General features: G+C 35.2%; 1 protein-coding gene across 1 annotated transcript; it reads right to left on the bottom strand.

Moving 5' to 3' along the window:
• Positions 1–39742: 39742 nt before the first annotated feature.
• LOC118900299 (hsc70-interacting protein-like) lies at positions 39743–140561 on the bottom strand. The gene is given in 3 exon segments (XM_036862725.1): positions 39743–40740; positions 40743–40924; positions 140386–140561. Coding segments are annotated over 3 exon segments (1356 nt in total).
• Positions 140562–144179: the final 3618 nt, after the last annotated feature.

Here is a 144179-nt window from a genome sequence, read left to right as displayed (position 1 = left end):
CCAGTCCTCAGTCATCACTAATTTATATGTGTATATCCTAATAGAGCACCAGGAAGCTTTCTACATGAAATGCTCTTTTACATTATAGGGAACTCAAGTAATACAGAGAAAAGTCAGGTCCTGCAGTTTGCAACAATATAAACTAAAGAGATTTTTCTCCTTTTTTTTTTTTAATTTTTAAACAATTTATTGGGTTGGCCAAGAAGTTTGTTTGGGTTTTTCCTTAACAACCTACAGAAAGACCCGAATGAACTTTTTGGCCAACCCAATATTACATTGACGTATACGTGACTTACAGTGTGTTGATTTCTGCTGTACAGCCAAGTGATTCAGATATATATATGTATATACATTTTTTTCATATTCTTTTCCAATATGGTTTATCACAGGATATTGAATATAGTTCCCTGTGCTATACAGTAGGACCTTGTTTTTTATCCATTCTATATATAATAGTTTGCAGCTGCTAATCCCAAACACCCAATCTATCCTCCCCAACCCCCTTGGCAACTACAAGTCTGTCCTCTATGTCTGTGAGTCTGTTTTGTAGGTAAGTTCATTTGTGTCATATTTTAGATTCCACAAATAAATGATATCATATGGTATTTGTCTTTCTCTATCTGACTTACTTGACTTAGAATGATAATTTCTAGGTCCATCCATGTTGCTGCAAATGGCATTATTTCATTCTTTTTTATGCCTGAGTAATATTCCATTGTGTATATATACCATGTCTTTATCCATTCATCTTTTGTTGGACATTTGTTTCCATGTCTTGGCTATTGTGAATAGTGCTGCTATGAACACAGGGGTGCCTATATCTTTTTGAATTATAGTTTTGTCTTGGTCTATGCCTGGGAGAGGGATTGCTGGATCATATGGCAATTCTATTTTTAGTTTTTTGAGGAACTTCCATACTGTTTTCCATAGTGGCTGCACCAATTTACATTCCCACCAACAGTGTAGGAGAATTCCTTTTTCTCCACACCCTCTCCAGCATTTGTTATTTATAGACTTTTTAATGATGTCCATTCTGACCAGTGTGAGGTGGTACCTTATTTTAGTTTTGATTTGCATTTCTCTAATAATTAGCGATGTTGACAATCTTTTCATGTGCCTGTTGGCCATCTGTATGTCTTTTCTGGAGAAATGTCTATTAGGTCTTCTGCCCATTTTTCAAGTGGGTTTTTTTTTTTTTTTATTGAGTTGTATGAGCTGTTTGTATATTTTGGAAATTAAGCCCTTGTCAGTCGTATCATTTGCAAATATTTTCTCCCACTCTGTAGGTTGTCTTTTTGTTTTGTTTATGGTTTCCTTTGCTGTACAAAAGCTTGTAAGTTTCATTAGGTTCCAATTATTTATTTTTGCTTTTATTACTATTGCCTTGGGAGACTGACCTAAGAAAACATTGGTACAATTTATGTCAGAAAATGTTTTCCTATGTTCTCTTCTCCACAGCCAATATAATACTCAAAGGTGAAAAGCTGAAAGCGTTCCCACTAAAATCTGGAACAAGACAAGGATGCCCACTCTCACCACTTCTATTCAACATGGTATTGGAAGTCCTAGCCGCAGCAATCAGACCAAAAATAAATAAATAAATAAATAAAAGGTATACAAATTGGAATGGAAGAGGTAAAATTGTCATTCTATGCAGATGACATGATACTATATATAGAAAACCCTAAAGACTCCACACAAAAACTACTAGAACTGATAAACAAATTCAGCAAGGTAGCAGCATACAAGATTAACACACAGAAACAGGCTGCATTTCTTTACACTAACAATGAAATATCAGAAAGAGAATGTAAACAAAAAAAAAAATCTCTTTTAAAATCACATTAAAAAAAAATACTTAGGAATAAACCTGAGCAAGGAGGTGAATGACTTATATGCTGAGAACTATAAAACAATAAAGGAAGTTGAAGATGATTAAAGAAATGGAAAGGTATTCCATGCTCTTGGATTGGAAAAATTATTATTGTTAAAAATGGCCCTACTACCTAAATCAATCTACAGATTTAATGTGATCCCTATCAAATTACCCATGACACTGTTTACCAAACTAGAACAAATAATCCTAAAATTTATATGGAACCATAAAAGACCCAGAATTGCCAAAGAAATCCTGAGGAAAAAGAACAAAGCAGGAGGCATAACTCTCCCAGACTTCAGACAATACTACAAAGCTATATTAATCAAAACAGTGTGGTACTGGCACAAAAACAGACATATGGATCAATGCCACAGAATAGAGACCCCAGAAATAAACCTACACACCTAGCATCAATTAATCTTTGACCAAGGAGGCAAGAATATACAATGGAGAAAAGACAGTCTCTTCAGCAAGTGGTGTTTGGAAAGTTGGACAGCCACATGTAAATCAATGAAGTTAGAACACACCCTCACACCATATGCAAAAATAAACTCAAAATGGCTTAAAGACTTACATATAAGACATGACACCATAAAACTCCTTGAGTTTTGGAAGAGATGGTCTGAAAGAACTCAAGAGCACAACCAAGAATAATTTCATCAGGTTTATGAAAACTCATCATTCCAATAAAATAAGAATTGCAAGATGGAAGTGGCATTATCCTCACAATATCCAAGATAGAGATTTACTTTGGACTTTTCCAGATGGAGTTGGCTGGGATTGCAAGTAATTGATAAATACCAAATCTGGGGAGAAGTTTAATCTTTAAGCCTTTTAAACTCAGAACTGTATATAATTCTTATATAAAACAGGAGGTATATATTTTGTATTTTTTGTATTGTAGAAGTAGAAACACACATCATGGAGAGATGTCCATGATGTATTTGTAAGTGAGAACAAGTGGCATATATATGTATAATGTAATTATTTTATGAGCTATTTATATATTTTATTTTATTATTTTTTAAATTAATTTTTATTGGAGTATAGTTGCTTTACAATATTGTGTTAGTTTCTATTGTGCAGCAAAATGAATCAGTTATACATATACATATATCCCCTCTTTTTTAGATTTCCTTCCCATTTAGGTCACCACAGTGAAAGTAGAGTTCCTGTGCAATATAGTACATTCTCATTTGTTATTGTATAATATAATTTTTGTAAATGGAAATGGTATCAAAATCCTTTACGTGTGTGTGTATTTGTATATATTTGAGGGTGAAGAAGGATATACAACAGGTATTAACATTAATTATTATAGGGTGAGACTAGTAGAAAGGAAAATTTAGCAGGAGTGTGAATATAGTGGGTTTAAAAGAACCATTATTCCTCTTTATTATTCTAGTGGGTTTTGTTTGTTTGTTTGTTTTTCCAGGTTGAGGTTAAGAGATATAAAGTTTGTAATTTTGGATGAGGCACTTAAGATTTAAAATGAAATAGAAAAATGTCTCTAACCTAAAAATCAGGCTACAGAAAACTATTCTAAATAAAAATTTTGTTCGTTGTAATGTGATACTAGTTAATGTTTATATTACTGAAAGGATGACTTCAAGATTGCAATGGAATCTACTGTAAACCAATACAATGTTTTCAAAGAACTACAGTAAGAATAAACAAGACCAAATTACAATTGGTGAAATAATTTTTTGAATTTTCTTTTCTCAAAAATGCCTATATTACCAACGACTAGAAAGCTGTTTTTCTTATTTCTCTACTCAAAACTGTTTTAAAGAAGTAGCATAAATAGAGCATATGTCATGTTTAAAAACCCTCAAAATTCCCCATAAACTTTCAAGAGAAATTTCAAGCTTGTTTAAATGGAGTGTAGGTCTCATATACCCTTTCTAATTCCGTCTTTAACTTCATCTTCCCCATCTCTCCCCTTATGTGCTTTACTTCAGTCTTCATGTTGTGGCAAACCTTCAAAGTCATCTGCCTCTGTGTCTTTGTACATTTTGTTTCCTTATGCTAGTAAATTCTCCCCACCAAGTTCCACTTTCCCAGATAAGTTTTATTCCTCCTTCACTGTTAAATCAAGATGTCTTCTTTAGGTAGTATTTTTGTGCCCCCAAGCATCAACCCGGATTAGACATTTTCCCAGCACATCCCCAGATATCTCAGGGTTTTCTTTCTCATGGCATTCATCCCTGTTGAATTCATTTTTTTAACTTTATTGAAGTTTAATTGATATACAATAAATGGCACATTTTAAAGTGTATAATTTAATGAGCTTTGACATATGTATACAGCCATGAAACCATCACTTCAAATCAAGATAATGAACTTTTTCCATTACCCACAAAAATTTCTTCATGTCTCTTTGTATTTCCTCCTATCCCTTTCTACCCTTCCTGTGTATTACTAGGCTACCACTGATGTGTTTTCTATCATGATAGATTAGTTTGGATTGTCTAGAATTTTATTTAAATGGAAACTTACAAAATGTACTCTTTTATTTTTGGCTTTTTTCACTCAGCATAATTATTTTTAAGATTTGTCAATGTTGCATGTATTAATAGTTCATTCATTTTTACTTTTGAGTAGTATTCCATTGTATGGTTATACCATGATTTGTTTATCCATTCACCTGTTGATAGACATTTGTGTTGTTTCCAGTTTGGGGCTATTACAAATAATGCTGCTGTGCACATTTGTATACGAGTCTTTGTGTGAACATATGCTTTAATTTCTCCTATGTAAATACCTAGGAGTAATGTATTCGTTTCTAGGGCTGCTATAACAAAGTACCACAAACTGGGTGGCTTAAAACAACTGAAATTGATTCTCCTAGTTTTGGAGGCTAGAAGTTCAAAATCAAGGTGTTGGCAGAGTCATGCTCTCTCCAAAGGCTGTAAGGAAAACTCCTTCTTTTCCTCTTCTACATTCTGTCATTTCTTGGCATTTTGGCATTTCTTGGCATTCCTTGACATTTCTGATATTCCTTGGCTTGTAGGTGGATGACTCCATTCTCTGCCTGTGTCTTTATATGGCCTTCTGTCCTGTGTGTTTGTGTCTCTGTGTCTAAATTTCCCTCTTCTTATATGAACACCAGTAATATTAGATTTAGGACAACTTTAATCAAGTATGATCTCCTCTTGGCTAGATTATATCTGCAAAAACCCTATTTCCAAACATGGTAACATTTACAGGTTTTGAGTGGATGTCAGTTTGGTGCAGGGGACACTACTAACCCAGTACAGGGCCTAACATTTTGGGGGGACAAGATTAATCTTTTATTGCACAGACATATTTTGCAAATATATTCTCCTAGGAAGGGCTTGCCTTTTCATTTTCACACCAGTGTCTTTTGAAGAGCAAAATTTTCAGTTTTAATAAATCCAAATTAGTGATTTATTTCTTTTATAGTTTGTCCTTTTTGCATTGTGTTGAAGAAATATATGTCAAACTTAACATCATAGAGATTTTTGCCCTATGATTTCTTCTAGTAGTTTTCCAGACTTAGGTCCTCAAACCATTTCAAGTTAGTTTTTATATATAGTGTGAGGTAAGAATAGAGGCTCGGTTTTGTTTATTTTGTATATGGTTATTCAATTGTTCTAGCACCATTTGTTGAAAATATTTTGCTATTCCCACTAAATTGTCTTGGCGATGTAATCAAAAATAAATTGAATATATATATCAGTCTAATTCAAACTCTATTCTGTTCTGTATGCCAAAACCACACTGCCTTGATTATTCTAATTTTATAATGAATCTTAAAATTAGATAGTAAATCTTCTAACTTTGTTCTTTATAAAAATTGTTTTATTAATTCTAAGCCTCTTGCAACTCTATATAAATGTTAGAATTTACTTGTCAATTGCTACAAAAATATTTTCTGGGATTTTTCAGTGCACTTTATTTTTAAAAGAGCTTTAAAGTGCACTGAGAAATGTTAAGAGGGTAAATCTCATGTTAAGGTGTTACGTGTTTTATCACAATAAAAATTGAAATTAATTAATTAATTAATTAAAATAAAATATAGGGATCATGTTTAATATCCAACATATATTTATATACTCAGTAGACACTTACACTATTGGAATGTTCAGTAAATGCCAGCTGGTTGACTAAGTGTACTTCTTTACAACTGTGTTTGTTAAAGTTCATGGAAAAGACCCTCCCAGATTACCTTCAGTGACTGAAATTTATTGCAATACACATGTAACTTTGGTTTCCAGTGTGTACCATGTTGAATAATGTCCCCTCCAAATTCATGTCCACCTGGAATCCAGAATGTGACCTTATTTGGAAATAGGGTCTTTGCAGATGTTCTCAGGTTAATTAGGTATGCCTTAATCCAATGACTGTTGTCTTTTTAAGAAGAAGGAAGGCAGAATGCCATATGAAGATGGAGACAGAGGTTGGAGTGATAAGTCTAAAAGCCAAGGAATGGCAAGAAACTCCCTGGAATGCCAGCAAACATGAGAAACAAAGAGAGAGGAATGGAACAGATTCTTCCTCAAAGCCTCCAGAGTTAATTTCAGACTTCTAGCTTCCAGAACTATGAGAAAATACATTTCTGGTGTTTCAAGCCATCTAGTTTGTGGTACTATGTTACCATAGGCCTAGGAAACTAATGCAGGATGTTACAGTTTCAAGTTGTTAGCTTTATTTCCTGCCTTCGGTTTTTGTATTAAGTAACTCTCACTCTCTCACCCACAAACTTTGTGAATTAAGCTAATAGGAGTGAGTTTCTGTTATTTGGCCAAAAGAGCTTTAATCAAAGAAAGTTGATGTACAAACTAGAAAAATCCATTTGCAGCTGCTTTTGACAGAATGTAACAATGGCCTAGAGTTAAATGGATACCTCATCAGTACATGAACATATTAGTCCAGAAACACTGAACACACTGCGTATGTGTGTCAGGGTCCATTCAGGAAACAGAAAAACAAAGACATCATTCAAAGTTTTAAAAATAGAGGGAATTTAATGCAGGGTATTGGTTACATGGCTAATGGAAGAGGCTGAGAAGCCAACCAGGGAAAAGTGAGGGAACCTAGAGATTAGGAGCAACAGGAAGTTGCTTTTACCTATAGTCTGAGGGGACAAAAGGAGAAGGCAGGGTTGTTACAGCCAGGACTAAGTCCCCAGGCAGAAGCTGGCATCTTCGCGGCCTGTCCAAGGATGCTGGAACCACAGAAGATAAGCAGCTCCTGTTGGTGATACCAGTGAAAAAGTGAAGATTTTCAGCCTTCTGTTGGATTACCCCAATTAGAAGTCCAGTGAACAAAGGAGCCTGGGAAATGGAGCCTCTAAGGGTCAGTCCCCTGCTTTATAGAGCTGAGCGGGGGAGCTAAAAGGAATGGAGGTGGAGGCAAGTAGATATTTCACATCCATTACTTTCTATTTATCTCTTCCATTATCACCCAGGTCAGTCCCTAATCATCATTCATCTTGCATGTTGTAAACTTCTAACAATTTTTTCTGACTCTAGTTGGAGCCTCCTTTTCTTAGCCATTGTGGACGTAGTAAGGACATTTGTTTAACTCAGCTGAAGAAGTTTCCTTATTTGCTAGAGGATAAAGGCTAAATGTATTAAACTGATGATTTAGGTCCCAAACCAGGTTCAAAATATCTTTTAAATTGTCTTTCATTATTTACCTACTTAATTGTTTTTCTCTTGCTAGATAGTACCAGAATGGTGTTGTTGGAGAGGAAAAAAAGAACACATGGAAAATCGCTGAATGAGTATGATTAGTTTTAAAGCTGCATGATAAACTAAGTCCTTTAGGACATTTAGATCAATGAGGACTGGAGCAGTCTCTGAATCTCACTACCTGCCTGTGTTTTATTCAATATTGTATCTCACTTAGATCAGTGCATGGCCATAGTTGATACTCAATAAATACTTACTGAAGGATGAGTTCATTAACGATGGGCCAGTTATCTGAGGTCTAAAGTCTTTGGTGAAAGGTATTATTAGCCAGATATCAAATTTATTTTTTTCATATATATAACTATCAAAAATATGTAAATATTTTGAGGTTTTAACAGAAATTTTTCATTCAAGGGTACACATTGCATTCTCTAGTTTATTACACAGGGTCAATAGACACTGTTTTCCTAAATTGTATAAAGATAATAATGAGAATTTAAAATATGCAGTACACCTCAAAGATATAGTTATAAATAGTTACATGTATACACATAGATAAGTTGAAACAAAGAAGAAAATGTGTTTTCCATTATAGAAAATGTGTTTTCTATTGTTCAAATTTAGTTACTTTCAGTGTTCTAAAGAACTATTTATAGCTATATCATTGTCTGTATCTACCTCAAGTGGGCATGGGGCATTAAATTATTCTTTTCAGATTTGGGGCTGATGTGTAAAAGTTAGTAATAATGTGCTTTGTTCAAATGTACATGTTATCACCTTTGAAACAGATTTCCCCTTCCCCTTTAGTTATGTAGAAACTATATATCTATACTTTTCTGAAAGGAGTATATTGTAATATTTCAGCATGTCAAGAGCCATTTTGGTGCTATGTTGATTTTTGAGTATTCCTATGGAAGCCAAAATTTTACATAAGAGCCAAAGAGACTTCCAATTATAAGGGAAGTGGAGCTGGACTCTTTCTCTATGAGACTGAGAATTATTAAAATATCTTAAATTTCAGGGTGGTATCCATTGAGGTTTGCTGTAAAGGAAGTTCTCATGTGCAAAAGACAATCTCTGGTATGGAAGAAACATTCTGGACCGATGACTTGCACTTGACATTGACTTAGGGAAGGTTGGATTTGAGCACAGTGTATAGTTTATGCTGGAATCTACTCATACGTACAATTGGGTATGTACTTGAAAAAAAAATAAAGGCAAGCAAACTGAAAAATGTGTTCTTAAGAGATGTCATAGTAAACTGATCTCTGACAAAGGATCAAAGGCAATGCAATGGAGCAAAGATGGTCTCTTCCACAAATGGTGCTGGAACAACTGGACACCCACATACAAAAAAGTGAATCTAGACATAGACCTTACACCCTTCAAAAAATTAACTCAAAATAGATCATAGACCTGTAACTGAGCAGGACCCTATGGGACGTTTCTGAGGCAGACCCTTCCCCCATATCCTCTGCTATAGCTCCTCTCTGAAGTAGCCAGATAATATTGCCTTGGCCAAAAATTTCGCTCAGGTTTTTCTGTAACCTCTTACGAACGAACGTATCTCATGAATTTAACCTGAGTTTTTCAGCTGCTAAAAACCACCTCCAAATGGAAGAAATTATTTACTTGATGATGAAGAGTGCATAGCCCCCAGACCTTCTGGTGCCTAAGGATTGATAATGTTGACCTCCCTGTTACCTCACCAAAAACCAATCGGAGAATTGTGCAGGAGCTGATCACATACCCTGTGACTGCACCTCCCTCTCCTTGCTTTTTAAAAATGCTTTGCTGAAACCCTTTGGGGAATTTGGGGTTTTGGGGGGCAAGAGCCACCTGTTCTCCTTGTATGGTCCTGCAGTAAACCTTTCTCTACTCCAAACTCTGACGTTTCGGTACTGTTTGGCCTCACTGTGTGTCGGGCACAAAAACTTGTGTTCGGTAACAGACCTAAATGTAAAATGCAAAACTATAAAACTCTTGGAAGATAATCCAAAAGCAAACCTAGATGACCTTGGATATGGCAATGACTTTTTAGACAAAACATCAAAGGCATGATCTATGGAAAAATAATTAATAAGCTGGATTTCTGCAAAAACAATATCAAGAGTATGAGAAGACAAACCACATGCTGGGAGAAAATATTTGCAAAAGACACATCTGATAAAAGACTGTTGTCCCAAATATACAAAGAACACTTAGAAATCAACAATAGGAAAGCAAACAACCCCGTTAAAAAATGGGCCAAAACCTTACCAGACACCTTGCCAGAGAAGATATACAGATGGCAAATAAATGTATGAAAAAATGTTCCACATCATGTGTCATCAGAGAAATGCAAATTAAAACAACAGTGAGCTACTACTCCATATCTATTAGAATGGTCAAAATCCAGAACATGGACCACACCAAATGCTGGTGAAGCTATGAAGCAACCGGGACTCTATTGCTGGAGGAACTGCAAATGGTACAGATCCTTTGGAAGACAATTTGGCAGTTTCTTACAAAACTAAACACACTCTTACCATATGAGCCAGCAATCACGTTCCTTGGTATTTACCCAAAGGAGGTGAAAATTTATGTCCACACAAAAACCTACACATGGCTGTTTACTGCAGCTTTATTCATAGTTACCAAAACTTGGAAGCAACCAAGATGTGCTTCAGTAGGTGAATGGATAAATAAACTGTGATACATCCAGACAATGGAATATTATTCAGCACTAAAAAGAAATGCACTATCAAGTCATGTAAAGACAAAGAAGCCAATCTGAAAAGTCCACATCTTATATGATTCCAACTATTCGACACTCTAGAAAAGGTAAAACTATAAAGACAGTAAAAAGAATCACTGGTTGCCAGGGGTTGGGGGTGAGGGAAATAAATGGGCAGAGCACAGAGGATTTGTAGGACAGTGAAAATACTCTGTATAATACCATAATGATGGATACATGACATTGCACATTTATCCAAACCCAAAGAATATGCAACATCAAGAATGAACCCTAAGGTAAACTATGGAGTTTGGGTGATAATGATGTATCAATGTAGGTTCATCAAATATAGCAATTGTACTACTGTGGTGAGTGGTGTTGATAATGGGAGAGGCTATGATTGCTGGGTGGTGGACGGGATATATGGTAAATCTGTGTAATTTCCACTTAATTTTACTGCAAATCTTAAATTGCTCTAAAAAAGAAATGCTATAAAATGAATAAGCTGTCATAGTTAAGGCTCAAGGTAATTAATTTTACTGTAGGACCTCCTTACTAAACCTAAACCTGGGAGGAATCCTTCCCCAAAGGATGAGCAACTGCACGGAAAAAGCCCTTACCTCAGAGCCAAAGTGACTTCTGGGCTTCTTTCATTTCTGCCTAACACGGAGCCTCAGCTCTGTGACAAATTTCTATTGCTTATGGCCTTGCACCAGATAGCTGAACTGTTCTGAACTTTAGCCAGGAGAGCCATTTGGTACTGGAGAACTTTTAACCACAAAGGGAGGCTGTTGAGAAGGCCAACCCTTACAGAAATTTGGCTTAATGAGGTACACCTGAGTTCTCAGTCTCTGGCCATGTTAGCCAGGCCAGCAGAAAGGAGGAAGAATTCAACAAACCAGGGCAAGCAAGTGTGGGGTCCTTAGAAACAGTTTAGGTTATTGGGGAAACCTAGATTTCCTGCTTATGAGGGGGAGATGAGAATCCAGAGTTGTCATAATATGAAAAATATTTTAATTATGACATTATTTTGTACTCAGAACAAGAAAAGTAATATCCATATTTCAAATATGTGTATAGAATTTCTGATTTTGTTATTCAATTTAAACCCCATACCCTCGAATTTTGAAGATAAGTTTCTTCCAACAAATACAACAGTCCTTATTTGATAACTTGCCTTTAAAATTGTTTCTTTTACAGCCAATGTATATGTTAGCAAATATTTACCTAATTTGAACAGAAACAACAAAAAATTGACCAAATAAATAATTCTCAGGTGGACCACTTGTACACTGCACACATTTATCATTATCATCATTATTATTATTTTCTGAGCTTTTGAAAAGCTGAACTCAGATAAACAAGCCAAATATTCAGACTATTATGAAAAACAAAACAAAACAAAACCTCTTAAGCATCAAGAGCTTTGGGTTAGTTCTGCCACTAACTAGCTGTGTGGGACCTTGGATAAATCATGTAGGTTCATTTCAGTGGACCTTTGATTTTTCCTTTTTAAAATAAAGGAATTGTACTCGATGATTCCCAAAGACTTTTGCAGCTCTAAAAGCTCTAAAATTTCTTGCATGTGCAGTTGTTACAAATATTTCATATACATAGCAATATTCTCAAAAGGTTGCCCAAGCAGGATATGCCATATCTACTAGGAATTAAGTCAATCAGGTGGTAAAAACAACTATTTCATTCAGAATAAAGAAATGTCAAAAACAATTGCACATTCTTAATGTATTAAGATACAGATTTCGGGCTTCCCTGGTGGCGCAGTGGTTGGGAATCCGCCTGCCAATGCAGGGAACACGGGTTCAAGCCCCGGTCCGGGAAGATCCCACATGCCGCGGAGCGGCTGGGCCCGTGAGCCACAACTACTGAGCCTGCGCGTCTGGAGCCTGTGCTCCGCAACAAGAGCGGCCACGATAGTGAGAGGCCCGCGCACCGCGATGAAGAGTGGCCCCCGCTTGCCACAACTAGAGAAAGCCCTCGCACAGAAACGAAGACCCAACACAGCCAAAAATAAATAAATAAATAAGTTTATTAAAAAAAAAAAAAAAAAAGATACAGATTTCAAAAATTTTGACAACTTAATAATGTAAAACATCCTGATTTTACTGTTTTTCCCTTATGAAAAAGAATAGGCTGTTTGTACACCATTAAAAATAAGTGCTTCTTTGCAAACACTTCAAGAAATCATAATTTTTTTTTTTTTTTTTTTTACTCATCAGGAGGATGTGACTATCAAGTGAAAAGTTGAATTAAATCATGGCTTCAACATGATATGGGCCATTTTTCAGTGAATACATACATTTCCCTTTTCAATACTAGTCTGATAAAATTCTTCTGACTTCTTTCCATGGTAATTTTCGTGCCTCAGAAAACTTTACGTGCTATTTAATTCTTTTCTATCATAAGTCTTTACCTCTAAATTTTATCTCATAAATGTGTATTCAATAAATATTTTCTATTTCCAAATTATTTCATCAATATACATATTGAAGGTTGTACCATCATAAAATATCATCACGGGTAGGCTGTTAAAGTACATCATTCACAGTAGTTACCCTTGACTTTTTAGAATCTTTGCTAGTCAAAATGTGGACCATAGACCATCAGCCTTAGTATCACCTGGGACCTTATGCAGAATCTTAGCCATCCCAGGCCAAGGTTGAATAATAAACACATTCAAGTTTGAGAACATTGCTCGAAAGGAGATACTGATGCTTCTGGTCTGAGGACCATGCTTTAAATAGCAAGCATACTTTAAGTAGATAGCCTGGGGAGTCCCTAGTGTTTTTTTCCCCCCACTTACATTTTTCCTGGAATATTATTGAGATGGTGGTTAATGCTCATAGCTTTCTTCGAAAACAGTGCCCAAAGCTGGCACTTATGAGAGGACTTAGTTATAGAGAAGATTTTCATGTTGACTTTGGAGAAAAATGTTCTCAGAGTTAGTGTAAATCACCTAGATATACATTGAGTATATTTTCATTCCATTTTGAAAGTAAAATTATAATTGGCTGTTCACATCTGAAGTAAAAATTGTTTATTTCCATGGAATTGCAAAAGGTTTTAATTGTAAATCAATTGTTTCAAAGTATTTTATGCTTGGATACCAATCATTAAGCATTTATAGAGATTGAATGACTACATCTAAGGGACAGATGTTGGCTCAAATTGTGCTGAATAAAAACCTTACCGAGTATAATATATAATTTTCCTACATCTATTTTCACTTCTGGTTGCCTCCCTCTTCCAAAGATATTTATGCTTTGGATAGAAAATCCTGTGATGTCAGTTAAGGGAAAATTACGGTGTGAGTTTTGTTTATAACAATGTAGTGGTCAGAAGAACCCACTCTACCTTGGCACTTGATTACAGTTCAGAAAATGTTCATGTCCATTTGTAATGTGTCCAAAGGACAGTGAAAGAGAGAGATTTGAAGTTGGAAAGAGTTCATACAAATCCAAGTGAATGTTTCTTAAAATAAAATATAATATGATATGATGATATGATATGACAATACAATATAATAAAGCTCTTACAGAAAAAGTCTGAATCTAAAAGATAAAATTAAGAAAATAATGAAGGTAGTAAATAGAAGTTTACTGTTCCTCACCTTGCTATTATTACTCTTCTGAATAAGGGATGTGAAGTTACAAAATGGTAATAGACAAGGCTCATTCACCTTATGGAGAAATGGTCAGCGCCTGCCTGTCTGCACAACACTCTGTTAGACGCTGCACTGATGCCTCAAAAAAGGGAAGAAAGTAACATTATAAAATTCTAATTGAACAGCAGGAGTTGTAGAGTAGGGTCAATGTAAGGAAAATTATGTAAAAGTTGTAATGTAAACTATAAATCAATTTTAAAAGTTCAAAATGGAGAAACAAGAAGAGTGAAAATATAGAGATTAAAGAATATAACAAGAGAAAGATAAGAATGGAAGATTAAAGCATGTAGAGAAGCCATTGAAATGAAGAAGGAGAAAGAGATATGTAGATAAGTGACTAATACTTACTGGTACCATAGGAAACATAGGGATAGGGGAACCTGAAATTTGCAGGGAGAGGTAGAAGGATTGTTAAGAGTCCTTTAAAACGAGTTGCCAACTTCAGGTCTATTCTGATCAGTCCAGAGAATAAAGATTAATAACAACAAAATAGCTAATATTTATTTATTGCTTATATAACTAGGTACTGTTTCCTAGCACTTCACATACATTAACTCAGTCAATGTTCATACAAACTTCATAGATGAGAAAACTAAGGCAGAGAATGGTTAAATATTGAATTAAAAATGTTTTAAATAGTATATGGTCAAATATTGAACCGGTCCAGAGATTCACAGTTAGTTAGTGGCAGATTTAGAGTTTAACTTCAAACGTCTGACTCCAGAATTTTTGTTATTAACCACTATGCTATTAAGAATCCTAGGGTATAACAGTCATCCCCCTTCTAAATATTATATTTCTATAATGAAACATAATGTTTTTGTTTTTTATGAAGGGGTTTGATTCTCACTGAAAAGTGTTAGCTAGTTTTGAAAGGCAGTGTAAGACGGCTAAAAGGCCAGGGTTTTATACTAAAACAGACCAAGATTCAAATCCTGCTCTACCACTTACTACTTTTCACATCCTTGGCAAATAATTAAATCTTTATTGACCTCATTGTCTCATTTGTAAATATCTGTCTCCAATGTTTGATGTGAGATCAATAATATTAAAATTATGGTACCGTGTTTGACAGGGTAGACACTCAAAAATGGTAATTATTATTATTATTCTTTCTGAAATTGCTGTTATTTGTACTGTTATTCTCAAGTACTGTTGACTAATTGTTGTTAGTCAGTCTCCTACGTTTTCCCACTAAAATACAAACTCTATAAGAGTATGAAATCTGAGGTGTCTCTAGGCTAATGTGGCGTCTGGCACAGAATAGCTATTCAATAAGTATATTAAATAAATAAATAAATAAATAGACAAATAAGAACACCACTGCTATTGACAATTAGTTAACTTAGTATTTTCAAAGAAATGAATTTTATATTTGTACTTACTTAAAATGACTTCAGAACATGGACTTAAAAATGAAGGATAATTTGGGGGATTAAAAATTTCTAACTTTTAATGCAAAGAAATTTTTTTCCTATGATTTATTTTTAAAGTAGGAAAGTGCTAAAGCAGTGATTTCACAGTAATGAAAATTCCATTTATTGTAGCACTTGTACCTTGGCTCTATATTTACAATTGACTCTTCCCACCACACACCAAATATAGTACATAATAAAATGGAGTTTCCAGACAGAACTTAGTTTTTTTACTGTTGATGTATATCAGAGAAACTTTCTCCTCTTTGCATTCATTGGTAATTATGTAATATTGCTGCAAAATATATCTGCATTTGAGTTTTTATTTTTATATTTCCCTTTAAGCTGTTTGTAGATAAAGTTGCTCGATAGTGTAGTGCTTTATTTCTTTCTTTTTCCTGTGGCACAGTCAGCATAAAAACTTTACAATATGGTAAAAAGGAAAAGTATGCAATGAATGGATCTAATAAGCTTCTGAAAAATAGGAGTTGGAATATATTATACAATTTAGAGTTTCTTAGGAGTTCGAATATGTTATAAAATCAGAGCTTTCATGTAATGAAAGAATAGAATAATATGGTCATGAAGATCAAATCTAAGAAAGTCTATACCCCTTTTCCCAATTTATCTAAATTTCTCTTTTATTTGTGGCCCATTAATGAGCTCAGTGGAGATTCTATGATTTGATACTTACTATGTTCAGGGCGCTGCACTGGTGGCCATGAACTCCTAGGCATATATTTTTCATTTGGGGCCTCTCCTGATAGTTTAGGGTCCAACTGCCATGAGATGGGCTCATGACAGGGCCTTGTAGGAAACAAGTAGTAACAGATTTCATCCTGTTTCTATCATAAGTAATTGTGTTGCTTTGGACAAGGTCACTTATTCTCATTCATTTATTCAATACATATTTAATAAAGGTTTTCTGTTTTCCTGTCACTGTTCTAGGTTCTAGGAATACAGCAGTGAGCACAGTAGATGAAGAATGTGCCTTTACTCAGTAACTTACATTTCAGTGGGATTGCCTTATAGTCACTGGGTCTATTTCCACCTCTCTGAATGTGTTAAACTATGGATCTCTTAGGGTGTGTGAAGAGTAAACTGGATAACAGATATGAGGCCCTAAAATAGTAAAAGCATGATGGAACATAAATGCTCAAGAAATGTTAGTTTGCATCCCACCAAGTTCTATTCCTAAGGAACACATAAAATATTTAGGTAAGATAAGTTAAAAACCAATGAAAAGCTTTTAGTGTCATAGAATCTTATATATTTGTTGCATCATAATAAATATTTTGAGACTTTGTTGTAGATAATATGAAAAATAATACCAAAGTATTGTTGAAAAGACTAATAACTTCACTCTTATGAAAAATCTTTTTAATGTTCATGCTAAAAATATTTTATCTTTAAATTCTTTGGGTGTATACCATAATATTAAGATTCCATTAGAAGCTTCAAAGTGGATTTCCTCCAGTAATAATCAGAATGATATTTAAGATAGCCTACTGTGGATTAGGCATTTTCTTGAATTTAAAAATCCTTGAACAGTATAATTATAAGGCTGCATTTCTAAATTTAATTTTTTTTTTTTTTAATAATCAAGGATGGTATAGGCCTTTTATTGTGAATTTAATTTTTATTTATTTATTTATTTATTTATGGCTGTGTTGGGTCTTCGTTTCTGTGCGAGGGCTTTCTCTAGTTGCAGCAAGCGGGGGCCACTCTTCATTGCGGTGCGCGGGCCTCTCACTATCATGGCCTCTCTTGTTGCGGAGCACAGGCTCCAGACGCGCAGGCTCAGTAGTTGTGGCTCATGGGCCTAGTTGCTCCGCGGCATGTGGGATCTTCCCAGACCAGGACTCGAACCCGTGTCCCCTGCACTGGCAGGCAGATTCTCAACCACTGCACCACTAGGGAAGCCCTCTAAATTTAATTTTAAAAATTTTAAATAAACTTTTTAATTTTAGATTTGTATAAAAGTGGCAAAGATAGTATAGAGAGTTCCCATATACCCCATAAGTAGTTTCCTCTGTAATTAACATTTTACTTTAGTAGGATACATGTCACAATTAATCAATATTTATACGTTATTATTAACTAAAGTCCATACTTACTGATATTTCCCTAAGTTTTACCTAACATCTTTCTTCTTTTCCAGGATCCCATTAGGATAGCACATAACATTTAGTTGTTATGTCTTCTTAAGCTCCTCTTGGCTATGAAAGCTTCTCAGACTTTCCTCCTATTTCCTTTGACAGTTTTGAGGAGTCAGATATTTTGTAGAATGTTAATCAGGATTTATTTGATTGTTTTCTCCTGAGACTGGAATTATGGGCTTTGGGGGACAAAGACTACGGAAATTACGTGTTATTCTCATCATATCATATCAAGCTGACAATCAGCTGACAACACTGCTGATGTTAACTTTGTCATCTGGCTGAGATAGTGTTTGCCATGTTGCTTCACTATAAACTTATTTTATACTCTTTTTCCATACAGTGCTCTTTGGAAAGAAGACAGTATGAGTAGCTCCCACTTAAAGGTGAGAGCTATACTTTGCCTCCTTGAGGACAGGGTATCTACATAAAATATTTGAAATTTTTCTGCAGGAGAGATTTGTCTATTCTCTCTTATTTGTTTATTTTATTCTTTATGTCAGTACAGATTCATAGATATTTATTTTATACTTTGGGTTATAATCCAAAACTATTTCATTTATTTTGTTGTTCAAATTATTCCAACCTTGGCCATTTGGTACTTTTTTATTTGGCTCATATGCTGCTTTCACATACCTCATTATTGTTGTTGTTGTTTTACTTTTTGCACTACAAAATGCTCCAGGCTCACCTTGTCCTCAGTCCTGGAATTAGCCATTTCCTCATGAAGTCCAGATTTTTTTTATTGGAGAATGATATTAGAAACTAAGATCTGGGGACCAGGTGTGCTTGTTGCTACTGAGGTGTCATTGCTTCTGTTATCTCTTAGGTAACAGAACCAGGAAATAAATGTGTGTATACTAACCAGAGAATATACACGTATCCATAGATATTTTTGTATATATATCTGTGTCTATATTACTGAATTTGATTTTAAGCATGCTATTCATTTAGCAAAATCATTTAATGGGAGATGAGTTTGCACATCGCTAAGTACAAGGTATTTCATAAATTGCATATGATAATTTAGTAAACTTTTGATGCTGCCACATTCTAGCCGAGGCTTGTCAGTAGTTGGAAGGTGTCCTACTTTGTACTCTAAAAGTGAGATACCTAAAAACGACTCTTACATAATGCTATGGTTTTGAGTTTGTTAAGGACTGGTTTTGGTGGACCTGTTTAGTGGGGATTGGGTAAGAGTTGATGGGTTTACTACAGTAGGAACTTTATTCTAGAAGCAGAACCAGAGGTGAAGATCCAGGTGTACATGATTTGCTGAGGAGGTATTCATAGGGAAAAATGCAAAGGGAAGGAGTGAAGCAGGGTTGAAAGGAAAAAGGGATGAACAAGGATGTGGTCTTAGGAAAAGTCTTACCCTGTTTACCCTGGCCTGAGCCACAGGGGCAAGGCTCTGGAGCATAAACTGCACCTTAGAATGATTTCCTCTTGAGGAAAAAGAAATAACCTTTTATACTTATTCCCTATTAGTCATTAGTTATACACTATGGGCCATTTCCTGGGGTATGGCTTCCTTACCAAAGTGGTTCCCATCAGGTGAAGGCAGTTTTCTGGAGACATCAGACAGCTGTGAGCTCCTAGCAGCTAACACAACAGACCCAGTAATGGCAGCTGGCCAGGGCACCATAGTGCCCTCTACAAGCCATGAGAAATAGAAAGATTAGGCAAGGATTACCTAGCTTCAGAATTATAACATTGTATCAATGAGTAGAATTATACTGAATACAGATCAGCCAGATTAAAGACCACCATTAGCAGAGAGGAGATTTGTGGAACAATCATGTTTCAGAACAATATATAAATATTAGAGATTAAACAAACTCTCAAATGATGAGAATTCACAGATTGGCACTAGCCCCCAATCACATAGAACCTCAAAGTGATAGTTGAGATGAAGACCAGAAGAAAGAGGAATTTTGGCAATTATAAATAACAATAATCCATTCATGGAAGAATACTCATTGAAGTACATATTTTGTGCCAAGCACCATTCTGGATGAAACAGTGAAGGAAACCGAGTCTCTTCTCTCTTGAAGCTTACATTCTAGTGAGAAGAGACAAAAAATAAACAAGTAAAACATACTATAGTTCAGTGGGTAATAAGTATTAAAATGAAAAATAAAGCACTGCATGTAATAGTATAAAAAAGGATGTTTTGGATTGGATGATTAGAGAATAATTAGTCTTCAAAGGTGAAGGAAAGGAGCTATTCAAAGATTGGGAGAAAGTGTGTTCTAGGCAAAGGACACAGCTTGTGCAAAGGCACTGAGGTGAGAATGTGCTTGTTGTTTGCAAGTAAGTGCAAGGATGTCAGAGTACAGAGAGGTCCATGAGTAGAGGGAGTGTGGTAGAGTGAATGAAATCTGTGAGGGAGAATGTAGATCTTACAGAGCAGGTGTTGCAGCCCAAGTTTGACCCACTAGCTATTTCTATATGGCTTATGAACGATTATAAATGGTTATTACATTTTAAAATGTTTGGAATAAAATATGAAAAGTAAAACAATATTTTATGACACTTATAATTTGTATGAGATTCAAATTTTATTGTCCATAAAGTTTCATTGGAATGAAGCCATGTTCTTTTGTTTCTGCATTATTTATGACTGTTTTCATGCTACAATGGCCAAGTTTGGTAGCTGCTACAGAAAATATTTAATGTCTACGCTTTTACAGGAGAAGTTTGCCCACTCCTAATATAGAACCTTATAGGCAATGGTAAGAATTTTAGATTTTATACTGAGGGGGGATAGGAAGCTTATGAAATTATTGATTTCATAAACTTATCTAATAAGTTTATGAAATCAATAATTTTCAGGTGTGATATTGGTATTTATAATAAGTAATATATGTTTGCTCTTTGCCCCATTTCTGGGATGGGGCTCCTAAAACCCTTGGAATTTCCTAAGTGAAGAGAATAACAAAGGTATCTTTTGTCATGTTAATGTTAAAAAACAAATAATAAGCCCCAAATGGAGTCATTTGCCCCCAGTGCAGCAAACCAAGACAATAGCAGTTTCAACCTCTCCCAGGAATTGACCTTTAAAACAGTCAATCTGAAATTTCCTGATCTACACTAGTGAGGTAATCTGCAGGATAAAGACCCTTTCTGTTTCCTTCCCCACACCCCGCCCCCCCAAAGAAGATGGCCTGGCCTGAATCAATCCTTTCTTTCATTTTTCTTTTTCTTTTGCTTTGTTGCTGTTGTTGTTTTTAGCTAGTACCTTCATCCCCACCCTCCTTCTGCCTATTGAAACCTTCCATTTTGTACAACCCCTCAGAGAGCCATTCTGTTTACTAGATGGGATGCTGCCTGATTCATGAATCACCTAATAATTAGATCTCCAAATTTACTTCGTTGAATTTTGCTTTTCAACATTAGTGAGGTGACTTTTGGACTGCACCTAAGGATGGGGGCTTGCTGCCAGGTGAACCAACCATGAATAAAGGGTTGGAACTTTCAGTCCCACCCCCTGATTTCCTGGGAGTGGGGAGGGGCTGGAGGTTGAATCAATAGCCAGTGGCCAATGATTTAATCAACCATGCCTATGTAACAAAGCCTCCAAATGAATGGGATTTGGAGAGCTTCTGGGTTGGTGATCATGTGGAGGTTCAGGAAGAGTCACATTTTAGGCAGAGCATGGAAGCTCTGCACCCTTTCCCCATACTTTGTCCTATGCCTCTCTTGTATCTAGCTGTTCCTGAGTTATACCTTTTTATAATAGACCAATAATCCAGTAAGTAAAATGTTTCTGTGGGTTCTGTGAGCCTCTCTAGCAAATTATTGAATCCCTGGAGGGAGTCATTGGAACCTCCAATTTGTAGCCTGTTGGTGAGGAGCACAGGGGACAATCTGGACTTGCTATCCTCTGAAGTGAAGAGGACAGCCATATAAGACTGAGCCATTAACCTATGGAATCTGATGCTATCTCTGGGTAGATAGGTCAGAATTGATTTGAATTGTAGGACAGCCGGGGTCTAAGAATTTCTTAGTGGCATAGGGAAACCCCCTCCCGCTCTGCAGCACATCAGAATTGGTAACCAGAAAAATAGCAGGTGAGACTTTTGTCCACAGATGGCCTTGTATCATTTAGGATCTGGTGTTTCAGAATTGTCCCTACAGGTTACATATTTTCTACTTCTATATATTTCTATAAATATGTTCCTATATATATGCTATAAAATTTAAGATGTGTAAAATATTAATACAAAAATTCCTTAAAGAAACCTAAATAAAATAATGTAATTGTTGTGCTGTGATTGAAAAAACAAAAGAACCATGAGAATCCAATCCATTTATTTATAAAATTATAACCTCTAGTTTTGAGGTTACAGAACACACAGGGTCTTTGTGGGAGCTTCTAAAGGGGCTGCAGAAGGCCTCAGGTTTGGGAACAATGGAGAGAGAATAATTAGAACATTGCTGAACTGAGAAAGGAAGGTAGGGCCCAAGTATTCACTTTGTACACCTAGAGACAACAGGGAGGGGACCTTCCAGGAGTGCAGAAAAGATGACTTTAGAATCCAGGCAAACAATACTCGATTCATTCTCAGCTCACCAATCAAAATAGATTTTATTGTTATGTGCTGCTTTTTGCTGGACTCAACATGAAAAGGTTAGTGTTGTAAAATAACATTTTCTATGAATCACACCCCTTCCAAGCTTTCAGCACGAGACAGCTCAGTTGGCCTAGGCACCTCAGTTCCTTCTTCATTACGCCTTAGGGCTGAGATTTGTACAAAAACTTGAGGCCTTGATAGAAAGGGTAGAGAAAAAGTAGAGCTGAGGTCTCAGGATATGGAGAAATCTTGCTGCAATTAAGAGACAACTCTTTCAAAATGTGCATTCAGGTGTCCTTCTGAGACATTTTTCTCAGGTCTCTCACTGAGATAATATTTTACTGTTACTTCTCTCAGCCTGCATCACATTTTCTTGTTCTTAATATATACCTTAAGGACTGATAAAAAGAGATCTTAGGATATAAGTTAGAATTTAAGAGTATATTAAATATAGAAAAATAACCAACTTGGATAATAGCTACAGTTGATTTCTTATATAGGTAAGAGATTCCTGTAGTATTACATTTATCGAATAGAACCAAATGTTTAGATGGAATTTATGTGACTTTTCAAGTTCTACCTTCAGTAGTAAAATAGGAAGTCATTTAAAATGAGTGCTACAAAGTAATTCTGAGTACATGTTTATGTAGTCACTTATCAGTATTCTGTAGAAATAGGTATAATTTTGAAATACAAATTCTGAGCATGATACCTGCACTAAATTACAGTAATCAGAGGTAGGAGAATCTAAACGTAAGACATAATAATCTAAGGATTCTAATGGTTGTTGTTGGGGAAAGAAGGGAGGGTTTCAGTTGGAAGAAATCAAATGGCAGTAAAATGCTGCAATACCAGAAGCCATACAGGAAATAAAATATAAAATAAATATGAGAACCATCAGAAAACTTCAGGATAAGAATAAATGGAGTTCAGAAAATTTTGAAGGTATTTCTGTAGAAACTTCTGAGAAATTTGATATGTAGTTGTTCAAATAGATCTTTTACTTTGGAATGCAGGCTTAAGTGGAGGCTAAATACTTTTAAAAAGGCTGAGGTAGGTGCTGGTTAGAATACATGTACTCTGCTATATTCATTTCATCTAGAAGCTAATGAGCTTAAGTGTGGATTCTGAAAAGACTGAAAAGTTTTAATCTTGTTGGCCAACATCATAATATCAAGTACTGTTCATTATGAGTTTTTCAAAGATGTATTCTGAATGATTTTATGCAGTTTAGAAAAATAGATGAATAGATAGATATAGATGATAAAGAGATTTCACTGGTTGTGTCCTTTAAAAAATTTATACAATGGGAAGTCAATTAAACTGAGGGTTAGAGAAAGTGCTAGTGAAAATTATAGGCTGTACAATTTGATGAGTAATTTTTGCAATACTTTTTTGTAAGACTAACATAAAATGGGTCTCTAGGTTGTAATCAAGGAAAATCTTATTTGCTTGATTTATATAGTCTCTTTATTCATATTGTAGAACAAAAACCAAAAAACTCTAGTTTTATAGGAAAATCCAGTAGTCTATAAACTGAAGTAATCAAAATTATTTTCTCCAATAAAGAGGTTGCAGAATCCTACAGATAAATACAAAACTATCAAAGTCCATACCAAGTAAGCCCTGTGATAAAGAGTTAAGAGGAGTGGGGAGAGATAGGTTCCAGTCCTATCTTGCTATGATGCCTTCAGCAAACCACTTCTTTTTTGTAGTTCTCTATCTACTCATCTACAAATTGACTGGATACTTATCTACAAGTTGACTGGATACTTTCCAAATGTTTTCTAGTTCTAAAATTAAAGCATCCCTTTTAAAGCTTTATTTTCAATTGGAAATGAAAATGTTCTGTGGAGTATGGGAAAGTCTGAAAAGGGCATAAACTAAGACAAGTCTTATTTTAAATTAATAACTGTAAAAGTAGATAGATTCAAAAAGGAATGAAGTACTGATACATGCTACAATATGTATGAACCTTGAAAACATTAAATCAAAGAAGCCACATATTGTATTATTTCATTTATAGGAAATATCCAGAATTGGCAAATGTATCTAGATGTAAACTGTATTATCAATTGCCTTAAGCTAAGGGGATGGGAAGGAGAGGGGAGTGTCTTCTAATGGGTATTATGTTTCTTTGGAGGGAGGGTGATGAAAATGTTCTAAAATTAGATTGTGCTGATGGTTGCACAAGTCTGTAAATATACTGAAAACTATTGAATTGCCCATTTTATATGGGTGAATTGTATACATATGAAATATATCAAAATAAAGCTTAAAAAAAACCCCACAACACAGATAGCTTTAGCCTTGTATAAAACAGACCTAAAATAAGACAAGTTCAACTGAACGTAAGCACCATGAATGCAGGGATTTGTGTCTCTTTTGTTTACTGCTGAATTCTCACATCTAAAAATTGTGCCTAGCACAAGTTATACACTCAACAAAAATTTGTTGACTGAAGTCTTGCATTAAATTAAGAACAGAAAAACAGATACCTTCATGCTTGAAGTCATTTTCAGACTTTTATATTTTTACTAATCTCTTTCTTCTCCATCTGTTGGCAATGCAAAAGAAATTATCTTTATTCCCAGTCTTGTTGTACCAGAGCTTTTGGTTTCCTGTAGAAAGCAATCAAAACCTGTGGCTGTAATTGGCATCCAAGGTAGAGAGGTGCTATTTGAAAGAAGGCAGGGCCCTAAGGCACCAGAAGCAATTCTGTGCTAGCTGGTTTATGAGAATGTGCACAGTCCCTGGTTTGAGGAGCCTAACTGGAGTAGTGTCTTAGAGGTTTATACTAAGTCAGGAGAGCAAGCTGTGCATGTCTATTTCCTCTTTTAGGTTCTGTTTTTTTTTTTGTTTTACCAGATATGAACACTATACTTGTTTCCTGTCTGAGGCGTATGCCTCTAATTCCACCATGAGGGCTTTCCCTCATTGGTTTACCAGGTGTGAGAGGTGAACCTTGTCTCAAAAGAGCTTAATGCTATAGAGAGTGTTTTAAGAAATTCATTCATCAAAATATTCCATTCCTATTATTGCAGATGCTAATTTGCTAGTAGGTTTTGATTATTTTAGTTGGACACAGGATCTTTATTTTGTTTTGTTTTTTCTTGATTCTCCTTTGGTTTGTTTTATTTTTTTGCTTTTCTCATATGTTTACTTTTATAGACTATGTTACCTGGGATTTCCAAATACAGGTTCCTATTTGGCTCAGCAGTGGCTCTTCATGTTCTTCCTGTCTCAGAAGGCTTTCCAATTCCAATAAAATGGATTATTTGCTAATTTATTTCCCCTACACAAAATTAGCATGGCTATCCAAAGTTGACTCAGACATATAGCTGACCAATTATTATTTTTTATCAATAATCAAGATCTGGGTTTGTTCAGCAATTAGGTATAGGTAATTTATGGACCAAGTCTGATATTTAGCAAAATTTTGAAAATAGATTCAGAAAATAAAAAATTATGTTAGTAGAAGAGCAAAGATGAATTAATCCATTAACACTTCAACAATCCAAAGTTGTACACTGCTAGCATTATGGAACACTATAGATTAATTGAAATTTAAAGGTATTAAAGTAATTAAGTACGTAAATGTTGGATATTGCTTCTGAAAAGGAAGGGAGATATTATGGTTTGACAATATATTTTTGCAATAAAGAATCTACTCTGTTTTTAACTGAATAAAGTATTAGTAATTTTGCTTCTATAAATGGATGTTAAATTATATGTGAATAAAGAAATATATAAGATAGTTTAGGGAAAAAACAAAATGTATAGGACTTAACCTATTAACAAATGATAAATATAGACCCATGCATCATGTAGTACGTATGTTTTTTTTTAGGACAGTTTCTTCAAATCAATTCTGGTCAATAAGTTATTTGTTTTATGGGACCATTTAAAATATCTCAAAGCATTCAGTGCATTAGAATATTTTTTTCTTTATTTTAGTCTTTTACCCTAAATAGTATACTCTTCTAAAAGGGAAGCACATTTTTCTGATTTGTATTAAATACAATGAAAACTTTTCCAAATATAGATTTTTTTTTTCCTTGTAAACCCAAGTGAATGAGAAATCTGCTAGTGAGATTTACTATTCCAACTATGGAATACAATTTCAATGGCTAACTTGATGACGACAGAAACTTATAAAGAAATTTCTGAGATGTTCCTTCTATGATTACTTTTCATGAATTTTTTAAAGTCTGGTTGAAGGCATTTCATGTGTATATGAATCATATCCTGTGTTCTATTGCCCCAATTGCAGTTTTGTGGCAGAATTTGCACTGTCATCAGAGTATTGAGCCGTCAATGACTAGGTCTCATGGTTTTGGTTAACTGCATCACAATGATCACATTGATTGAAAATTTAAAACATAACCCTGCTTGTTTAAATATTCTGGTAGGGGTTGAATATGTTATAGCAGACAAGAAAATCAGCATGTTCACGCAGTGACTAATGACAATGAACTAATAGGGAGATACTAGTTTTACCTATCGAAAGTGGAGAAATATTTTAAGAAACTCATGTTCTAAGGTCCCTTTTAAACATCAGAATTTGAATGCCTGAGTTGAGAATCTAATCTTCATTGTATGGGGATGTGGTAAAGTGAAATATGTATCAATTTTAGGTTAAGAGAAACCTGGGTTTGAACTCTGACACTGCTACATTTTGGATTAGTTTTCTGACTATAAGATAAAAATCTAAGTATCCACCTAATTTTATTGAGAGAGCTCAACAAAACAATATACATAAGAAAATGTAATATATGTTCTCAACACACAATGTCAAGCATCATTATATGGATGTTTATTATGGTTATTTGATATGACAAGATCTATAAACCACTGTTATTAAGATCAAAATAAGCCCTGTAGGTTATTGATTCCAAAACCTATTTTCCTAAATCCTAAATGCCTCCATACCTCCTGTTGTGTTTTAAAATGAGTAGAATAAATGACTCTACATTTCTAAATTTGAGAATTCCCTTATATTTTTGTAATACTGAAATGTTTATTAAATACTTGGATATCTGCTGAAATTGCCATTCGTTTTGTAACAAATTCTCCACTAAGACTATTACCATTCAGAAGCACAGAAAATTTTAGCCCATTTTCAATTATCTCTGTATGTTGACTAGGATCTCAGGTGAAATATGAATGTTCACAAACTCATCAACAGAAAATGTACTTCCTGAACCAAAGTGAGAGTGAAATGCAAGTTTTAGTTTATCCCATTCACAAATCACTGAAATTTGAAATCCTTCAGAAAATTGCATATAACTAAAGCACACCTCCCAGTTTATAACTTTTCCACCTGATCGAAGAGATACAACATAAACTAGAAAGGGCTTCAGTGTCTTTGGGCCTTAGCTTTAAGGGGGAGTGGGAGGGAAGTGGGGGCAGGGACAGAGAGATTTTGTGTTGAAGAAGTTTCCATAAAAAAGGCTTGCCCTCTCATTTCACAAGTTTATGGAGAAAAAAAATGTGCTGTAGAAATAAATTATTAATAAAATTGATCTTTTATATGCCAGAATAAATCTATGACGTGGTCCACTTTGGTTCCCCTGAACAATTGTTTTAAGCTAGTTCTGTTTAACATCCTGGGTGGGGACTGGGGAGAGGCGAAAAGAGGCAGAATTATCACCTCTCCTAGGAGTACTGGAAAAATACTCCATCTACCATTGTTCATAAACAACACACGGGTGACATGTCTGTGAATGTCAATGCTGCCTTTGATGTATAGCCATGTAACCTAATATGCCCAAATATCTAGAAGAAAATAATACATCACTATTAGTCAAAATAAATTTAAGTTAAAAAATCAATCACACCATTTAATAGGTAGGAAAAGCACTTATTTAACAAACTGTATTATTTTTCACCCAATATTCTTGTGTATCATATAGGATTATAAGCAGTGTGGCCCACAGACTAGCAGCAGTATCTGGGAGTCTTAGAAATGCAGAATCTCGAGTTCCACCTCAGAGCAACTGAATTGGAGTCTATGACTTAGCATGATCCCCAGTGTACTGCTTGTTCCTTAAAATTCAAGAAGTACTAAGATAAAGAATCTCAAAGCTACTGTGAGTGTAAGAATCTAGTCAAAAGCATCCACCCAATCCAGACTGCAATGAACCTGAAATGGTCCACTCACTATTTTATTTTTTTAATACCCTTCTATGTTGAGGTGTTACATATAAACTACAAAGTGGACAAATTCTAGTTGCACAACTTAATAAATATCTACACATACATAACTATGGTTCTTTCTCCTCCACATTTATTTTATTTAACTTCTACTCTTACATCCTCTATGGCTGGGGGAAGGTACATAGTCTTGAAGACTGCTACTTTCTTTAGAATTCTGGATTTCAACCTCACTTGGACCTTCAGTATTGCATGGGAATTCTTGCCTTCATCTTTATTCAGTTTAATCCTCTGTTTTCTCAACAGGTATTTCAAACATTAGTAACCATCCTCAGGGCCTTTTCATGTCTATTTTCTTTTTTCCTTTTAGTGGATGACCATTTTCCTTCCTGAACCAAGAAGAGTGGGGCAATCTGATGGGAACTTTCTTATCTCCTGCTTGGCCCATTACTAGACCCCCAAATTTAGAAACAATATCCATATCTACCCTTCTTTACTAACTTCTCTCCTGGTGTCTTCTCAGTGATAAGTGATTTGGCTTCATCAGTTTATTCCCTTTCCCCCCTTTAACTACTATATTGATTTATTCTCCTATATATACATATACATATATATATACATATATATGTATATGTGTGTGTGTATATATATATATATATATATATATATATATAAAATTGGGCCCCCCAATTAGAGAGAAAATGCAAAATTTTCCCTTAACTCTGTGTCACTCTCTAGTTTCTACACTACCTTTCTCCTTCATTTCATTCTCAAGTTTCTTGAGCCTCTTGACTCATCTCATGGTTTCCATTTCTGCATCTGTTATTTGCACTTCAGATGTGAGTGTACTTTTCTCCCACTCATCCACTGAAATAATTCTTGCCAATATCATCAGTGACCTTTGTCAAATCCAATGGATACTTTTTTTGGCTTTGTCACTCAATTTCTAATTGAAGTATTCTAAACAACTTCTTCTCTTGTCAAGAGTTATAATTTGCTTCTCATACCTCAAAATTAAGTTATGCTTTTACCATCTGTAAAAAATAAGGTGATAAATGTTAGTGCATATCACATTGGTGTTATTGCATTTGCATATAGTTCTTTTTGTTTTTAGTGTATAGCAATCACACAAAATGATATTTTTCAAACATAGTAGTTCCTTTCTGCCTTAACCCCATAAACCTGGTTTGGTTCATTAATTTTTAACTTATGAAGGTAGTGATATGATTATTTGTAAATGACTACACTAACAAACACTATGGAATAGAATCTATATGTAGCCTGCTATGCCGAAAACAGTTGCATAATTATGGATGTTCTATACATAGTAAGGTTCTGATACAGACCTCCCATCTTCCATCTTCCCATCTAAGAAATTGCTCAAAATCCTTTACCATATATTGCAATGAAATTGCCTCTCTTCTTGTATTGCTTGAATTTTTCTTCAGATTCTCTTCTATGTTTCCATACGTCCTTATGACGATTCAAAAATGACGAAAAGAACAATCTAGATATATATGTACCTAATTATAGCTTTACCATATATAAAAAATAGAAAAGGAGAAATAGAGGAATCTACAATTAAGGTTAGAAATTTTAAAACATCTTTATGTGAGTCACGTAGGCACACAATCAATAAAGATATTGAATATTAAAATTGTTTCCATATATTGAAGATTACACATTCTTTTTGAGTATAAATGGGATATATGCATATATTAAATTTGATGATATTCTGTACCATAAAGTAAGTAGCAATAAATATCAAAGCACTAAAATCACACAGAGTATATTCTTTATCAGTTAAGCTCAGATTAACACATTTTGTAAACCCAGACAAAAGCCTACATAATCAATATAATGAATAAAAAAGTGGTATCATTGCAAATTTTATTGGCATTACATAGATAAAAATAGAATGTTATAAATGTCTTTAAGCCAAAGATTTTGAAAATTTGTGTGAACTTGACAGATATCTAGAAAATATAAGATTTACCATAACTGACATGAAAAAAATAGAGTATCAACTCCATTGAAGCACTCAAATCCTTAATTTAAAAACTTCCCAACAAAAACTCCAAGCCACTGGTGAAATATTTCAAACACTAAATAATATATAAATACAATTTACCCAAAATATCCTAGAAAGTACGATGAAGAAAAATAAACACTTCCCAACTTATTTTACTAAATCAGATTACCTTGACATCAAAATTTGAAAGATTATAAATATGGATAATTTATCTCTCTCACAAACATAGATATAAAAATTCTAAGCAAAATCTTAGCAAACCAAATCCAGCACTATATAAAAGTATAATACATTACAGAAATGTAAAATTTATTCTAATAAAGCAACATTGGTTTAACATTTAAAAAAATCTATTAATTTACCACATTAGTGAATAAGCAAAAGTATATGATTATCCTAATAGAAGCAGAAAAATAACGACGTAATTCAATACTTTTTCATAATAAAAGCTTTTAGCAATCTAGGAACTAGAAGGGAATGTTCTTAGTCTGAAAAAGGGCATAGTCAGGGAGGAAGAAAATTTTCTCTGCCCTTCTATGTTCTTCTGGCCAACATAAGACAGATTAAAAGAAGAAAAATCAAACAGTTTAATAACATGTATACTTGAGAGACACAGAAAAACTGAGTAACTTGTCAAAATGGCCAAAGCACTCACCTGAAATGTCATCTTCAACTAAAGACAAAAGAAGATGTCAGGAGTAGTGGTTTGTGACTTCAAAATGGAGGAAGACAATTGACATGGAGAGGGAAAAGCAAATGTTTGGTAAACAAATGTTTGCTGGACCATGCAGAGACAATGGGACACAGAGAGGAATTTTAACAAGCAGACTTTGCCAGATTCCTCCCTGTCTACACACCCAGTTCATACTACATACTATTGTTATCTGTGATGATAGCTCCCTTCCTGACACAGGTCCTCTATTTACATTCTTTTAGATGTTAGGGGGAAGGTCAAAGTTTCTTTCTGAGTCTTCCTTGATTGATTTCAGCTTGAAGTACTCCACATGCCAAAGAGGCATTTTTTGGTTGGCAAGTTTTGCTCCCCTATTGTATCTACAAAAATGCTACACAAATATTATATTTCATGTTTAGATATTGTATCATATCTCTGAAATCAGAAACTATATAGAAATACTGGTCACCACCATTTTTATTCAGCTTTGCATTGAAGATCCTAACTAGTACAAGTAGACAAGAAAAATAAATGTGTAAGAGTAGGAAAAATAATTAAGCTTCTAATTTTTGTTTTTAGAAGATGACCTGATTGTATTTATAGAAAAGTCCAAAAAAAATCTAAGGATAAACTATTAGAGTTAATATCTGAATCTTAGAATATCACTGGCTTTCATAACTCTACCAGAAAAATCAATTGTTTTCCTCTACATTGAGAGCAACCATTTAGAAAAAACATTTAAAAAATATGTTTAATTCACAATGGCCTGAGAAAATAACAAATATCCTGTAATAACTCTAACAAAAGATGTGAGATTTTTATTTAGAAAATTATATAATACTACTGAGATAAATTAAAAAGACTCAAATCAATCAAAATTTAACGTGCTAATTATTGGAAGAATCAATATTATGAAGATGTGTATTCTACCAAAATTGATCTACAGATTCAAAACAATCCCCATTAAAATTCATAAGGTGGTTTTGTCAATAATTGAGAAGGTGATTCTAAAATGTATATACAAATGCAAAGACAATCTTATAGAAAAAATTGGAGTACTTACAGTAACAGATAAAAGGTTTATTACAACACTCCAAAAATTAGGACATTGTGGTATTGGTACAAATATAGTAATAGAACAGAACAAAAAGGGCATTAAACAATACTTTATTTAACATAAAAACAGCACTGAAGAGCAGTATAGATATGTCAGTTTTATTCAAAAAATGGTCCTGGGTCAATGGGATATATGTGTGAAATAAAATGAATCTTTACTTCTCCATTATGGCCTACCCAAAATCAGTTGGCAGATTGTGAGAGAATATATTCAAGATTTCAGGGGTAGACAAAGATTTCTTAAATACTAACATAAAAACTTCTGAGCTTAAAATCTGTGTCAAACAATTTACTGAAATAAAATTAAAAATTTTGTTGATCACAATCAAGTCATAAAACAGTGGAAATTTTACATAGTACATATAATCAACAGAAAACGTGTATCCAATATACATAAAGAGCTCCCACCAAATCAATAAAAGATACTGATAGCCCAGTGAAAAATAGGCAAAAGAAATGAATAAGCACTTTACAAGTGAAGTTATCCAAAAGACCATAAACATATTAAGGGTTCTCAAGCTCATCAGGGAAATGCAAATTATAATCACAGTGAGACACTACTACTTATCAGAATGGCTAAAATTAAAAAGATTGACAAGTTGATAAAGATGTGGTATGCCTGGGTTATCATAGACTGCCTGGGATGTAAATTAGTACAACTATTTTGGAAAGCTTTTGTATAAAGATACAGTATGACCCAGCAATTCCATTCATAAGCAAATATCCACAATACATTCTTATATATTTTCACCAAAAGATAAGAACCAAAAATGTGTTTCTCAAAAAAGGATGAAACTTGAATTTATGGTTTCTGAATCACAATCTATATCCAAATACCTTCAATTAGAGATTACATTTGCTTCAATCTGAAAAGTCACACTGAAGGAAAAAAGTACTATTAAAAGTAGCAAAAGGGGCTTCCCTGGTGGTGCAGTGGTTGAGAATCTGCCTGCTAATGCAGGGGACACAGGTTCAAGCCCTGGTCTGGGAAGATCCCACATGCCGCGGAGCAACTAGGCCCGTGAGCCACAACTACTGAGCCTGCGCGTCTGAAGCCTGTGCTCCGCAAGAAGAGAGGCCACGATAGTGAGAGGCCCGCGCACCGCGATGAAGAGTGGCCCCCCGCTCGCTGCAACTAGAGAAAGCCCTGGCACAGAAACGAAGACCCATCACAGCCAAAAATAAATAAATTAAAATAAATTAAAAAAAAAACAACAACACACAGTTCGAGTACTTTCTAAAAAAAAAAAAAGAGTAGCAAAAGACTTCAGCTAGACATCAAATGTCATTAAAAATCAGAAAGTGCATACTGGCAACTATAGTTCCCCTTTGCCCAATATTTTTCATTCTCACCTCTGAATACTATTAAACAAGCCTAATTCTATACCTTTAATAATGTTCACCAGCTAACACCACACGTGCCAAAAAGACATGCTAATGGCTCTTTAAATACAAGCCTATTTAAGGCACTATTTAATGGACTTGTCAAATTGATTTCTCGGCAGTTCCCAGAGTGTTATTACCAAGGTTTTGCCTGTGAAAACAGTCTGTGTTGTATCCTCTCAGAGGAACACATCCTTTACCCAGGCCTCAAATTATTCCCACAAAGATTCAAGGAATGTGAGCTCCTAGCTAAAAAATAAATCACAAAACCTTCTGCACAGGGAGCTTGGCCTTGTAGAAATTGCCACCACAGTCATGAGAAAGAGAGAGAGAGAGAGACACATAGTCCAAATTCAAGTCTAGATCGTGTGGTTTGTGGAGCTGGGTCACAGGACCATACCCTAGCTGGGAAAGCCAGAATGTTCAGCTTTTCTGAGGAGAGATGATCTTGACTCCCACCAAGGCTTTCAAGGTAAATGATTACCAAAATATTGCAAATGTCTAATAAAAAATGTGATATCCCTCCTGAATCTCAATTCTGCCTCTGGTTTACTGCTTTACTACATACATGGGCCCTGACAAATTATTGCCAAGCCTCTTTTCAATACATGGATTAATTTAACTTGTCCATAAAGATCTTGGAACTGTGGCACACTCTTATTTCTCTTTTTACCTCTCTCTGTTTCTTTGTTAAAAAATCTTCTCTAATCCACCATTTACCCAGTGGGTATGAGAATGAGGCATAATATTTTAGCCTATTGATTAGTAGCTATGTAACTTTGAAAACTTCAATGGCATGAATCATATATTTGATTGACTGCTATGTAATTGGTGAAAATAAATCTGAAGAAAATAAGCTGGCTAAATTAAACACACAAAAAAATGAAACCAACCAGGAGAAGTTTTTAAGCAATGTGCATCAGGAAATTTTCATCCCTTATAACCCAAAATTGAAAATTGTTTTAAGTACTGATTTAAAACACTTAGAATGTGTTTATTCAGTTTGGCTACAGCTAATGTGCTGTATCTGTATGAGTAAGTTTGAAATTTCAAAAGCTATGAAGAGCGTGGACTAACGTTGCAAATGTGTTCAATGCAAGTGTCCTTCTCAACTGACCATTCATGGACAACTTGAAGTTCGTGTCACATTAGCCCTACAAATTTCTGGTGAAATTCAGGTTGATTGGAGTTTTTTGTTTGTTTTTGGTTTAGTTTTGTTTTCTAGTAAATAACTTGTGCTTTGCTAGGCTTGGTTTAAAGAATCAGATTGCAAGAGTCTGTAATATTGTTGAGGTGACCTTTGGCACGTTTGTCTTCTATATTTGGTTTAATGTGTCAAAAATGTAAAATCATTCCCTTCATAACTTCTTTATTGTTTCAAAACACCACCAACAATCATAGTTTCTATAGAATTTCTCCCTTCATATGGAAGAAAAATGCATAGAAAGTTCTTGAAAATATCAGACGGCATAAATTGTACTGCTCCAAAATGAGATGTCATGTCCATATCAACAGCCAGCTTTTATCTGATATTTCTGACCTCCTCTCTCTGTACCCAGTTAGCTGCCATAGGTGCTACAAACAGCATAATTTGACAACAGGCTTTTGTATTGAATAAAGAAAATAAGTACAATTATACACAATGAATGTGTGAGTTAATTTCTTCTACAGTCATTAACTACATGGAAAATATTCAATCAGTTTTGATAAACACAGGCAAATCCAAACACTGTCTTATGTTTTTCTTTAAATGAGGCTATCATTACCTATCTTAACTAGCTTTTCATGAGACATTTATTAAGATGTTTGCATGGAATCTGCTTGTATGTAATGCAAAATTGACAACATTTCCAAAAGTATAGAAGAAATTTTCATTCATATATTATTGTTTCAAGAGTAGCAGATGTTACAAAATTTCAGAGCTTGCAATTCAGCTGATCACTTACTACTTCCTCATTCAAAAATTCATTAATTAGTAGTTTTAATATTTTAGACCAGCAAATATTGCTGTAGTCTGAAAAGACTTTACATGATGTCACCTGTAAAAAATCTGATTGCTGTTATCTGATTATACCAGGCAAAAATTGGGGAACCTTCGAATTTTTTCCCTCTCTGAGAACAGAATTAATCTTTTTATTATCATAAAGTAGAGATAAGGAAACAAGGTTCATGAGTTTTCAAGGCTCATCTTTTATTTAATCTGTCAAGACACCTCTTAGTTGGAACAGAAATCAAGTAGTAACTATTGAAAAAAGCATTGCATCAGGATCTGGAGAAAGAGTGGTGTTTTGCTGCTCCTTTGGCTAAGGATTATTTTTTGATCCAGTTGGAGGCTCTGGAGAGTGAGCTATGGTAGACTCATTAAGGAATATTATAGCAGTCCAACTTGGAAAATGGAGTAGAGCTTTATTGCCAGCTGGAGATGAAAGATATTTCTAGTTCTTACAGCAATCAAAATTCAGAAACAGTAAAACAAACAAAAAATGTAGAACTGGTAGACCATTTTACCACTGGAAACTAGTAGAAAAATTTCCTTTTACTGGAGAGGCTGCATTTTCTCGATAGTTTAGCAAATGATTTTCCCCTAACAATTGTTAACACATCACTGTAGCCCAGGAAAATCTTGATCCAGCTGAAGTCCATCCATATTTCTACACCCTCTTGGCCTGTGTCATAGTAAGGACTTCCATCACTAAAATGGCACATATTCAGCTTAAATGCTCCCATCTCTAGTTTTACACAGTCCACCCTGGGCATTGTTTTTATGTTTATTATAGAACTTTTTTTTCAAGCTTACATGTATCCTGTGTACATATTTACTTTCTTGTCTTATCTGTATTCTTTGCCCCAGCATACTGCCCCCAGTATATAAACTTCTTGAATATGAAGTGATCCTATTCATAACTCTTTTTTTTTTAAATCACTGAACATGTTGCTTTTACACAGCAATACTCAGTAAAAGTGTATTGAATAAAAGGAGATATGCATACATACATGAATAAATGAATAGGTGAATCTACTCATATGTGTCCTTTTTGTGTTAAGAGAGATCAAATAGACTGCAAATATAGATATCAATATGTTCGTCATGGTAGCATTTGATTACTACTTAAATGTATTTATTCTTAGTATGTTTGGTTTATTAAATAAATTTATTAACAGGAATGTTCCAGGAGAGTCACTGTTTAGGATCCTCACATAAGTTACCAGGAAAAATAAATTTACATGAAGTCACAAGATTTCATAAGTTAACATTGGTAAAGTGCTTAAAAAAGTGCCTGACACATAACAAGTACTAGACAAGAGCTTATTAAATGAAATAGATCACTGAGGGATCTCTGTGCTCACTGAAGAAATAGTCTGCATATACTCTTGTGCACATAATCAAGAAAAATAAAAGAAATACACAAATAACACAACACAGAGTAGATTCCCTATCATGCAAAAATAACAAACATAATTTTACTTTATGTTCAATAAATATGTTGAACCGAACGAATTTTGCAAAATTTGTTTGTTTGTTTTTTTGGCCACACCACGAGGCATGTGGGATCTCAGTTCCCAACCAGAGAGCAAACCCATGCCCCCTGCAGTGGAAGCACGGAGTATTAACCACTGGACTGCCAGGGAAGTCCTGGAAATTTGTTTTTTTAATTGAGGTATAGTTGATGTACAATATTATGTAAGTTTCAGGTGTACAACATAGTGATTCACAATTTTTAAAGGTTATACTTCATGTATAGTTATTATAAAATATTGGTTATAGTCACTATATTGTACAATAGATCCTTGTAGCTTATTTATTTTATATGTAGTATTTTGTATCTCTTAATCCCCTACCCCTATCTTGCCCCTCCTCCCATCCTTTTCCCCACTGGTAACCACTAATTTGTTCTCTATATCTGTGAGTCTGATTCTTTTTTGTTATATTCATTAGTTTGTTTTCTTTCTTTCTTTTTTTTGTTTGAAGACGTGCTTTGTATTAACTTAAAAGTCTAAAAAGCACAGGATACATTTTCAGACCAATCTTACTTTTACCCGCTTATGGTAATATGTGCAATGTTAGAAGGTACTTAGGTAATGTGTAAATCAAATGAAAAATCCAGAAGCAGCTGGTCCTGAATTACAGCACACACTGGAAATTTTGAGGAGAACACATATTAACAAAAAGAACACCAGCAAGCTCAAACTCAAGTTTGTTTTTTTTTTAATTTTTTTTTCTATATAGCTACTTTTATTTTTATTTATTTATTTATTTTTGGCTGTGCTGGGTCCTCGGTTCGTGCGAGGGCTTTCTCCAGTTGCGGCAAGCGGGGGCCACTCTTCGTCGCGGTGCGGGGACCGCTCTTCATCGCGGTGCGCGGGCCCCTCACCATCGCGGCCCCTCCCGCTGCGGGGCACAGGCTCCAGACGCGCAGGCTCAGCAGCTGTGGCTCACGGGCCCAGCCGCTCCGCGGCATGTGGGATCTTCCCAGACCAGTGCTCGAACCCGTGTCCCCTGCACCAGCAGGCAGACTCTCAACCACTGCGCCACCAGGGAAGCCCTCAAACTCAAGTTTTAATGCTGAGTATTTTTAAAGGGTTTAAAAAGCATGCTCAATCAGCATACAGCTTTTTCTCACTTAACAGATGCATTTCTATTTGCTTGTGTACAGCAAAGTGTAAAAACTCGAATCGACTTACTTATGATTTCAGAAATGTATTCCATGGAATTTACTTCACTGCTCCTACCATTGATTCTTCAAATAAACAAAGTACAGAGGCTCTCATCCCTTGAAATTGCTTTTAAACTAGCACTTTACATTGAAAGATAATAAGTAGAAACCTAGCAATTTCTGGTACAGTGCCTGGACTTAGCCTCATTTAATATAAGAATTGGATGTACAACAGAAAATTTATCATTTTCTTTATCCTTGGAGGAGAGGGAAGGAATAAGGAGAGGTGGGGATGTGGCTGCAGTATTTAAGTGCTGAATAGAACAATGCATCTTTCACAATGCTGACAACTCCACAATGAAGGAACACCATGAATCTCATCTCATCAAATTTTTTAGTTCATGCTGGATTAGGAATTTAGGTTCCCCTCTTTGTGTATCAATTAATTCAAACTTCTCCAAAAATTAATACTACAAGATAAACTCTAACTGCAATAGGTATTTCCTAAGTAGGAGACCAAATACCAAAGGGAATCCCTTCTTCCAACATCTTTTGGTATGTTAAGATTTCACCAAAGAGGAAATCTAACAATTAAATATGAAATCTCTTGGCCAAGTAAGAAACTACAGCTATTATGGGGATTACCCTACATAGCCACTATTTGTACATATTAAATTAAACCCAGCATTAAATATGCTTGCATAATTATGCTGTGAATGATGATAGCAGTGATGATCCTAGTGAAGAAGCATCATCTTTAGCCCAAGAAGAGTAAGAGGAAAAAAAAATGTGAAAACAAGTAGAAAGCAGACAAAGAGTTGGGCATCTTCTGATCTGAAAAGAACATTTTAAACATAGAAATACAAAAAGAAAAGTTTTCCCTTATTTCCCATATGTGGGAATATGAAACATTTATTTTAGATATCAGACAAGAACAGAGCTAAGTAATCCGATTTTACTGCAACAGTGTAAAAATCATCCCTTCACCACAGTGTAAGATTTAAATGCATCTGCACAAGGGTACACATTATATAAAATGCAGTAAGATTACTGCTGCCCTGCCAAGTTCTTCCAGTCCCTACCCAGGTCCTACTGCAATACTGGTGGTCCCAATAGTTTCATGGAAGCAAATCATTAAACATAACAATAATAAAGCAATTAGAAAGATAAATCAAAATGCCTCAGTGACCATATATCCAACTCAAACTTTATCTATTTAAATGTTACATTTGCCTCCCACTAATAAATCTTTATTTCACTCAAACTTGAACAATAAATCTTCCATACTGAAGCATCTTCCTTGCCTAATTAATTCAAAGGAAAAAACCAAAATGATTAGTAAAGAAAAATGTAGGAATTAACACACCCTTTTAATTTGTTTTAAATATTTTTAAGGTTTAAAAGTTGTTTAAAGTTTGTAATTTCTAGTAAGAAAACATTATCTGAATGAATACCCCAATGGCAAACCACTGTAAAATGTTTCAGCTGCATTTGGGGCAGAGGGGTACGGATTATCTTCAAAGCACCCCAGCTTTCTTCATGAGAAGGTCAGAGGTACACTGGTTTGTATTATTATGACATCCATTAGGTGATCTAAGTTGCTTTTCCTTCAGCAGGGGCTTTATTTGTCAGAAGGGCATTATGCTTGACTTCCAAATTTGGCCAACAACTTACTGATGAGATTCATAACCTTTGGGTTGCTCTGATATTTTGACATACTTGCCGGGTTCTGAGCCACATCCTGGAAGGCCACCATAACTGCTGGATCCTGCATGCCTGCAAGAACCTCTGGATCAGTAAGAATTTCATTGAGCCCAGGCATTCCTGCCATTCCAGGCATGCCCCCTCCCATTCCAGGCATTCCTCCAGGAAAATTACCAGGCATTCCGCCAGCAAAGCCACCTGGAAAAGAGCCATCCTGAGCTCCTGATTGTCGTCTGGCTTCTTCCTCCCTCTGGGCGCTCTCATGTTCTTCCCAAGCATTCTTGACCCTTTCTGTTCTTTCTTGGATCTCTCTCTCTTCACGTTTTTGCTCATACTTTCTCCGACGTTCAGCAATTTTCTGGGCCCTTGGTTGAATTTCTTTCAGCATTGCACTAGCGTCTTCATCATAATCCAGCTTACAGGCAAGGGCAAGATCATGGGCAGCTTCTTCCCAATGGCCCAAAAGTCTGTGTGCTTTCCCTCGTCACTTGTATGGCTGAACAGAATCAGGATTTATTTCAATAGCTCTGTCACAGTCTCGGATGGCAGCATTTGACTTCCGTACTTTGATGAAGACAGTTGCTCTCTTGGCATACAGAATGACCAAACGAGGATTTCGCTTGATGGCATCTGTGAACGAGTCAATGGCTTTCTGTAGTTCACCAACATTTAGGGCATCAGTGGCAGCCACGTTTTTATCATTTGCCTGATCCATCATCTCCTCAGTTATCTCTACATTTTCATCTCCCATTTCTTGAGGGGCATCAGTGCCTGGTTCAAGCACACCTTCATTGTCAATTTCTAGATCACTTTCCTCACTTGATGGTTCGTCTGTCTTTATGTTTTCCTCCGCCTTCTTACTATCTGTTTTTTCTTCCTTGGTATTTTCTTCCAATTTAGTTTTATGAGTAGCAGGTGGTATTTTACCCCCATGCGCTCCACCCACTCCCTCAGGAAGCTCATTTCCTCGGTGTGCAGAACACTTGGGTCCTGCTTGCACATTTTCACGAAGGCTCGAAGCTTGCTCACTTTGCCGGTGACCACGGTCCGGAAGCGGCAGGAGGCAGCAGGAGGCGGCGGGTGCGCGGAGGCTGCGGCCCCATCCCAGGCCCAGGCGCTAGCTCAGCGTGACCGCGTAAAGGGCAGTTTGTTTTCTTTTTTAGATTCCACATATAAGTGATATCATACTGAACTAATTCTGTAAAATTAGTTTTAAAAGATCCAAAACCAGACCTGAAAAAGTCTAGACTAGAAGCTTCTGCTTTGATCTGTAATTTTACTTCCTTATTAAACTTTCTTTTCTTCATGGCAGCTATGCATTACAGTGGTTGTTCAGTAAATGTTCAAAGGAAGTAACAATTAGATCCTCCACTTACATATATTCTTATAGAAGACCACTTATCTCTTGACATCTCTCAACTTCCTGTCCAACTTTACGTACTGCTTGAATCCTTCACCTTCTAGACGTTTTCCTGCATCAGAGCAGGTAATTCCTGACCCTTAATAAACCACGTGATTTATGTTTTCTTCCCTGTTCATTTTTTATCTTTTTTATCTTTTGTTGCCAGACCCAGTGTTCATGCATTAGAAGAGCTAGCTAAGCAGATTGCCTTACCCTGGGCTGAGCTCCTGAGAACACTTAGAATCACATGGGGTGGGAAAGGAAACAGAACGAGATGCCCATCAAGAACAGAATTGTACTCAAGGGTAATTGCAAAGGGTCAGTAAAGAAGAAGTCCTGTAATGGTCAAGCTGGAGAGATAATTGTAAGCCACAAACAAGAAACAAATGAGATGTAAAGAGCAGGATAGTTAATGGAGGACCATGTGAGGAAAATGTAAGACTGAATGAGGGAAGAAGTTTCATTAATTTGCTTTTAACAGAATTGGTATTGCTAGAGTTGAAATGGATGCTTCAAATTCGTCAAAGCTACTCGGTTAGTGTAGACTCTTCTAAAATACACAGTAAGTCCAGAAAATAAAAGACATTTATTTATTTATTTTTAATTTAGGTTCCTCATTTTCTTTTTTTAAATTTAATTTAATTTAATTTTTTTATACAGCAGGTTCTTATTTGTTATCTATTTTATACATATTAATGTATGTAAGTCAATCCCAATCTCTGAATTCATCCCCCACTCCCGCTTTCCCCCCCCTCCCATACGTTTCTTCTCTACATCTGTGTCTCTATTTCTGCCTTGCAAACTGGTTCATCTGTACCATTTTTCTAGATTCCACATATATGTGTTAATATATGATATATTTTTTTTCTTTCTGACTTACTTCACTCTGTATGACAGTCTCTACGTCCATTCACATCTCTACAAATGACCCAATTTCCTTCCTTTTTATGGCTGAGTAATACTCCATTGTATATATGTACCACATCTTCTTTATCCATTCATCTGTTGATGGGCATTTAGATTGCTTCCATGACCTGGCTATTGTAAATAGTGCTGCAATGAACATTGGGGTGCATGTGTCTTTTTGAATTATGGTTTTCTCTGGGTATATGCCCAGTACTGGGATTGCTGGGTCATACGGTAATTCCATTTTTAGTTTTTTAAGGAACCTCCATACTGTTCTCCATAGTGGCTGTATCAATTTACATTCCCACCAACAGCGCAAGAGGGTTCCCTTTTCTCCACAACCTCTCCAGCATTTATTATTTGTAGAGTTTTTGATGATGGCCATTCTGACTGGTGTGAGGTGATACCTCATTGTAGTTTTGATTTGCATTTCTCTAATGATTAGTGATGTTGAGCATCCTTTCATGTGTTTGTGGGCAATCTGTATATCTTCTTTGGAGACATGTCTGTTTAGGTCTTCTGCCCATTTTTGGATTGGGTTGTTTTTTTTTTTTTTTTTTTGAGCTGCTTGTAAATTTTGGAGATTAATCCTTTGTCAGTTGCTTCATTTGCAAATAATTTCTCCCATTCTGAGGATTGTCTTTTCATCTTGTTTATGGTTTCCTTTGCTGTGCAAAAGCTTTTAAGTTTCATTAGGTCCCATTTGTTTATTTTTGTTTTTATTTCCATTAATCTAGGAGGTGGGTCAAAAAAGATCTTGCTGTGATTTATGTCAAAGAGTGTTCTTCCTATATTTCCCTTAAGAGCTTTATAGTGTCCAGTCTTACATTTAGGTCTTTAGTCCATTTTGAGTTTATTTTTGTGTATGGTGTTAGGGAGTGTTCTGATTTCATTCTTTTACATGTAGCTGTCCAGTTTTCCCGGCACCACTTATTGACGAGACTGTCTTTTCTCCATTGTATATCCTTGCCTCCTTTGTCATAGATTAGTTGACCATAGGTGTGTGGGTTTAATCTCTGGGCTTTCTATCCTGTTCCATTGATCTTTATTTCTGTTTTTGTGCCAGTACCAAATTGTCTTGATTACTATAGCTTTCTAGTATAGTCTGAAGTTGGGGATTCCGATTCCTCCAGCTCTGTTTTCTTTCTCAGAATTGCTTTGGCTATTCGGGGTCTTTTGTGTTTCCATATGAATTGTAAAATTTTTTGTTCTAATTCTGTGAAGAATGCCATTGGTAATTTCATAGGAATTACATTGACTCTGTAGATTGCTTTGGGTAGTATAGAAATTTTCACAATGTTGACTCTTCCAATCCAAGAACATGATATATCTCTCCATCTGTTTGTGTCATCTTTGATTTCTTTCATCAGTGTCTTACAGTTTCCTGAGTACAGGTCTTTTACCTCCTTAGGTAGATTTATTCCTAAGTATTTTATTCTTTCTGCTGCAATGGTGAATGGAATTATTTCCTTAAATTCTCTTTCTGATCTTTCATTGTTAGTGTATAGGACTGCAAGAGATATCAGTGCATTAATTTTGTAATCCTAAAACTTTACCAAATTCATTGATTAGCTCTAGCAGCTTTCTGGTAGCATCTTTAGGATTATCTATGTATAGTTTCATGTTATCTGCAAAAAGTGACAGTTTTAGTTCTTCTTTTCCAGTTTGTCTTCCTTTTATTTCTTTGTCTTCTCTGATTTCCATGGCTAGGACTTCCAAAACTGTTGAATAATATTGGTGAGAGTGGACATCCTTGTCTTGTTCCTGATCTTAGAGGAAATGTTTTCAGGTTTTTACCATTGAGAATGATGTTTGCTGTGGGTTTGTTGTATATGGCCTTTATTTTTTTGAGGTAGGTTCCCTCTGTGCCCACTTTCTGGAGAGTTTTTATCATAAATGGATGTTGAATTTTGTCAAAAGCTTTTTCTGCATCTATTGAGATGATCATATGGTTTTTATCCTTCAATTTGTTAATATGGTATATCACATTGATTGATTTGCATATATTGAAGAATCTTTGCATCCCTGGAATAAATCCCACTTGATCATGGTGTACGATCCTTTTAATGTGCTGTTGGATTCTGTTTGCTAGTATTTTATTGAGGATTTTTGCATCTATATTCATCAGTGATGTTGGTCTGTAATTTTCTTTTTTTGTAGTATCTTTGTCTGGTTTTGGTATCAGGGTGATGGTGGCCTCACAGAATGAGTTTGGGAGTGTTCCTTCCTCTGCAATTTTTTGCAAGAGTTTGAGAAGGATGGTTGTTAGCTCTTCTCTAAATGTTTGATAGAATTCACCTGTGAAGACATCTGGTCCTGGACTTTTATTCGTTGGAAAATTTTTAATCACAATTTCAATTTCATTACTTGTAATTGGTCTGTTCATATTTTCTGTTTCTCTCTGGTTCAGTCTTGGAAGGTTATACCTGTCTAAGAATTTGTCCATTTCTTCCAGGTTGTCCATTTTATTGGCATAGAGTTGCTTGTAGTAGTCTCTTATGGTGCTTTGTATTTCTGCAGTGTCTGTTGTAATTTCTCCTTTTTCATTTCTAATTTTATTGATTTGAGTCCTCTCCCCCTTTTTCTTGATGAGTCTGGATAAAGGTTTATCAATTTTGTTTATCTTCTCAAAGAACCAGCTTTTAGTTTTGTTGATCTTTGCTATTGTTTTCTTTGTTTCTATTTCATTTATTTCTGCTCTGATCTTTATGATTTCTTTCCTTCTACTAACTTTGGGTTTTGTTTGTTCTTCTTTCTATAATTACTTTAGGTGTAAGGTTAGATTGTTTACTTGAGATTTTTCTTGTTTCTTGAGGTAGGATTGTATTGCTATAAACTTCCCTCTTAGAACTGCTTTTGCTGCATCCCATAAGTTTTGGATCATCGTGTTTTTGTTGTCATTTGTCTCTAGGTATTTTTTGATTTCCTCTTTGATTTCTTCAGTGATATCTTGGTTATTTACTAACATATTATTTAGCCTCCATGTGTTTGCTTGTTTTACGTTTTTTCCCCTGTAATTCATTTCTAATATCATAGCGTTGTGGTCAGAAAAGATGATTGATATGATTTCAAGTTTCTTAAATTTACCGAGTCTTGATTTGTGACCCAAGATGTGATCTATCCTGGAGAATGTTCCGTGTGCACTTGAGAAGAAAGTGTAATCTGCTGGTTTTGGATGGAATTTAATCAATTAAATCTCTCTGGTCTATTGTGTCATTTAAAGCTTGTGTTTCCGTATTAATTTTCTGTCTGGATGATCTGTCCATTGGTGTAAGTGATGTGTTAAAGTCCCCCACTATTATTGTGGTACTGTTGATTTCCTCTTTTATAGCTGTTAGCATTTGCCTTATGTGTTGAGCTGATTTTATATATTTATAATTGTTATATCTTCTTGGATTGATCCCTTGATCATTATGCAGTGTCCTTCCTTGTCTCTTGTAACATTCTTTATTTTAAAGTCTATTTTATCTGATATGAGTACTGCTACTCCACCTTTCTTTTGATTTCCATTTGCATGGAATATCTTTTTCCATCCTCTCACTTTCAGTCTGTGTGTGTCCCTAGGTCTGAAGTGGGTCTCTTTTAGACAGCATATATATGGGTCTTGATGTTGTATCCATTTAGTGAGACTATGTCCTTTGGTTGGGGCATTTAATACATTCACATTGAAGATAATTATCGATATATATATTCCTATTACCATTTTCTTAATTGTTTTGGGTTTGATTTTGTAGGTCCTTTTCTCCTCTTGTGTTTTCCACTTAGAGATATTCTGTTAGCATTTTTTGTAGAGCTGGTTTGGTGTGTTAAATTCTCTAAGCTTTTGCTTGTCTGTAAAGCTTTTGATTTCTCTGCCAAATCTGAATGAGATCCTTGCAGGGTAGAGTAATCTTGGTTGTAGGTTCTTCCCTTTCATCACTTTAAATATATCATGCCACTCACTTCTGGCTTGTAGAGTTTCTGCTGAGAAATCAGCTGTTAACCTTATGGGAGTTCCCTTGTATGTTATTTGTCATTTTTCCCTTGTGGCTTTTAATAATTTTTCTTTGTCTTTAATTTTTGTCAATTTGATTACTATGTGTCTTGGCGTGTTTCTCCTTGGGTGTATCCTACCTGGGACTCTCTGCGCTTCCTGGACTTGGGTGGCTATTTCCTTTCCCATGTTAAGGAAGTTTTCAACTATAATCTCTTCAAATATTTTCTCAGGTCCTTTCTCTCTCTCTTCTCCTTCTGGGACACCTATAATGCGAATATTGGTGCATTTAATGTTGTCCCAGAGGTCTCTTAGTCTGCATTTCTTTTCATTCTTTTTTTCTTTATCCTGTTCTGCGGCAGTGAATTCCACTATTCTGTCTTCCAGGTCACTTATCTGTTCTTCTGCCTCAGTTATTCTGCTATTGATTCCTTCTAGTATATTTTTCATTTCAGTTATTTTATTGTTCATCTCTGTTCACCTCTGTTTGTTTGTTCTTTAATTCTTCTAGGTGTTTGTTAAACATTTCTTGCATCTTCTCAATCTTTGCCTCCATTCTTTTTCTGAGGTCCTGGATCATCTTCATTATCATTATTCTGAATTCTTTTTCTAGAAGGTTGCCTATCTCCACTTCATTTAGTTGTTTTTCTGGGGTTTTATCTTGTTCTTTCATCTGGTACATAGTCCTCTGCCTTTTTATTTTGTCTGTCTTTCTGTAAATGTGGTTTTTGTTCCAGAGGCTGCAGGATTGTAGTTCTTCTTGCTTCTGCTGTCTGCCCTCTGGTGGATGAGGCTATCTAAGAGTCTTGTGCAAGCTTCCTGATGGGAGGGACTGATGGTGGGTGAGCTGGGTGTTGCTATCTTGGGCAGAGCTCAGTAAAACTTTAATCCACTTGTCTGCTGATGGGTGAGGCTGAGTTCCCTCCCTGTTGGTTGTTTGGCCTGAGGCAACCCAGCACTGGAGGTTACAGGCTCTTTGGTGGGGCTAATGGCGGACTCCGTGAAGGCTCATACCAAGGAGTACTTCCCAGAACTCCTGCTCCCGGTGTCCTGTCCCCACGGTGAGCCACAACCACCCCCCACCTCTGCAGGAGACCCTTCAACACTAGCAGGTAGGTCTGGTTCAGTCTGCTACAGGGTCACTGCTCCTTCCCCTAGGTCCTGAGGAGCACAGTACTTTGTGTGTGCCCTCCAAGAGTAAAGTCTCTGTTTCCCCCAGTCCTGTCGAAGTCCTGCAATCAAATCCCGCTAGCCTTCAAAGTCTGATTCTCTGGGAATTCCTCCTCCCATTGCCAGAACCCCAGGTTGGGAAGCCTGATGTGGGGCTCATAACCTTCACTCCAGTGGGTGGACTTCCGTGGTATAATCATTCTCCAGTTTGTGAGTCACCCACCCAGCACTTATGTGATTTGATTTTATTGTGATTGCTCCCCTCCTACCATCTCATTGTGGCTTCTCCTTTGTCTTTGGATGTGGGGTATCTTTTTTGGTGAGTTCCAGTGTCTTCCTGTCGATGATTGTTCAGCAGTTAGCTGTGATTCCAGTGCTTTTGCAAGACGGAGTGAGCGCACGTCCTTCTACTCTGCCATCTTGGACCCATCTCCCAAAAGGCATTTATTAAAAGCAAAAAATTGTTCAATATCCTTTATGTGCCATGTTTTGAATATGTGTATATGAATGAACAAAATGGAGCCCTTAAAAAGTTTACACTCTAGCCATACAACAGAAAATAATTATATAAGTGCAGGGCACAATGAAAGCACACAGCAGGGATAATTAAACATATGCTGGGAGTTTAATCAATGCAGATTTACCTAGGGAAGTGATATTTAGGATGAAATCTATCTATCCTCTTTAGCCCAACTAAGTCCCCATAGCTACTTGACAATATTTATATTAATCTCTAATTAGATGCTTGTTGCATTTCCTGTAGCAATCAATCAAAAATGTTTCTCACTCACCCTAAGGGGGTTTCCATCTTTCTCCGCACTCTCTATTCTTGTGAATATCTCTTCCACAACAGTTATGGGTGAAGGATCCTCCAGCATAGAGGCCTCCTAGGTGTTCTTTTTAATTTGATCACAACACTTGGCTATCTTCATCTGCTTCTCCTTATAGCCCCCAGCTTCAAAAGGATTTGACCTCTTTTTTTAGTCCAAGATGAAACTTTCTACATAAGTCTCATTCTTTCCTACATTAATCAGGACCTGGTTCTAGCAATTGTTTGCTCCTTCTCTTTCTCCATCAATTACAATCTTTCCCTTCACTGAGTACTTCCCCTGTACCATCTAGGTCATTTCTGTTAAATCTGATAAATTTTCAATCTCCTTTCTTTCATGAACTGACTTTTGAGCAAAGTAATCCAATTCACTGGCTTTGTTTGTTCCTATCAACCTATTCAATAAATGGCTTGATGTCTGGCATCTGCTTCTGTCCATATATTGGATCCTCTCCAGAAGACTACCAATGACCTAATTACTGATTACCAATACCCATCCAGATATCTGTTCTCAGGCTTAGTCCTTGACCTCCAAGTAGCATCTGTTCTTCTGAGCTATCTCCCTTAAAAACTCATTTCCTCCTGACTTGCATGCTCCTAGTTTCGTTTTGTTTTTTCCTATCTCTCTGTCTTCTCAATTGTTGTCTATTTCACTGGCTCAGAAGACCTTTAAGATAGAGGCAACCTGTAACTAATTGCATGGCTCAGTCAGCTTGAGGATTAACCTGAGCATATTTATTTATTTGATAAATACTTTTTATATAGTGCTTAACATGCACCAGACCATACTGCAAACACTAATACATTTAATCCTCACATTAACCCTTTGAGGATTAAAAAATAGACAGGCTGAGGCACAGAGGGTTTAAGTAGTGTTTAAACTGGCATTCTCGCCTGGAGTCTATGATCTTAAAAATAATGCTGTCTTTGGCATTACTGCACATTAACACAAACATGCCCTTGCTGGGAAGTTTCCCCAACCAAATATATTCTACTATGTCCCAAACCAGCTCTAGGAATCTATGTCTCCCCACATGCACCTGCTCTAAAGAAGCTCTGAATCATGGACCACCAAGGAGTCACTGCATAGAATTCAGGGAGTCCGTGAATTTGCATGGTAAGAAAGGGCATCTAACTAACTTCAAACATAAGTTTAGTATTTCCATGAAATATTAATGTAGTTACAAAGCATAGTGGTATTAGCAGTACCGTGACTTTGGCACCACTGGAAAACATAGACAGTTTATATCACATTAAAGTTTTTCAGATCTCCTTAAATGTTGTTTAGAGTCATCATTGTATTTGAATTATGGCAGTTATTAGACCCCATTAAATTGAATATATTAATATATTATCTAATATATTAATAAGTACAATTCATATTAATATATCACGTTTTAAATTATTTTTTAAAAAATATTTTGATAGCTCTATTTCAAACTAATTGTTATCTATATTAATTCATAAAATATTTTATGTTTGTAAAGCCATTATTCTGAGAAGGGGTCCACAGTCTTCACTAGAAAAGCCAGAGGGCTCCAACTCACAAAATAACTTGGAAACCTCTGTTCCAACCCTCTCTATGCTTACATCTTCTCTGTCCTTTCTACCCTGCAGAATTGCACCTATAATGATGCAACTCAGATGCATATCTGGAATTCTGCCCTTTCCTAAACCTAGAATCTTATTTTCAACATTCTGCCAGACTTTGCCTGATGATGCTACCAACAATCTCAAATAAGAGAATCCTTCATCTACCCTCACTAATTTTCTTCTCTTTGTACTGCCCACATCTCTAGAATTTCCATACTTCCTGCTGCTTAGACTAAAAACCTTGCAAGTACTCTTGATTCTTTACTGTTCATTTTTAGTTTCAATTAAGTATTTTTGTTGTTTTTTCTTCCATTGTCTCCCCAGCATTTTATGTGTTTGTCTGCTTGATTTCATTCCAGGTATTGCTACCCTCATTTTGTCTCACTTGGACAAGCACAATAGTCTCTCCCTGCTTTCTATTTTCCCCTCCAATTCTGGTTCACACCAGTTCCACGACTGCACATAGAGTTTCACAGAAATAAATGCTGTCTACACATCTCTTTATAGACATATATTTTTTCTTTTAAAAAATTACAAGGTACAACTTAAAGATGCATTCATGTGTTAAAAAGAAATAAAATTCTGTACAATCCTACATTCCAATGTTTTTTAATCAAGTCTTTTTAAAGGAATTAATATGTATGTTTTATATATATAATATTCATAGTTGCCTACAAACTTTAGTAAACACATTATATCTTTGAGTGATTTCTTGGGTCATTAAGTTAGTGTTTAATTACAATAGAATATACAATAATGTATAATCATTACTCTCTTTTTTTTCATTTAGATTGTTTCCAGTTAGTGCCGTCAGAAATAATCATGTTGTGGACATTATTTAAAATTGTCTTCGCATGGTCCCCACCTGTGGATATCCAACAATTTTTGAAATCCAGCTCAAATGTCACTATCTCTCTTCTCTTGACCCCCTCCACATACCCCAACCATATATTAAACTTTTTAAGAATATGTCATACCTTATTTGGTTTTGTCTCTCCATGAATAGTGGGAGGCACAAGGAACATTAAGTTTCTGGAGCAAAGGTTAGAAATCTGTCAGGGTCCACTGGACATCTTATTTTTCAAATTCTCACACACAGTAAATGTGGTTAGTAAGAAATGCCTGAGAGGACTTCCCTGGTGGTGCAGTGGTTAAGAATCTGCCTGCCAATGCAGGGGACACGGATTCGATCCCTGGTCCGGGAAGATCCCACATGCCTTGGAGCAACTAAGCCTGTGCGCCACAACTACTGAGCCTGCGCCCTAGAGCCTGCAAGCCACAACTACTGAGCGAGCCCACATGCCACAACTACTGAAGCCTGCATGCATAGAGCCGGTGCTTTGCAACAATAGAAGCCACCGCAATGGGAAGTCCACGCACTGCAACGAAGAGTAGCCCCCCTCACCGCAACTAGAAAAAGCCTGCACGCAGCAACGAAGACCCAACACAGGCAAAAATAAATTAATTAATCAAAAAAAAAAAAAAAAAGAAATGCCTGAGAGAAAGTTAAAAGGCAAAGCTAATGTTCGCAGTTGAAATAATTACATGATAAACTCAAAGTTAATGTACTTATGATGCCATAGAAGAAAAAATAAGCTTCAAAGTAACCTCAACATACTGAAATAACAAGGTTAAACAAGAAAAAAGATAAAATATGGGTTTGTGCCATCATCCAAGATGTCTGATATTGTAACACACACACACACTCACTCGCACGTGCACAAATCAATGAACGATTTCACATAAACAGGAAGTTTCTTGAAAAGGTATTTATCTGATAGTAATTCTTTTCCTTCTAAACAATAAAGAACATTAAATTCCTCCCTAAAGCTTCAGAAAGAGAGAGAGAAAGAGAGACAAATGCTGGGGAGATGTAAAAACAAGAGATGTTCAGGAAGAACAGAGAACAATAATGTCAGCTTTTTGCAGAGAGTGCAAATGAGAAGTAAGAGAATCTCTTCCGTTTTTTTTAATGTTTCCTACATCAGTATACAAGTTACAGGTTCATAGATCATAGAATTTATAAATAAATCTGGAAAAGACTTGTTGAAATACCTTTCAATTGCATTAAAAAAGAAACAACCAAGAATTATATTTAGCTGTTCAATTGCATAGTTTATTTCATAATTCATTTTTAATCATTTTCTTTCTAGAGAAATCTAAAACAAAGAATCCTTTTAGATGTTTTTATAGATAGGAGCATTAGAAACCACTTAACGCTCTGGTATTCAGTGTAGGTGGAAGAGATAAGCAATACCAAATGCTGCTTTATTTAGGTTTATTCCTGTTTGGGTGTATTACACATTTACAGATGTATTAGGAAATATATTCCACTATGTATTTAATGCTAATTTCTGCTGACACTCCTATGCATAAATATGGATGAGAGAAATGCCACTAAAATATATCTTGATATCTTCACTCCCTATAATAAATGATCACATTTAATTTTTAAAACTTCTAAAATTATTTCATTATAATTTAATAAAACATTACTGGATTGAAAAGAGATAAATAGTTGAATGTGGCCAAATATTTTCTTGAAAGTGCCAAAGCCTAAACGAGAAAAGCTCAACTTCAAAGTCAATTAGTAGATGCTAGATTAAAGAAGGAATGTAGGCTCAGATTAAAATCTTTGAGATGGAATAAAAGGTTCTGAGGAGGGAGAATTCAGAAGTATGAAGTATGTGGTGTGTAAGGCTAATGGGGGAAGGGAAAAATGATAGCACTGCATTGTAGGTGGAGTGTAATTGAGACAAAACATCAGAGAGAAATGCTCAGCAAGTCCACTTCCTAAAAGACACCCATGGCTTTACTAAAAATCTGGTAAAACATTTAGCTTGGACCAACTAAGAGAGATTTCACTATACAGGTTCTAGTATGTGTCTTGGTTTTTTGGTGATTTGTTGTTGTTTGTTTTGTTTGTTTTTTGGTCATAGCATTGCTGTGCCAACAGATTGGCCTCTTTTAACAGTGTATACCAATTCACTTCACTGACTCACACTGATTACTATTTGTATCCAGGATGTATTAATTTTAATTATTCTCGATCTTTCAGTAAAGACAGTTATTATACAAGCAGTGTAGAATATTCTATGCTAAATAAACTTACATATAAAGCAGGACATCCCTTGGGCCTATGAAGTGCAAGAGAAACAAAAAATCATAGTCACTCTAGGTGTACTTAGTGGAGGCACAGAGCCTATCAGTCACATCACTTCCTCCCTCTCATACCTTCAACCTCAGGAGACTCCTGCCAATGCCACCTTGCTGATGAAGGTGAGGGGAAGAACAGCTGTTAACATTTCTTGAGAACCCCAGAGGACCATCTTCATTTTTTTCTCCATATGAAATGATGCTTTCCTACAAGGTTTAGCTGGCTGAGAATGATTTTTTAAATGATTGCTATAGTCAATAAACTACGCTAACAACCAGTAAGTACATGAAGGCTGAATTCTAATATTGGTACATAATCAGTTTATTTATAAATCTAATTTATAAGATTTGGATGAATTTCTGAGCATATATTAATCTGTTTCACAGATGTTAAAATCTGTTTCATCAGATCTGTTAAAAATTATATTAAAAAATTCTTAGAATTCTTACCATGAGAAATGTCAGCATGTGTCACCTATTTTGTGTTTATCTAACACAAAGTCTAGTATCTCTAAAATAATTTTGTTTGCTTTGAATCTGTTACAGGGACAGACTTGGACAAAATCTGCTTCAATAAAACTTGCATTTAAACCTTGATAAACAACACACTGATTTCTCAAGAGTTTGGTATTTGAAAAGAAGCAATTGCTAATTGTATGTATAATGAAATAAGATAACAAATGAAAAAATTAACGTTTTAACAATATCTATTCAGAATTCCCAGAGTAGCAAACATCATACTGGGCACAACTAGTTAGAGCTGATTACCTTTAGTTTATTCTTCATGGGTCCTTTTGTTTAAAAAAAATGTATAAGTATATAAACTGTAGAAGGAAAAGGAGACATAGTGAGACAAATATTGCCAGTTTCTGATTAGATGCAATGTCTCCTTGACCTGAGGAATACAGACAGAAAAGAACTCATGTAGAGAAGGTGAAAAGGGAAAATTGAGATCATGAAAGAAAAACTTTCAATTCACTATTTTGCTTGGATCTAGACCTAAAGAACCTTCATGCTGAAATCCTTCAGTGGAGGAAAGTATAGCTTTTGCTATATCTTTTCTAGTGATAGAAATTCAAAAATTTCTGAACTGCCAATCTAATGTTCTCCCCAATTCAAACTAACATTAGGAACCAGAAGAACATGACAATAGATATTATAGCATTTTGTTATTCTTATGGATGATTTTCCAAATACCTGATTCTTCAATTAACTAAGCAAAACCAATGATTCCAGTCTGATTCTCTGTTTAGTCTACAGCTCATCTTCGGGGCAAGCATTTCAAGAACATATGTCAGTTATTAGCTGAAAATCTATTGTATGCCAGAGAGTTTAGAAACTTTAAAAATATGATCGAACTTATCTCTAGTTACTGTAACTAATATAACAATAACACACACAAAAAAACATTTTACTCTAATACTTCCAAAAATAAAATTAATGGTTAAAAATCACCCATTTTCTACTTTCTGTATTTGCTATTTTCCTTTCAAAGAATCATATATAAAATAAGCTCAACTATGCCGTCATCATCTTGACACACTTGGACTTCAGTATAATTAACACAGTGAATTTGTGCCAAAACTAGACTACTCTGATACTATAATATTTGAGGTGGGGCACAGAGGATTTGTCCACACTGGTGGCAAGTTCAGCACCCTAAATATGTAGTAAGATCACTTCTTGGTCTTCACCAGCATTCTGGCCAAAGTGGCAATGTGAGGGAAGTTTTTTCCAGGTGCTTTCCACTTTCTCCCCTCTCAGGTAATGTTTATGAGAACCCATCTCTTCTCATCCCTCCTTTCAAGCCTACCCACATGAGTACAAATTCTCTACAATGGCCTCTTGATTTCCAAAGCCATCTCTATCCCTCAGTGATCTATCCAGGTCCACCTTTTCTAATGTAACTATACTACAAAAACCATTGATTCCCACACCACAGAACACCCATTTTTGCTTTTTTATATATAACAGGTTTATTTAAATAAATGTAGATTTCACTTTCTAATATGGATCTTAATACAATTCCTTTAACCTTCTAATATGAACTTTGTTCTTTACCTGTCTCCTTATCATTAATGGACAATCATGGATATTATCAGTGGTATTTTAATTGTTAATAATAATTTAGATTTCTTATACTTGGGCTATCAAAAAGTATAGCTGACATTAATAACTTAATAGCTAACTTATTTTGAGCATTTACTATATTTCAGGTCATATAGGTAGTAAATGTTATAAACCCATACCATGTGGCTCCAGAGTCTTTGCTTGAATTCTACCAAGTTTGAAAATCACTCACTATAAGCTCTGTTATAGTTCCAAGTTCTCATCCTGCTATTGTAAATGATGAGGTGCTTCAAGAATCTCACAATTTAGTCTCTCCCCTGAAATCAGCTCTTCTTGCTGCTCCGCTTCCAGTAATGACAACGTCATTCATTCATCCACTCAGCCAAGGGAAGCAAAATGTGTTTCAGTTCAACACTGTCTGTGTTCAGCCTAAACCAGTCACTGACAACTTCACAGTCATCTTTAACTTCTTCTTCCACCCTCCCACATGCAAGATTTATCAGTTCTTTGTAAGTCATGAAAGTCAAGAATTTATCAGATGGCTATAATCTAACAATGGAAAGTGACAAGCGTTGACAAGGATATGGAGAAATGGAACCCTCTTGGATTGTTGGTCAGTATGTTACATGGTGCAGTGCCTTAGAAAAAGAATTGGCAGTTTCTCAGAAGGTTACATGTAGTTTCCCTATGACCCAGGACCTCTGATCCTAGGTATAGAGCCAAGACAATTGAAACATATGTCCAAACAAAAATTTATACATGGGTATTCATAGGAGCATTATTTATAATATTCAAAAAGTGGGAAAAAACCCATTACTTTTGCTAAGTAATCCAATATAATTTGAACTAAGTATCACTATCTATGAACTAAGTTAGCTTTTAAAAATAGTTTTATAAATTATTTCTCTTTAGTCTATTGACTGATAATAGCCATTAATGTAAAAAGCAGCCATTAAAAATGTACGAGTTAAAATTTCAGCAACATCATAGTAAAGTCAACATATTATAATATGTATTGCTACATTTAAATAAAGTGTATTAATTTCTAAATTAGTTAACATTTTCATGTAGTAACTTGAAAAGATAACTTCTTTTTATTATACTGTAATTATATCAACTTTGGAGAAAATTCACACTGTCATTAATATCTCTGCCATTATCTCATCTTACTTGAAGTAGGAAAATAAAATCATTTTACAAAATGATGTTGATTTCTGTAATGGTCTTGGAAAACCATAGTTTTCGTTTCCAAAAATTTAGCCAAAATGTCTAAGGAAACAGGAGTATAAGCTTGCTGCTGAGTAATCATTTAAAAAAAAAAAAAAAATCAGCTGTTGAAAATTAAAGATTCACTTGATTTAGGGAGGACCTTTTAAATTTTTTTTGCTGTTTATTATTTCATTATTTGTTTAAATAATTACAAAACTCAGTGTGATGCCTAATAGATTTAATGGGTGATTATTTAAAGTGAACATTTTATTGTAATATAAATGTCCTATTAAGAACAATCTAAAGAACAGTATTAAGTTTTTGCTTTAGTTTTTACGTGTAGGCTTTTTCTCAGGTCTAACAGTTAAGTTTTGTGGTTCCAGAAGTGTCCTGCCAAGTCCCATGGTATAGGCACAGACAAAGGTTTGTCAGAGCAGAAAGCTTTCTTTTGAGTTTTCATATGGTGCTTACCTCACGCTCAGCCAAGGTAAGCAAAAACGTGTTTCAGTTCAACTTTGTGTGTTCAGCTTAAACTGGCTGTGCCACTCTGGCTCCCCATATTTGTGGTCAGCCAGCTCCCTAGCTGCAGCTGGGCCTACTACTCCTAGCTAACAATAGGAGTCAGGTTAACTCTAAATTTTGCTACTTGTAAAAGAATCAGCCTTCGCTTACTCAGGGAATTATTTTTAAATAATTTCTCTTTCAAACCAGCTGTAATGAGGCCTTAGTGTCAACTAACATTAAAGGTGTACGCCCTGGAGACATCGGCACTCAGGGTTCTTCCTCAGACCGCAGTGAAAGCATTGAAAAGAAGGGCACTTCAGTGCTGCTTTGTCTTCTCATAGGGAAAGGCGGGAAAATTCAAGGATGCCAGATATATATATAAACAAACAGATCTCTTGAAGCTAAATCCATGCTTCCTTCTTCCTAAAAAAATATGCTCCCCTTTCTAAAAAAAAAAAAATATATATATATACACACACACGCACATATATTGTTTTTAAATATATGCATGTATATGTATGTGTATGTTGTACTTCACTCACTTACATGTATAGCAAACCACTTACCCAGTTCCTACACCAACAAGATAATCTTTAAGGGACATCAGTAGAATGTCCTTAGTAGAAAGTGTTATCTAGCAGTCCTGAATGACGGTTCTGTCCTCTATTTTCTGTGAGGCTACAACAGCTTTTTTTTAGAATAAGTAATGGGGAATACAAGTGACCATATCAAAGACAAAATCTCAGGCATGAGATCCTCTTTCCAGAGCAATTCAGTCTTTCCAGACATTGAAGTGTTTCAAGGTTGGGAAGAAATTGTGGTTGTCTCTTCTGGTAACTCTGCAGGGAGGGAACCAGGAAGATTTTGCCAGCTGCCTAGTGCCTTGACCCCTGTAAATGATCCTTGCTTGAGTCTACATCCAATCGTTCTAAGACAAGAGAGTCACTTTTTGTGTCTGTTCTAAGCATAGGTAAAATGTTTATGGAAATAAAATCTCAGTAGACAGTAAATACGTTTTGTCTGTTTTAAACAATATTTACTTGAAACAATGATATCAGACCCTATCTGGTAGAGAAAAGAGAACTGAGCTTGAAGTTTAAAAATAATTTTGTTTTTCAATCTCAGTCATGCTGCTTACAATTGAGTGATGTTGTAGTCATTTAACTTCTCTGAGCCTCAGTGTCCTCATATAAAATAGGAATAATAATATGTAATTTGGTATGAATTATAAATAGGATAATGTGGGTTAAAATAATTTTAAATTTTATCTAAATATAAATGTATCATTATCCTTTGATCCTCTTCCCTGCCTTAAATCATCCAGACTCATTTCCTTCCACATGTTTATCTTTTATACTTTTTCCATAAATAGTAAAAGATGAAACCCAAATCTCATGCTCAGTTATAGTAACTACATAACTATGAATTTTGGCCTTTCTTGGTCTCTTTTGAAAAATGATCTTTTAATGTTTTTAGTGAATCTTATTGTATGTTACCTCTTACTCTTTATGTAAATCACTGAGGTCTGAATTAAAACAATGCCATTCAGAGTAATTTAGTTAATGTCAGAAGGATGATAATACATGGTACCAATTTTATGATTCCTGATGGTTTAGAATTATTTCAGGTAGATTTATAAGGTAATTACTTATTTATTTTATGATTTTTGTTGAAATTTCTAAAACTAGCCCAGGGTCTTGCACTGAGCAAGTGCTAAACAAAATTTATTAAATGAATATTGATTTTTTCATACTCAGTTTGTTCCAAAATATTTAAAGCAATTTACAGAAAGACATAAAATACATAAGAAACATTTAAACTGGAATGGTCGAGTGAGAAAAAAGAGAAACTTGTTGAAACAATAAATGAATAAACAAATTACAGTGAATTTATAATTGTCTTGAAATCTTTAGGGATTGTTCAACATGAGAAATACATTTCAATCTATTAAGACATTTTAAAAACACAACATAAGGCACTCCAACCACATAAATGGCACTTGACTGCTATGCAATCCTCCTTAACACTTTAAGTAACTGATTGATAGTAAAGCAGAGGCCAAATCCAAATCAAATTTGAAGAAATTCCTGACTCTTTCCCAAAGCAATTGAAAATGATTTTATTAGCTGTCTGTGACTATCTCTACAGAAGCAAACAAATGAAAGTGGAGCAAGTCTCTCTTCAATTTAAACTGTATAGATCAACAATTTGATTCTCAGAGCTTCCTTGCCTGCTTTTTGTGTGGAAATTTGCTGTCTTATTTACAGAGTTGATTACCAAGAAAATAAAATCATTTTAATTTCTGTAATATCTCATATTTCTCTATCTGGAAAGACTTGCAGATGCTATCTCTGGAAACTGAGTAAATCATTAGTATAAAATTATGTATAGACCTATGTTTATATATTTATTACATATATAGAATCAGTCAGTCCAAAATTATTTATTGATCACCCCCAATATGCCAGGACTAGGTGTTCAGGGTACACCAGTGAATGAATATTGCACTCCTCTGAAAAAAATTATTCGCAAAGAGAAAATAAAATACTACATAGTAGAATGCTTTTGTTTGTACACCATCTTTTTCATAACTAATTTAATTTCTCACCATAGTCAGTTATAGACCACTAAAGTCATTTACTACTTGATTGTTTTCTCTCAAACTGTTGAGACTTTGTTAGTATGTCTCATATTTTTAACAACCTAGGAGTCTAGCTCCCTCATTTCAAGTTCAGTCTCTTTTAAGGTCAGTCTCCATTTCCTCAGCTACTACTGGGTTGACCTGTCTGAATCTTTTCTAGACTGTTTCGTGGCTATAAAAATATAGTGACCACACAATGTGCTTGGCACAACAAAGGGCCATTTCTTGTGTGTGTGTGTGTGTGTGTGTGTGTGTGTGGTGGTCCATTTCAGTTTAGAAAAACAAACTTTCTATGTCATTACATTATTTTGAGGTGTCATACAATCATTCCATTTTTTTATTCCATGACAACATAATTATAGGATTTCTAAATATAACCTATTTAATTTAAATAAATGGCATTATTATCATAATGAAAAAGTGGAACCAAATCAGATCATTAAGAAATAACTTAAAATATGTTCATTTTAGATTTGATAATTTGAAGCCATTAAAAAGATTTACAATATTCAAATATTTATTAAATATTTATTAAATATTTATTAAATATTTTCAATATTCCATTATTTATTTTTAGAATGTGGGAATCACCCATAATGTAAATATTAGTGTAAAAAGCAGGACACATAACTATGTGTAAAGTAGTTGTATAACATTAGAATAAAATACACTAAAATATGAATGACACATATTGTAAGTAATACAATTTTGCCCTCACACTTCCTGATATTTTCCATATTCTCTACAATCATATATTAATGTTAATGTATTAAACAAGATTATTTGGATAGTAAATAATAATCCAAAGATCAAATTATTAAAAAATCGATATTTTTTAAATTAATATCACTTTCAAATAGGAAAGGGTCCCATTTAGGAGCCAATCTATAACTCCTACTACAATTTTGACTTTAAATATCAGTTGATCCCATATGAATATTCATTCATTCAACAGATATTTATTAAGTTCCTACAATGTGACAGGCACTATTCTAGGTACTAAAAATGCATCAGTAAGCAAAACAAATTAAAATATCTGCTCTCCGGCCCTCATAGAACCTATTTTTAGTAAGAAAAAAGAAACAAAATCAACTTTAAAATATACAGTACTATGGAGAAAACGGTGATAGAGATGACTACTGTGAGGGGAAACTTTGAAAATGTAACTATGGTCGTCACGGAGAGGATCAACCGAAAGGTAATATATGATCTAAGACTCGAAGTAGGTGAGGGTGCAAGCTGTACAGATATATGGAGGAAGTATTCCAGGAGGGAAGAATAACACAAGTCCTGTGGCTGGACCATTTCTAGTGTGTTGGCCAGCATGTTGGTCAATTGTGGCTGGAGCAGAATGAGGGAAGGTGACAGGAGCAGAGGAAGTAAAAGACCTAACAAGAATCAGATAAATTAGGGCAATATAGCCATTATATGGACTTTGATTTTCATGTTAATTAGAAGTGAGTCCATTGGAAGGTTTAGAGAAGTGATATAATCTGGCTGACTTGTAAAATAATCACTCTGGCTGCCCCATTGAGAATAGACTGAACTTTAACAACGTTCACAAAAAATAAAGGAAACTGAAAATATATTGACTGAATGCCCACGGTGCTCAGCAACATGTCTCCATTCTGTCAGGACAAGATCTCAACATCTCCCAGCACTGCATGATCTCTTGAATCACCTCTTACTTCATAGCCCCATATCAGGTCTCTGCTAAGTACATGTCTTCCCCCTGTGCATAGGCAATCCTGTTCTGGATCACACATCCATGGTGAATCCCAGTGTAGACTTCTGAGGCCGTTGTTCCACTGACTTCTTTTTTTCTCTGATACTTTGCTCTGCAAATTAGTGACATATCTAATTGGTGACAGAGTTTTCCTAAAGTCAGGGTTAATTGTTCTTCTACCTTATCATTTCCATACTAATTCTGCTTCTGGCATCTGTGAGACTGGTACAGAATTCAGTGCATAAATAGAAAATGATCCATACTTCCAAATTTATAAGAGAATTTTAGTAATGAATTCATAAAAGATGCTATCACAGTTATTTCCAGTTATCAAGAAGAAACTTAGTACAGGCTCACCTACTATTCCTTCTATAGAATCTTTACTAATATCATTGTTATGAGGGTGGTTTTAGTCTTTTATTTACTACTTTTGTTACTAAAATAGTCACAAGATTTTACTTTCTATACAACTTTTGTTATTATAAAAACTGCAATCCAATGAAATCCATTCCCTACAATTGGTTTTATGTAGATTGATCCTATAATAACTTTGAAAACTTGGTTAATTTTACAGACATTTTTATTCATTGAAATGACTTCATTTAAAAAATGAAATTAAGGTAGTAATTTGAAAAATAGCAATTTGTTGAGAATAAAGTCAATTTTTGTTTTTTATTAATAGTTTCTACCATCACAAACAACCGTATAGTAAAATTGTTAACACAGTACAATTCAATTGGAGTCACATAGCTGATCAGTTATATCAAATCATGAAAGACTGAATCTAGGCTGAAAGTCTGAATCTAGGTTAATTTTGGCAAATAACGGTTATGCATTTAAGGACCATCAAAATAAACAGAAAATGTTTTATTATACATTTTCATCTTCTGGACACTGCTCTATAATCATATCTGGGGATAATAAAGAGTTATGATACACACATACTATAAAAATAGTATATCAAACTAGTGTATATGGGTCATATCTTAAAATATGAAATTGTTATATAATATTTAATTGCATTTTTCTCTTTACTATGATTCTAAATTTCTGTAAGATATTTTGATGGTAACATTTTATTAATATGTGGGAAATTAATATTTGAAAACATTAGTAGATTCCTATTAATATATGAATTTAAAATCGTTTAAAATGTAATCTAATTTGTTTTCTACAGCAAACCTGCTACAATAAATGGGTTGAAGTTTGAGAGTATTATCACCCACAACTGAATTTGTCTCAATTTGGTTCTGTTTACTATCTATAGATCACGCATTAATCCATCCCTAACTCTATTAAATAATCTTGAAGTTTAAAGCTTGAAGATACTTTTTTTTTTTTAAATGCATCTATACCTCAAGCACCTTCTCTGTGTTAAGCACTGTTCCAGCTACTGATGATGCATGAGTGAAAAGACCCAAATCTCTGCCCTCATGGAGGCTCTGTTTTATCTGGAAGTAAAGACAACAAAACATTTTTCGTTATATATGGGTTATTTTTACTCACACAGAAACGTTCTACGGAACTCAATTTAAATTCTATTTTTCCAGTTTTGTTTTTTATTGTCTCAAAATGTAATATTTCAGTTTCCTTGAAATTTCTTCCTACAAAATTAATGTTCTCAATGTCACAGTTTCCTCTTTTAATATTTGAACTAATAGACTAATTTTTTTTCTTTTTCTTTTCTCAATCTAAGGAAAATAATGATTTTTTCCTCCATGTTTACTACTCTTTTAAAACTCTAGGAGATTAATTATAGCCATTCCCCCACAGCCTTCGCTGGAGCCCATTCTGGTTTTTAATCTTTCCTCATAAATCCATCAACCTTAAGTTGTTAATCATTTTTATTACTTTTCTTTGAACTCTATCCAGTTTTTCTACACACTTCTAATAAAGATGACCTTAGAAATGAGTCCCATAATCCAGATGTGAGCTCAACATAGTTCTGCAGAACGAACCTGTCATTTCCATACTTGACGTTAAGTTTTCTGCCAAAGGAAGAAGGTTCCTTTGCTTCTAGTCAATCTTTAAATTTTGGAGCTCTGCATGGCTTTGAACTGGGGCCTCTTTCTCTTCTCATTCACCATTATCTCTCTACAATATTGTCTTCTATGACTTCAGACATATGATGACCACTTTCAAATTTGCATCTTCATCACAGACCTCATCCTGTATTTTAACAGCAATAAGAAAAAGTAAAAGAAGAAAAGCAGAAGGTGAAAAGTTTCTTAAAATGTTTCTTACTATGATCTTCCCACCTTTATAGACAATTTATCTGTATTAAATTAATCTCCAAACAACCATGACAAAGGTACTATTATTTTTACTTTATATAATAAGGAATTGACACATGAGTGAGTAATATTGTCTGAATTGGTTTCTCCACACACATTCATGTGCTTTTTAAAATGAATTTATCCAAAAAACAGTTATCTTTAAAAAATACAAATTGTTATTTTCTTGCCAATAATAATTCAACAATTTCCTTTTGCTTTAGGCCAAACTCTAAAATTCTTAGTGTAAAGGTCCCTGTGAGCACCATGAGATAGAGATTATGTGTCTCCGGTTTATTCTCATAACCCCAGAGCCTAGAATAATGTCTGGCAGTCTGAACAGTCTGATCCCTTCCTGATTCTTTATTCTCCCCTTTTGAATTTCTGTCTCCTTAGCCTTTAAGCTGCAGCCACATTCTTCTTTCAGTTCTTCAGACAAAGAAACTCTTCCAGGTTCAGAACCTCTGACAAGCTGACTGCTCTTCTAGATAGTTCTTTATTCCCCTCATTGTTTGTTAAGTCAGACTCATTCTTCAGCACTCAGTTTAACTCAGTTTAGGGAACCCCACTGGTGTATGGAGGCATGCCTGTACCAGGTTGCAGAAGTTGATTATGTCTATTTCTTCTCAACTCCATGTTCATTGACATCATATTAGTATCTTAAAATTGACCATGGTGGGGATACTTATAGCATAGAAATAGGCAAATTCTGCACTGCATGACTCCTTCCCATACCATTGCCAAGAACCTGTTGTGAACTGTCTACTAGCACACCGCGGAAAGGGTTTTGCCTAATTCTCATGACCACATTTGATCATTTGTTATTCACTTTACACAACTGTAATTATAAAATTATTCTATAACTTTTAAATATCATTAAAACGTCCTCCATTAGAGCATATGAATTGTGTCTTTCTGTTTATCGCCATGTCCCTAGTAACTAGAAGAGTAGCTGGCACTAAGTAATGTTTATTGAACACAAAAATGAATTCTTTATTTATAGAAATTACTATACTTCCTTAGACTTCAAGAATTGCAGAATAGTTGGTGTATTCATTATCTATCACTGCATATCAAATTACCACACACTTAGCTGCTTAAAACAACACACAATTTATAACTCAAAATTTTTGTGAGTCGGTAGTACAGGCATAGCTTCACTGGGTCCTCTTCTCAGGAGTTTCACAGAGTTTCATTTGGAAGCTTCATGGGAAGAACCCACTTCCAAGGTCATTTGGGTGGCTTTTATAATTCATTTCCCATGGCTGTATATCCGACTCCAGCTTCTTCCTGGCTGTCAGCTGGAAACACTTCCTCAGCAACTGGTGGCCTCCTGCAGTTTCTAGAGACTACCTATAGTTCCTTGCCACATGAGCACTGCCATCATGGTCCCTTACTTCATTAGGGAAGCAAGGAGAGTCTCCAGTGTCTGCTATCAAGACAGTCTTATATATTGTGATGTAATCACAGGAGTGGCATCCCATCAGCCTTGCTGGTTCAGTTGGTTAGAAGCAGCCCAAGGTTCTGCCCACATTAAAGGGAACAGAATCACACAAAAGTGTGAACACCAGATCATGGGGTGACAGAATGGGAGACACTTATCATCTGCTCTACCTGCCACAGTAGGGGAGAAAAATAAAGAGCTCCTTAATTTAAGAAATATAAAAAAGCTCATTATGGTTTGCATCTAATTACATAATCAATGGCTGTAAAATTAAAAGTGAGCATGTAAAAATGCCATAAATACCAATTATAGCAGAGCTACATTCAGGACTGCTCGATTACCAGTTCTTTTAAAAACAATAATGTATATCTGTATGTCTTCTTTGGAGAAATGTCTATTTAGGTCTTCCGCCCATTTTTGGATTGGGTTGTTTGTTTTTTGATATTGAGCTGCATGAGCTGCTTGTATATTTTGGAGATTAATCCTTTGTCAGTTGCTTAGTTTGCAAATATTTTCTCCCATTCTGAGGGTTGTCTTTTCATCTTGTTTATGGTTTCCTTTTCTGTGCAAAAGCTTTCAAGTTTAATTAGGTCCCATTTGTTTATTTTTGTTTTTATTTTCATTACTATAGGAGGTGGGTCAGAAAAGATCTTGCTGTGATTTATGTGAAAGAGTGTTCTGCCTATGTTTTCCTCTAAGAGTTTTATAGTGTCTGGCCTAGGTTCATCTGTACCATTTTTCTAGATTCCACAATGATATTTGTTTTTCTATTTTGGACTTACTTCAATCTGTATGACAGTCTCTCAGTCCATCCATGTCTCTGCAAAAGGCACAATTTTATTCGTTCTTATGGCTGAGTAATATTCTATCATATACATGTATCACATCTTCTTTATCCATTCCTTTGTTGATAGACATTTAGGTTGCTTCCATGTCCTGGCTATTGTAAACAGTGCAGTAATGAACACTGAGGTGCATGTATCTTTTGGAATTATGGTTTTCTCTGGGTATATGCCCAGGAGTGGGATTGCTGGGTGACATGGTAGTTCTATTTTTAGTTTTTTTAAGGAACCTCCATACTGTTCTCCATAGTGGCTGTATCAATTTATATGCCCACCAACAGTGTAGGAGGGTTCCCTTTTCTCTACACCCTCTCCAGCATTTACTGTTCGTAGATTTTTTAATGATGGCCATTCTGACTGGTGTGAGGTGATACCTCATTGTAGTTTTGATTTGCATTTCTCTAATAATTAGTGATGTTGAGCATCTTTTCACGTGCTTCTTGGTCATCTGTATAAATAGAGACACAGAAGTAGAGAACAAATGTATGAACACCAAGGGGGGTAAGGGGGGGTGGGATGAATTGAGAGACTGGGATTGACGTATATACACTACGATGTATAAAATAGATAACTAATGAAAACCTACTGTATAGCACAGGGAACTCGACTCAATGCTCTGTGGTGACCTAAATGGGAAGGAAACCCAAAAAGGAGGGGATATATGTATACGTATAGCTGATTCACTTTGCTGTACAGTAGAAAGTAACACTACATTGTAAAGCAACTATACTCCAATTTTAAAAAAAAGGAATAATGTACATTATTAGTACATTAATGGTTTGGTTTCTGTTCAATGAATGGAAACATATACTTTTAGAAATTTAACTTAAATCTTTTTTTTTTTTTAGTAAAATACAGTATTTTCTTTCTTTAATAGAATTACTATTAGATTTAAGGACCCAATATTACAACCTTAGTTTTATTTTATGAGGCCCTTCTTTGAATAGGATTGGTAGTCACTAAAAGTTATCACTTGTAGAAATGTTCTATCCATATGAAGATACATTAGTTCCTTGATCTTAATTGCATTGGTCTAAGAGAGATAATATGAGAATCTGGATGTAAGAATTTTGACAGGAGATGTTTGTCTTATTAATTTTAAACCATAAATGATGAGGTTAATTAAAGCTATGTCTGCTGTGCTTGACCCACATTAGGTGCTCAGAGTGTTTATTACATGACTGTTGAATGTATTCAAACCCTGGTTCCTTTGCTCCATCCTCAACCCTTCAACCTTGTCTGTCTCAAACAAAGATTGTTCAAATACTTTAAAAAATCAAAAGAAAGAAAAAGCAAAATAATGTAGAAAACAATACACTTTCTTGTCTTGATTAGACTTGACTAAACATTTCTTTTATGTGTTTACTTTAAAATGACAAAAATAATATCCACTCTTCCTTACAGCAGATATCTCAATAAACAGGTTTTCTATTAAAAATTTAGTATAGGACACCTTTATGATATTATTCTAAATTCACTTTTGACCTGTTTTAGTAATTTCATTTCTAGACAGAAATAGTATAAAAATGTTCATTTTGCTCCACTTCACCTAGGCCAAAAAAATATTTGCACCTTATCAAAATTGGCAAGGACTGAATGCAAAGAACTGTTTTGCAGTGAATACTGATCTAAACAACAAAGGAGAAAAGCATGACAATTCCTGCAGTTCATATCAGTAAAGTGAAAACAATTTGTAATAAGAAATGAGAAACTTGTACATAATATGTTTTAAATCTCTCTGCCAGCCTCTGTTAACATCTGCCACCACAGGTAGGTATTCATGAAATTTTCATTTGCTTGAGTAAGTTGCTAACCATGTGGTAATGAGTCTGTCAACTGATAATGCTATGTCAGTCAGGTGGATGAAAGAGCCTCTGCTTTCCAAAACTCAATTGCCATGTTTGAATTTCCATGGTTGAATTAGCAGGGAAGATGTTTCATTTGTGATTTTTTTCCAGCTGAACTTTGTAACTTGTGATACGACTGTGAAGAAAAACATTGTTCAGAAAGTGCCCCAAAAGGGCTATATTTAAGCTATAATATTCTGCATATCAGACAAGGAGTTGAGTCCCATGTCTGTGACTGGTCACTGTTGAATGGAGGTAGTTTCTGCTCCACTATGGACACTTCAATTCCATTCATCCAACTTAATGAGTTCTTACTATGTACTAGATATTGTGGTAAGCGTCAGAGTGTCAAAAGTAGATAACGTAAGGAAGGGTCTTCTCTAAAGGAACTTCCCTTGTGGTGGGTGAGATACATAAATCATTTCTGTTAGGTAGGCAGAATTTATTTTTGCATGAGTGCCTGTTGCTTCTCAAAGATCAGTATTTCTGCAAGAAAGTTTTTTCAATCCAAACTTCCACTGAAAACAAATTCTTACCAAATTTGCACACAAGACTATTTGCCAATCTATGAAAAATAAGTATTATTGAGGGCTAATTAATAGAACAGCTTTTCCAGGGACCGTTGTGTTATCCAAATGTTCACCTGTACCATTTTGTTAAATGTGGCTGCCCTGTTCCGGTTTCATAGGTGAAATTCAATATTTGGATTAATGACATAGTTTTCTTTCTCTGTCTTAGAAAACCCACTATATTTATGCGGTGCTTTTTGGATTTTTGTGTAAACATCAAATGAGACACTTTGATAAAAAAATTCCATTTGCATTTTTGTCCACTAGTCAATGCCTTTCTTTTCTTTCTGTCTACTTTTCCCCTCTTTCCTTCTCATTCTTGACTCCAACCACCAAAATGCAGTTTTCCACCATGTTAATAGCAACTTCCCCACCTCTGAATCTTGCTCTGTTACCACTGAAACCCCCTTTCAAAAACTGTAATAGAAGAGTTCTGTTTAGAAAGTCATCTGAAAAATGTCAGGAACAACCCTTTGCCCTGTCTCCTCGGCACTCTGAAAGTTGCCAGTCCGCCTCCCTGTGGTTCTCTACCTAGACCACAGTTTCAAGAACTGAACTGTGGACTCTTGTTCAGTGTCCCCTGCTGAAAATCAGAGTAAACAGTTTGGATCAAAATGGGCTTTCTGAACTTACATTTTAGCATGTTGAGCCACCACTATGGAATGTTTGGGATTCTATTAATACAGCTTCATGGCTTTAAAAGAAAGTATTCTTTCAGTTCTGAAAAGGTAGCTGCTTTATTTTCAAGTGGCAAAAATGGCAGAAAATTTGATCTAGGATATAGCTAGTTGGAGTATCATAATTTTGTCTTAAATAAGTAAAGGGTTATTTTACAAGCTAATTTGAAAGTATGTATACTTAGGTCAAAAATTATAGGCTGATGAATGTGAAATACTAAGGTATCTTGGAGAGTACATATTTGAATGCATATGAAATCTACACTATCTAATGATTTCTGACATTCATTATTTAGTGCTTTCTATAAGCTCAAAGAACAATAACACATTTTATGGTAATCCTTACAACTTCATAGTTATTGTAGTTAAAAATAACAATTGTATTCTACTTTCTGTAACACTACCTAAAATTCTATTACTAAAAATATTTCAGTATTGTGTTTCAGCAATGAAGAGAGGCGTTCCTGCTTTGTACTCTAACATGCCTTTCCTGGTAACCACGGCTGGAAACCATAGTACCCCTAAAAAGCTCTCATGGCATTTTACTTCTGTAGCTTTTATAACACTTAATATATATTTTTGTTATTTTATGCTAATTTTATCTCCCCTGCATACTGTCAAATTCTTAAATGACAATACCACAGCTCATTAGCCCAACTCTTATAGTGCCTATCATAGCACCTTACTTCCAGCTCTCATTTATTGAATGAATGTTGGGTTGGAATCCAAGGATTACCCAAGATTTTAGGCAAGTTATCGACAGAGATGAGACTAGAGTCTAAGTCTCCACTATCTCCCTCTTTCATTGCAGCGAGCCACTGGCCCACACTCTTGAGCTGTTACATATCCACAAATGTGTAAAACTAGAAGTATTGGAAAAACAAATGAGGAGAATGCCAGGTAATATTATTATAGGATAAACATCTCAGTAATATGCACAATATTCAGGTTTCTGCCACACTTAGAAGGAGAATACAAAAATACGGAACAAAAATCCTTGAAAATTCATTTTTAGAATCCTTAACAGTGGTCTTCTTAAGAATAAATACAGATAGCTATTGAGGGAGAGTCTTGGCTATAGATTACATATGCACATATACTATTTTTAGAATAATATATTGATAGGTTGTTTTATTTGCTAACATATAATTCAATTAAAATGGTACAAATATCTAAACATTATTGCAAATTTTCCAGTTATACAAATCATGTGGACATTATTTCATAGAGTAATACTAATGTAAATAAAATACAGTATGGATCACTTTGTAAAGAACTGGTTATATATTTACACATTGATGAGACATACCCACTGAATTTTCATACTCTCCTTTTTTGTAGATGGAGAAAGGGACACAGAAGGTGTCCCAGGGTGCTTACTGGCCCAGCCTTCATCTCTGCACTTTCTTCTGTGCTTTGCAGCGACTATCATTAGCTACTCTTTTTCTGCCGGCCATTAAATATTACTTTTATTAGTCTTATTTAGAGTTTTATTTTTGCCTTTTCTTTAAAAAAAAAAGTTTCTATATTAGTGTGGTGAATTGTAATTGTCCATTTTATTGTCTGTCTCTGCACTGGTCTCTGAATTTTTTGAGGGAAGACACATGGCTTGTTCTCTTTGGTTTTATGGTCCACAGTAGATTTAATGAGCTTTAATTATAGGAATAAGTAAATTCATAGAATTTAAAACCAGATTTCAGCCTGCTGCTGTGTCAACATAAGGCTTTGAGACCAATCATAAGAAAGATCAATATTCTGACCTACGCTTGGTCTAGTGAGAACTGGGAGATTAGTGGGAGAGTCCTAAAGCCTATGTGATTTATTTCAGTATGGTCAGTGGCTTGAATTGGGATTGAATCATAACTTTAGGGATATGTGAGATGGGAGAAAGGACATAGAGTTTGGAGTAAAAATCCTAGACTCTCATGCTAGATCTTCACATTTCTGACTGTGTAATCCTGGGCATGGTACCTAATCTCCCTGAACCCCAAGAACAGAGAAGATCTGAGATAGGACAGTCTACTTTTCCTTACTTCAGGAACCTAATTTTATTCAGACCATCCTCTGTGGCTGAACAAATGAGGAAGCACATAATTTGAAATGTAGACAGATTCATTAGGCTAAACATTTTACATTAAACTATATTGTTTCTCTCGCCTGGACTAACATAGGCCTCAGTGCCCCAAATTTGCTGCATATCGCTGTATGTTATTATCTGGTGTATATTTGACTTGAAACACATCACTTAAGTGTATATTTGTCCCTATGGTAAAGAGCATGTAACTATAGAAATGTCATTTATTTTATGCTTCCTAAGAGCTAGTTGTTCTTTGCAACGGTAGAAAAAGTGGCTTTAGATGAAGACTTCATTTTTACACTGTAGCCCATTTGTTTGTTTCAATCATATATTCTTGCCTTTACTATTGTTTGGAATTTTTCACATATGCTACTGAATATGCTTCGTTGATTTATTATTACCACAGCATTTCAGTTTTGTTATTTAACCTTATTTTCCCTAAAAAACGGACGTGGATCTGTGAAAAGTATCTCTTTTGGTGCTCCACCCAAATCATGAGGGTGGCCAATCAAATTAGACCTTCACCTGAAACTTCCACCATATTGAAAGCATGTGGAAGCCATTCTTCTGTCAGTGCCCATCACTTCTGCCTTCAGGCTTACGGGTAAAAGACATTCCAACTAGGCTGTACAGATAGGAATGTGAGTTAGTCTGGGCAGGAGTTGTAAACCTACGGGTGCTTTGCTCTTATTAGTCACAGCATGTACATCCTGTTTCACTCTCCTTATTTGTTCACTCACTCTAATATCCTATTTCCTTCCCACCTAAACTAAAGTGGCTGCCACCAGAGACTGACAGCTGGACAAGGACAGAGGAAGTTGAACCACATTTCCTTCTGCATCACTTACTTTTGGTGTGTCTGGTCTTAACATCACACACCAAACTTGTTTGTGCTTGGGTACATTTCATACAAGACCCTCCAAGTCCAGTCTTCTAACACAACCTTTCATATAAATTAAATAGATAAACTTCTAAATTCAGGATTCACACCCATTGTCTATTACTTTAAAATAACCCAAGTTTATCATTCCTTGCCCAGACTAACTCACATTCCTGGCTGCAAAGGCCTATTTGGAATGTCTAGAAATTCACATTTTCTACAGTTACTTTATCTCATATATTTAACCTACAAACTGAATATAGTTGAAAACAGCAGCAAGTATGTTTCAAATTAGGTGATGCACTTCGGGTATTAACAAAGACCATAAGGAAATGCAGAGGCAGAGTATAAAGACTCAGATATACAAAATCGGAATCAGTAAAAAGAAAAACACCTTAAACATCCAACTAACATAAATACAAATTTTGCAGACATTAGTAAATCTTCAGGGTCTTTTTTTAAACTCACTCAAAAGTGAGTTTAAACTCAAAGTAACATTTAATTTATGAGACATATTCTGAAATAGTAAACATCAAGAAGCTTTTCTTAGGATTTCTAAGGAGCCAATTTATAACATGCTTAATGGAGCATGTAAACTGTATTTGTATGAGTAGGTACAGGCATTACTGTAAAAGGCATAACTATTTTATTCTACAGAGTGCAAGGTTAAAGTAAAATAGTCTGAAGAAAAGACAGAGAAATAGGAAGTTCAGGAATCCAATAATATAATTCCCTGTGACATAGCATGCCAGTGAATTTAGCAACAAATTAAATGGCTAAAATTGAGATGGATTGCTATTATTTCTTGGGAAAAATACCAGGGAGTTTTCCATGAATAAGAACCAATGAATCAAGGCCAAAGGAATCTGACCACACCTGTCTTGGTTAATAGAGGAATGGGAGCTGGACTCAGAGACTGAACTACCAAAGGCATACTGATGGAAATACCACCAGAGACTTCCCATAACCTTGCAACCAATCTGCAGGTGGTTCCCTCTACCAATGAAAATAGGGCTGGCAAACAGCAAGCCTCCTTCTGTGTGACCCACATTGCTCTAGGAACCGAGCCAAGGGGACATGAATTTGTGTAATGGAATGTGGCTTTTCTCTCTCCTTGTCCGTGGCTTCTTTGTGTATGTGTTAGCTACCACTGCTCATAAGTGGCTTATGAGAAATGCAACACCATTAAAGATATACAAATAAGCCACATTTTTGTCTGAGCCAATGCAATAAATTTCTAGTCAGAAGAATCCCTTTGGCTATTTAGAAATAATCCAGAGGCCTCTGCTATTCATGCAGGACTTCCTACATTTAGAAAGTAGAAACTTTTTTACTTTTTGTTTTAACCTTTGGAATCTTTCATCTTACCGTTTATTTTCTTCATCATAGATCAGGATCATTCTTCTGTTGAATTCCATATGTTGCTTATAGTTGACTCAGTGAGTAGTTAAATGAAGTTGACAGATAAAATCAACAGAGGTTTATTGCCTTCTATATGTAAAGCTCTATTGGAATTCTTCAGGTTAAAAACAGATAAGTCTGTTTTTTCACTTAAAAGCAGATGATCAGTAATTCAAAGAAATGGTAATATGCTTTATGAAGTCATAATTCATGTATTATTGAAAACAACATATGCACACATTGCCTTAAAGGATAAAGTGCATTTTTAAGAACACATACAATAGAATTAATTATCGATTTCTCAAAACAAATCCTGTATTTTATTTTTTTAAGTCTAAACTTGAACAGAATTATTTTTATGAACACAGCACAGTTGGCTACAGTCACTGATTGAATACATTCTATTCTAAAAATAATTTTTAAATTGAGAAGTTAACAATAGGATATTAAAGTGCATGTCTGCTGACTAGGAAAAAGAAAATCATACTTGTATATTGTTTTGGGTAACTATGTGGAAATTATAATGCCAAAATAGACTCCACAATAATAAACATTTGATTTCAATACACATAGCAGTTGTCTCTTTTGCTAAGAATCTTCACGAAATTTCAACTAATGTTCAGTTTTAGATTTTCTCTTCATTTGTACTAAGAGGTATTCTGTAAATATTTATATAAGACAATGAAAACAATCAAACCAAAAATTAAAATTTTGAAAAATACTGGGCCCATATTTTCAGTCCACAATGAGATCCTTAAGAAACTATTACAGTAAACATATTGAAGTCATCTTTCCTGTATCTCATATAAAAATCTGCCTATGCAAACGTTTCATAGAAATGTTTCTCTCTTATAAATCCTAAAAGTATATTTAAGCTATTAGCTCAGGAGGAATGTGGTAAATGCATGGCAGTGTGAGAAAGCATTGATTCTCCTGCTGTCTTAAAGTCCAGGAAAGATTTGATCAAGAAGAAAAGTCTAGAAGAGAAATGTGACATAGTGAGTGGTGGTAGTCATAAACTTAGGAATAGATTTTTCCAATATTACATGTGAAGATTACTTTACATTAACATATTCCCTAATAATGAGTTAAATATAAAGAACAAAACTGATATAAAGAACAAAATTGGAATTTGACTATACCATTAATTCTGATTATTTTGTGCTGATTGATCCATTATTATTCTATTATAGAAGGCTTGATGATATCATACCATTCATTCATGGAGTCTTTCATGAATTTATTCATTCATATGCATTCAACACGTAAAGTATGTGTTCAGTGCCCTCAAGTTACTCAGAAACTAGAGAAAGGAAATAGAGGAAGGAAATAAATTGCATTGTTAAAATAATACAATGTGACTAGATACATGTTATAATGCTGGAAGTAGGGCTGAGTAGGAGAGCTCAGGGAAGTCTTCATGGAGAAAGTTGCTTTGAGCTTCATCTTGAAGGATGTCCAGGAATTTTCTGTAATTTTGTGTAGAGAGAATAACATAAGCCAGCATTTCTGAGAACTAGATGTCAGATAAAAAAAAGATGTCCATACCTAAACACGCTTGGCAAACACTGGGTAAACAAAGGTAATAAAGGTCTCTTTATTGCAGCATTCTCAGAAATTTTAGCAAGTGTTTCTTAAATTTTCTGGATTATAAATGTACTTTAGGTCACTTAATAAAAATACAGATTTCACAAACTCACTGTCTTAGTCCTTTCCATTTTGTTATAATAAAATACCACAGGCTGCATAGCTTATGAACAGAAATTTACTCTCCACAGTTCTGGTGGCTGCAAGTGCGAGATCAGGGTGATAGCATGGCTGAGTTCTGGTGAAAGCTACTGTCAACTACGAATGGGCATTTTCCATTGGCATGTGCCGTCTACCTCTACAAGGATTAAATCATGTGCTACTGCAGCTGCTGACTTTCGACACCCCCTGAAAGGAGTTCAGGTGGAGAGCAGAAATGAGGCACTCTGTGCTCTGGGAAAAGCTAGCAGAACAGGTCTTCAGACAGTTAGATATTTTCAGGAGCCAATTTTATGAGCCTAATTCTTGTATCTTCTCATATCCAGAAAAGCACTAAAATCCTTCATGGTGATGTCTGCTCCTCGTGACTAGCAGTAACCTGCACAAGACTAGCAGAAATCTTCTGTAAAAAATATATGCTCGATTGCATGTATTCCCCCTTCACCAAAGTCACATATATACTGACCTTCCCCCCTGACTCTTTGGAGCAGTTTCTCAGAGCTATCTGGGATGCTGTCTCCCAGGCTGCAGTTCTCATTTTTCCCCAAATAAAACTTAACTTGCAACTCTCACGTTGTGCATTTTTTTTAAGTCCACACTGTCTTTGGGGTTGCAGACTTCTCATCGTGTCTTCACATGGTGGAAGAGGCTTCAGATCTCAGTCCTCTTTCACACAGGCATTAATTTCATTCATGAAGAGAATGAAATTCTCTTCATGATTTGGGAGGGTCATGAGCCGAGATCCTCTCAAAGGCCGTACTTCCTAATACTATCACAATAGGCATTAGGATTTCAACATGTGAATTGGGAAGGGGGTAACATTCAGACCTCAGTGCCTACCTCAGATATATGATTCAGAATCTTCCTTTAAATAGGCCCGATAATCCATGACTTAAAAAAAAAATGTCTCAGGTGAGTCTTAAAATCTTTAGGTTTGAAAAACACTACTTTAGGTTTAAGCAATTGTGCAGTCAGGGTCTTCATAAGAAGAATGTGTTATATGCCACTTTTCAAACTTACTTGATACTATAACTTTTATATTAGGAAATTCTTATTTTCATGTTATGAAATACTTGTGCTCCTCAGAGCATGTTTGATAATATCATCAAAATACAAAACATGGTAAGTTGAAAAGCTTACTCTATGACTCCTTAGAAGATCTGTGGTCTAGAACACCGGACTCTGGGACATGATGCTGAAGAATTGTAGGGACCAGACAATGCAGCAATGCTAAGCTTTGTGTATTTTATCTAATGAGTAATAAGGACTCCAGAATGATTTTTTGAAGTCAGTATGATTAGATTTGGAAATGTGAATGGATGACTATATATATGCTTCATCTTGTGGCACAACTTAATTATGAAGTTATACACAACACAAGACAACGATGAAACCAAATAGAAAAAGTAAATAAGAGGGAATTATATAAAATGGAGTGAGCAATGAAGCTGGTACGCCAATGACTTCACTAATGAATTTACACATCTGTGGGGGGTGAGCTATAAAAGTGGCTCAAACTTTATAATGGGCAACCTAAAAAGGAACACAAAATCAAATTTGGGCTCCAAAATGATGTTTCTTGAGTATTTCTTGAATAAAAGAATTAAAAAGTGACCAAATGACTGAATAATTGACTGGAGATTTACTTTATAAGGAGATAAATCTAGTAGCTATATGAAAGATGGAAGGTCAAAGAAAGTTCTGGTGGCTGAAGCATGTCTGAGTGAGGCATGGTTATGTTTAGAGTAGGTGGCAGCAGTACAGATTCATAGGAAAAGCCAGATTTAAGAAATACTTTTGAGATTGAATTGACAGTTTTTATTTATTTATTTATTTATTTATTTAATGGCTGTGTTGGGTCTTCGTTTCTGTGCGAGGGCTTTCTCTAGTTGTGGCAAGTGGGGGCCACTCTTCATCGCGGTGCGCGGGCCTCACACTATCGTGGCCTCTCTTGTTGCAGAGCACAGGCTCCAGACACGCAGGCTCAGTAATTGTGGCTCACGGGCCCAGTTGCTCTGCGGCATGTGGGATCTTCCCAGACTAGGGCTCGAACCCGTGTCCCCTGCATTGGCAGGCAGATTCTCAACTACTGCGCCACCAGGGAAGCCCAACAGTTTTTGTTAATTGATTTGATGTTGGAGAATAAAAAAAAAAAAACCCAAACAATGTGATGGGAGTTAAAGGTGACTCAGGGCTTCTAATTGAAGGTGTACACTATTTTAAAAGATAAGGATTATAGAATGAAGACTAACCTGAGGAAGAGGTTGCTTGTAGGTGAAAGACAAGTTCAGTGTGGGATGAAGTCTGACATTTCGATAGGCTGTTGGAAATATACTTTGTGGAACTCAGGGAAAAGGGTATAGGCCAGTGATTTTCAACTAACAGTCCATGTATTTTTTTCTAAGAGATCAATAATATTAATTAGAATTTTTCTTCTTTCCCCAATAATAATGTAAAAGTGTAATAAAAGGATATCAGAAAATGAAGATAAGTATTTCAACATACCAGAATATGAGTGTGTGAAAGCTGTCAATAAATATAATAATGACTACTTTAAAAACTTTGTGCTTTTTGGATCATAAAAAGAATGGAAAATTTTATTTGATTAATTTTAGTACCAGAAGAAAATATCTAACCCCAAAATTCAGATTAATGCTATCCATATTATTTTGTAATAAAGAAAACAAATCAGGAGTAGGTTTTTAATAGATTTTCTGCTTTACTAAGTTCTATTGTCAGAAACCAAGAGGCAGGCAAAGCTGTGTTCATAAATAACACAGCAAACAAGCAAGCAAGGAACCAACCAATATTTTGTTGTTAGATAATGCAGAGGTGAAAACAAACCCTTGGTTAGTCAATATTAGTTCTTTAACCAGCTTCAAGATCCCAGGAAAGTATATCAGAAAGTTTATTTAAATTATTCTGAGTGAGTTTGTTAAATTAATAAATAACAAGGAAAGAACCATTTACAAGTCTTTCACAGAGATTATTTTTACATATATAAAACCTCATCGGGACATGCTGCAACATGACAATTTAGGAACACCTTAGGGACTACGTATAATTGTTAGATCTTAGGAAAATGAGGAAGTAATATTTTTTTTGTCCACTCAGGCATGATGGGGCACTCCCAGGGGAATCCCAGTCCTGGAAAAAACCTGTCAGTTTCTTTAATTCCAGACAATCTGGAGACCTAGCTGTCCTTCCCTGGGCTATGGGTGGAGTGGGGCTGAGGAGGTGCTGAGCTGGCTTAGCTTGGCTGTCACGAAAATGGGCTATTCAAGGGGCAATATTCACAAGTAAAACCAAAATAACAACTAAAATCTGAGTAGCATATTCAAGTTGTTTATCAATTTCAAGACAAAGAGAAAAATTCATGTATAAGGACCTTGGATAGAAACAAGAAAACCAAGTAGGAAGAGGGGTTTTGAACCAGATGAAGCATGAAGAATCTCTTGGGCTGTAAAAATGTGGCTACTTCTGCTTTTCACAGAGCACGTGTGACCTTGAAGAATAGAGGAGAGGAACTATAGGAGCAATTCTCAACTCAGTTATTGAAAATGAACATCAGTGATTGCTCAACAAAACTCAGCAAATCAGCCATTGCTAGCATAGGTTCTAAAGCACCCCAAGGTTAATTCATTCCATATCACCCCAAGATTAGTTTATTTAGTGCTCATAAAGTGCCAGGAGCTGAACATAAAAGCAATGCCTGGCTCAACTCTTTACTCTCATAGAATATTTTAGGGGTGTTAGAGTCCAAAAATCAATCACAACAAAATTAATTTGAATTCATGTAATAAGCATATGACTTAAAATCATTTGGGAAAGTATATAAAGAATGTGGTAAACCTACTAAATTATTGCAGCAATTTGTAGCTCAGAAGAGCATGAGGTTATTGAGCTGGGCTCAAATGCTACTCTTTCTCCAAGACTTTTCTCAATTAAGCAAGCTTAGTCTCCTTTGGAAAGTTCTTCAGATGCAAGTACTCATTCAGACAATGAGTGTGGTCTCATTTAATGGACTCGTTATCTCTGTTTTTGCCCCATCCAGTTTCCCTGCCTTTATTACAGAGTTCATTTTGGAAACCTAACTATCTTCAAAGCAGTTGACAGATTTGATTCCTGGCCAACATACCAAACCCTCTTCATAGGAGCTCATAATGTTTAAAACAAAAATCTTTGGAAATGTAGTAGATGATGTAGGTACTCTCTGCTCTTAACTCCTACTTTCCTCATCTGGACCACACAGTTGAGCAATTGGTTAGCTACTTATTAGCCACTCTATAAATACTTTTTGACTCATCAAATATGTATGAGGTTTCATGGTTTGCTAATTGTTTGCCCTCTATAGGTCATATTTCCCCAAATGGAATGTAAACAATGGGATACTCAAATAATGTTCTTTCTGTTCACATATCATCCCTTAGTTTTTTCTTCTAAAATATTCAGAAAAGGAGGAAAAAAAGTATTCTTTATCTTTCACCATGATTTTTCTACACAAACTGCAGAGAGATGTTGAGGTACTCTCAGTGGCCTTCATGAGAGCCAAGTTGTAATTTCAGGACATGAAGCTAATTCCAGCTTACATTTGTAATATATTTTTATGTCTCTTTAAAAGAAGAAAGAAGGTTTGAAAAAAGAAAGGATGGTGGTGATATAATAAACACAGGGAAGATTTAGAGGAGTTCAATGAGGACCATATAAATCAGAAAAAAAATGCTATATCCTGGAGGTAGAGAAAGAGAGAGGAAAAACTTTGCTATAATTCTGGTTGAAATGACAGATGAATGCAAAACACCTTTGTATGCGTGAGATGGGATTTGATTTGCATTATAAGCAAAAGCCTTTTATAATTGCTTGCTATTAGTCATTGCCCAAACTGGTAGCAGAACCAGCAGAATCGGTGGTAGAACTCAAGTCTTTTATCATTCAGCCCAGTGCATACTTATGATTTGCTTTTGGTACACAAGAATTGCTTTTCATCATGTTGAACTTTACTAAGATAAAGTAGATTGTTGTGCTTAACAATAAAACTGGATGTGTGGCTCTCTGACATATTTCAACTTTTTGAAGCATAACCTCCCAAGAAGCAGTAGACCAAAAACCACCCAAATGTTTTTCTATATTTTACTGTGACAGGAACACTATCAAGAGATTTTTTTGAGAGTAACGAAAACATTATTATTATAACATTAGAATGTTATTAGAACATTAGAACATTAGAATGTTATTAGAACATTCACCCGTATTTATAAAATTAAAATCTTCCCCCCCAAATATAATAGACACTTTTGAATACTTGAATTTATTAAAAACAAAGAAATGAGGGAGTAAGTGTAGAATGGAGGATGGACCCCACTTTTTGATGCTCTCTAAAGCAAAATACATCTCAAAACATTCAAAAAATTAAAAATACAAGTATGAAGATTTAAAAATATTTGCATGAATCCAATTTAATATTTTTTAATCCTTAAAATGGTGATGACCACTTGAGGTAACTCTTCCTACTTCTTCTTATTCTCTGCCTACTTGCAGACTTTGACTTTCCTTCTACCTCTATTTTCTGGAGAATTTATTCTAATTATATGGTAGCAATATTAATCATAAGTTAAAAAAAAAAGAGAGAGACAATAAAACCCATTCCTCTTCTTGAAATAGAAAATCACTATAAAATAGCAGTCAAAGCTTTTCTTTTTCTGCCAATATTCACCCCATCAGGTTTTTTTCCCCTATTGGCTTAATAGAGCTAATACTAACTAACATTTGTATAGTGCATTCTAGCTTACCATCCCAGCATTTTCACAAGCACTGCCTCATTAGTTCCCGCAGTAAGCCTTTGAGGTGGCTATTATCATCACCATGCTGCAGACAGGGAAACTAAGATTCAAAGAGACTAAGCAACTTGTAAATAGTTTTCAGAATTCATTGGACTCATTATACGGCCATTAAAAATGAGGATTTTGTTGACAATTTAATGACATGAGAAAGTGCTCATGAAAAAAGTGTAAAAACAAAACCCAGCAGGCCATAAACTATAGTAAATTCATCCAATTTTCTCCTTTCTGCACTTCAAGTTTTCCACAAAAAGCAGGTACTAATTTTGATAATATGATTAGGTCCATAATAATTTTTATTGTCTAGCAAAAACAACATTAACCCCATACTATGTTCAGTTCCACTACCAATTTGCTTATAGAAAAACCATTAATGTCATAGCTGTATAACTGTAAACGAATATTTTTGAACAAATGAACTCAGGTCAGCACATAAACAGGTTAACTTCTTAATAAAATCATCAGTGTTTTGTTCTCCTTAATTATTTTTTCCCAGAAACCATCGAATTAGGTGTCAGTCTATAGAAGTGGACTAACTAGAGGGTATTCACTGTCTTTAAGGAATCCACATTTTTCTAAACTCCTGGGGAGTATGCAGGACTCAAAATAGCTAAGATTTATTGAATAATTATTTTGTGCTAGGTATTTTATAAAACACTATAATAGATTAAGCCACTTAAGATCTGACAACATCTCTATGAAATTGGTCTTATTTATCATGCACTTTTACAGCTCGGGAAACTGAGACTTGGAGATGTAAGATGAATTATCCATGTTCACGGCAAGTGAATGGCAGAGATACAACTCAAACCCAGATATTTCTTTTTCCAAAGCCTCTGTTCTCAAGCTACTAATCCTACTCTCCTTAAATTGAAGAATGTATGAGTGACCTTAACCCCTGTGACCTGAACCTCAGCTAGTAACCTTAATTTATTAGCTCTACTTACTAACCTCCTTCATTATTTATTTTAAATTTTAGAGTCATATTTAATTCTTTGTTCTGTTGTGCATTAACCAGCTATTTGTTATTATAAAGATAAATATAAGCTCTCTTTTGCTGGCTTCCATTAACTAGTCATTTGAAGAGCAGTAGAAAGAACTGGGGAGTAAACAAACAAACAAAAACTTTGCCCAGTGATGAATTCACAATTCTCTGGGTTTTAATAAGTTTTGAAATATTAAGAGTCATTGGATTTTTACAGCCCAATTAAATTCACTCTGTGGAATTTATAAATAGAAAAAATATTTCAGGCAAAAAGATTCTTTTACTAATCAAATACTGATCACAGATGGTCTTACTTTTTATATCATGGGAGTGGAACTTTCTGAAGATGCTCTCCATTTGAGATTTTGGGTTGGTGATAGGTTGCCTCGACATTCATCCAAACTGTATTTGAAAAACTAAATTATCCTCTTATCTTTGTGGCAATAAATTCTGACTTCACTAAACTCTCTGGAAGGTCATAAGTTTAAGACTGTAATGTGTCAAGATAAAAAATGCCACATGTCACATGGGAACTGAAATGCAACCAAGGGGAAGTAACCAGTCTGAGGAGGAGCATTTTCTTGGTCACTGTAAATTTTTTGGTTGTTTTCTATATAAAAACACATCTCATGACTTTATTTAATTCTGTCTTTTAGTGAACCATTACCTTCACATAATAATATATTCTGTTCTCCACATTCAATTTGGTAGAATACGTGATAAGAATCATTTTAGAACTGACAAAAGTTTTTCTAAATATTTCATTTATTTCTTTTATTTGTCTTGGAGAGGCTGGCCATCACCACACCTGTTGCTCCTTCATGATGCTCTCACTTAAGTAGAATAACATAAGTTGCCCATCTTTATGTTTTATATGAATTGTTTTACTTATTGTATAAAATAAAATGTTATGCTATATTCTGTGACTCTGGGATCCCAAACTGCAAACACAGATGTATAAGGCTTTAAAGGTCCTCAAATATGAGCATTCTTTGGTTACAAAGTAATTTACCCCAAGTTCCATTAAAGATTATGCTTTTTAATGCACTTATATTTTTGAAAATTAAACCTTACAAATCCCAAAGAATGTGTAAATTTAGAAATACTTGTAAATATATTACTGGAATTTTGATAGGTTTGCGTTAAATCTATAGATTAATCTGACGATCATCAACATCCTTACTATGTTCAGTTTTCCGGATTATTAAAATGATTGTCTCTTCAGTGCTTTGAAATTTTTAGTATACAAATACTGTACATGTTTTGTTAAATTTATACTTATGTATTTTGATTTTTGAGTGATTATAAATGGTACTGGTTTTAATTTTGGTTTCCATGTTATTATTGCTACTGTATAGAATAGATTGGTAGATTGACTAGTAGATTCCTGGAATTTTCTATGTAGATTACAATGTCACCTGCAAATAGAGAGAGTTTATATCTTCCTTTCCTATTTATATGCCTTTTATTTCCTTTTCTTTCCTCATTAACTGCCATGTTGAATGAGTGGTGAGAACTGACATCCTTGCCTTACCCTCATTTAATGAGGAATGCAGTCAGTCTTCCATTATGAAGCATGATGTTAGCTAGATTATTGTTTTTCTTTTTTTAACTTAGTTTTGAATTATTGATTATTACATTACAGTAAGCAAATTTACATCTGTTTTATAATAAGTAAATGATAAGAATTTCTGTTCCCAGATTTCAGATGTCAGGATAATAAACACTCACCTGCCTCCTGACATAATTTGTAGTTTCATTCCCTTCCTGATACTTGGTAGTGCCTTAGCTTCAAGTGAGATGCAATAAAGTAGAGTGGCTAAGAGTACTGATAACAGAGTTGATCTGTCTCTATTTATCTTGCAAATCATATCACCCAGCTTTGTCCCTCAAGAGGGATTAAGAATCAGTTTCTGATCCTGGTAAAGTTTGTGCCAGTTAACCTTGCCAGAGTAATATTGTATGACAAAGGTTGGAATGTAATATATTTGATGCAGGTTGGGTCAGTTATCCAAGACAAGAGAATGAAAAAAAGTAACTCTTCCCCATGAAAAAGAAACTCTTCTGAATTTATTCTAGAAGCGTGAATGAAAATAACCGTGCCTTAAAAAAATCTCCCAAATACTATATGTATATATATTTATTGCTTATATATTTATTATTTGAAGTCTCTTAAAATTCATTAGATTATAATTTTATTGAAGAATCAGTAGATATGTTTTTTTTGTATTTTTAAACTTATATATATATTCACTCTAAGTTTACAGAGATATGTACGTTTAAGTTAAGTGGTAAGCAAACCTTCACATTTAGATAAGTATCCAATATGGTTAAGGTTGTTAAATCCCTTCTTTTCAGCAAGAAGTTAATATAATTCCTTGTCTCTAAATAAAATGCCTCTAAAAGATATATTCACTTCCCTTTTGGGGGGTGGTTTTAGGGTATAATTTTAAAAGTCTAAGGTACAAACTTCCAGTCATAAGAAAAATAAGTGTCGAGGATGTAATGTACAGCACGGGGACTATAGTTAATAAACAAATAAATAAATAAACAGAAATCAATCAGTTACTTGTGTGATGAAGTTTGATAACTTAGAATTAGGTTATAATGTCTGAGTTATAGTAATACAAACCTGTACTCTAAATAACTTATAGATAACATGCAATATCTTTTTTGTATTATGAGTCACTCATCTATCTGGAGGTCAAGATTGGAACACATAATGTTTTTTCAAGATTCATTTTTTTCAGACATAGTTACAAATTTTTTTTCTTGTCTTGATCTCTTTCGAGACTCTTACTTTCTGATATAAATCTACAATTTTTTATTGATAAATATGATAAATATTCACTGAATACAAATGGAATTAAACTGTGCTTTTCATAGTCGTGCAGAGGTTTGGAGATGTAGCAGTAAATTTTCTTCACTCATTATAGGAATTTAAATGCTATACATACTATTCTGTGAGGAATGATCTAGAAAACACCAAACTTTTAGAAATCAGAACATGTTTGTCTAGTTGTTCCACCAACAACAGGGTGAGAAGATATGAAGGAGACAATTTCCCAACCCCTGCCAGCAAATAATTGCATGGCCTTGGGGAAAAGAAAATTAATTTTCTGGGTCTAGTTACCTCAAAAAATTTAAAGGGTTGAACCATAAAATTTATTGTTTGATTCTCTTCATTTGCATTGTTCATTAAAATGTTGCTTTATGAAAAAATTTTCCTGCCATGTTTATTACATTTAGAAAAGATCCAAAGAGTATCTGAAAACATAAGTCCTCTGATTTTCAGACTGAACTTCTAGTTTTCATTATTAGCTGGATAATTGTGATGATGATAATGCCATTTTAAATATTTTCAAATGAAAAAAACTCTGTATATTTTAAAAATATTTTCACCAAAGAAACTTAACATAAGATGGGCTATAAAGTATAAACAAACTCTATTCCTAGATGATGTAATTTTATCTTTTCTCCCTAATGCCAATATTGCGTGCTGGGTAATAACCTAATGAAGAATGCTTCCAGATATCTACCATTGCATTTAATAAACACTATGCCAGAAATTTTATGCAGATTATTAGTGAATTCCTGACAACACTGTGGTGATCTTTCATGCTGCATCTAGTATTTCTGGGTCTTTGCTTTGCAGGTAGATGATAAGACTGCTCTTTCAGACTCTACCATGACTGGGTGGGACCGTATAGTGAGTGCTGGTTACTTCTGGACTGAATTATTTATTTGTGGGAGCTCTTTCCCTCTGCTTCAGCTAATCACAACTTTTCAGATAGTGGTTTCTCTATCAGGCTGTGTCACAGAGTGAGCAGATATGATGAAGTCTGTCAATTCATGACAGACACATGGCCTGAGTCATTTTTTTATAAACTACTCAGGTTTTCAGGGTTTTTGTTACTGTAGCCTAACCTAGACTAGTGAAATGTCCTATTTTACAGGTTAAAATAAACTACACAGCTAGTAAGAGGGAAAATTAAGATACAAACTCAAGTCAATTTCCAAAATGCATGCTTTTCCATACAGCCTACAGTGATAAGAGGCATCCCGTATCCCTTTGCACCAACATTTGCACTTTCAGACACTCAGTTTTATAGCTTTTGTCAGTGCCTCAGGTGTTTTGGTATTGTTGTAGAACACTAAGGTCATTTCTCTCAGAATGCATTAAAATATATTATTTATCTAAGGCTCAAATTCATAACTCTGCTACTGTTATGATTTTGCATAAGGAAGGCACTGGGAATTATGTAGAACATTTCACAGTCTTGATGTTGCATAACTCCCAGCTGCTGACCATATGAAGAAGCCACATAAACAATTGTAAACACACAACAGAGGGTTTTATTAAAAATATGTGAGCTCTGAGGTTGACCAAACACTGGTACAAATTCTTAAACTTTTTGGTTTGATTCAAAATATATAATAAACTTCAGCATAAAGAGCTTAGTTATAATGTACAGTTCCATCTCTTTTTGTTTAAAATAATATTTTCATTAATAGAAAAATGTTTCATTGGTCTTTTAATCTATTTTCTATTAAAATGCAGAAGTTTGGGGTAAAAGTAGACATTCTTTGTGCTACATGAGTCAACTTAGTTTATACACAGTCTTTATTCATTTTGCACAGAAATACTACACTAAATAATGGATTATTGGATAGTACCTGGAATGAATGATTATCCAATTTTTATGGTATTTACAACATTCTAAAAAATTAAAATTAGATTTAACCTCCATATCTCTGACACAAATCAAATGACCATTAAAATTATATGATATTTTAGTTTTGTATTACACCTAACTACAGAGTTTACTGGTCTAATGTGTTTTGGCTGTAAGCAAAGTTAATGATTTTACTTGCTTGAGTGCCAATAAGAAGTAACTAAGGACACCATAATCCAAAATCTAGAGTTGACTCAATTAATATGTCATATATTCCAAGAAGTTAAAAAAAAAAATACCAGTTGGATCCAACCTTCATAAGGAAAACATATTTATTCTAAAAGGAAGTGCTCTAAAAATGACATGTTCTGAAGCATGACAAAAAGCATGACCTAGGACATAATTTGGATTTCAAAACAATTCTGACTGACTTTGGAAGTCTCTTTTATCCTCTAAGTGGATTTCTTCTTCCTTAAAAAGTCAAAATAATATCCTTCCAGTATTATTATATCTAACATAAATATCCTTGGGGAACTGAAAAGAGCTATCATTATACATGTTACATTTTTTAAAACATTAAGAGAAAAATGCAAGACATAACCTAGGAGGTGTCAACTACAGACTACATAACCAACAATGGATTAATATTCAGAACATACAAAGAAACAAATTGAGGGAAAAATCAATATGATAAAATACAAGCAACTCCTCAAAGTAAAATATTTACATGCAAGAAGAAACACATGCCTAATAAGCATAATCATGGAATTTCTAATTAAACCACAATTGACATCATCTTATACATATTTGTATGGGGGAAAATGGAAAGACCAGCTAATATTATGTATTCATAAGCGTGTGAATAACAGGAGTGTAACCAGTGCCCCCACTTTGAAAAACAATTTGGCATGATTTTGTAAAGTTGAAGATGTAGATGTCTTACATTCAAACAATTTCAGTTCTAGAAAAATACCATGACATCCTCCAGCATTATGTTCCAGGAGACACATACAGGAGTATTTACAGACTAGTTGATAATACCAAAACATTGGAAACAACTCAAACTATCTGTCAACCTGAGACTGGAAAAATATACATTGTGATACAAAACAACAGTAAAAATAAATGAACCTCATCTATAATACATAATAGATCAACAGGACGCAGCTTACAAACATAAAATGTAGTATAAGAAAAAAGTTGGGAGATTGGGATTGACATATATACACTAATATGTATAAAATAGATAACTAATAAGAACCTGCTGAATAGCACAAGGAACTCCATTACGCTGTACAGTAGAAACTAACACAACGTTGTAAAACAACTATACCCAAATTTAAAAAAAAAAAAGGAAAAAGAAAAAAGTTATAGCAGAATACATACTTTCTGATATGATTAAAATAAAGTTAATAAACTAAGTTCTATATTGTTATTGAACACCTATATATGCTAAAAGTATAAGGAAAATAATCTATTACTATAGTTAAATCTGTACAAAGTATCCAAAAATATAGCATTATAACACTGACATTTCTTTCACACCTTTCACTGAGAGACCTTTTGCTAATGTGCATTTTCAATGGCCTTTTTAGTTGTGTAAGGCAGGGCCATAAACTAAACTTCTAAGAATATTGTTTTTAAGAAACTTTGTCAGTATGTATTTTCTGTGTCTAAACCAAGCAAAGTTTCTTACTTAGTTTGAACGAATGGTTTATCCTATGTTTCTATTATGGGCCCTTAAACCCTCTAGTGGAGATTTTATTTGTTTCAATTTTGTGTTTGTTTTATAGCAAATGGTTTTACAGCAAATCTCTCATCTATCCCACTCACCTATCTCTGAAATGACAATTACATGTCCACAAAGAGAAAGTATAAAATATGACCACTTTCAAGTAATAGTATGTCATGGATTCTGATGCCTTCCTGGACCAGGCCAGGAAGGCATCTCTCACCACTATTCAGCTCCCCCTAACTGGTCTCTGCTTCTTCTGCCTTCCTGCCCTTCAGTGTTTCCTCAACACAGAGATCAAAGTAACTAAGTTAAAAAGAAGTCAGAAGATGCCACTTCCCTATTTTAAATCCTCCAGCGGCCTCTGGTTGTAGCCAAATGCTTATAAGGGCCTTTGAGACCCAATGTGATTTAGCCCCTTGTTCTCTCTCTAAGTCATCTGCCCTTTCCCTTGCTCATTCCTTTCTATTTCGATTCTGCCAGACGTGCTCCCACAGCAGGGCCTCTCTCTATACATGCCATTTCCTCTGCTCAAAATTCATTTCCTCTAGAATTCTGCAAGGCTTGCTGCCTCACAGCCTTTGGGCACTTACTCATTTATCACTTTCTCAGCAAAGCCTTTGCCAACAAATCAATTAAAAACTTCAACTTATTATTATCTATATGTGTGTGTGCATAGAATTTTAAAAACTTATTTATTCATCTTTTCCCTTGACTTCTAGAATGTAAGCAGTATAAAAGCAAGAACCCTTCTTACCTTCTCCCTCCCCCCACCTCTTCTTTTTTTCTGTATCAGGCATGCTGATGTCAGTGCCACACACATGGTAATACTCATTTTGAATGAATTATTCCTGAAATTTCTGGTATTAGGATTGAGGCATTAACTTCATAAAACCCGTTGTAAAAAAGAGGAAATATATGTTAAGAAGGAAACATAAAACATTTAAACCTCCTTGATACTTGTGATTCCAGGAGGAGAAAGGCCCTATAGGAATGGTGGCAGTACATCAAAAACACCCAATAAGTGTGAATTGAATGAAGGGATTTTGGCACACAGGAGAAGTAAATGTCCACGGGAAGAGGGAAAATTCTGGAATAAGGTTTAAACAACCTCACTCTCTAAGAGACGACATTGCATAGGACATTATAAAAATTTTCATTCAGCCTAATGATTTCATTCACAATTTAGGTTTACATAAGGGTTTTATGCACAATTCAAGCTTCTTTCTCCAAATAGATTCTTTTCTTCATTGCAAGATGAATTAATTCATTTAACGGCAACATATTTCATTTGCTATTATTGCCTAAAGTGGAATTAGGATCAGTACAAGGAAATCAAAAGTGTAAATTTTGTCATAAGTGCCTTATGCATGCATTGCTTTTGTTTCCCACAACTTTGAAAAACACCAATCAAAGGAAGATTTTAAAAAAAAAACACAAACTAAAAAGAATAGGAATAAATACTTAAGTTGTCATATTTGACCACATCCTGGTCAAATATTATTTTCTTTTATACACTAAGCATATGTAGACTGTAACCTCCCTGAGAGTAGGAATATTGTTTATTTTGTTCATTGGTTCTCTTAGTAAATTTCTGTTGCAATAAATGTTGCGTAGCTAACAACTCTCAGTGCCATCTACAAAAACATTTATTTTTTTATTCAAGGCTGTGAGTCATCCAAGGCTCTGCTGGATCCTGCTGGGTTCTGCTGAGCTGTCTGTAGCGTCTCAGGCCAGGTTGAGGAGATATAGGGAAGGTGTAACCATTCTCTGGGATGTGCTTATTGTAGAACCATAGCACATGGCCAAGACATTTAGCAAAGCTTTTAAAGCTTCTCCTTGGATGAGGCACATAATGAGCTCACTCACTATGCTTTGCCAGAATGCATCATATGACAATGGAATGAGGAACTTACAGGAATTCATGGTAAGCCTGAGCGTGGACAATTCTCTTACACAGGAGGAGTGGATACCTGGAAATAACAGTATAGTCTACCACAATGATATAACCCAAGCAACTAGAACAATGTCCGTTACATCAATGTATATTGAATGTGTATTTTTAAGATTTAACAATTGATTTTTTTTGATTTCACACCTGAAACTTAGATAATAATAGTAAATAAATAATTTTACAATTGATCAAGATTAGGAAATATACCTGTTATATATGTATAGATATATGTTTTTTGGGGGGTTTTTTTGTTTATTTATTTTTTATTTATTTTTGGCTGTGTTGGGTCTTCGTTTCTGTGCGAGGGCTTTCTCTACTTGCGGCAAGCGGGGGCCACTCTTCATTGCGGTGCGCGGGCCTCTCACTATCGTGGCCTCTCTTGTTGCAGAGCACAGGCTTCAGACGCTCAGGCTCAGTAGTTGTGGCTCACGGGCCTAGTTGCTCCGCGGCATGTGGGATCTTCCCAGACCAGGGCTCGAACCCGTATCCCCTGCATTAGCAGGCAGATTCTCAACCACTGCGCCACCAGGGAAGCCCTGATATATGTTTTTTGAACTAGGAAAATCAAAGACCATTGATCTACTATAGTGGTCTACAAACTTGGGTATAAACACAGCCAAGGATATGTGAAAGCTTCTCAGTAAGTATGGTGGGCATCAGGATCATTAAAGGAATTAATATTCAAATCCTCAACTTCCATGTTGTTCTTTCCTATTATTGTTCTTCCTAAGAAAGTATTTCTAGTCTGCCAACTCTCCTATTTCAGCTCCCTTTTTACAATTGCCATTCTACGACATTAAAAAAGAAGGCATATTCCCTCCCATGGAGAATCTTTTCAGCCCAGGGTCCAAAAATCTCCAGGGCATCAAACAAAGGAATGTGTTTCTCAGTAAAAGCCAGGCAAAGAGAGCTTCATGGGGTCTATGTCCAATTTTATCCCTGTGACCCACTCCAGGCAAGGTTCCATGCCATTACTCACTTTCTCCCTTAACTGTCTTAGGACTGAAATTCAAAAGTGAGGAGGTTTACATATGAATATATATATTATAATGTTAAAAATAAAGTCTGGTTCTTTCTGACAAAAAAACAAAATTGATTTGACAATGAGGACTGACTTTGTCAGCTGGATTATATGGTAACATTTCCTATAAATTGAATGAGTTAAGTTTGTTACTCTGAGGTTATAATAAAATACAATTAAAGCACTAAAGTTTATAATATATAATATTCAGGAAAATATATCCTTCCCTACTATTTAAAATCATAGTCATTTTTTATCAAATTTAAAATGAACAAGAGGGTACATAGTATTTCAAAAATTTTTTACATGGTATGCAAGCAAAAGTGTTTCATCTGGACTGTGGAGACAGAGCAAAATGAGCTGCTAGTGTAGTATGAAGACACTGAAGACATTTTATCTAATTAACAATTATACATGAGACTAACTGTATGTGTTACTTGCAAAAAGCTAAGGATTTCTAATAAACGTCTAAAATCTCCACACACGAAACCAAATATGGGGTTTTATCATTGATACTTTGAAGGTTTTATTTTGTTGAGCTGTTAGAAGAGCAGGTCTACCAACTACTGTGAAATAAGCACAGGAAATGCAACATAATGATAAGGATCTGAATGTCATCACGGTTATTCTTTTGCAACTAAATTATGTAGTCACTAGTCATTCATAGAGGCTGCATTCACACATGGTAAACCACAGTTGAGGAGCTGGAAGAGTTTGTTTTAAGGGTGTAAAATAAATCATTTCAGGGCTGTAATGAGTGAGTTGCTGGGCTCGGTACCACCTACTTCAGTTATCAGAGCTGAGATGAAGGTGCAGTCAAACAATCAACCGCTTGAAATTTAAATATATATGAAAGAATTGCTGGCTATAAAGCAGTCTGAACTGTATATAAAAAAGTTATAATAGACAGTCTGAACTGTATATTATAAAGTTGATTGGCTTAGACTACTAGAACTGCTTTTTTAGCCACACAACAGTTCTTTTGTTGCAAAAGTTGTATTTTACATCAATCACCTGCCAGTGAAATATTGAGCTTCTGAACTAAATTCTTAAATGCATTTTCAGAAATTGTTATTACTTCTTTATATGCTAGTTAAAACTCTGATTCTGATGGCGTTCTAGACACACAACGACCTTATACATGATTCTAAATATCTACAAATGAAGGAAAGCTTTTGATCAATGAAGTATGTTGCCCTATATCTAGATGTATTCCAAATATTTGATGTAAAAAAAGTGAAGATAATTAATATTTCATTTTATTTTAGTATCACTTGGACACAACATAGAAAAATAAAATTTAAAGAAACCTCATAACAAAGACCATCATATAATTTTGATTTAAGTAGTTGGGAGGAAAGGACTTGAGAATTACATTTGTAATAAAAGGCAGAAAGTAAAGGCTCTCTTCCAGTACTGTTATAAGCCATTTTGATTTGGTTTGGAAACATGACTTCATCTTTCTATATGTTTTTCCCTCTATATTTAAGCAAGTATGCTATTTGAAGGGAAAATATCAGGTACACAGTTATTCCTCGATGTAAAATTAAATTCAATAATTAAATATATTAAATGTATTTTCTAAGTTGGAACAATTCAGTAAGCTATTGATTGACCCATTTCCTTAAGTATATTTTATAGTTTTTTCCAGTTTTTTTGTCCTGACTACAGGGTTAAGGCTTTTGAAGCTTAAATATAAATCAATTAATTATCTTTTAAAATTAATTCTCTTTTAAAACTGACATGTTAAATTACAAGATGTTGCAACAAATGGCCTGTTACATCATATAGCAAAACTTTTAAACATGTTATCGTATTTTTATCAAGCTACCTGAGTATTTTGAAAGCAAATACATAGAAAAAAATTGAATTTATTTGCTCATTGTGCTCTGTTTGACAGCTCTCCACCCACATATTCTTTCTCTGCCCTTCTCTACACTACTCTGTGTCCCAAAAGGCTGATGCCAATGGGATGTATCAATCAGCCCTTTACCCTTTGGCTTCCAACTAAATTTGGTTATTTCAACAGAGTTTCTCAAACTGGACACTGCTGACATTTGGAGCTGGATAATTTTTTGTTGTGGGGGTCTGTCCTGCCTATTGTAAGATATTTAGCAGTACCATTGGCCTCTACTCACTAGATGTCATAACATGTCCTCCAGTAATGGCAATCACAAATGTCTCCAGACATTGCCAAACATCCTGGGGCAGGGGGGCAAAATTGCCTCTGTTGAGAACCACTGGTTTAACAAGAGGAAACAATAGAAGATGGAAGAGGGAGAGAAAGAGAAGTGATCTGTGCACTTAAAGCTACCCCAGCCCTGGCCAGGTAGTGGCTTTGACAGTAGCTTCATTCTTCTATTTGTGACTTCCATCTGGAGGTCCTCTTCTAAGGCTACATTTCTCACTGGGTTTTCATAACAGTAACAGCATTCCCTCCCCTTGCCATATTAGGTTTAGGGGTGGTAATGGCTTCCCACCGTTGCTAGTACCTGGGTAGTTCACCAACCTTTGTTTGTTCCTTAAACTCTCACACTCCTGTAGACAATTCCTTTATTAAACTCTTTTCAATCTATTTCCTGCTTAATTCTTGGTTAATAAAATACACCTTTTTGGAAGATGCATTATGTGTCTAGTAAGCACCGTGTTTTTGCTAATCAATCTCCACCTCCACCCCCTCTCTCTTAAGATGCACTTTCAATAGAGACAACACAGCAACACTGACATCATTTGAACTGCACTACTATCTGTATTGACTCATTTTCAGAAAATATCCAACTTTCCATTCCTTGTATATGTGCTAGTGTTCCTGCTCCCCATGATTAAATAATCTCCCCAACTCTATTTATATTCACCTCAAAAGGCTTAGGGTTAATTCCTATGTTCACAGGAAGAATCTTCTCCAGTCTATACTGAACTCTTATTTATCTGAATCTTTAATTGGTGTACTGCTATGGACTGAAAGTTTGTGTCCCTCAAAATCATGTTTTGAAACCCTAATCCCTACTGTGATGGAGATGTAGCCTTTGGGGGGTGATTAGGTCATGAGAGTGGAGCTCTCATAATGGGATTACTGCTCTTAGAAAAAGAGACACAAGAGAACTTGCTTCCTTTCTCTCTCTCTGCCATATGAGGATACACTGAGAAGAGAGCCATCTACAAACCAGGAAGAAGGCTCTCACCAAAAATCAAATGGGCTGGCACCTTAATCTTGAACTTCTCAGCCTCCAGAACTGTGAGAAATAAATGTTTGTTATTTAAGCCACTCAGTCTATGGTTATTTGTTATTGCAGTATGAGCTGACTAAAGTAGGTACAAATATTGTTATCTTAAAGTTAGATATATATACTATGCAAACGGTGCCTAAGCACTACAGAGGTAGAAATCATTTCTTTTTAACTCATTTATCTCCTTCACAGGAGTTAATGCTGTATTAGGCACTTCAAAGATGTTTAATAAGTATTTGTTGAGTTGTCTTTAAAAAGTAGCTGTTGAGTTAATAGCTTTCTAAATTTTACATATCAGAGAAGTCCTTTTGAAATTTTATTTTTTCTTCCTTTTTTTCTGAGCACATTTTATGATAATTAAGGAATTGATCATATGAATTGCTTTATTCAGAACTGTATTAAGGCTACTTATGTAAACTAAATTGCCTACTGAATAGTTCTCAAATGGATGTCTTTGATGAGAAATCTAAGAAAATAGTGTTATGAGCAGTGGGTATTAAGTTAAATAAAATTATGATATTGTTTTTTTAAACACATAGGTTGAAATCAGAAATACCAATGTCAAATTTATTATGGTTATTTTGAATTACTATACTGAAATATTAAATTCTCAGTTTTATCATATTGTATAGCAGAGGAAAATTGCTAGCACAATCAGTGTTTAGTCCATGAACAAGCATTTGTTGGATGTATATTATAGTGATAGCACAGCACTTAATACATGGATTAAAAATGCAAAAGTCATTGCTTTTGAAGAATGTACAATTTAAGAAGAAGTTTAAATACATTAAATAATATAAATCCTTGCATGTTATCTAATAGGTTCCAGAAGATGAGTAAGGTGTAGTAGTTGGTGTCTCTAGCAAGGTAGCAAACCAGTCAGTTGCTGGAACACAGGATCAGTCCAGCCTTTGTGGAAAGAAGATAAAGATAGACTGGAGATCAAAGCTTTATGCAATAGGACAGTTTTTTTCAAAACAAACAACTTTTAATCGAAATATAGTTGATTTATAAGGTTATATTAGTTCCAGGTATACAGCAAAGTGATTCAGTTATATATGTATGTTCTTTTTCAGATTCTTTTTCTTTATAGGTTATTACAAGATATTGAATATAGTTCCCTGTGTCATACAGTAGGATCTTGTTGTTTATTTTATATATAGCAGTGTGTATCTGTTAATCCTAGTTTATTCCTTCTGCCCCTTTCCCTTTTGGTAACCATAAGTTTGTTTTCTATGCAATAGGATAGATTTCTGATCCCAGAAGGTTGGATTCATGTAGGTATGACTTACACAGTGGAGGTTAAAGTAGAAACATGCTGCTTAGCTGGCTCAGCGTGGCTTAAACGTAAATCATGAGGTCATGCTGCACCTAAGAAGGCCACAAGATTAATTCTAGACTTTACCCACTAGTAAAGAAGGATTTTCTAATATACTTCCAGGTGTGATCCTTATTAGTCCACAAATTTGATGGGAATGAGTCCATAGATAGAACTATCTGAAGTTGAACTTGAGTACAAAAAATGATGATTAAAGCACTCTTTCATTTATTCACATATTTAACTTACAGCTATTCATAACTTACTAGATGACCAACACCATGCCAGGAACTGATGACATACCAGTAACTAACATAAATACCTTGATCTCATGATACTTACATACTAACAGACATGGATAGGCATAATTCTTACATTCATCTGCATAGTGCTTTTCCTATGAGAAAAAAATAATTGAAGAAGATCTCAGTGAAAAAATGTCATATTGAAGTTTTTGATTTGGCCCTAATTTGCTCTTAAATAATCTGTGGTTTCTACTTACCTTTCATTATTCTTTTGAGTTTTGGGGACTAAATAGGCTCAACTGAGGAAAACTCCAAAATGAGGAAAATTTGGGTTTTGGTGTTATTTATTGCATTTTAGTATTCTTTGTCCTCATCGCCCCTTAAGGCATTTTCCAATGGGAGAACAGCATAAAGAAATAGAAATATTACACTTTGGAGGTTAGGGTCTGTTGGATTTGAATCTGGAGTCTGCCACTTATTAATTGCATATCTTGATGCTCAGATATCTAGAGCCTCTGTTTCCATAACTATAAAACAGAGTTGGGAGCTGAGACTGGCTGAGGAGAGACCAGCAGGAGAGTGCCTATCTCTGCTCTATTTCTCCCAACCTCCTGCAGCTGCTGGGCTCCCTCAAGTGCTCTGAGAAGCTAGGAGAGATCGGTAGAATTTATGCTTCCAAGGTAGATTTGAATTTTTAATGAAATATATATATATATATTTTTTTTTTTTAGATCGCTAAACCTCTTTCTCCAGCACTGTGTTAACAAAACAACCGAAAAATAATATTCAGATGAATGTACTTTTCTAGATTTTCTAGGAAATATTATATATCTCTCCTCTTTTTCACCCAGTCCACAACCTCACTGAGTTCTACTAAGTAGGTATCTCAGGAAAAGATCAGAATATATTAACAAAAGTGAGTCTCCTTCTGAAAGTGAGGTTTTCCAGACCAGCTCATTTATTTTCTGGCAAAGATTACCGTCACACGTCCAGGGCATTGTTTGCCTGGAGTCAATTCCTGTGGTTCCCATAGTTGGAAGGGAATCAGAAGAAGTAGGAAAGACAGATGTTGGGCAAGGCTAACCATTAGTCGGCAGCAGCAGCTTCACATGTTTGAAATCACGCTGTGGTTTTTTAAGTTTTATTCTTATTGTCTGTTCAGCCTAAACACTTGCCACTCTTGCTGTGAAGCTAAGGATCATGAAGACTGGTGTTGCTTAATCACATTGCTTTAATACCTCACTGTTATAACCAATGCAATCCAGAAATATCTCAAAAGAAAGAGCATATTGTAATGGTACATTAGAAAAGTTCACGGTCTGAGGGTTCATTGCTGATTTTAAAGATCATTCTTAGAGTTTCACGTGCTTTAAAGGAAGGTAAAACTTACTCGTCTGGAAAATTCGTGGGTAAAACTGTCACTGTTTGCAGATGACATGATACTATACATAGAGAATCCTAAAGATGCCACCAGAAAACGACTAGAGCTAATCAATGAATTTGATAAAGTAGCAGGATACAAAATTAATGCACAGAAATCTCTTGCATTCCTATACACTAACAATGAAAGATCAGAAAGAGAAATTAAAGAAACAATCCCATTCACCATTGCAGCAGAAAGAATAAAATACCTAGGTATAAACCTACCTAAGGAGATAAAAGACCTGTACTCAGAAAACTATAAGACACTGTTGAAAGAAATCAAAGATGATACAAACAGATGGAGAGATATACCATGTTCTTGGATTGGAAGAATCAATATTGTGAAAATGACTATACTACCCAAAGCAATCTACAGATTCAATGCAATCCCTATCAAACATACCAATGGCATTTTTTACAGAATCAGAACAAAAAAACTTAAAATTTGTATGGAGACACAAAAGACCCCGCATAGCCAAAGCAATCTTGAGGGAAAAAAACGAAGCTGGAGGAATCAGACTCCCTAACTTCAGACTATACTACAAAGCTCCAGTAATCAAGACAGTATGGTACTGGCACAAAAACAGAAATATAGATCAGTGGAACAGGATAGAAAGCCCAGAGATAAACCCATGCACATATGGTCACCTTATCTTTGATAAAGGAGGCAAGAATATACAATGGAGAAAAGACAGTCTCTTCAACAAGTGGTGCTGGGAAAACTGGACAGCTACATGTAAAAGAATGAAGTTAGAACACTCCCTAACACCATACACAAAAATAAACTCAAAATGGATTAAAGACCTAAATGTAAGACTGGACGCTATAAAACTCTTAGAGGAAAACAAAGGAAGAACACTCTTTGACATAAATCACAGCAAGATCCTTTTTGACCCACCTCCTAGATAAATGGAAATAAAAACAAAAATAAACAAATAGGACCTGATGAAACTTAAAAGCTTTTTGTACAGCAAAGGAAACCATAAACAAGATGAAAAGACAACCCTCAGCATGGGAGAAAATATTTGCAAATGAATCAATGGACAAAGGATTAATCTCCAAAATATATAAACAGCTCATGCAGCTCAATATTAAAGAAACAAACAACCCAATCCAAAAATGAGCAGAAGACCTAAATAGACATCTCTCCAAAGAAGACATACAGATGGCCAAGAGGCATATGAAAAGCTGCTGAACATCACTAATTATTAGAGAATGCAAATCAAAACTACAATTAGTTAACACCTCACACCAGTTAGAATGGGCATCATCAGAAAATCTACAAACAACAAATGCTTGAGAGGGTGTGGAGAAAAGGGAACCCTCTTGCACGGTTGGTGGGAATGTAAATGGATACAGCCTCTATGGAGAACAGTATGGAGGTTCCTTAAAAAACTAAAAATAGAATTATCATATGACCCAGCAATCCCACTACTGGGCATATACCCAGATAAAACAATAATTCAAAAAGACAGATGAACCCCAATGTTCATTGCAGCACTATCTACAACAGCCAGGTCATGGAAGCAACTTAAATGCACATTGACAGATGAATGGATAAAGAAGATGTGGTACATATATACAATGGAGCATTACTCAGCCATAAAAAGGAACAAAATTGGGTGATTTGTAGAGATGTGGATGGACCTAGAGACTGTCATACAGAATGAAGTAAGTCAGAAAGAGAAAAATATTGTATATTAATGCATATATGTGCAATCTAGAAAAATGGTACAGATGAACCAGTTTGCAAGGCAGAAATAGAGACACAGATGTAGAGAACAAACGTATGGACACCAAGGGGGGAAAGTGGTGAGGGGGGAATGAATTAGGAGATTGGGATTGACATATATACGCTAATATATATAAAATAGATAACTAACAAACTGCTGTAAACTGTATAAACTAATATAAACTAATATAACTGCTGTATTAAAAAGTAAACTAATTAAATTAAATTTAAAAAAATAAAAAAGAATGTTAAAAAAAAAATGCGTGGGTAATTCTTAACAGTCATACCACAGAAAGCCAGCTATATCTCACTTGAAAGTGATACACAGATAATTCTCTGCCCCTCAATCCCTTTTACCAGGAGGTTTCCCTTCTCAAAAGCAGTAACTCAAATTCTTGAAGTTGCAGTCACACAGGCAGTTCATAAACAAGCTTCGCTCTCTATTTGCTGCACAGCATTAGCAAATCCCCTCACCTCTCTGAGCCTTGGTTTCTGTTTTGTAATTGATGATTGCTAAGAACTGCGAAGAGGCTGATATTTTACCCCAAATTTAAACAAACACATTAGCATGCCTCATTTTCATGGACTCTGGCAGAAGACACAAAACTACTGGATCAGAGAAAAAAGACAATTTATTACTCACAGCAATAACAGTAACCAGATCATCATTTTCCTGTGCCCTTTCCCCAAGCCTCAATTCCCACAAAGTAATGCAATGAGGGCTTTTGAGAATACAGAGGCAGAAGGGACTTTTATATTAACATTTACCTAATCATCCAGTTTTTTGGGTTTTTTTTAAGAACAGTGTTTCGTGCTCACTCTCAGTTTTTGCTTTTATCACTGAACATAGAGATTAGGTAAATCTTTTCATATACTTTTGCTGGGTTTAGTTAGGGAATTTACTGTTTCTTCAAACAAGGGCAAGACCCAGAGGGTGTAAATATTTCTTATAAACTTCCAAACTGACCAACATCTTTTCATTAGTTGTACCTGGTGCCTCTGAGCCCTAAATCTTAGTGGAGTCTGTGACATGAAAATCTTACTTATTGGCTTCTTTCCTGTAAACCTAGATTTTACTTTTCCCCAGTCTTCTAAATCAAGCACCACCTTCCATCCATTTTCTGGCTTTCAGAATTTTATTGACGTGCCGTGTTTGTTGTTATGTCTATTCCCTTTTCCTTTGTCCTTGTAGGTTTAAACCTATTTTGTTGCCTCAGTCTCATTTAAATCAATTATCAGGAGGAAGTACAGCCTAATAAAAAATCTCTACAAGCATGTTTTTAGAAGTCTATATTCTGAGATGTTGCAAGTGTTTTCATACTCTTTTGAGCCCAAGTTATTAGTTTGTATAAACAATCCTAACATAAATAGTTCTATGGCATTTATTTTTCCTTAACATTTTTTTCTCCTCTAGATGTAAAAACATATTTATTTTGCTGTGGAGACTTATGACACAAAAACTTTTTCTGAATTCTTAAAAGGATCATAATTATTCAGTCTTCAAGATGATGTTAATATCATGTGATCTTGTGTAAAATTCTTGTCCTGACTCTTCCCCTAATTGGCTGCATTTGTCTGTTTGATTTCATTTCTCTGATACGTAAAAAATGTCAGTGCTTTTGTAAAGATTCAATGTGACATACACATATTAAATGATTTAAATACAACAAAATATTATATAATGTAAAAGATTAAAGGAAAATATTCCTCATAATTTAAACTTTTAAAAACAGTGTTATTTTTTCCAAATCATCATTTTGGTTGATTTCTTTGTATACTCTTCCAATTCCCTGTTATTCTCTTGAACTATAAAATTCCATCCTAGACGTAGTACCTTTAAATGAGACTTACCAATGGCAAATATACTGCTCTCTGTTTTTGTTCATTCCATTAACATGTTGCATTCCAGTATTTTGTCAGCTTTTGAAGTGTATGTGGAATTCCATTTTAACAAATATCATTGTAATGCCAATTATCCAAAAGAGAGTATTTCCAGGTTCCAGAGCGCATGAAAAGGGAGTATGACAGTTCAAATACTATTGTATTTTACTGACTTGGATACAGCAATCTGTATTACTATGTTTTTTTAAAGTCTTTATTGAATTTGTTACAGTATTGCTTCTGTTTTATGTTTCGGGGTTTTGGTCGCGAGGTATGTGGTATCTTAGCTCCCTGACCAGGGATCGAACCCGCACCCCCTGCATTGGAAGGCGAAGTCTTAACCACTGGACGGCCAGGGAAGTCCCAGCAATCTGTATTAAATGAAAACATCTGTTTACAAGACATATTTAGAAATCCTTGTCTACCTAGTAATGTTTTAAACATAGACCTTGTTCTTTAAATTATTAAGTATAGCGGATAATTGAAGAGAATAGAAATTGTTATTTAATATTGTAATAGCTAGAATTCATCTAGAATATTTAATATTCTAACGCTAGAAACACCTAGTGTTCTGAAATGTTTTGTGTTGCAAATGCACCATACCTCAAAAGCGGTGAGGATAGCCTCTCAAGGACTTAGGACTGTGGCAGTTTTAAAACATAAAATGAATTATTTGATGTGATGCTTTATCTCATCATGATGTGTGGTCTATATCACCTCTCCTTGAATCTGGGCAAGCTTGTGACTGCTTCAACCAGTAGAATATAACGTACAAGCTCATGAAAGACTGCACAGTTTCATCTTGTTATCTGGAACACTTCTTCTTGGAGCCCTGAGTCATCATGTAAGAAGTCTTACTACTCTGAGGTTGCCATGCCATTAGGAAGCCCTTGTTACATGGAAAACCCACATTAAGACATTCTGGTTGACAGTTCCAGCTAAACCCAAATTTGAGTCATCCCAGCCCTGGCACAAGATAAATGAGTGAAAATGCATCCAGATGATTCCAGTCCCCAGCCTGTCAAGTTACTTCCAATGATTTCAATCTTCTCATCTCAGACCCCAGACATCATGGAGCAGAGACAAGTCCTCCAACCTGTGCATGTCTGAATGTCTGATCCATAAAGCTGTATGCATAATAAAATGGTAATTGCTTTATGCCACTAAATTTTGGGATTTGTTTTGCAGCAAACAATATCTAACTAACCTTAAATCAGCCATGGCCTTGAAAGAGTTTCATTCTTTGCTACAGAAAATTCAAAAAAAAAAAATGATCTTTGGATCCATCACCTTGCAAAAGTCAAGAGAAGCATAACAAATTACCTTTTGAAATCAGAGGATGCCCTCTAATGCTGTCTGTCTTGTTTAGTAATGAATGTATTGGACATGCTTTCATTTTCCTGCTTTATGTAGGCACATTTTGCACTTTTAAAAATTTAGAGCCTCATAAATATATTCACTTTTCTTATGTGTAGAATAAATTATTATTTTAGTAATATGATCTCACAGATAGTAGAATGCAAATGTGTCAGAATTTGTGATGGAGATATCATGTATCACAAAATAAATTTCAAAAAGTACACAAAGTCAGGATTAGAGATGACAAGTTGGAGTTGGGAGATATTCTCAAGAATATATCTTTAAGACTTCCCTGGTGGCACAGTGGTTAAAAATCTGCCTGCCAATGCAGGGGACACGGGTTCGAGCCCTGGTCCGGGAAGATCCCACATGCCACAGAGCAACTAAGCCCATGCACCACAACTACTGAGCCTGCATCTAGAGCCCGCGAGCCACAACTACTGAGCCTGCACGCCACAACTACTGAAGCCAGTGCGCCTAGAGCCCTGCTCTGCAACAAGAGAAGCCACCACAATGAGAAGCCCACACACTGCAACAAAGAGTAGTCCCCGCTCTCCACAACTAGAGAAAGCCCGCGTGCAGCAACGAAGACCCAATGCAGCCAAAAATAAATAAATAAGTTTATATTTAAAAAAAAGAATATATCTTTATTGGCATTGTTTGGTCTCTCATGCAATTAGTAATTTACAAAGTATTTCTTGCCAAAACATTTTCCCTTTCATTTTTCCTCATGTCTAAGTTACTATTTTCTTGAATACTCAAAAGCGCAATATTCTTTACACCCTGAATGCTTCTCTGAAACTATGCATATCTTTTTCAACACATTTTTAAGAAAACTTTAATAACTGTGTCAAAAATTTATCTAGAAAAAAAAAAACTAGGTGTCCTGTAATTGCCCTTTGCAGTGGGTTATGGCAATTGAAGATGTATCTAGAGAATTGAACAAAAGTTTATATTAAATAAACTTGGGATAGAAGTGTTCATTCAGAAATAAATGCTTTAGATTTACCTGGGATAGATATGCTCATTCGAAAATAAAAAATGTTCAATTGGGATTATTCAGCTATTTTTGAAATGAGGGAAATTTAGTAAGGGAATTCCCAAGTAACTTTTATGCTTCCAGAGTAAATAAAAGGTGATTAATTCTTAAGAGTCCCCCCTGACTAAAAATAAGCAAACCGTTTATAAAGGGTCAGGCTGCATAGTAAGCTACAGGTTGAATATTAGCAATGATACCTGCAGGAATTCTTGCTAACTAGTAAACACATGGCAGGTCACTCTTAATGTGTAGTAATGTGTAGCTCAGGCCATCATCATTCACACCCTTTCTAAGGATATATGTTCTAAGGATGCCTAATTCAGAAGAAACACAGTTACATCCTCACCAAGGAATTTTTGGCCCTTCAGAGATAGTAAACAGATGACATTAGTTAAGCTTTATCATACCTGGGAGTGCATGTGGAAAACTAGAAGAATAACAGGTAAGAGTTAATATTTACTGAGTCATAGATAGATAGATAAATATACATACAACCAGTCTTTTAAGTGCTTTATATCTATTATTTAATTCTTACAACAACCAAATGAGGTAGTATTATTTTCTTCATTTATAGATGAGTCAGCTGAGGCCAAGAGAGTTTATTTCCTGCAAAGTCATCTAATCAAGAAGTAGTAAATATGGAATTTAAAACGAATTGTTTCTTAACCTATATTCTTAATATTATGCTCTAAAAATACTGTCTGTATTTATTTATTTATTTTGAACTTCTTTTTATATTGGGGTATAGCTGGTTATCCATGTTGTGATACTTTCAGGTGCACAGCAAAGCAACTCAGCTGTACATATACATGTATCCATTCTCCCCCAAACTCTCCTCCCATCAGGCTGCCACATAACATTGAGCAGATTTCCCTGTGCTATACAGTAGGTCCTTGTTGGTTATCCATCTTAAATATAGCAGTGTATACATGTTGATCCCAAACTCCCTAACTATCCCTCTCCCCCACCCTTCCCCCTTGATAGCCATAGGTTTGTTCTCTAAGTCTATGAGTCTGTTTCCATTTTGTAAATGAGTTTGTTTGTATCATTTTTTTTTTAGATTCCTCATATAAGGGATATCATATGATATTTCTCTTTCTCTGTCTGAAGACTTCAATCAGCATGACAATCTCTAGGTCCATCCATGTTGCTGCAAATGGCATTATTTCATTCTTTTTAGTGGCTGAGTAATATTCCATTGTATATATGTACCACATCTTCTTTATCCATTCCTCTGTTGATGGACATTTAGGTTGTTTCCATGTCTTGCCTATTGTAAACAGTGCTGCAATGAACATCGGGGTGCATGTATCCTTTCGGACCATGTTTTTCTCTGCATATATGCCCAATAGTGTGATTGCAGTTTCATATGGTAGCTTTATTTCTGGTTTCTTAAGGAACCTCCATACTGTTCTCCATAGCGGCTGTACCAATTTACATTCCCACCAATGGTGTAGGAGGGTTCCCTTCTCTCCACACCTTCTCCAGCATTTATTGTTTGTGGATTTTTTGATGAAAGCCGTTTTGACTGGTGTGAGGTGATATCTCATTGCAGTTTTGATTTACATTTCTCTAATAATTAGCGATTTTGAACATCTTTTCATGTGCCTCTTGGCCATCTGTATGTCTTCTTTGGAGAAATGTCTATTTAGGTCTTCTGCCCATTTTTTGATTGGGTTGTTTGTTTTGATAATTATAAGCCTCATGTGCTGTTGGTAAATTTTGGAGACTAATTCCTTGTCAGTCACATCATTTGCAAATATTTTCTCCCAATCTGTGAGTTGCCTTTTCATTTTGTTTATGGATTCCTTTGCTGTGAAAAAGCTTTTGAGTTTAATTAGGTCCCATTCTTAAAATTTTTGTTTTTATATCCATTATTGTGGGAGATGGAATGAAAAACAGATGAGATGAGGATTATGATTGCTCTTATAATTTCTTAGAGTGTGTTTGTAAGCAGTGTTATGGAAAAGTAAAGCCAGGCAGTACAAGGAGGACTAACTATATGGAGGAGAAGAAGCTGAGAGTCTACAGAGATCATGACACTAGAGTTCACAGGACGTTCAGCAAGAAAGTGCTTGTTCCCACTAGCTAGAGTGGAAAACCTATATCTGTGGAGTACTGGGTGGAATACTCAAGTCTATCTTATCTTGGTGATAGTACAGTGACCAACCATCTAGTCTGTAAAAAGAGGGTTCTATCAGGTTCTCACAGTGAGGATTTGAGAAATAACCCCTGGTCCCTAGGAGGAGGAGGGGAAAAACAAGCATTGCCAAACACAGTCACTGCCTTCTCCAAAACAAAAGCCTATTTGCTGAAAAGACTTCAGCAGAGCACAATTTTGAAACTTTATATCAGCTGAAGGAAGGGAATTCCTCTTCACTACAGCCCCTCCAGTCTTTCCTAAGTTAGAAAAATATAATAAACAGAAAATTAGGTTCAAAGGAGATAGAAACACTGCAGAAAGGGAAGAGAGTAGTATCAAGATTTAAAAAATTAAAAAGTTAGTCCATTAGAGGCAGGACAGAAACACATGCAAAGGCACAGCCTGAGTGGAAAGTCCACTAAAAGATTTAACTTAAGTGGGAGATTATTGAACACACCCTCTCAACGTATGGCCATACCAACATGACTCCAGTAGAATAATAGTGGATTAAAGCTGAAAGAGCTACAAGGCAAAGACTCTCTCCAAGGTACTTTACAAAGAAAAGCCCCAAAACAAGAGGGGAGACCAAAACAAAGTCTCTAGGGAAGTTCGAAGCCTCTGGTACCTATAATTACAACAAATAGTAAACACAGACCAACTCCCAGCCTCATTAACATAAATTCTCAGGCTAAAGGCCTATTTACCTTAGTTCCTATTACCCAGTACAACATTTCTGGCTTTCAACAAAAACTTACAAGGGATCCCAAAAGGCAAGAAAAAGCACAGGCTAAAGAAACAAAGCAATCATCAGACTCAAACTCAGATATGATATAGATGTTGGAATTATTATTATACAGGAAGTGTTAAGGGATGTAATAAAATGTATCTAACATGCAAGAACAGATGGGCAATATAATCAGAAGGATAGAAACTCTCAAAGAAATGCTAAAAATCAAAAAGAGTAACAGAAATGAAGAAATACATTTGATGGCTCCTCAGTTGACCAGCCCTGGCTGAGAAAAGAATCAGTGAGTTTGAAGGTAAGTCAATAAAAGCTTTCCAAATGAATTCACAGAGAAAAAAAGAGTGAAAAAAAGAACTGAGGAATGATGAATATGTGGGACAAATTAAAAGTTGTAACACACACACACAATTTTAATAATTAAAGGAGAAGAAATAGGAAAAGGAACTGGAGAAATATTTGAAGTGATAATGGCTGAGAATTTTCCAAAAATAGTAACAGATATCAAACCACAGACCAGAAAGCTCAGGGAACACCAAGGAGGATAAATACTACAAAAATCCACACCTAGGCATATCAGGTTAGATGTGGGTTGAATTGTGTCCCTCAGAAAGATATGTTCAGGTCCTATCTCCCAGTACCTGTGAATGTGGTCTTATCTGGAAATAGCATCTTTGTAGATGTAACCAAGTTAAGATAAAGTCATACTGAATTAGTGTAGGCTATAATGAAATAAATGGTGTCCTTATAAGACAAGGAAAATTGGGGCACACAGTCAGTCACACACAGAGGGAAGATTACCATATGGAGACAGACAAAACACAAAAGGAGAATGCCATGTGACACCAGAGACAGAGATTGGAGTGATGCAGTTGCAAACCAAGAAACATCAAGGGTTGCAGGCAACTACCAGGTGCTGGGAAAAGGTGAGGAAGGATTGTTCCCTAGAGCCTTCAGAGGGAGCATGGCCCTGTGTCACATTGATTTTACAATTATGGGCTCTAGAACTGTGATGGAAAAAATTTCTTTTGTTTAAAGCCACCATTGTGGTACTTTGTTATGGCAGATCTAAAAACTGATACATTAGTCAAACTGCTCTAGGACAGCAACTAAGATTTTCTTCAAAGAAGTACAAATGTTAAAGTAAAAGAGGAGATAAAATGGAATCATATAAAAGGCTAAGTTAAAACAAGAGAAAGCAAAAATGTGTGGCAGTAGAGAGAAAGAAGAAAAGAGTTAATAGAATGAATAGAAAACAGTTATAAAGTTACAAAGATGGTAGACATTAATTCAACTATACCAATAATCATTTTAAACATGAATGTTTTATACATACTAATTAAAAACAGATTGCCAAAGTGGTTTAAAAAAAAATCCAATTGTATATTTTCTACAAGAAACCCACTTTAAATGTAAAGTCTCTGATAGGCTTAAGGTAAAGGTGTGGAGAGAGCTATACCATGCAAACTCTAATTAATGAAATGTGGAGAAGCTGTATTAATATCAGAGAAAGCAGACCTTAGAACAAGAAAAAACATCACAGATAAAGAGGGGAGTTCTATAATGGTGGGTTAATTCTCCAAGAAGACACAACAATGCTAAATGTGTATGCACCAAACAACAAATAATAAAAACAAATGAGGAAAAACTGATAGACCTGAAGAAAGAATTGTTATAGTTGGAGACTTCAATACTCCTCTGTCATAACTGCTGGATCAAGCAGATAGAAAATCAGCAAGAATGATTTTAACAGCATTAATTAGATCAACAATTAACATTTATAAAATAGTCCATCTAACAACAGTAGAATACACATTCTTTTCAAGTTTGCATGGAACGTTTATCAAGATAGACTATGTTCTGGGACATAAAACACATCTTAACAAATTGAAAAGAATGTGAATCATACAAAATATATTCTCAGACTATAATGGAATTAAATTAAAAAATCAATAACATAAAAATATCAGGAAAAATCCCCAAATATTTGGAAAGTAAACAACATTCTAAAAAATACAAGGGTCAAAGAAGTCCCAAGAAGAATTTTTAAAAATATTTTGTATTAAATGAAAATGAAAATACAATTTATGAAAATTTGTGCAGTACAGCAGAATCACAGAATCTTTAAGGATGTGGTGCTTAGAGGAAAGTTTAAAGCATTAAATGTATATTTTAGAAAATAAACTCTTAAGGAATCTACAGAAAGAAGGGAAAATTAAACCTAAAACTAACAGAAGAAATTTTTAAAAAGATCAAAAATCAATGAAATTAAAACCAGAAAAAAATAGAGAAAATCAACAAAACCAAAAGTCATTTTTTTTTTTTTTACACTCATCAGGACTTTTTATTCTTTCTGTTCAATTTCTTTTTTTTTTTTAACATCTTTATTGGAGTATAATAGCTTTACAATGATTTGTTAGTTTCTGCTTTATAACAAAGTGAATCAGCTATACATATACATATATCCCCATATCTCCTCCCTCTAGTGTCTCCCTCCCACCCTCTCTATCACACCCCTCTATGTGGTCACACTGTGCTATGCAGCTGCTTTCCACTAGCTATCAATTTTACATTTGGTAGTGTTTATAAGTCAATGCCACTCTCTCACTTCATCCCAGCTTACCTTCTGACTCCCCGTGTCCTCAAGTCCATTCTCTACGTCTGCGTCTTTATTCCTGTCCTGCCGCTAGTTTCTTCAGAACCAATTTTTTTTTTTTGATTCCATATATATGTGTTAGCATACGGTATTTTTCCCTTTCTTACTTACTACACTCTGTATGACAGACTCCAGGTCCATCCACCTCACTACAAATAACTCAATTTCATTTCTTTCTATGGCTGAGTAATATTCCATTGTATATATGTGCCACATCTTCTTTATCCATTTATCTATCGATGGACACTTAGGTTGCTTCCATGTCCTGGCTATTGTAAATAGAGCTGCAATGAACATTGTGGTACATGACTCTTTTTGAATTATGGTTTTCTCAGGGTATATGCCCAGTAGTGGGATTGCTAGGTTGTATGGTAGTTCTATTTTTAGTTTTTAAGGAACCTCCATACTGTTCTCCACAGTGGCTGTATCAATTTACATTCCCACCAACAGTGCAAGAGGGTTCTCTTTTCTCAACACCCTCTCCAGCATTTATTGTTTGTAGAGATTTTGATGATGATTCTGACTGGTGTGAGGTGATACTTCATTGTAGTTTTCATTTGCATTTCTCTAATGATTAGTGATGTTGAGCATCCTTTCATGTGTTTGTTGGCAATCTGTATATCTTCTTTGGAGAAATGTCTATTTAGGTCTTCTGCTCATTTTTGGATTGGGTTGTTTGATTTTATGATATTGAGCTGCATGAGCTGCTTGTAAATTTTGGAGATTAATCCTTTGTCAGTTGCTTCATTTGCAAATATTTTCTCCCATTCTGAGGGTTGTCCTTTCGTCTTGTTTATGTTTTCCTTTGCTGTGGAAAAGCTTTTAAGCTTCATTAGGTTCCATTTGTTTATTATTGTTTTTCTTTCCATTTCTCTAGGAGGTGGGTTAAAAAGGATCTTGCTGTGATTTATGTCATAGAGTGTTATGCCTATGTTTTCCTCTAAGAGTTTTATAGTGTCCAGTCTTACATTTAGGTCTTTAATCCATTTTGAGTTTATTTTTGTGTATGGTGTTAGGGAGTGTTCTAATTTCATTCTTTTACATGTAGCTGTCCAGTTTTCCTAGCACGACTTATTGAAGAGACTGTCTTTTCTCCATTGTATATTCTTGCCTCCTTTATCAAAGATAAGGTGACCATATGTGCATGGGTTTATCTCTGGGCTTTCTATCCTGGTCCATTGATATATTTTTCTGTTTTTGTGCCAGTACCATACTGTCTTGATTACTATAGCTTTGTGGTATAGTCTGAAGTTCAGGAGGCTGATTCCTCCAGCTCCATTTTTCTTTTTCAAAATTGCTTTGGCTATTCAGGATCTTTTGTGTTTCCATACTAATTGTGAAAATTTTTGTTCTAGCTCTGTGAAAAATGCCATTGGTAGTTTGATAGGGATTGCACTGAATCTGTAGATTGCTTTGGGTAGTATAGTCATTTTCACAATGTTGATTCTTCCAATCCAAGAACATGGTATATTTCTCCATCTGTTTGTATCATTAATTTCTTTCATCAGTGTCTTATAGTTATCTGCATACAGGTCTTTTGTCTCCTTAGGTAGGCTTATTCCTAGGTATTTTATTCTTTTTGTTGCAATAGTACATAGGATTGTTTCCTTAATTTCTCTTTCAGATTTTTCATCATTAATTTAGAGGAATGCAAGAGATTTCTATGCATTAATTTTGTATCCTGCTATTTTAACGAATTCATTGATTAGCACTAGTAGTTTTCTAGTAGCATCTTTAGGATTCTCTGTGTATAGTACCATGTCATCTGCAAACAGTGACAGCTTTACTTCTTTTCCGATTTGGATACCTTTTATTTCTTTTTCTTCTCTGATTGCTGTGACTAAAACTTCCAAAATTGTGTTGAATAATAGTGGTGAGAGTGGGCAACCTTGTCTTGTACCTGATCTTAGTGGAAATGGTTTCAGTTTTTCACCATTGAGAATGATGTTAGCTGTGGGTTTCTCATATATGGCCTTTATTATGTTGAGGTAAGTTCCCTCTATGCCTACTTTCTGGTGGGTTTTTATCATAAATGGGTGTTGAATTTCGTTGAAAGCTTTTTCTACATGTGTTGAGATGATCATATGGTTTTTCTCCTTCAGTTTGTTAATATGGTGTAACACATTGATTGATTGGCATATATTGAAGAATCCTTGCATTCTTGGGATAAACCCTACTTAATCATGGTGTATGATCTTTTAACGTGCTGTTGGATTCTGTTTGCTAGTATTTTGTTGAGGATTTTTGCGTCTATGTTTATCAGTGATATTGGCCTGTAGTTTTCTTTTTTTGTGACATCTTTGTCTGGTTTTGGTATCAGGGTGATGGTGGCCTCGTAGAATGAGTTTGAGAGTGTTCCTCCCTCTGCTATATTTTGGAAGAGTTTGAGAAGGATAGGTGTTAGCTCCTCTCTAAATGTTTGATAGAATTCACCTGTGAAGCCATCTGGTCCTGGGCTTTTGTTTGTTGGAAGATTTTTAATCACAGTTTCAATTTCAGTGCTTGTGATTGGTCTGTTTATATTTTCTGTTTCTTCCTGGTTCAGTCTCGGAACGTTGCACTTTTCTAAGAATTTGTCCATTTCTTCCAGGTTGTCCATTTTATTGGCATAGAGTTGCTTGTAGTAATCTCTCATGATCTTTTGTATTTCTGCAGTGTCAGTTGTTTCCTCTCCGTTTTCATTTCTAATTTTATTGATTTGAGGGTTCTCCCTTGTTTTCTTGATGAGTCTGGTTAATGGTTTATTAATTTTGTTTATCTTCTTAAAGAACCAGCTTTTACTTTTATTGATCTCTGCTACTGTTTCCTTCATTTATTTCTGATCTGATCTTTATGATTTCTTTCCTTCTGCTAACTTTAGGGATTTTTCGTTCTTCTTTCTCTAATTGCTTTAGTTGTAAGACTAGGTTGTTTATTTGAGTTGTTTCTTGTTTCTTGAGGTAGGATTGTATTGCTATACACTTCCCTCTTAGAACTGCTTTTTCTGCGCCCCATAGGTTTTGGGTTGTCGTATTTTCATTGTCATTTTTCTCTAGGCATTTTTTGATTTCCTTTTTGATTTCTTCAGTGATCTCTTGGTTATTTAGTAGTGTATTGCTTAGCCTCCATGTGTTTGTATTTTTTACAGATTTTTTCCTGTAATTAATATCTAGTCTCATAGGGTTGTGGTCAGAAAAGATACTTGATACGATTTCAATTTTCTTAAATTTACCAAGGCTTGATTTGTCACCCAAGATATGATCTATGCTGGAGAACGTTCCATGAGCACTTGAGAAGAAAGTGTATTCTGTTGTTTTTGGATGGAATGTCCTATAAATATCAATTAAGTCCATCTTGTGTAATGTACCATCTAAAGCTTGTGTTTCCTTATTTATTTTCAGTTTGGATGATCTGTCCATTGGTGAAAGTGGGGTGTTAAAATCCCCTACTATGATTGTGTTACTGTCAATTTCCCCTTTTATGGATGTTAGCATTTGCCTTATGTATCGAGGTGCTCCTATGTTGGGTGCATAAATATTTACAATTGTTATATCTTCTTGGATTGATCCCTTGATGATTATGTAGTGTCCTTCTTTGTCTCTTGTAATATTCTTTATTTTAAAGTCTATTTTGTCTGATATGGGAATTGCCACGCCAGCTTTCTTTTGATTTCCATTTGCATGGAATAGCTCTTTCCATCCCCTCACTTTCAGTCTATATGTGACCCTAGGTCTGAAGTGGGTCTCTTTTAGACAGCATATATATGGCTCTTGTTTTTGTATCCATTCAGCCAGTCTATGTCTTTTGGTTGGAGCATTTAATCCATTTACATTTAAGGTAGTTATCGATATGTATGTACCTATTACCATTTTCCTAATTGTTTTGGGTTTGTTATTGTAGGTCTTTTCCTTGTCTTGTGTTTCCTGCTAAGTTCCTTTGACATTTGTTGTAAAGCTGGTTTGATGGTGCTGAATTCTCTTAGGTTTTGCTTCTCCATAATTTTTTAAATTTCTCTGTTGAATCTGAATGAGATCCTTGCTGGGTAGAGTGATCTTGGTTGTAGGCTTTTCCCTTTCATCACTTTAAATATGTCCTGCTGCTCCCTTCTGGCTTGCAGAGTTTCTGCTGAAAGATCAGCTGTTTACCTTATGGGGATTCCCTTGTATATTATTTTTGTTTTTCCCTTGCTGCTTTTAATATTTTTTCTTTGTATTTAATTTTTGATAGTTTGATTAATATATGTATTGGCATGTTTCTCCTTGGATTTACCCTGTATGGGACTCTCTGCCCTTCTTGGACTTTATTGACTATTTCCTTTGCCATATTAGGGAAGTTTTCAACTATAATCTCTTCAAATATTTTCTGAGACCCTTCTTTTACTATTCTTCTTCTGGGACCCCTATAATTCGAATGTTGGTGCATTTAATGTTGTCCCAGAGGTCTCTGAGACTCCTCAATTCTTTTCATTCTTTTTTCTTTATTCTGCTCTGTGGTAGGTATTTCCACTATTTTATCCTCCAGGTCACTTATCCTTCTTCTGCCTCAGTTATTCTGCTATTGATTCCTTCTAGAGAATTTTTAATTTCATTTATTGTGTTGTTCATCATTGTTTATTTGCTCTTTAGTTCTTCTAGGTCCTTGTTAAACGGTTCTTGTATTTTCTCCATTCTATTTCCAAGATTTTGGATCATCTTTACTATCATTACTCTGAATTCTTTTTCAGGTAGACTGCCTATTTCCTCTTCATTTGTTTTGTCTGATGGTTTTTTACCTTGCTCCTTCATCTGCTCCATTTTTTTCTGGCTTCTACTTTTGCTAAACTTACTGTGTTTAGGGTCTCCTTTTCACAGGCTGCAGGTCCATAATTCCCGTTGTTTTTGGTGTCTGCCCCCAGTGGGTAAGGTTGCTTCAGTTGGTTGTGTAGGCCTCCTAGTGGAGGGGACTGGTGCCCGTGTTCTGGTGGATGAGGTTGGATCTTGTCTTTCTGGTGGGCAGGACTGCGTCCAGAGGTGTGTTTTGGGGTGTCTGTGACCTTATTATGATTCTAGGCAGCCTTTATGCTAATGGGTAAGCTTGTGTTCCTGTCTTGCTACTTGTTTGGCATAGGGTATCCAGCACTGGAGCTTGGTGTTCATTGAGTGGAGCTGGGTCTTAGCGTTGAGATGGAGATCTCTGGGAGAGCTTTTGTTGTTTGATATTACGTGGAGCCAGGAGGTCTCTGGTGGACCAATGTCCTGAACTCAGCCCTCCCACCTCAGAGGCACAGGCGTGACATGCAGCCAGAGCACCAAGACCCCGTCAGCCACATGGCTCAGAAGAAAAGGGAGACGAAAGAAAGAAAGAAAGAAAGAAAGAAAGAAAGAAAGAAAGAAAGAAAGAAAGAAAGAAAGAAAGAAAGAAAGAAAGAAAGAAAGGAAGGAAGGAAGGAAGGAAGGAAGAAAGAAAGAAAGAAAGAAAGAAAGAAAGAAAGAAAGAAAGAAAGAAAGAAAGGAAGAAAGGAAGAAAGAAAGAAAAAGACGGGCTTCCCTGGTGGCGCAGTGGTTGAGAATCTGCCTGCTAATGCAGGGGGCACGGGTTTGAGCCCTGGTCTGGGAATATCCCACATGCCGTGGAGCAACTAGGCCCATGAGCCACAACTACCGAGCCTGTGCATCTGAAGCCTGTGTTCCGCAACAAGAGAGGCCACGATAGTGAGAGGCCCGTGCACCGCGATGAAGAGTGGCCCCCCGCTTGCTGCAACTAGAGAAAGCCCTTGCACAGAAACGAAGACCCAACATAGCCAAAATTAAATAAATAAATAAATAAATAAATAAATTTTAAAGAAGGAAACAATGAAATAAAAGTTATTAAAATAAAAAATTTTTAAAATGATTAAAAGTAAACAAATTAAAAATTAATTTAAAAAAAGAAAGAAGGAAAGAAAGAAAGAAAGGAGAGAGCAGCCAAACCCAAAAACAAATCCACCATTGATAACAAGCATTAAAAACTATAGAAAAAAAGAAAAAGGACACACAGAACCCCAGGACAAATGGTAAAAGCAAAGCTATACAGACACAATACACAAAGAAGCATACACATACACACTCACAAAAAGAGGAAAAGGAAAAATATACATATATCTATGTATAAAAAAAAAGGAAGAGAGCAACCAAGTCAATAAACAAATCTAACAATGATAAAAACTCTAAATACTAAACTAAGATAAACATAAGACAAAAACAAATTAGATGCAGAAAGCAAACCCCAAGTCTACAGTTGCTCCCAAAATCCACCGCTTCAATTTTGGGATGATTCGTTGTCTATTCAGGTATTCCAGAGATGCAGGGTACATCAAGTTGCTTGTGGAGATTTAATCTGCTGCTCCTGAGGCTGCTGGGAGAGATTTCCCTTTCTCTTCTTTGTTCGCACAGCTCCTGGGGTTTGGCTTTGGATTTGGTCCCACCTGCGTGTAGGTCACCTGAGGGCGTCTGTTCTTTGCTCAGACAGGACGGGGTTAAAGGAGCAGCTGATTCGGGGGCTCTGGCTCACTCAGGCTGGGGGGAGGGAGGGGTACGGAATGTAGGGCGAGCCTGTGGCAGCCGAGGCTAGCATGACATTGCAACAGCATGAGGCACATCGTGTGCTCTCCTGGGGAAGGTGTCCCTGGATCATGGGACCCTGGCAGTGGCGGGCTGCACAGCCTCTCAGGAGGGGAGTTGTGGATAGTGACCTGTGCTTGCACACAGGCTTCTTGGTGTCTGCAGCAGCAGCCTTAGCGTTTCATGCCTGTCTCTGGTGTCCTCACTGATAGCCACGGCTCGTGCCCTTCTCTGGAGGTCGTTTAGGCAGTGCTTTGAATCCTCTCTACTCGCGCACCCTGAAACAATGGTCTCTTGATTCTTCTGCATGCCCAGACTTTTTCCTGGACTCCCTCCTGGCCAGCTGTGGCACACTAGCCCCCTTCAGGCTGTGTTCATGCAGCCAACCCCAGTCCTCTCCCTGGGATCTAACCTCCATAGCCAGATCCTCAGGTCCCAGCCTCCACCCGCACTGGCGGGTGAGCAGACAAGCCTTTCAGGCTGGTGAGTGCTGGTAGGCACCAATCCTCTGTACAGGAATCTCTCTGCTTTGCCCTCTGCACCCCTGTTGCTGTGCTCTCCTCTGTGGCTCCAAAGCTTCCCTCCCGCCAACCCCCGTCTCTGCCAGTGAAGGGGCTTCCTAGTGTGTGGAAACTTTTCCTCCTTCACAGCTCCCTCCCAGAGGTACAGGTCCCATCCTTATTCTTTTGTCTGTTTTTTCTTGTTTTTTTTTGCCCTATCCAGGTACGTGGGGAATTTCTTGCCTTTTGGGAAGTCTGAGGTCTTCTGCCAGTGTTCAGTAGGTGTTCTGTAGGAGTTGTTCCACATGTAGATGTATTTCTGATGTATTTGTGGGGAGGAAGGTGATCTCCACGTATTACTCCTCCGCCGTCTTGAAGGTCTCTCCAAAAGTCAATTTTTTGAAAAAATTAATGAAATTGATAAATTTATAGCTAGACTAACCAAGAGATAAATACATAAATTACTAATATCAAAAATTAAAATGGGTCATCCTTACTGATCCCATGATATTAAAAGATGATAGCAGAATACTTTAAAAAATTCAATGCTCACAAATTTGATAACTTAGACAAAATAGACTAATTTTTTATAAGACTAAATATTCACTTAAGGAGAAATAGATATGCTGAACAGCCTTATGTCTATTTTAAAAATCGAGTCAATAATATAAAATCTTTAAAAGAAAAAAAGAAAATCACTAGGCTCAGATGGTTTTACTGGCAAATTCAACCAAATATTTAAAATAAAATATTTAAAAGAAAAATAATACTAATTTCCCACAATATCTTCCAGAAAATAGAAGCTATGGGACACTTCCTGACTAATTTTATGTTAATATTACCACAATACCAAAACCAGATAAAGACATAAGAATAAAAGAAAACTACAGACCAATATCCCTCAGGAACATGGGGGAAAATATCCTGAACAAAATATTATCAATTTAATGCAGCAATAAATAAAAAGGATAATAACTCATGACCAATAGGGTCATTTCAGGAATGAAAGGCTGATCCAATATTTTCACATCAATCAGTATAATTTATTATACTACTAGTATACTATGTATACTAACTATACAAAGTTAATAATAACTAGTAGTTAATAATATTCAACACACATTCATAAAAAACAAAACTCTCAAAAACCTAGGAATTGAAGGGAGCTTCCTTCCCTAATAAAAGGCATGTTTGAAAAACCTACAGCTAACGTGATACTTATTGGTTAGAACTAAACACTTTTTCCCCTAAGATCAAGCACAAAGTAACATATCTGATCTTACGAATACTATTCAACATCATATTGGTCATTCTAGCTGGTGTGACAAAGAAATAAAAGACAAAAAAATAAGAAAATGAGAAATAAAAGAAGACAAAGAAAAAAATATGCAACTTGTAAAGAAAGAAAGAAAATTTCTGTATATATGCAGATGAGATAATTGCTTTTGTAGAATATCTACAAATATAATCCTGGAATTAGTAGTGAAAAGGCATTCAAGATTGCAGGATACAAGCTTAATATACAAAAGGCAATTGTTTTCGATATACCAGCAATAAAAAATTTTACTTTGAAATTAAAATAAGCAATACCACTTACTATAGCATCTCCTCCTTCCCCGCAAAAGTACTTTTCTAACAAAATAAACTGTATACTGAAAACTACAAAACTGTCATTAAAAACATCAAAGGAAATCTAAATAAATATAAAGATATTTCAGGTTCATGAATTACAAAATTCAATACTGTTTTGAGGCCAATTCTTCCCAAATTTAGGGTCCTGTTATGCCCTAATAGGACATTCTACAAGAGATTTTGAAAACAAGTTGGTACTAAAAAGTAGAGTTTTATTTTAATTCTATCAAAGCAGCATTTCATGACTTGAGTTGCAGTTATCTTTATTCTGTTTCTTGTTCCTTTTTAGAATATTGGAGATTTTGAGAATGAACCTAGCATTACCTCTTTTATTATTCTCTATTGTCACCTTGCAAACATGGCTAGGCCAGAGATATCAGTATCAGCAAATGTGTTTTTCAGTTTATGAAGGATTCAGATGAGTTACCCTCATTAGTTTTTCTTTTTCCACGATTAAGTAGGCTGATTTTGTAAATGTCTCTGGATCAATGTTAAAGTCATCTTGAGGTTGGCTCAAAACAATTCCAGCTACCTCCTAACAAAGTCTTCCACTGCTGACCCTGAATCCAAATATGTTAGAAGCCAATATTTCTTTTCAAGGATTTTATTTTCTATAAAATCACCATAATGCTTCTTAAATACTGATCTGCTTTAAAAGGCCATTAGATTTCATAATTTGTGAGATGTGTGGGGTCATCCCAAATGCATGTTCCAAACAAAGTTTGCCAGGAATGATGACAATCTTTCTTACTTAAGAATATTTTGCCCTTAGGCAGGCTGCCTTCTACTAAAGGATGCCTATTTAATTGATTGATGCCAGGTGATTCTCCAGAAGAAAATGAGTTGTCTTGTTGCTGGGTTAAGCACTCTGGATTTCCTAAAAGGCTCTTGGGATGACTGGTTTTCACTCTTATCAGAATAGGAAAGTCCTGAAGTTTTGCCCTATCTATCTTTTACTAATGAAGGAATTATGAAAAATACCTCAATATGGAACTCTTTTTGAAAGGAAGCCAGAGTGGAAAAGGTAATAATTTGGTTTCCCTGTACTTTGTTCATCGGTATAAGTGGGCATTTTCACCTGTGGCTATTTCTCTGGGTTACTGCCCAGCACAGAACAGGTACATAGAAAATACTCAATATTATACATATATACATGTGTGTATTGTGTGTGTGTGTATATGTGTGTGTGTATATATATATATATATATATATATATATATATATACACACACACACACAACGAGAAAAAACAAACTACAATTATATGCAATAACAATGGTGAATCTCACAAATACATTGTTGAGTGAAAGAAGTATATACAAATTAATATATACTGTATGATACCATTTCCATAAAATTCAAAACAGTTGAAAAGTGATTTAGTCTCTTGGGAGGGTAATTATCAGAAGGGTCACCAGAGGGCATTCTCACAAGGGAACAATCAGTTTTCCTAATGTTACAATTTTTTATCTGAGTTCTGGTTTCATGGATTAGTTCATTTTGTAAAAATTTTTGGAGCTGTATTTTTTTGGTTTGTATTGTACATATGCTATATTTTAATTTAAAAAAATTACAGAAAGTTCCACCACTTTTAAATCTACCAATATCATTTGCTAAGCGTAAAAATTGCAAAATTCTAAATGCTTTTGTTGGCATTGTGCCAATGAGAAAATTAAGATGATTGTCAGATTATTCACATTCCCTATTTTAGCTTTACTCCAGCAATTACTAACATACACAAGAAACTTAATAAGTGGGAAAATTATTTAGAATACTAACTTAGGTTATACATTTATTGATAGTGAAAATTTGGAGGAAAACAACATGAATTAATACAACTGAAGATTTAGTGTGATTTTCTTTTCCTGTTTTGTAAAAACACAGAAACACATGAAAATTTTCTGTAAGTATTGTCTCCACGTGAAGACTGGGAGCTCATTTGTTTAAAAAATAAATTGGTGTTTATTCCTCAAACCTAATGTAAAAAATCAGTGAATCTGTTAAACTTAAGCATTACAATTATCAAAAAAAAGTATATTATTGTTTTAGTATCTATATAAAATGGGGTTTCAAATAAACTATTTCAAATCATACTAAAATTAATTACATTAATGTATTAAAGTAATGCCCCCTAGCATCTTATTATAAGAATTTTAGAATCTTTGGTCTTAAGAAACCTGTCTTCAAAACGTTTCTGCAATTTGTCCACTTCTCCCATTTCACTGCTATCAATGTAGTCCAAGCTTCCATAATCTTTCACCTAGATTTTTACTATAGCCTCCACATAGTTTTCCCTATTTCTGTCCCTGCCCTCCTGGCATTCTATTCCCAACAAAGTAGCCAGAGTGATTTTGTTAAAACATAATGATGTCACTGCCCTGATCAAAATTCTCAATGGCATTCCATCTTGCCCAGATTAAAAATCAAAGTACTTGTTATAGCCCTCAAGATCTCATGGTTCTCTCCACACCAGCCACATGGTTGATTTCCTTGCTGTTTCTCTAACCTCTGATACACATTCTCGCCTCAGGGACTTTGCATTTATTGGCCTCACATTATTTGCATGTTCCCTCACTTCCTCCTTGTTTTAAATATACTTTCTCAATGAGGATTTCCCTTACCATGCCATCTGAAATTTCATAAACATACCCCATTTCATAACTGTCTTTCCAGATTTATTTTTCCTCTATAGTTGTTTCATTATTTAATATAATACACATCTTATTTACCTTGTTAACTTCTGTTTCCTCTTCTAGAAAGAAAACTCCAGATAGGAAGGGGCTTTTGTCAGTTTTCTTTTTAACTATATCACCAGTTCCTAAGTCCTAGCCCTTAGTAGATATTTGAATGAAATTTAGGGAACATTTGAAAGAATACCTAGTAGTATTTTGTTAAATATAAACACTTTAGGCCATTTTTAACTTTTGAAAAATTATACCCAGAACTTCCAACTACTCAGTGTAAGAAAAAAATAAAAAGAGAACACTTCAAAAAAATACTAGAACTTGGGCTGTGAAGATAGATTTCTAGCATGAGAAAGATCACCAAAAATTAAAGTTACAGACTTCCAGTTTCCATATGTAAGGGGCTTGGAAGTCCATCCTAACAACAAGTAAGAAGTTTGAAAAACCTAAAAGTCAATAACTCTTCTTACATTCACCAGAGAAGCGAGATCACAGGGCAAACTTCTAAGTCCCAATTTGGAGAGACAGGCGGACACAGAGAATCACAACTTGAGCAGAAACCAACGTGTAGAAACCCCAGCAGGAACCAATACCAGGATAGGAAAACCTAAACTATAATTGATGAATTGCTGGAGGCTCAGTGTGGAAAATTCTGAGAGTCAAAAACTCCAGGGGGATCCAGTCGTAAAACCCACACTTTGTGATTTTTAGCTCCAGGCATTCTACCAGGTTCTCACGGTGAATGTCAGAAAGAAATCTACTCATGTTTCTGGGAGAGGGAGGGGAAAAGGAGCCATGCTGAAACACACATGTTTTTCTTAATAAGGTCTGCCCCCAGGAGAAACTGTTTTACCAGAGCCTAACCTGTTGGGGTTTTAGCAGGGCCTAACTGGCCACCCACCTGGGGGAAGAGCAATGTGTTAGATTGGTTATCCGCTTGGATTTTATAATCCTTCCAGGACCATGGCAGAGGTTAAAGTGGAGAAGAAAATCCTAAAGTAATGGCAAACTCTTTGATAATCGGGGTACATAACAGCAAAACAACAAGAAAGGGCAGAAGACCAAATAGCTAAAATGTCAAATACCTCAAATGTGCCTGAGTTTTTATACAAGGATGGAGAAATAATAATTTCCAAGCAGTGGTTGAGAAACAAAGAGAAAACGAACCTTACCTCCTGGCCCTAAAGTGTGTGGAAAGGTCTGAGACTCAATTTCAGTCAGGCAAAGAGAAATATATATTCTGTGAAGAGCTTGAGAATGAAGGAGGGCTCCTTTATCATGGCAATAGGGTTCATGAGAGCACAGTGTGAAGACGGGGAAGGGGAGGAGCTCTTGGAGGTCATGCAAGGACGTGTTTTATGTTCACAGGTGACCTTGAGTACTGACTGGAAAATGAGGGAATACAGGAATAGGAAGTGCAGACAGTCAAACTGCCTGCAACACTTTATAAGAAACAGTCTTTATGGTCCCTTAGTGTATGGGGGTATCAGTGGCAAGGTCTCTAAAGTCTCAGGAAAGACAAATGCTTACTTTTTTAAAGCCATCTTTATACTTACGGTTGATCTGTTGACCATGAGAAGTAAACATGTGTCAGCTTGGGGTGTTTGGGGAAAGCTTTTTTTTCTTGATAGAGCAGAACTTGCTGAGTTCCCGTGCTTAATTGTGGACATGAGGGAAAGATCTTGACCTCATTCACTGAACTGTTGACCTAATGTCAATAGCCATATACCCTCAGAATTCTTACTATGTGATTAAAAACAAAACAAACAAACAAACAAAACCCTACTTTTCTTTAAGGGGTTGTAGTTTGGTTTTCTGTTACTTGTAATCTGAGGCAATTCTATCTGATGTAACTTCCATGCTCTTTTCAGGAGGAATTAATTGTTCCCCTCTTTATACTTTTTCACTACATTTAATTTCTTTTCACACCTATCTTGTAATAGTTGTACAATGTATTGTTATTTGTCTTCCTCCCACATAGACCAGACATTCTTTGAAGGCAGAGAAGCCATTATATTTACATTTGTGTTCTAAGCCTATCTCACAGTATCTCGTCCATGATAAGAAGTCAATAGATATGTTGAATAATGGATGAATTGTGAATATACTGGAGACCTACAGTTTTATCTGGCCAAGAATCACTTCTGGGAATTGTCTTTGCTCTCATACATACATGGCCACTGTGAAAGTCTTTCTGCTAAATAAAATAATCTTGAGCCCAGGTCACAAAGGACCGATTTAGAAATGGGGTTTTTCATACTACCGTGCCAATCACAGTCTTTTTATTTTTTTTTTAATAATGAACATACTGCAGTAACATTCGTTATTTTTTTGTTGTTGTTGAGCAAAGAACTTTTATTTATTTATTTTATTTTATTTATTTTTGACTGTGTTGGGTCTTTGTTTCTGTGCAAGGGCTTTCTCCAGTTATGGCAAGCGGGGGCCACTCTTCATCGCGGTGCGCGGGCCTCTCACTATTGCAGCCTCTCTTGTTGCGGAGCACAGGCTCCAGACGCGCAGGCTCAGTAGCTGTGGCTCACGGGCTTAGTTGCTCCGCGGCATGTGGGATCTTCCCAGACCAGGGCTCGAACCCGTGTCCCCTGCATTGGCAGGCAGATTCTCAACCACTGCGCCACCAGGGAAGCCCCCAATCACAGTCTTTTTCTGGGCATTTGGAATACAGAATTGAGAGAAAAGAACACGTGGAATCATGGAAGCAGAACCATACTATTGACAGTATCTCAGTGGAAGAACTCATGAATTTTTTTTTGCTAAGTACCGGAATCTACTCTAATTCCCATGTCCCCTAATGCTTGGTTGATCAATTTCTCCTTGGCTTCAGAAGATAATAATGAACACTTTCAAATAATTTCCTTTGTGGCTTAAACTAACCAGAGGAGATTCCTATTTCTCACAACCAAATGAACTTTAGTAATTAGGAAACAATGAGATACAGGCTGAATATGGAAGATGGGCACAATTTCAATATCTGGTGGATATTAGGCATGGTAGGTATGAGAGAACATTATGAGGACAAACCTGAAATAAAACATTTTAAGGATTATGTCACAAGAGGTGGGGTCAAGTGAAAAGTTTATAATACAAGCTTAGTTCACATTGTGTAGGGAATTGAATGCAAGTCTCTATTTAACATGACTTCTTAGGAGGGCAGAGCACTCACAACACCCAGTTCTTTAATAGATAAGCAAACCCCTATATGACCATATAAGCAACTATCACAAAACCAGAGGACTTGCCAGGGATTAAGCCAGAAATAGAACTCAGAAAATTGAGCTACAAGTCCCACTCTCTAACCACTAGCACCATTCCCTTCCTTCAGTACACTTAGTGTGAAATAGTTTTTTGGTTCCTTTGCATGCTTGCAGTCAACTGAAGTAGGGTGGAAAAAATTAAAAACAGGTCATGCACTAAAAATGCATTTTTTTCCTTCCATTTAAGGACCTTGAAATTAAAAAGAATAATTTAAGAAATTTCATGGAAATTAGAAACCCAAAATGTAGTTTTCTACTACCAGCTCTATTTTTTTTCTGTCCTGGAGCTCTTAAAAAATAAGTGTAAAAATTTTTTATCTGTACATGAAATTAGACTATTTTTCATCTCTTTGAGAAATGGCATTTTTTAGAGAAGGACTGTTAATAAGGAGCTATTTTCTTTAGATTCTCTGGTCAGGCAAACTTTGACAAGGCAAGATTATCAAAAAGATGAAACTGACATATTTTAAGTTATATCTGACTATTAATTTATATATTTTTTAAATTTTTCCAGAGTAAAGGTAAATTAGAATTTTTACAAGCAGAGAATTCAAAGGTAAAGGCAGTTTGGTGTCTAGAGGTTTAGTAATTCATGAAAGAGCCTCTTTTTTCCCCTTTCATTTCCTGTTTTTGAACTCCTTCCACTAGCACCATTCAAGCAAAGAGTAGTACTGTGCTTCAGCACAAATGGCTAAAAGTGACATTAATTATTTTATTTATTTACTTTTTGTTTGTTTGGGCGGTCTGCCTTCAGACAGTGGGACTTGGCAAGCTGCATTGCCTTGCAGATGTGCTAACTTTAATTTTTTTCTGACAAGAGATGATAGTTTTAATAACGCTGACTTAAATTAGACAGGAGATTTGACTCCTGGAACACTAATTGAAAATATTTGTCTGACTCAAGGCTAAGCATTCAAAATAAAATTCTCTGTGGTCATATATTTATCACATTTTGAATACTTAGGTGGAAAACAAGTGATTAAGTACATATTTTAGAATTTTAACAAAATACCACCATACCAAAAAAATTCATTTTGGTGTTCAAAAAGATTGTTCTAGTTTAAAATGCTCTTCATTACATATGGCTGCTTTTATTATTAAAATGTGTATCATGTGTCTGTAAATATGTTTATGCTAATACTAAATAGGATCAAGAGTTTTGTTAATAGGAAACTGTAATGAATTCACTTTTTGGAAAATAATGAAGTCATTTCAAACTAAATATTTTCATCCCAGAAGGACTTAGTATAGAACAAAAAGACTTTTGATTGAAAAATAAAGGGTATAAAATGTAAATTTAACAATCATAAATAGTAATATTCAGCAAGTCCTGAACTTAAAAAGGGTCATTCTAGGGTATGGCCCTTGATTTCCCAGAGTTCATACCTAGAGTAATTTACGTTGGTGTTTCAAACCCCACATTCTTTTCCTCACCTCAGACCAGCTGAGCTTTCAAACCTTTGAATTCTTCTTTCATAATTTCAGCTCTTCATGGTGCTTTGAAATGCATATTTTCCAGAAATAGAGTATTATTCACAAAGAAAGGAGTCAGTTTTGTTTCACCATCAAATTTTTCCCCCCATATTTAGGTTGTCCCATAATAACTGATCTTTGAAACAATAGAACTGGATTTCTAGACTCACTTCATCCTGGGTGGAATTTTCCATATCCCTTTACCTGCTTAGATTCTATAGTTTTTGGTAACAACTTCTACATTGTTAATTTTAGGTCTTACCCATTCATAAGAATAGATTAAATTTTCAGATTAAATATTTTCCATTGAAATGTATAATTTTATCATATTTCCTCAATGACCATTTTTGACAAGCATTTTCTCAAAATAATAAAATTAATTTGCCAAGCAGGATATCAAGAAGCTGTGAACTTGTTAATGGCAAACACTTGTTTTTCCACTCTTTTTATCTCTAGGATGTAACTCTATGTGTATGGTAAACCCGCAAGCAAAATTTGTTGAATGCATAAATAAACAACACATTTTCTTAAAGTACCTATAATTTTTTTAAATAAACATTTTAAAGAATGTAGCATTTGACCATCACTGCTCTGGCTGCTACTGAAAACGTAAAAGAATACACATTTTCACAGAACATAAAATTTCAACAAGAAAATCCACATACCAATGAAATTAATTTTGGTGTTGAAAGAGACTGATATTTTAAAATGCTTTTCATTGCATATTGTTTCACAGAACATCAGATTTAAAAAGAATATTGAAGATTTAAAAAATTCAATGAACTTATTTTTATAAATGAGGAACTGAGTATTGATTAGTTAATGGTGTTACCTGAATTCGATTATATAACAACATCCATTTGTGAAGTTGGTTTAGAATCTAAATCTCTTGAAACCATGTTAGTGAACTTTCTAGAATGGGAAAAATTCTTCCCTTTCATAGAATCTAGCAAAGCAAGTATAAAATTATTTCAGATACACACATACACACACACACAAGAAAAATAAATTCCTCTTAATTAAATTGTAATTTCCTAGTGACTGTATGAGAACAAAAACTTTAAAGAAATATAGTTACCTTTAGTTAAATCATATTTTCCTCATGTCTATAAATCAAACTTGCCAAAGCAAATAGGAGAGAGAGAGCACCTTTATTCCTTAATCCCATTATGAGATAATGATGATATTGGTGGATCCAGCTATAAATGAATTGTACATGCATGAGTACATATCATGTCTCTCCTACCAGTCTCCAACACAGTTTACAGCTTGTTTTCCATTTCTCAAACAAATATTAGCAAAAGGGATGGGAGAAATCCATGATGTCACAGTACACAGGTTAACTTAAGATTTTCCTTAAATGTAGTTAGGAAGTACTGACATCAGTTATTAACCTGGAGATGTATTCTGACCTAAAGGAAAAAGATGACCTCAAGTTACACCATTAGAATGTAGTAAATCTTTAAAAATATACTCATGTAAATGAGTAGTACTTTTCTGGAAAATATGATTAAAATTCCTCAGATTTGCTCATGTTATTCAAGAAACTGTACCTCTCTTAGCCTGAATCTACAGGGAGAGACTTGACTTTGAATGAGTTCTTTGAATGTCTTATAAACATAGTTTCATTCTGCTTTGTCCCTGAAGGATTAGATGAGATTTAATCATTCCAAGTATTAATTTTCTAATAAAATTTTAAGCTTTTTCCCTAAAATTTATTATTTATTTAATATATAATTGTCTATGTGTTTTCAAATCACTGGTAGTATTTTTAAAGGGTGTTTGATACAGTTTATCCAGAGTCAGTATTCTTTCACATGCACTCACATTCTTAGCTCCTCATTTAAGTTGCAACTAGTATGTTCTGTCACAAAGTAGTTAATAAAAGTTGTTATGAAATAGGTTTTTTTTTTGTTTTTTTAGATTATAGAACTTTGGAGGTACATAGTGATCTTGTTTTATTATGTTTGAAGCTTAACATAATCAAGATGATTTCATAATCCAAAGTTCTCAAGTCTTCCAGTAATGACCTTATATTTAAATATTCAAAAACACAGACAAGTACTACAATTTTCCTTGCAAGTACAATGGAAAGGTAAAACCACTCTCCAGTATCTTTGGAATGGATAGGGGTGGAGTGTGGGTGGGACACTTCCTTAATCTAGTCAGTCCAGTCTTAAGCTCTTTTCTGAAGTTTCTTGTATTCTCAGTCCTGTGACTTTCACCCTGTCTAGCTTATTTTTCCACACTTGATACTATCTGCTTGTTTGTTATGATCAGCAATTTCCTAAGGAATACTGGGTTTTGCAAATGAAAGGTGAGTAATAGATATCCTTGTTGTTTTAAAGTTGGCCAGTCTCTGCCTGCCATCATGTTGCTGAGGCCTCCACAGTTTCCTCTTTCAGATGTCAATCCCAGCCCCAGTTCTGTACCCAACAGACATCAGTGGAAGACCTCCTACCTCATTTCTGTGGATTTATTAAGGAGACCCAATTAACTCTATGTCTAATCTTCTTTGATCTAAATTATGTCCAGGGGGCCTTGCCTTTCAAAGCTAAACTTGATCTTTACTGTTTTTTTTTTCCTTAAGAAAGGATATGTAATTTTATCAACAAACCTATAAACTTATCAACCAGAACTTTCTTTATTAGATCATAAATATAGTTAGTTTAATGGGGGGTAGAAAGTTATGGAGAGTTTATAATAGTCAGCAACTACTATTTGAGATAATGGCAAAAATTAAAAGAAAGTAAATGTTAAAAGTAACTAGAATTATAACTTAAGTACATTGAAAGAGACTGTGGTCCATTAATTTGCATTCTTTCCATACTACGTCCAAATATTTTCAGAGACATATTTGTTAAACTAGTGCTTGATGATCCCTAGCAAACCTTTCATAATTTTTGATGTATTCTAATGCTTCAAAACTCTTATGTAAAATTTCCTCTAAATTAAAATCTCTTGTTTTATCTTATAGTTGGTGGAAATGAAGAACAATTGATCACCAACATTGATAAAATGGTTCTATAGACCACTTAATCCTTTAGAAATTTGCATTTACTGAGTAGATTAGATTAGAAGTGGGTTTCTGTTAATATTTTTTTCACATACAGACTGAAAACTTATCATTTAACCAATTACTTTCTTGTCTGTGTTTATAGAATATTCACCTGGTTTATGAATCCTGATGAATTGTGTTCAGGATGATCTGTTAATATATATATATATTTGCTTATATTATTACCTGTAGGTAGAAAATTAGAATGCTACTGTATAAGCTATCAACATTATTAAGAGTTAAACACTAACAAATATTCCACTATGTTATAAACTAAAATGGAAATTCCCCAAGGACTAGAAAATTTTGCTTTTTTGCTCACTGATGTATCTCAAGCTCCTGGAACAGTGCCTGTTACAAGTATAAAGTTACCGTTATAAAGTTTCATAAATTTTAATTTATAAAAACTGCTTATAAATGAAGAGAAAGATCCAATGTCTCAGAGAAACTTGGCGATAGATACAAGTGGGAACAATTTCCAAATTCAAAATATAGATGATAAATATGTCAATGCCAGTGTTTATCAAATTTACTTCTAACCGGAGATTTTTAAATGAAAACAATAATGAGTTACTTTTTTTTGCCACCGATATGGTAAAGAATCTTAACAGAAGCCTGGCCATAGGCCATAGCCACTTTTGCTATATAATGAACTGGGCTCTCTCTTAACACAATTGGTGGTAGTTTCCCTTTTTTTTCACATCTGGAGGACATTTTGGTAATAATATAACAAAAGATTATTAAATGCTCTTGCCCTTTGACCTACAACTTACAGTTTTAAAAGTGCATTTTGATGATATTTTATAAAATTGAAAAAAGAAATAATCATTACTCAATAAAATATGGGTTAAATAAATCTTGACACACTGGAATAATGGAATAATATGCAGTAATTAAAATGTTATTGAAGAAAAATATGCCATGTCTTGAGAAAACATTATTTTGATAAGTTAAAAAATAAGTTAGAACAGTATGTACAACATGTTTCAAAATTTATCTAAAAATAAGTTATAGCTTGAAGTATACACATGAGTAGAAACAGAATTCTAAGGAATACACTAAAAAGTTAATAGTATATAGAGTGTGGAATTATAGGTGATTTTTATTTTATTGTGTGTTTTTTCTATGATAAATAAGTATTGCTTTTGTAATCAGTAAACTTGTTATTTTGAGTTTTAGGATAGATGCGGTTCAACTAAATAAAAATACTATCAAAATTGGGTAAAATCTAACGCAGTGCAAAGTGTAAAAGAAAGATCATGAGCAGTCAAATTATTTTCCTTGACTATAAAGTAATAAGGACTCTTGAATGTCCTACAAAAGAGAAAAGTGAGTTATTTTGTGGCATGAGTTTCGTCACAAGGAGAAAAATAATTGTTGTTTCCAAAGAAATTGAACATTAGTGGTTGTTAGTGAAAAAAACCTAAGATCCTCAGGTTATTGGAGCACATTTTTGGAGTTTATGGAGATGATAAACGTTTTCATTTTAAATCGGCATTTAAAATATTTTCATTTGTTTGAGTAAGTGGTAGAATAAAACAAAACCTTTATTCAGATTCCTATCTGTTGAAAAGACGTATTTTGCTAAATTCAAGTTTGTTCATCGTGTTACATTATCCTGACCAAATTTTGCTCTTGTTTCTTTGGAATCCTCCAGTTCCCTTTCTAGGGAAAATAGTTCACCTGAAATATTATAGCTGAGTTACACAGAGGGTGTTCCTCCTACACCATTTTCAAAGTGACAAGCTAATCACAGCTGCTTCTTAAGTAACAGTCATCTGAAAATCTTAAATTAGCTTTATAATTCTGAAGAATTATTATTGCATCTACGGAGAGTTAATGATCACTTCCATGGTGCATAGCACTTAGTAATTTTATATTGTTTGACTTCTGTGAGTTCTTGCAATTAGGGAACATTTATTCTAGTGGGGTGATGTGAACATAGATATAGATAAACAGATTACATACACATATTAAGTAAATTATTTTAGATATATTCTGAGCTATACATTTGAATGCTAATATGAATGCATGGAAAACATATGTAGATATTGGAGTACAGTTCAGCAGAAAGGTCTCCTGAGTACCATGGATTCTGTTCTATTATAAAGTTTCTGAAGAAGCTTGTAAAAAATTTGGAATGACAGTACCTTGCTATTTCAGTGGAAAGGTCATTTTCATTTCCAGGAAATGCAGCACAAATTGTCTTTTTTCCATATGCTACAATATTTAGTATTATCACACCTAAGGACATTCTGTGGACAGATTTAAAAAAACACAATCACTTTTGCTGAAACTATCCAAAATGTAGAATTTGTCTTTTAGAAAACAATCACCTGTGTAATCTCTAAATATTAATCTGCTGTGAAACAACCTGGTCTTTATTTATTTTTATAAATTTATTTATTTATTTAGTTTTAAATTTTTGGCTGTGTTGGGTCTTCGTTGCTGTGCACGGGCTTTCTCTAGTTGCGGTGAGCGGAGGTACTCTTCATTGCGGTTCGCGGGCTTCTCATTGTCGTGGCTTCTCTTGTTGCAGAGCATGGACTGTAGGCGCGCAGGCTTCAGTGGTTGTGGTCTTAGCGGGCTCTAGAGCTCAGGCTCAGTAGTTGTGGCGCACGGGCTTAGTTGCTCCGCAGCATGTGGGATCTTCCTGGGCCAGGGCTTGAACCCATGTCCCTTGCATTGGCAGGCAGATTCTTAATCACTGCACCACCAGGGAAGCCCCCAACCTGGTCTTTTAAATCTGTACTTTTCAGGATGAGAAACCTATATGCTTGCTATTTCTGTGTGTGTCTAAGAGAAAGAGAAGAGAGTTGATTTTGTTGATGTATTTCTAATATGTAGATAGGTATAATAACATTTGTTTTTTGCTTTACAAAAGGCGAATTATTTTATGTACAGTTAATCACTCTTTTTTTTTTAATACAGCAGGTTCTTATTAGTTATCTATTTTATACATATTAGTGTATATATGTCAATCCCAATCTCCCATTTCATCCCTCCCCCACACACACACTTTCCCCCCTTAGTGTCCATATGTTTGCTCTCTACTATATGTGCAATCTAGAAACATGGTACAGATGAACCGATTTGCAAGGCAGAAATAACATTTTTACCCTGAAAGTGTAAGCTAAATATATCCTTTCTGCATGAGAAGATTTTTTAAAGATTAAATATTACTTTTTTTTTAAATTAAGCAGAATTTCATTATGGAAATATATACAGATGAAGTAGGTGTGAAATAATGAAATATAATATTCTGAAAAATGGAGCTTATAAATACAAAATTATAAACTAAATGTCAAAGACCTTGCTTATGCACACTTTCAGCTCTTTTTCAGATTCATTCTTTTTTATTTTTATTATCTTTACAACATACTATCAGTTACACTGATATTATGCATTTAAATAAAATTTTCATTCTCCCTAACTTCAGTGTGCATTTAAGCATACAATTTGAATGATCTTACTAAATATTTTCCAGAAACCCTTTCTCTAGCTATTCAAAGTTCTCTCAACTCTCCCTATATAGTCCTTATAAATACCTAAAGTGGTTTTTTAATATTTGTGGATTGATTGTACCAAAAATCTGTCTGTTTTCTCTATAGTGTGAAACTTTCTCCAGGTTTGCAATATCTGCATTTCACAATTGCAACTCTAGGAAATCACTCTGACAATTGCGAAAGTTGTCTCTGCTCCAGGGAATAAACTTGGGATCAAATATTATTCTGCATACCAGAAATATCCTCAGATTTGTGAGAAAATACAGTAACTGACAATCTAATTATAACATATTTATTTAGTATATAAAACCCTAAGAGAAAGGTATTATGTTCCTTGTGTTTTAAAAATTCATCTTCATTTACTTCATTATTATATTTCACTTGCTTTTTTGTTGTCTAAGTTTTGTTTCTAATTGGAAAATCTAGGCTTATTTTTGCATGAGAGGTACACAAATTCTGTGCATTTTTTTTTTCCCAAGATGTATCTCATGTTGTCTTTCCTGCCTGCATCGCAAACCTGTCTACATTTGTTATCACTATTATTTGTCTAAACTTGTTGGTGGTGTTACTATCCTCCAGATATGAATAAGCTGTGGATTTCATATCCTCAGAAAATCTAAGATATTAGATGAAAAAACATTAGAATTCATAAAGCAGTTCTGTATTGACAAAAGTTCTGTATGGAATTGAGAGAAAATCCCATTCACATGGCAACAATTCCTACCACTGCTACACTAATTCAAACTCTTAGGACTCTTGTTCCTGTTCTGTTCCTACTCCTACTTCTCTTAACACCACCACCAAGAGGCTACTACTAGTACAACCCTTACTATTGGATCATGACAGTAATAAACCCCAAGGGGTGGACATGTTGATAAATAGGAGAAGGCTCTATGAAGAAAACAAAACAACATCTGAAAGGCAGGAAAAATAAAGCTTGAGTTAGGACGTACTATATTATTATTTAGATTAAAAAAATGAATTTTGCAAAAGAAATCTATACATGCTAAATTAATTTAAGATTTATTGAATACTACAATTTCAATCAAACTTGAACAATATGATCCTGAAGTTTATCTGGAAGAAGAGAAAAGTTGTTTTACTTGAGGAAGTATGATGGAGACTTACTTCACATGCTATTACAATGGAGTGTTTATTCATGCATTCGTGAAATATTTAATGAGCTCCCTACTCAGTGATGGACATTCATGACACAGCAGCAGATGGGGAAAGTTTCTCCCTTCATGAAGCTTGCAATCTCATTGAAAATATCAAAAACAGACTAGTAAACACAAGTGGACGATAACTCCTGATTATGATAATTTCTGTGAAGTATCAATATATTGTAGAACCCAAAACAGACAGCATGACCAGGAAATGTCTTTTTGAGGAAGTGACATTTGAGCAGAGACTCCAAGATGAGAATCAGTCAGCGCTTTGCACAGATGAAATAACAATATTCCTAGTTCAAGGTGCACGACTTAGGCAAGTCCTCTAATTTCTCTGTCCTGTTCTTCACCTGAAAAATGGGGATACTGTAGTATCTACCTTATAGAAGAATTAGGAAAATGAGTTATTCTGTGTCAAGTACATAAAACAGTGCTAGAAATACAGTAAATATTCAATGAATGTTGACAAGCTTTTGATAATACCTGAAACTTCAGTAAAAATGAATAGAGATGAACAGAACATCTAGCCAAAAAGAAATGAGGATAATAATCATATTTTATATAAAATTTATTCTCATTAACAATCCAAAAATAAATGGGAGTCATTTAATTTTCTTCATTACATGCATTTAAAATCATTCTATTTAAACAACGTAAAAGAGTAGACTTACAGAACTAACAACCAATAACTTTAATTTCAAATATTGTCAGAATGACTGAATGTGTTTATCTTAAAATCTTGGGGTAATTTGTATTTTTTAAATGAATTTAATGCTTATAAAGATATAGTGGAAACCAAGGAAATCCAGTTATTGGAACATGTAGGCAGGAAGTGGGAAATCTGGGTTCCATTATGAAGTTTCCCACTCAGTTTCTCTGCCTACCACCTTGACAATCATTGAGGCTTTCATTTTCTTATATGTAGAAAAAAGCAACAGAGAAAAGAACATTTAAAAACTGGTAACATTTCTCAGTATGAAATATTTTTGAACACCTCAAATCTGCATTTGTGTCTGAGTTATCAGTAAATGGTTTTTATGATTCTCTAAAAAGAATTATGATATGTACATTTAGGGAAACTATAATAGGTTAATGTTTTCATGGGAGTTGAACAAATAAATGCCAACATGTTACAAGGAATGCTGATATCATTGGAGACTGATTTTGATATTTTGCCTTTGAAATTTCTAAAATAATGATAATAATAAGGATATAATAATAATGATAATACTAATGATACATTTCCTCTTCTGTTACACCTGAGAAATCAAAAACACCAAAAGGAAGATACATACAACTTCTATATCATTTGGGATTTCCAAGACCCTAAGGATCCAGAATGAGGCCTTATTGGATCCCCTATGAAAATCACATGCCCTTTGCAAGATTTCTGCCAGTCTAACACCCAGAAAAGAGCTCCTTCTTCCCAGTGACAACCTGTATCCAATGATGCAGCCGAAGTGTAAATAACACACTCTCCCAATTCCAAGCAATTTTTAAGGTCCAGCCAGCTCCAAAGCTCCCTGGATTGCAGTTTAACAACTCTGTTAGCCCGTCTTGCTTTCTTCACTCTTCTATAGGTGTTTGTCTTGAAGGCAGCCTTCAATGAACATTGTACAAGCAAATCTCTATTTAAATCTGTTTCCTGGAAACCTTACCTAAGAGGCCCAATGTCAGAAGTGGTTCAAAGAAGCAGGAACTATAATGGGATATTGGAGTTGAATCATCAATTGGTCATTTGGCAGGAAGACCCCATTACTGGTGGAAGATAAAGCATGATTAACCCCTGGTGTCATGTAAATGTGCAATTGTTAAAACTTTCATTTGTGATAAACTGGGATGGGATACTGATGGAAGCAAATACACTAGCAGATGCAATATCTCAGACACATCGGAAGTTCAAGGGAAATAAGAATTATGAAATTGGATGACTGCTAATGAAGGTAATTGTTATGTGAGAGAAATAAAAGGAAATTTGAAGTATGAGATGATTAGTCACCAAATAAAGTCTATGTACAAAAGCCAGAAGGCCACTTTGGTAGTCAATAAAGTTCTTTCATTTTTTGCAAGTGTATTGCAGAAAAAACTGAGCCTCAGGCCCAGCACATAATTATAACTGAGTTCTAGAGGAGGTTGAATATTCAACCTGGCAGAGTCTGGTATACCAACCAGAGCCCTGACTGGAGAAATGTGAGGTCTTGTGACATAGGATTAGTATCTCTGACTCAATGTTTCAGAAAATCTTGAATCCTCAGGTTCCTCTGAACCTTTGGGTGTATAGAATTTTCTCAGTCTGTTATGTTCTACTCTAGCGTACCTCTTCTCTTGAAGATGATGCAGAGATCTCCTCTTTCAAGAAAACACGCACACTGCTTTGCACCACAACATAACTCTTTTGACCAAGTCAGGAAGTGCTGGCCCTGCTAAAAGAGGAAAGAGATGATACCCTGTTGAAGTGTCTGCAAGACCTTGTACAGTCAGGAGCTCCCATAGTGGAAGGGGTACAATGTAATCAACTTGTCACCAAATGGCTGGTTAGTTTCCTTGAAAGATAATTTTATATTGGAAGTTCAGCATTGACCATGCTTTTGACTGGATATCGTCAGTGTTGGTAATTTTATCTGTATTTTTTTCTTTTTGATTTTTTTGTATGGAGTAAGGGGAGGGTTAGGTTTCAGTGTTTGGGTCGTCAGCCTCCAGGACTGTCCAGTTCTTGGCCATTCCCTGAAGCCCTGCTGCTCACTCTGGCGGTGGCCAGTTGGCTTCATCCAGATCTTCTGCAGCAGCTGCCTTGTCGTCCTCAGGCACCGGTTCCGTGTCAGCTTCAGCTGGCCCATGTTAGTGGGAGCCCATACTATTAGACCTATGCATGGCCTCCATTTCTGTTATTGTAGCGCTTCTGTTATTGTGTTCCTTGTGCCAACACTGGGGTAGCCAATCATAGATGTTGGCCTTTGCCAACTGGGCAAGTCATTTGTCTAATTAATTTGGTGTTCCTTTCACTGATATTCTAAAACCACAAGGACTTCTGGGTACTTGTGCTGCTTGCTCTGCAGCCTAGATTTACCAAAGATAATGTTCCTACTCTAAGCCCTATCCAAAACTAGCAGTCTTTTGTATCACCCAGTAAATAGACCAGAACAGCATTCATAAGTGTGAAATATGCTACCTCTAAAACTTTAAGAGGTCTACCAAATGTTATCCTTCCTTTTTAGTGGTGGAAGATGTAAGATGCAATATATATATTTTTTACTTTGGAGGACATGTCTAGACATGAAACAGACAACTGGATCCCTAAAATCTTCACTGAAAGGGCAGGTCCTGAATCTTCGTATGTTTTATCTCCTACCTTCTGTAGCACATTGTGGTCATTTCGTTCAACATGATGTCATCAATATAGGGGACCAGTGTGATATTCAGCAGAATGGTCAGATGGTACAAGATCCTCTGGCTATATTATGACAGAAGGCAGGAGAGTTAACATATCCCTGGAGCTATTAATATATACTACTTTCTGTCCCAAATGAATTTGAAATGTTTCTAATCCTCTTTCCTGATAGGGATGGAAAGAATGGATTCACCAGATCAATGACTGCATACCATGTATCTGAGACCATGTTAATCTGCTGTCATAAAAATGTCACATCTTAAACAGGAGCTGCGAGAGTGGGTGAATTTGTATTCTCCTCCAGGATCTGATTACATCCTTTATGTCTTTAAGGGTGGCTCAAATAACTGCCACCACTTCACCCCCACTGCCGTGATGTAGTGTTTTTGTTTTACAATCTTGACTAGGAGAGTGTTAGTTTTAGAGTCTTTGACTTAGCTTTTCCTACTATAATAGCTCTTATACCACAAATACAGATAAAATTACTGTCACTGATGATATCCAATCAAAAGCATGGTCAATGCTGAGCCTCCGATATAAAATTTTCTTTCAAGAAAACCAACCAGCCACTTGGTGATAAGTTGATAATACTGTACCCCTTCCACTGTGGGAGTGGCAGTGATTCATCTTGACTGTGTTAAGTCATATCCATAGATATGAGTTTGTCTTTCCTGCCTACATGGCCTCAGCTAGATTATGGAGTGTTTGATCTGCCAACAAAGTATATGTAACATTACAACAGAAATGTAAAAGGAATTCATTTTATAGCAGCAAAGGAAGTATAGCAATGAATGCGTAGTAATGGAATCCACTAGTTCTATTATGTTGCATTACTCAGAGGTCGCTGGCTTGAGAGAGTGATGGAGTATAGTCTTTTGAAGGTAACAACTGAGGAACCAACTTGGAGATGCTACTCTGCATGGATTGAGCACCATCTTTAAAAACACATTATAGGGCTTCCCTGGTGGCGCAGTGGTTGAGAATCTGCCTGCCAATGCAGGGGACACGGGTTCGAGCCCTGGTCTGGGAAGATCCCACATGCCGCGAAGCAACTAGGCCCGTGAGCCACAACTACTGAGCCTGCGCATCTGGAGCTCGTGCTCCGCAACAAGAGAGGCCGCGATAATGAGAGGCCCGTGCACTGCGATGAAGAGTGGCCCCCGCTTGCCGCAACTAGAGAAAGCCCTCGCACAGAAACGAAGACCCAACACAGCCATAAATAAATAAATAAATAAATAAATAAAGACGCTTTCATTAAAAAAACAAACAAACAAAAAAACACATTATATACACTAAGTCAACAACTAGTATATAATTCTGTGTCACTTGTAGGTAGAATACTTGGGTATGGAATGGAAACTAAGGGCAAAAGTAGAAATGGTTCCACTTACCATTACCACTCCAATTACCACTTACCATACAGGAACCTACCTGGGAATTTGTGCTTCCTGGCCTGATAACCCTGAGGGTTAGGATTAGATACCCTAGTTTCCAGAGAGGCACTGCTTCCAACAAGGTTCACAGCAAAAGTCCCATAAACTAAACTACAGCTCCTGCCATGTCACTTCTGTGTCCTCCTCCTAAGAGACCAGAAGGTAAGAAAAGGGTTACCATTTTGTCAGGGATAAATTGATTCTGCTTATTAAGAGAAGGTAGGGCTGCTGCTATGCAGTGGGGAAGGAAGAATATATTTGACATTAGACGATCCACTAGACTGTCTCTTGGCACCCCTTTGCTCTATCTCTGTTACGAATAGACAAGCATATCAACCATGGCCTAAGAAGGGCATGATGCTAAGGGGATCAAAACCCACAGGGATGAGTGTCTGGATTATGACACCAGGTAAGCCACCTAGTTCAGCAAAATGGGTAATAAAGAAAGAAGAAAATGAATTCCAACCTGAGACAAGGTGCAGCACAGTAGTTTTCCCTAATAAAACATGCTTAAAATGTTAAAAGTCCTGGAGGAGCTCTTTCTAGAACTTATATAAAGAAAATACATTTAAGCTGCTCAAGAGATGGGTTGTAGAAGATGCTATAGTGCATCACATAGGTAACCCCTTTAGGACTGAGACACACTCATTCTCCAAGTTGTGGGGAGTGCACTCAGCCGAGTGACTGCTTAGAAATTGAACTTTGCTGAGCCATACTAGTGTATATACATGTGTATAAACATTATGCGTATATAAGTCTTAGTATATACTTATGTATTCCGTATTAAATATATTAAAATATGTAAAAATTAAATTTGGAAAAAATAGATTGAAATAGACTAAATGTAGAGTAAATCTTATTATTATTTCTTAATGATAAATTTCCTTCTTATATTTTTTTCAGCTTTATTGGAGGTATACTTAATATTTAAAAAATTGCACATGTTTAATATAACCATAACCTCCAAAATAGTTCTTGCATCCTTTTGTTTTGGTGTGTGTGTGTGTGTGTGTGTGTGGCTAGAACGCAACATGAGATCTACCCTCTCAACAAGTTAGATGCACAAAACCATGATGGTAACTAAAGGCACTATGTTATCCAGGAGATCTCTAGAACTTATCTCATATAGTTGTAATGTTATGCCCATTGAACAACAACTCCCCATTGCCCTGTTTCCCCAGTTCCTGTCAATCACCATTCTATTCTCTGCTTCTATAAGTTTGATCATTTCAGATACCTCACATAAGTGGAATCATGCAGTATTTTTCCTTCTATGACTGATTTATTTCACTTACCATAATGTCTTTTAGGTTCACCCATGTTGTCCAAATAGTAGGATATCTTTCTTTTGTTAATGCTGAATTATATTCCATTGTATGTATATATCACATTTTCTTTATCTATTCATCTGTCAATGGACTTCTGTGTTGTTTTTACATCTTGGCTATTGTGAGTAATGCAGCAATGAACATAAGAGGCATCTCTTTGAAATTCTAATTTGAAGTCCTTTGGATATATTCTAAGAAGAGAAATTGCTAGATCATATGATAGTTCTATTTTTAATCTTTTGAGGAACCTCCATACTATTTTCCATAGTGGCTGAACAATTTTACATTTTCACCAATAGTGTACAAGAGTTTAAATTTCTCCACATCCTTGCCAACACTTCTTATCATTTTTTTTTTCTTTTCTGATAATAGCCATCCTAACAAGCGTGAGGTGACATCTCATTGTGGTTTTGATTTGCACTTCTCTAATGATTCGTGATGTTGAGCACCATTTCTATACCTGATGGCCATTGTATATCTTCTTTGAAGAAATGTCCATTCAAGTCCTTTGTCAAATTTTAGATCAGGATATTTGTTTTTTTGCCATTGAGTTGTAGGAAGAGTTCCATATATGTGTTGGGAATTAATTCCTTGTCAGATATACAGTTTGAAAATATTTCCTCCTATTCTGTAGGCCCTTGTGGTTCTAGTATGATTGCAAACACTTTCAGCAATAACCGTTTATTTGGTTACTGGAAATTTGAAGAAAAAAAGGTTTATTACTTACAAGTTCTGGAAATTACATGCCACACCTTGTGCCACTTAGGGAGGTCACAGGTAGAGAGAAAGAGTGTGTAAGCCTGGGGTTTGCTTCTGTTTGGGGCCGAGGGTGGGAGCCTAGTTCTCTATTGATAAATTTAAAATATAAGAATGGGAATTTAAAGTGCAGGAAGAGAAAAAAAAAAAAAAAAAAGCAGCCCAAATGTTTAGTTATCTAAACCTACCAGTATCTATTAAAAAAAAAAAAAAAAGAGACCTCGGGGGTGTGGTGTTCAGCCTGGCTTTTTACTTAGTTTTGTGGCATAAAGGGGCTGGCATCAAGTGAACAGGCAAGAAGAGTTACTGACTGGAGGAGGGAAGGGAGGTGGGAGATGGTAGAGCTGAAGGATCCTCAGCAATAGGAGACGGAGGACAAGCTGCAATTTCACTCACGTCTGACATTGATGGCACAGGTTCTGGTTCCTTGCTGGATTCAGTTCTATCAACCCTTTTGAAAAAATGATCAAGTGATGTCTGGGGAGTAGCTCTTTTTTTCTCGTGATAGATGACACGGTAGCACTGGATTGCATTCTGAACGGCTGCTGTAACCTTCATATACCATTGTACGTTTGGGTCCTGTGCCTCAAAAACTAACAGTGCCTTCTCAAATAAAGAAAATCTCCTTGCCATTTCCTGCATTGTGAATCGCTTCAGTTCTTCAGTTATTGTAATTTCTCAAAGCATTTCAGGAAGATCCTGGGCAGCTATGTATCCGCACTCACTGCCTCGTCACTTACTTTTATGTTGTGCAGGTTGGCTCTAGCCTTGAACCGATGAAATTAGCCATGACTGGCATTAAAAGATGTGCCCTCTGATTCTTCACCGAGTTTCTTCTTCAAGTCTTCATAAAGGCTTTTAACTTTCTCTTGAATCAACATTAAGCTGAGCAGGACTTGACGATGATACTGATCCTACCTCCACACACTGAGAAGTTTCTCCATCTCCTCCATCACTTTTCCACGCTTCTTCAATATTATTGTCGACATCATTGGCACAGCAGATTTCAAATGTTCCATGATCTTGTGCTTGTTCTTTAGAATTGTGCCAATGGTTGAACGATTCACGTTATAAGAATGAGTGACGTCTACCATCTTTTCGCCTCGCTCCACTTTTTCAGTTATTTTCACTTTTGTTTCCATCGTTATCGCTTGGTGCTTCTTAGCAGTACCAGCGACATCACCATTGCTTTTATGCTTGCTTCTGGACATCCTGGGCTTAAAACAAAGACACTGTACTACTGTTCTCTATACAGTACTGTACAGTAAAGTACACAAAAGCACAACCACTTGTAGAGAATGCAGGCACGTAACAATGTATGCCAGACACGTGAAATAACTTAATGTGATTGGACATGTGAACACATGTTTGCATCATTGAAAGTTTGCAACTTGAAGGTTCATATGTAGGGGACTTATGTACTGATTCAATCTCCTTACATTTTATTGATCTGTTCATATTTCCTATGTCAAGATTCAGTCATAGTAGGTTGTATGTTTCTAGGAATTTATCAATTCCTTCTAGGTTATCCAGTTTGTTGGCATATAATTATTCACAGTGTTCTTTTATAATTCCATATATATTTGTGGCATCAGTTGTAATTTCTCCTCTTTTATTTATAATTTTACTTATTTGAGTTTTTTCTTAGTTTCATTTATTTTTTCTAATGTCTTTCTAGTCTGTATTTCATTTATTTCTGCTCTAATCTTTATTATTTCTTTCCTTTTACTAACTTTGGGCTTAATTTGTTCTTTTTCTAGTTCATTGAAGTGTAAAGTTAAATTGTTTACTTAAGATCTTTTTTCTTTCTTAATGTAAGCATTTAGCATTATAAACTTCTCTCAGTTACTTTTGCTGTTGTGTTTTCATCTTAATTTGTCTCAAAATATTTTTAGTTTCCTTTTTGATATTTTCTTTGACCCATTGATTTTTCAGGAATGTGTTAATTTCCACATATTTGTGATTTTTCCAATTTTCCTTCTGTTACTGATTTCTAGTTTCATGCCATTGTGGTTGGAAAAAATACTTGATATGATTTCCATCTTCTTAAACTTTTTAAGACTTATTTTGTGAACTAACATGTGATTTTTCCTGGAAAATGTTCTGTGTGCACTTGAGGAAAATGTGTATTATGCTCTTGTTGGGTGGAATGATCTGCATATGTGTTAGGTTCATTTGATCTATCATGTTGCTGAAGTCTGCAATTTCCTTGTTGATTTTTTTTCTGTATGATCTATACATTGTTGAGTGTGAAATATTGAAGTCTTGTTCAATAATATATATAATTCTATTACAATACAATAATACATTAATAATAATGCATTGAAAATAATACAATAATAATACTATTATTATATTACTGTTTATTTCTTCCTTCAGTTCCTTTAACATTTGCTTTATATATTTAGTTGCTCTGATATTGGGTGCATATATACTTATAATTGTTATATTTTCCCAATGAATTGACTCTGTTATCATTATATAATGATCTTCTTTGTTTCTTGTGACAGTTTTTGACTTAAAATCTACTTTGTTTGATATAAGTACAGCCACCCCTGTTCTCTTTTTTTTTTAAATTAATTAATTAATTAATTAATTTATTTATTTTTGGCTATGTTGGGTGTTCGTTTCTGTGCGAGGGCTTTCTCTAGTTGTGGCAAGCGGGGGCCACTCTTCATCGCAGTGCACGGGCCTCTCACTATCGTGGCCTCTCTTGTTGCAGAGCACAGGCTCCAGACGCGGAGGCTCAGTAGTTGTGGCTCACAGGCCGAGTTGCTCCACGGCATGTGGGATCTTCCCAGACCAGGGCTTGAACCCGTATCCCCTGCATTAGCAGGCAGATTCTCAACCACTGTACCACCAGGGAAGCTCAACCCCTGTTCTCTTTAGATTACCATTTGCATGGAATATCTTTTTCCATACCTTACCTTTAGCCTATGTGTGTCCTTAAATCTAAAGTGAGTCTTTTGTATACAGCATTTGGTTGAATCTTGTTTTTTATCCATGCTACTACTTTATGTCTTTTGATTAGGGCATCTAATTCATTTATATTTAAAGTAATTATTGATAGCTAAGGACTAACTATTGACATTTTGTTTATTGCTTTATGTCTGTTTTGTAGTTCTTTTGTACCTTTCTTCCACTCCTTACTGTCTTCATTTGTGATTTGGTAATGTTTTTGTAGTGATATGCTTTGATTTTTTCTCTCAATCTTTTGTGTATTTACTGTAAGTTTTTTCTTTGTGATTACCATGTAAAGAGGTTCTAGACTCAACTCCAGTGTGTCTGTGTGTGTCGCAATTCTCTGACACCAGCTAAAAGTTCTAAAATTCAACTTAATTTTGGCACTATTTACCCAGAGATTGCATCAAATTCCACAGGTTAAGAGCTGAGTCCTACAAGACTGCCCCCTCCCTTATGCCAGTTGAGATGCTAGTCATAACTCCAGGTTATCACCTATGCTTCTGATATCAGGCTATAGATTGAGGGTTCCAGTGACCCCCCTCCTTGGGTTTAATTAATTTGCTAGAGAGGCTCACAGAACTTACAGAAACATATTGTTTACTGGATCACTGGCTTATTATAAAATGATAATACTCAGGAACAGCAATGGAGGAGGTGCACAAGGTATGGGGAAAGAGTGTGAAGCTTTCATACCCTATCTGGATGTACCACTTTCCCAGGTTCTCCACATGTTCACCAACCTGGAAGCTCTGAACACCTTGTCCTTTTGGGTTTTTATGGAGCTTCATTACATAGACATGGTTGATTAAATCATTGGCCATTGGTGATTGAACTCAATCTTCAGCCTCTCCCCATCTCTGCAGGTTAGGGGTGGGACTAAAAGTTCCAACCCTTAAATCACTTGATTGTCTCCACTGGCAACCAGCCCCATCCTTAAGTGAGTTCCAAAAGTCGCCTCATGAACATAGCAAAAGACACCTTTATGGTGCTCATCCCTTAGGAAATTCCAAGATATTTAGGAGCCCTGTGCCAGAAATGGGGATGAAGATGAAATATATGTTTTTTTGTTATAAATCACAATATTACACATGGGAGTTACATAAATCATCTTATATTTAGAACAGTCTTTTTTAAAATCAATAGCAACTTAATTTTACTCACATACAAAACTCCAAATTTTTATTCCCCAAACATACTTTATGTTATTGATGTCACTATTTGCATATTTTTATATTGTGCATCCATTAACTAGTTCTTGTTGTTATAGTTTTTCTTTTTTAAAAAATATTTATTTATTTATTTGGCTGCATTGGGTCTTAGTTGCGGCATGCGGGATCTTTAGTTGCGGCATGTGAACTCTTAGTTGCAGCATGTGAACTCTTAGTTGCAGCATGTGAGATCTAGTTCCTTGACCAGGGTTTGAACCCAGAGCCCCTGCATTGGAAACATAGAGTCTTAGTCACTGGACCACCAGGGAAGTCCCTATAGTTATTCTTAATCATTTTTCTTTTAACTTTTATACTAAGGTTAAAAGTGATTTAAGTGGCACCATTAAAATATTAGAGCATTATGAATTAATTATACACTTTACCAGTGAGTTTATTCTTTCATATGTTTTCATGTTAATAAGTAATGTTATTTGTTTCAACTTGGAGAACTCCCTAGTATTTCATGTTAGGCAGGTCTAGTGGTAATGAATTCCCTCAGCTTTTGTTCATCTGGGAAAGTCTTTATCTATTTTGCATTTC

The sequence above is a fragment of the Balaenoptera musculus genome, chromosome 1 (genome assembly GCF_009873245.2).
Source record: "Balaenoptera musculus isolate JJ_BM4_2016_0621 chromosome 1, mBalMus1.pri.v3, whole genome shotgun sequence".
NCBI lineage: Eukaryota > Metazoa > Chordata > Mammalia > Artiodactyla > Balaenopteridae > Balaenoptera > Balaenoptera musculus.
This window is presented reverse-complemented; position numbering and strand designations above follow the sequence as displayed.